Genomic DNA, 144,179 nt, shown 5'->3' on the forward strand with positions numbered 1-144,179 from the left:
AATGTGAAATTTTCCTTCTAAGAACAGACCACAACGGTTTTTGGAGAGGATCCACGATGGTGGAGTGGGGAATGGCAGGCTGCATACTTCCTCTCGAAACTGTGGGAAGGTAGGCAGATTGCAGGGCATAAGGGAAACTGGATATTGTGGGGGGCATAAGAGAGGGGAACTGGAGAGGAAGGCACCCAAGCTGGGACAGGGGAAAGGGGAGCTGTCCAGCTGGACCTGGAGAGGAAGGGAGTATACAAGGTGGCCCAGAGGGTGGGGAAGCCATACAGCCAGCCCTGGGGAAGGGGACACCTCCCTCTTTCATATTTTCATTCCTTCTTCTTCTGTTTTTCTTCTTTTCTTTCTTTTCTTCCCATTTCTTTTGTATTTTATTTTCCCTTTTTTCTTTCTCATTTTTCCTCACATTTTGGCTTTGATTTTTATTATTTTTTTACCATCTTTTTCTTTTTTCTTTTTCTTTTCTTTTGTTGTTTCTGTCTTTATCTTTCTTTCATTTTTCCCTTTTCTTTCTTCTTGACTTTCTTTATTTTGCTTTATTTCTTCTCTTCTCAATAAGCTGGCATCGCTTTTATATTTTATTTTATTTTTTCCTGATTCTTTTTTCATTGTTTAAAATTTTATTACTGTTTACTATGTTCCCCCCTATTATTTATTCTTTTATCTCTTTTTATTCTTTTTCCTTCCTTTTTTTATTTTTCTTTCTTTTTTTTTTGATTTTCCTTCTGCATTTTTTCCTTTTTTGTGGACCTATTTTTTCCCATTGAACATGGGCAACTACAAAGGTATAAAATAAGTGATCCATTGTTAAAAAGTATTCCTATTGCAAAACCAAACAAAAATAAAACTCTAGCCTAGAAAGAGAAATTAGCAAATGGAATAAACCCCTCAAAATAAACAGATGCCTGGACATCAGAAAAAAACTACGAGTCATACTAAGAAACAGAGCCCCATGGCCCAGACTAATGAACAAACTAAAATGTAGGAGGAGATGCACAATGTGGAACAACTAATCAAGGATACCCAAACAAATATCCTTAATCAACTCAATGAAAATGAAGGAAGAGATAAGGGATATTGAGAAGACACCAGGGGAATATGCAGAAGAAATTGTAAGCACACCTTACAGTGATGAAAGACACTATTCAAAAAATAAAAAATACACTTGAAGCACAAAGCAGCAGATTTGAAAAGGGAGAGGAAAGAATTAGCAATGTAAAGGATAGGACATCTGATATCACACAAGATAATAGAACAGATAGACAGCCCCCCCAAAAAAATTTTTTTTGAAAAACTACAGCAAGGACTGAGGGAACTGAATGACAAAAGGAAACACACAAACATATGGATTATGGGCATCTAGAGGGAGAAGAGAAAGAAAAGGGGGCAGTGGAAGTGCTTGAGGAAATAAATAGCTGAAAATTTCCCAACTCTTATGAAGGACATAGATACGCTTATTCAGGAAGGACAGGGTACTCCAAGCACAATAAATCCTGGCAGACCTACCCCGAGACTCATACTTAACAGATTGTTGAAAACTCAAGACAATGACAGACTCCTAAAAGCCAAAAGAGAAAAGAGATTCACCACATATAAGGGAAACTCTGTAAGATTATGTGCAAATTTCTCATCTGAAACCATGGAGGTGAGCAGGCAGTGGTATAATATAGATAAGGTGCTAGAAGAAAAAAACTGCCAGCCAAGAATTCTGTATACTGCAAAATTGTCATTCAAAAATGAGATAACACACAATATTGTGATTATGCTAAAGGCCATTGACTATACATTTTGGATAGATGTACGATATATGAATATATCTCAATAAACTGCTAAATAAATAAATGTGCAAGAATAGCTAGAAATAGCAGCTATGTACATCTGGGGAAGTGCAGAGAGATTGAGAGCTGAAGAATTTTCTTGTTTGTTGGTCTGTTTTTGTTTATTTTTATTATTATTGAAATAATGAAAATGCTGTAATGATTCAAGTGATGAATAGACAACTAGGTGAATGCACCAAATATATTTATTGTATACTTTTGATTAATTATATGCTTTATTAATATGTATCAATAAAATTTATTTGCTTTAAAAAATGAGGGAGAGTTCAGAATATTCACAGATAACAGAAATTAAGAAATTGTCAACAAGAGTCCAGTCCTTCAGGAAATACTGAAGGGAGTCCTGCAGGTTGGAAGAAAAAAACAGAAGAGAAATAAGCAAGAGAGAGAAATTGGCCATCAGAACAAATTCACCAACATATTCAGATGCCTAGATATCAGCAAAAAACTACAAGCCATACCAGGAAACAAGAAGAGATAACACAGCAAGCCAAATATCCTGAGGAGATACAGGATTTAAGACAATTAATCAATAAGCACACAACTCTCCTAAATCAATTCAAAGAATTGAAAGAAAATATCTAATGAGTTAAAGGATATTGAAGAGATATTGGGTGAATATAAAGAATGATTGAAAGCTTGCAAAGAAAAATAACAAAGATTTGGGGAAGGAAAGACATGATGGATGAGATTAAAAATACATTAGAGGAACATAAGAGCAGATTTTAATTGCTCGAAGACAGAATCAGTGATTTTGAAGACAGAACATCTGAACTGGAAAAGACCAGAGAAGAGAAAGAGAAAAGAATGGAAAAAATGGAAGAGGGTCTCAGGGAATTGAATGATGATGCAAAGTGCATAAACATGTGCATTATTGGTGTCCATAAGGACAAGAAAATGGAAAAGGGGCATAAAGAATATTTGAAGAAATAATGACTGGAAACTTCCCAACCCTTACTAAAGACATAAATATCAATATCCAACAAGGACAGCACACCCCAAACAGAATAAATATGAATAGACATACCCCGAGATACCTACCATTCAGAATGACAAATATCAGAGATAAAAAGAATATCCTGAAAGCAGGAAAAGAAAAGCATAACACTACATACAAGGGGAACTAAATAAGATTAACTGTTGACCTCTCATCAGAAACCATGGAGGTGAAAAGAAAGTACTATGATGTATTTAAGGTACTGAAAAAATGCCAACCAAGAACTCTATATCCAGCAAAACTGTCCTTCAAAAATGACAGTGAGTACAAAGTCTTAACAGACAAACAAAAACCAATAGAACACGTTACCAAAAGACCAGAATTACAAGAGATGCTAAAGGGAGTGCTGCAGCTTGAAAAGAAAAAACAAGTGTGAGAGACTTGGAGAAGAGTGTAGAAATGAAGATAATTAAGGTGGGTAAACAAAGGATAAAAACAAGACAATAGAAAGGTATGACAACAAGCCAAAGCTGTAAAAGTAATGCACTGAATAACATTGAATGTTAATGGCTTGAACTCACCAATTAAAAGACAGACTGACAGAATGGATTAAAAAATGAGCAATCTATAGCATGTCTGCAAGAGACTCACCAGAGTCTTTAATACACCACTTTAATTATTGGATAGAACATCTGGACAGAGGATAAGTAAAGAAACAGAGAGGGCCTGAATAATATGACAAATGAACTAGAACTAGCAGACATCTATTGAGCATTTCACCTCAAATAGCAGGATATACATTCTTTAAAAATGCTCATGGATTTTTCTCCAGGATAGACTATATATTGGGTTACAAGACAAGGCACAATAAAGTTAAAAAGACTGAAAAAATACAGAACACTTTCTCTGATCATAGGGGAATGAAGCTGGAAATCAACAATGGATGGAAAATGGGAAAATTCATAAATATATGGAGATTAAAAAACATACTCAAATAATCAGTTGGTCAAAGAAGAAATTGCAAGAGAATTCAGCAAATATCTTGAGACAATTGAAAATGAGAACACAGCATATCAAAACCAATGGGACACTGCAAAGGTAGTGATGAGAGGGAAATTTATAGCCCTTAATGCTTATGTTAAAAAAGAGAAGAAAGAGCTAAAATTGAAGATCTGACTGCACACCTGGAGGAACTAGAAAAAGAATAGCAAACTAATTCCAAACTAAGTCAAGGGAAAGAAATAGTAAAATCAGAGTAGAAATAAATGAAACCCAGAAGAAAAAAAAACAATAGAATTTAAGAAACCAATAGTTGGTTCTTTGAAGAGATCAGCAAAATCAACAAACCCTTAGCTAGACTGACAAAGAAAAAAGAGAAAAAATACATATAAATAAAATCAGAAATGAGAGGGGGGACATTTTCACTGACTCTACTGAAATGTGAGAGATCATAAGAGGGTACAATGAACACTTGTATGTCAAAAACTAGACAATGTAGATGAGATGGACAAATTCCTAGAAACACAAGAACCACCAACACTGACCTTAGAAGAGATAGAAGACCTCAACAAACCAATCAAAGGTGAAGAGATTGAAGCAGTCATCAAAACCTCCCTAGTGAAGGAAAGTCCATGACCATATGACTTCACAGGTGAATTCTACCAATAATTCAAAGATGGCCTAGTACCACTCTTGTTCAAGCTCTTCAAAAAAATTGAACAGGAAAGAACACTACCAAACTCATTCTATGAAGCCAACATCACTCTAATACAAAAACCAAATAAAAAATACTATGAAAAAAGAAAATTAGAGACCAATATCTCTACTGAATAAAGGCACACAAATTCTTAACAAAATTTTGAAAACCAAATTCAAAAGCATATTAAAAGAATTACATACCACAATCAAGTAGATTTTATTCCAGGCATGCAAGGGTGGATCAGCACAAGAATACCAATTAGTGTAATAAATCATGTGGATAAACTAAAGAAGAAAAACCACATGATCCTCTTGATTGATGCGGAAAAGGCATTTGACAAAACATAGGAGCATTTCTTGATAAAAACACTCCAAAAGATTAGAACAGAAGGGAGCTTTCTCAACATGGTAATATGCATATATGAAAAACCTACAGCTAGCATTTTACTCAATAGTGAAAGACTGAAAGCTATCCTGCTGAGATCAGGAACAAGACAAGGATGCCCACTGTCACCACTATTATTCAATATTGTGCTAGAAGTTCTAGCTAGATCAATTAGGCTAGATGAAGAAATAAAAGGCACCCAAATAGGAAGGGAAGACGTTAACTTGCACTATTCACTGATGATATACTATATCTAGAAATTCCTGAATAATATACAACAAAACTATTAGCACTAATAGATGAGTTCAGCAAAGTGGTGGGATACAAGATTAATAAGCAAAACTCAACAGCATTTATACACACTATTTGTATGCAATCAGAGGAAGAAATTAGAAAAAAAATCCATTTATAATAGTGACTGTATTAGTCAGCCAAAGGTGCTGATGCAAAATACCAGAAACTAGTTGTTTTTTTTATAAAGGGTATTTATTTGACGTAGGAGCTTACAGACACCAGGCCATACTTATAAGTTACTTCCCTCACAAAGTCTATTTTTACGTGTTGGAACAAGATGGCTGCCGACAACTGTGAGGGTTCAGGCTTCCTGGGTTCCTCCTTTCCAGGGTCTTGCTTCTTTCTGGGTTCAGGTTCCTCTCTTCCCAGGTCTTGCATCTGTTTCCTCTGTGAACTTACTTCCCGGGGCTCCTGCTTAAGGCTTCAGCTTCGAACTCCAACATCAAAACTCCAACATCAAAAAACCCCCAACTCTGTCCTTTGGCATGCCTTTTATCTCAATGCCCTAATGGCATGGCCCAATCAAGGCCTAATCATAACTTAATCACGCCCAGATAAAGACCAGATTACAAACATATTCCAATATCTATTTTTGGGATTCATAACCATATCAAACTGCTACAGTGACTAAAACAAACAAATATTTAGAAATAAACTTAACCACGAACATAAAGAACCTGATTCAGAAAACTACAAAACATTACTTAAAGAAACCAAAGAAGACTTAAATAAATGGATGGACTTTCCATGTTCATGAATTGGAATACTAAATACCATTATATCAGTTCTACCCAAACTGATTTACAGTTTCAAAGCAATCTCAATAAGATTCCCAACAGCCATTTTTGCAGAAATGGAAAAATCAATTATCAAATTTATTTGGGAGGATAAGGGCCCCTTTATAGCCAAAAATGTCTTTAAAAAGCAGAATGAAGTTGGAGGACTCTCACTTCCTTACTTGAAAGCATAAAACTCAGCTACAGCAGTAAAAACAGAATGGTACTGACATAAAGACAGACAGATTGACTAATGGAACCAAATAAAGAACTCAGAAATAAACCCTCACATCTACAGTCAAATGACTTTTCACAAGGCTGTCAAACCCTTCCAGCTGAGCCAGAACAGTCTATTCAACAAATGGTGCTGGGAGAACTGGATAGCCACATCCTAAAGAAAGAAATAGAATGTCTGTCTCATGCCTTATACAAAAATTAGCTCAAAAGGGATCAAGGACCTAAATATAAAAGCAAAAACCATAAAACTCCTAGAAGAAAATATAGGAAAACATCTTCAAGATCTCATGGTAGGTAATAGTTCCTTAAATCTTTACACCCAAAGCACAAGCAACAAAAGAGAAAATAGATAAATGAGACCTCCTTAAATTTAAACACTTTCATACCTCAGTGGAATTTGTCAGAAGGGTAAAAAAGTAGCCAAATCAATGGGAGAAAATATTTGGCAATCATATATCTGATAATCCATGATATATAAAGAGATCATACAACTCAACAATAAAAAGACAAACTACCTGGTTAAAAAATGGACAAAAGTCTTGAAACAACAATTGTCCGAAGAAGAAATACAGATGTCAAAGAAACACATGAAAAAATGTTCAACATTTTTAGCAATTAGGGAAATGCAAATCAAAACTACAATGAGATATCTGTTCACACCTATTAGACTGACCTCTATTAAAAAGTTGGAAAATTGCAAATGTTGTAGAGGATGTGGAGTGATCAAAATGCGTTTTCACTGTTGGTGGGAATGTAGAATGGTGCAGCCACTGTGGAGAGTGTTTGGCAGTTCCTAAGGAAGTTGAATATAGACTTGCCACGTGACCCAGCAATACCATTGCTAGGTATATACCCAGAAGAACTGAGAGCAGTGACACGAACAGATGTCTGCACACTGATGTTCATAGAAGCATTATCATGATAGTCAAAGTTGGAAACAATCCAATTGTCCATCAACTGATGAATAGAAAAACAAATAGTGGAGTATACACACAATGAAATATTATGCAGTGAAACATGTGACAACATGAATTTATCTGGAGGATATCATGTGGGGTGAAACAAATCCAGCCACAAAAGGACAAATACACTATGAGTGCACTATTATGAACTATATTATGCAAATTCATGGAGTAAATAATTAGAATACATGTCACCAGAAATTAGAATGTGAGAAGAGAATGGAAAGCTGAGGGTTAATCTCTGCTGAACTGGTGAAAAGGTTATTTGTAAATCTTTGGAAATGAATTAAAATGTTGAAAGCTCCTTATAGTATTTATAATTCACAGAGCTATTATATAGGTATGACAGTGGTTGAAAGTCTAAGGTCATTTATATTATTAAAGTAGAAGGAAAGCTATAAAATGTAAAATGGGACTGTCTAACATTGTGAAACTTCATGTAAAATATGAATATGGGTGATATTGCATATATATGGCTGTTTTAACAAAATATAAATACAAATAAACTAGAAAGAAGGAAGCAGAACAGCAACTGTCCATGGCAGAGGAAGCATAGCTCGAGCGGTGATGAGTTTTGTTTGTTTTGGTTGGTTTTTGTTTTTTAGTATTATTATTATTATTACTGGAAAAACGAAATGCTCTAAATGATTGAAGTGATGAATGCACAACTATGTGATTATACTGAATACCATGGATCATACACTTTGGATGGAGTTATGCTTTATTACTATGTGTCAATAAAATTGACTTGTTAAAAACAAAAGGATCTTACTGTTTGGTGTTCCTACGACCCAGCAAAAGTACTTGACCCATGGAGATAACTGTAAAGATCACTCTTCAGATCAGTGCATATTAGTTAACGGACAAAATTACTTTTCCCTCATTACTGAATTAACGTTAAATATTTTTCTTCTATAGCATACTCTTCTGTGGTTTAAAAAGATATTGTAAATAAGAAATAACTCTTCCTTGTCCAACATTTATATTTGCTGACTTCCTTTCCCAGCTGTTCAGACAATTACCATCCAATGTGTTGGCTTAACAACAGGAATTGATTGGCTCATGGCTTTGAAAAGTCCAGACTGGAGGTGTCAACAGCCTGGCATTCTGGGTGGGGCTGGCTGACAGCGACCCCGAACCCCTGGCTTTTCTGTCACCTGGCAATGTACATGGTGGCCACGTCTCCTTTCTCTTGGGTGTTGTGTTGACTTCCAGCTTCTGCTGCTCCCTCTGGCCTTCTCTCTAAGGCCTCCAGTAAGCATTAAGACCCATCCTGATTCAGTTGGTCACACCTTCCCTAAAAATAACTTCTTCAAAAGGTCTTATGTAAAATGGGGTCATACTCACAGGGGTGGATTTAAGAACGTGTTTTTCTGGGGCACATAATTCAACCTAGTATGGTTGCTACACAATTCATTCACATAAAATTATTTGTAATAAGTTACTCTGTTTCAAGTGCTCTGCCAGGAACAGTCCTTACTCTCTGAGAGCGCAGGATGGAGCTCGTGGCCAGTACAGATCCAAGTGTATTCTCTTTCCTTTATTTAACTTCTGTTCTTCATCTACTATTTTCTCCACTGAGAAAGGAAGAATATTATGGGGTCACATTTTTAGATTATCTAGTATAGATGGGAATATAGCACTGGGAAATATTTCACCCGAGTGATTGAGGTTAATGTGGATTGTTAGGCACAAACAAGGAGCAATGTAACGTTTCCCTGAAAACAAGATATTGCTGGAGTCTTTTTGGCATGTAATCTCTGCCTTCTGGTATTGTTATTTATCTTTCCATTTAGTCATTGTCTGCCCTTTTAGAGTAAATCTCCTCAACAGCAGTAATCATCTCTCTTTTATTTTTTAAAGATTTCTTTTTTAATTTATTTCTCTCCCCTTCCCAGCTGCCTCCCCACAACCCCAGTTGCCTGCTGTCTGTATCCATTTGTTGTGTGTTCTTCTGTGTCTGCTTGTATTCTTGTCAGTGGCACCCGGAATCTGTGTCTCCTTTTTTTTTGTCATTGTTGCATCATCTTGCTGTGTCAGCTCTCAGTGTGTGCAGCGCCACTCCTGGGCAGGTTGCACTTTTTTTGCGTTGGGCGGCTCTCCTTACTCGGCGCACTCCTTGCATGTGGGGCTCCCCTATACAGGAGACCCTCCTGCATGGCACGGCACTCCTTGCGCACATCAGCACTGCACATGGGACAGCTCATCATACGGATCCGGAGGCCCAGGATTTGAACCTTGGACCTCCCATGTGGTAGGCAGACGCCCTAACCATTGGGCCAAATCCGCTTCCCAAGTAGTCATCTCTTATACTTCATAATTGCTGAATTGCTTAGAACAATGTCATTCATTTATTTAAAATGATGTTTCTCAGCATTTATTGTATGTTAAGCATCGTGGTAATCTGGAAAACAGACAGGGACAACATGTGGTCCTTCGTACCAGGGAGCTTAAAATCTAAAAAGGAAATGAAAGAATAAATTTTTAATAAAGGGTTATACCTAAAGTTCAAGAAAAAGATCAGTGTATTAGTATAAAATGTCTATGGATATCAAGAAGACTTCACGACACAGATATCGTTAAGCAGGATCATTAAGGAAAATGTATGCATGTAAAGGTGGGACTAAAAAGCTCACATACAGGAGTATGTTTCCATATTGGATACTTTCAAAATAAAGTGTTGCTAGACACATTTTTCATTTGGAGCTTATGGATTGTGATGAGTGTGTGAAGGAAGGAAGGGGTCAGGGGCAGGGAGGAGGTGTATATGAAACCAATGTTCTTGAAATCTCTAACGGGCACCCAGGCAAGGCACAGTGTCTTAGTTTACCAGCTGTTATGACAAATACAACTCAGTGAGTTGCTTTAAGCAACAGGAATTTATTGGCTTACGGTTTTGAGGCTAGAAGAAATCCAAACTCAAGGTGCCAGGGCAGTACTGCTTTCATTTATTCATGATACAAAATGTGTAAAATAAAGCCTCTAATCTCAGGTCAGACTATCTGAGGAGATATGTAAGTGAGCATACTTGCAATATAGTGAGATAAGTGTGATAATCAAGGTTGATGCAAAGACACAAGAGTATATCCAACTAGATTTGGCATTATTTTGCTTCTTTAGGTCCTGACATGAAGAGTTATCTCCAATCTTTCCCCAGCAGCTAAAGAAGGAAGTATAGTGTGGCCTAACGCTTAGATTCAGAAAACAAACATTTGCCAGTTGTTTTCTTGGGAAGTTAATCAACTTCTTTAAGCCTTAGTTTCCTCATTTGTGAATGGGAATTAATAATAAAATGGTAATGGAGAAATCTAAGGTGGCTTGTATAATCATCTGTTAGAGATTTAAATTTCTTTTTGGACAAGTCATGAGAATTAAATGAAATAATGCATGTAAAATACATAGTACAGTCTTACCATATAGTAAGTTCTCATAATATGTTATTTATCAGTTATTAATTATTTATTAAAGGTATATCTTCTCAACTCAAGACATGTATGCTCCATGAGAGGCATAAATGTCATTTCTATAAGATCTGATAGATGTTCATTCATTCCCTGAATTATTCAAATGCAATAGTTATCTGTAAGAAAGAAATCTTTGAAAGACAATAAAGCTCACCCAATTGTGGAGAAGAAAAGAATTTATTTTCAGTCTTGCAAGAAAAGGCGCACAACCAGAAAACATGGCTGGCTCTTGGAACAAAGAAAAATGACACAATTTATACCCTTAAGCCTAGCGGGCAAGCCCTTCCTCTGTTCCTCCATAGACTGGATACTTCAGAGGTTACAGCCTGTCCCAAGAAATCTAACTTTCCACGAAAGTTTGTGATTAACTGCTTCCCCCATCACATTCCATCCATTTTAGTTTTTTTACCTGCTCCTTTTGACAAATAAGGAATGGAATGTTGTGCTTGAATTTGTATTGACTTAGGTCTTTCTTGTGCACCTTTGTTTTACTGGCTATAGGACTGGCTGATGCAGGTTTCCTTTGTTCCTGCTTAACCTGGGAGTGGGAGACTGAGTCAGTGGGCTGCCAGGGTACATTAATTTTTTTTTCTTCCTTTATGTGAAAACTAATCTCCATTTTTTACATTATCTTTACCACGGAGGCTATTAATTCAACTGTTAGGGAATTCTAAAGGTGTTCAAAAAGACTTTCTTTTATTTAACTTAAATTGGCCTCCATTATGATCACATCAAACTATCAAAATATCCCTGTTACCCAAGGATATTTATTAATGTTGCTGGGTAATTTCATATTTTACAAATGACAAGCTATATTCAGTTAAATTGTGTTCTTGACTCCCAAGATTATACTATTCAGGACTAAATTCCAGGTTTAAGATCGAGTTGTCTGGTTCCAAGAGCAGTGCTTCTCCCAACACTTCAAGCAAAGCCTTTAGCAGATGTACCCCATGCATAAAAAAGGTTGCATGGTGGACTAGAGTAAAATATTGAATTAGATAATAGTTTTTTGGGTGATTTATTTAATCTTGCTAAATTTTAGTTTTCTCATCTGTAAAGTGTGAAGAGTATTAATGCTAACCTAGAAGGTTTCCAATGTTGATTAAATAGGATAATGAATATAATGTGTCTAGTTCATAACAGGTAATTAATAAATAGTAGCCATTTTTATTCTACCGTGCCTCTCTAGATTTGGTAATAGGAACATTAGGAGAGATTTAATAAATATAAGACTTCTTTAAAAAGAGATTAGGAAACTACCTCCTTTCCTGCCTTATGCCATCTAGGAATTGTCCTGGTTCAGCATTGCCAGATTAAATCCCCCCATCTCTTTACTTTGATCAGAAACTCTATCCAAGTACCTCACACCCTCCACAATCTGGCCAAGTGTTTTCCTATTCTCTGCCTGCTCACTCCTTTTCCCAAAGCAAGCCATTTGCCACTCCTGGAATATACTCTGAGTTTTCTTCCTTTGCCCACTCCTCCTTTCTCCAGCTTTAACTGTGTCTTCTCATCTCTGCTGGTTTAAAACCTGTTGGTCCTTCAAGGTACTGTTAAATACAACACTTCCGAAATGGAAAAGCCAATAATCAAATTTATTTAGAAGGGTAAGAAGCCCCAAAGAGCCAAAAATGTCTTTAAAAAGAACTAAAGTGGTAAAAACAGCACAGTCCTGGCATAAAGACTGTCAGATTGACCAATGGAACCAAATCAAGAACTCAGAAATAGATCCTCACATCTACAGTCAAGTGATTTTTGACAAGGCTCTTAAGCCAACCCAGCTGAGCCAGAATGGTCTATTCAACAAATGGTGCTGGGAGAACTAGATAACCATGTCCCAAGAAAGAAAGAGCATCTCTGTCTCACACCTTATACAAATATTAAGTCAAAATGAATCAATATAAAAATGACAACTGCAAAACTCCTAGAAGAAAATATAGGAAAACATCTTCAAGATCTTGTGGTAGGTGGTAGTTTCTTAAGCCTTACACCCAAAGCATGAACAACAAAAGAATAAATAGTTAAATGTAACCTCCTCAAAATTCAACACTTTTGCACCTCAAAGGACTTTGTCAAAAGGGTGAAAAGGCAGCTGACTCTATGAGAGAATATATTTGGCAATCATATATCCAATAAGGATAATACAACTCAATAATAAAAAGACACACTACCTGATAAAAATGGGCAACTTGAAAAGACAATTGCCCAAAGAAGAAATATAAAAAGGGAAGAAACACATAAAAAATATTCAACATCACTAGCAATTAGGGAAATGCAATTCAGAACTACAATGAGATATCATTTCACGCCTATTAGACTGGCTGCTATTAAAAAGTCAGAAAATTGTAAATGTTGGAGAATATGTAGAGTGATAGAAATGCTTATGCGCTGTTGGTGGGAATGTAGAATGGTACAGCTACTGTGGAGGACTGTTTGGCAGTTCCTAAGGAAGTTGAATATTGACTTGCCATGTGACCCTGCAGTACCACTATCCAGAACTGAGAGCAGACACATAAATAGAAATCTGCCACACTGATATTCATAGTGGCTTTATTCACGATTGCCAAACGTTGGAAACAACCCAGATGTCCACCAACAAATGAATGGATAAACAAATTGTGGTGTATATACATGATGGACTATTATGCAGCATTAAGAAGAAATGAAGTGGTGAATCAGGTGACAGCGTGGATGAACCTGGAGGACATTATGTTGAGTGAAATAAGCCAGACTCAAAAGGACAAATATGGTATGATTGCAGTATTATGAACTAAATATTTTATGTAAGCTCATTGTATTAGCCAAAGGGTTGCTATTGAAAAATACCAGAAATTGGTTGATTTTTTATAAAGGGTATTTATTTGGGGTAGGAGTTTACAGATACCAGGCCATAAAGCGTAAGTCACTTCCCTCACCAAAGTCTATTTGGAGCAAGGTGGCTGCCGACATCTGCGAGGGTTCAGGCTTCCTGGGTTCCTATGTTCCTGAGGCTTGCTTTTCTCTAGGTTCAAGTTTCCTTTCTTCCTGGGGCTTACTTCTCTTTCCTCTGTGAGCTTACTTGCTGGGACTCCAGCTTAAGTCTACAGCATCAAACTCCAACATCTAAACTCCAATATCAGAAACCCTCAACTCTGTTCTTTGCCATGCCTTTTATCTGTGGGTCCCCACCCACCAAGGGGCCCTAATCATAACTCAATCATGCCCAGGTACAGATCAGATTGCAAGCATAATCCAATATTTCTTTTTGGAATTCATCAATAATATTAAACTGCTACACTCACGGAATTAATAATTGGAATATAGGTCACCACAAAATATAATAAGAGTAGAGAATGGAAAGCTGAGGGTCAATCTGTGCAGAATTTGTTAAAAGGCTGTTTGTAAATGCTTGGAAATGAATGGAAATGGTAAGAGCACATCACAGTGTTTATAACCAGCAGAGCTATTGTATGGGTATGACAATGGTTGAAAGGGAAAGTCTAAGGACATGTATATTACTAGAAGGAAAGCTAAAAACCAGAACATGGGACTGTATATGACAGGGAAACCTCACATAAAACATGAATATTGGTTGATATTGCATATTTGACTGTTTTTACAAAATATAAATACAAATAAACTAGAGAGAAGAAAACAGAATAGCAGCTATGTATGTTAGGGGAAGCATAGAAAGACTGAGAGGTATTGAGTTTTGTTTGTTTCATTTTTGTTTATTAATTATTATTATTACTATTACTGAAATAATGAAAATGCTCTAAAAGTGATTGAAGTGATGAATGCATGACTATGCAATTATACTGAATACCACTGATTGTACATGTTGGATGCATTTATGCTTTATTGATATGTATCAATACAATTTTTAAAAATACAAAAAAAAAGCTGTGCAAACTAAAAAAATAATAATAATAACAATAATATAATGCTGCCATAAAGCACTTACAGCTAGTGTTAATATATAAAGTTCCATGGGTTAAAAGTACACAGCTGAGGGAAGCGGCCATGGCTCAACAGATAGAGTGTCTGCCTACCACACAGGAGGTCCAAGGGTTCAATACCCAGGGCCTCCTGTCTTGTGTGGTGAGTTGGCCCACGCTCAGTGCTGCTGGACACAAGGAGTGCCCAGCCACACAGGGATGTACTGGCAAAAGGGCACCCCCCACGCAACGAGTGGCCCCTGCAGAAGGAGAGCCACCCCATGGGAAACTGCAGCCTGCCCCGGAGTGGTGCCCCACACATGGAGAACTGATGACGCAACACAAAGAGACACAGACCCGCAGTGCTGCCTGATGAGAATACAAGTGGACACAGAAGAACACACAGTGACTGGACACAGAGAACAGACAATGGGGGGGGGGGGGAGAGGAGGATAAATAAACATAAAAGTACACAGCTGAGTTGTAAAACATATGGTTATTCTCTCTCTCCAGATACCACATTTAAGAATTTATAACAGGGACAGAACTGTGTGTGATTCTTCTTCAAGTTACATCAACAAAAATTGGTAACGGATGTGCTATAAGACAGAGCCAACCACACTTGGGATATGAGAATAAACGGACAGGCTCTGCCTTCAACACGTTCCAATGGGATTCTTTTTTAAACGCTTCTGTCATGTAATGGGTAACAAATTCCCTAAATGTTTATCACACTAATGAGAGAAGTTGCTGTGGGAGAAGCGGGGGTTGTGGGGAGTGGGGCATATCAGAATCCCCTATATTTTTTAAGGTAACATTTTGTGTGATCCATGAATCTTTTTAAAATAAATGGAAAACATATTGAAAAAATTACAATGCTATCAGTTAGGAGAAAGAGTATGGTAGTAATTCACATTGATGTCAGCTTCTCCCTGACTATCCAAAACAGTTCAGGGACTAAACACCTTTTTTTTCTAGCTTGATTTTACTCATTAAACTATTGTGATTTACTAGGGCTTCAGAGCAGGAAAAAAAAAAGTTCTTGGCCAGTGGTAGCCCGGAGGCAGGCCTGTGAGTCTCCTCATTGGCAGATGAAGGATGATGTGTTTTTTGCCGAGGAGGGGGTAGGTACATGCAATCGAAGAATCGTTTATTAAATTACGCGGTGAAATCCTTAGTTTTCTTTTTGGGAATCAACTTTTTGGTCTGGGAGTGGAGAGAAACCAGTAGATCTTCTTTTCCCCCCTTTCTTATTTTTTTAAATAAGCAAGCGCTGGAGTTCCTCAAGAGCAACGTTGTTTTGTTGCTTTTTTAGTTTTGTTCTGGTTTAAATCTCCTTTCAAGGGACCTGGCCCCCCTCCTCCTGGCGACAGACGACCGGAGATACCTTCAGCGAGGAGGAAACGCCCCGCGGCCCGGGAGCGGCCCCCAGCCCGCGGCAGCCGCCGAGCCAGGGCGCGCGGGGCGCAGGGCGCAGGGCGCAGGGGCACCCACGCGGGGCGCGCGCGCCGGGCACCCGCCGGCCCGCGCGCGAGGATGTGGAGCGTCCTGCACGACTCGGTCTCGACCGTTGACCTCACGCGGGCCCGCGGCTGGCTGTGCGCCGGGGCGCTGCTGCTGGCCGTCGGCCTCTTCTTCCTCGGCTTCCTCTTCGGTAGGGGCGCGCTCGCCGCCGCCCGGGCTCCCCGCCGCCCGCGCCTGCTGCGCCCTGCGCTCCCGGGGGCGGCGGCGTGCGCTGGAGGGGGATGGGCCCCAGCCCCCACTCAGGACGCGGGCGGTGCTGGGGTCCGTGGGGTTGGGTCGGGACAGTCCCTAAGGCAGGCTGTTGAGCGGGCGGCCTCCGCGCTGGACGGGGCTTACCGGGCCCCCTCCTGGCCCGGCCCCGCGGCACCCCCGCCGGCAGGGGAGGAGGCGCCCCTCGGCTGCCGGGGAACTTCTGGTTGTTGCCTGGGGCCGCGCCCGGCGCCGGGGTTGGGGGCCTTTCTCTGCAAGTTCTTTAGGCCTTGCAAGTAGAAAAGGCCACCTGGGGACTGGGTGACCATTACTTTGGCCTCAGAATTCCTGTCCGATCTCTGAACGAGTTCCTTCCCGCGGGTCCTTTACGCGGTCCGGTGTACTGATTTGGAGAGTTAACTCTCCAGGAAAACGAGGGACAGTGCTGGCGAGCCCAGACAGGTTAAGTCCTAACTCTGGCTCTACTACTACTTGGTGACCTTGAACAAGTGTCAGAGTATCTCTCAGCCTCAGTTTCCCTATCTTTACGATGGGGATAATAGCACCCGCAACTAATAGGGAATAGTAAAGGAAATAGCATGTCCGCTCCTGGCATAGAGCCCCGACTGCGGGCTCTTTATTCCTCCTTTTGGTGAGAAGATGCTGCTAATTGGACGTTTATGCGCAGAACTAGCCTAAGGTGTTGCCAAGTAGTCCAACCTTGCTCCGAATTCTGAACCCCTTTCTGGGATTTAGAAAACCAGGGATGGACGAGCTGGGTTGGTTCAAATCCAGTCTCTTCTGTTGGCTGTGTGCCCTTGGCTCGCGGAAAGGCTCTGAGCCCGGCTGTGCGCATCACTAGCCTGGGTGTCCGGAACCACCTAGCGTTCTTGTGGTGCTAGTAGGTGGTAAGTGCTCAGGAAGGATACCGTGCAGATTAAGCCTCAGTCCTCCGAACTGTGAGAACAGGAATGAGACTTTGCAAGGCTAACATGGAGATGAGCATCTCCCTCTTACAGCATTTTATTCTCCTTGCCATCGCCCCCATCCTTGTCTGCCCTCTGTGGCTGGCACAGAATGGGTTCTTCACTAAAGTTTGCTTCTTTTACCTAGGACTCTTTGCTCTCCCCGTGCTGATTTTGGTAACCTATTTGTCCCCAGATCGTGGCATTTCTCTGCATAAAACCGGTACTGATGTCACATCTCCCTCACATTAAAAGCCAAAGTCCCCACGTGGCTAAATGGGGCCTGGCTACCCGTTGCCAATGGCCTCCTCTGTAAACTGCATGCCTTGCAGATATAGGGTGAACCGCTGCTTACTGTAGCTTTCTGAATTTGAACTTTTGAAGCCTACTTCAACTGGAAATACAGAATCACAAACTATTTTGTTTTAATATCAAAACCAGAGCAAATTAGAAGCTTGAGTTTCCTTCATTTCTTAGAAATAAGTTGATGTAGTTGCAAGGTATTCGTAGTTAATTCATTCTGTTGTCTGCGGCTACAGACAGTCCCTGCGGGTGGAAGCTTTGTGGAGAAAGAAGGTGGATCTCTTTTTGCCTTAACTTTCAAAAGATCATGTTCATCGCCATTAGTTTAATATCATAATTTCAGTGCTGATTTCCTCATAAAACTTTTCCTAGGGAGAATAACTGCCACACCCATAATTGAAATTGGATAAAATAACTTTTAACATGCTGTAATTGCATTGTAATTTTAAAATGTTTTCATGTTCAAAAGAACACAGGCAAGAGAAATTAAATTTCAGAAAATCTCAGTTAATGCCGCAAGTAGTTGATAATTTGTGTTTCTCATGTGGTGGAGACAAGAATAAAGAAAAAAAGAGCTGCCTGTAAGTTCACATCTCATTCCTGTATTTGGATGTATTTTACAGGGTGGTTTATAAATTCCTCCAGAGAAACTAACTTTGCTCCAGAGAATAATGTGAAGAGGAAATTTTTGGAAGAACTGAAAGCTGAGAACATTAAGGAGTTTTTATAGTAAGCATATACTTGAAAGTTTACATGGACAATTTGCTAGCGTGGGCCAGCTCACCACATGGGTCAGGAGGCGGGGGGATCGAACCCTGGACCCTCCCATATGGTAGGCAGATGCTCTATCTCCTGAGCTACGTCTGCTTCCCTGACTACTCTTTTAGAGCAGGAGTCCTTAACCATGGCTCCATGGAAGATTTCATGGGGTCCATGAGAGCTTGAATTGAAAATTCAAAAAAAACATTATTCTGGGACTTGTTGGTGTGGGTGTGATTTATTAAATAATACACAGTGTAGTGTGGACTTAGTATGATTTCTACTTTGATGTAGGGCGTTCTCAGTGCAGTGGATAACTGCCCGCAAAAAGGTGGGTAAGGATGGCCGAGATGGTTTTATGACGCTGTGGGGAAACCCAAATTTCTAAATGTTTTCCTGAAAACGACTGTTGAACAGATGTTGAACCATGTTAGGTTATCAGGTATTGAAATTATGAGAAAGTTGTAAACATAATTTTAAATAATTTGAAAATTTGATTTAAGGACAGGTCGAGGTTGAGTGCTGTGAAACTGTTGGAGAAAAACAGCGCTCACTGGGACACGGAGACTGAAATGACTATAGATAAAGAAAGATTTATTGAGAAGCTCTCCCAATGGAGGGGGTCTGAAGAACAGACTTCAGCCCACTCCTGGAAGGGGGGACTTGAATTCACACAGAACTTTCCTGGGTGGGGAAATGCTAGCTGGTGGGAGGGGGTTGAGGGTCCGAGTGAGGTGCAGGGACCAATAGGAAGCCCCAGAGGTGAAAACTTTCCCTGACAGTGACTACAAGATAGTGGGTTAGGGAGTTATGGTTTCTTGGAATGCTGCAGGAGCAGATGTTTCTTTGTTCTGTAGGAATTTTATCTCCCTCCGATATGCAGGTAGGGAAGGTTTCCATTTCCCTTTACTCCCGTCTCTATGTGGTTTCTTTATTTAACCTGTGGGGAAGTGCCCTGTCCTTGGACACGTAGGCTTATGGGGGATGGGGCTGGCCTTTCCCCAGTGCATATCAGGGGAAACTGAGCCACAGCTTGTTAATTATTGAAAGCCTCTAACCAACTATCTGCTGCTACATTCTGAGAAGGGGTCCATCTCAGAATGTAGCAGCAGATAGTTTCATGGCACTTAACTAGCATCAGGTCTAACAACTATTTTATTAGTGATTTTTTTGAGATACTTAACAACTGTAATGTGATATGAAATGAATACTACTGTAAGTTATTGCATACATTCATAGGTGAAGGAAATATTAAATTTTAGTTAGAGGTTAGAGAAAATAAAGATAAGTTATTTTATTTTTTCAATTCAAGCTCATGGATGCCCTGAAATCTTGTCACAAACCCCTCCAGGGTCGGTGGACCCCTGGTTAAAATCCTTGTTCTAAGTAGTCCTCTAGTTAATTCTCCACAGCCCTCCCCGCCCCCCAGACTCTCCTTTCTGTTTTGAACCACAGGAGGTTCACCATTAACACACAGAAGAAAGAGATTAAGAAAACTCCAATTCAATTCTCCAAGAATCTTAGAATCTGCGGGGCCTTCAGCAGTCTCCAGATTTCCAATTTGTTCTTTGTCCTTTAGAGATCTCCCAGTCTAAATGTACCCAGGAGCCTTATGGGTTAACAAAGCCTCCACCTTTCCTCTTTGTCCACTTCATAATTCTTTGGTTATTAAATGTCCTCACTACCTGTGTGAATCAACTGTCTCTAGAGAGTGGGCAAAAGGATTCAGAAGGGGCCGCTTTGGGGTGTGGGATTATCCTGTGTTTTCCTTTACATTCTGTAAACACCTGGTTCAATTCTTGGATCTGTTCACTATTTTGCATCTTTCTCCATCATGTCCTGAGAGATGAGATTATTTTGGAGTGTATTTTAGACCAAGGGCCTCAGCATCTCACTGGTCTGCCTTTGTATGCCAGTTCACTTTTTAGGAACTAACTTTAAATCATCCAACTCCTCTAAACCTAATCCCATCATTTGTAAACCAGATGAAATATATTAAAACAGAAATGCCAAGAGCACCCTCATAACTTTGCTTTATGAATGAAATAAGACAATATCTATAACATGCTTTAAATGATATTTGGAATATATTTAACCTTCTGGGAAGACAGAAATGTGAGGAAAATTTTAAGTATACATCGTTGCTATTTGGGATAAAATACATTGTATAAGTTAAATTACTATTTTTACTTTTTTTTTGGTACGGGGGCTGGGGCTTGAACCCAGGACCTTGAATATGGGAAGCAAGTGCTCAACCACTGAGCCACATGGGCTTCCCTGAGTTTTTCCATTTGTTTTGCTTGTTGTTTGTTTTTGTTTTTTCAGGAGGCACTGGGAACCGAACCTGGGATCTCCCATGTGGGAGGTGGGAGCTCAAACTGCTTGAGCTACATCTGGTCCCTCTTCCTTTTTTTTTTTTTTTTTTTTACAAAATTTGACGTTTTGCTATGAACAACAAATTACTTGTGATACACTTCTCAACGGAATAAAACAAAAAAATTTTAGTACTGCTATTTAATATCATTTTTCTCATGGATCCTCAAATCTTTATGAAGTACTGAGGTAGTGCTATTCTCCCAAGTACACATAAGAAACTCAAGATATGGCCAGGTTTATACACCAAGTTATACTGCATCATTTGCATGATTTCATGCCCATTAATTTATTTATCATTGGAAATGGATCTTTTTTTCTACACACCTTTTCCAGGGTCAGATTTACTCCAAATGAGTAGGCCCCAAATCTGTTCATAATGCACCGTATCGTAACTGGTTGTGATCAAACTATTACAAGGAATTTCACTTATAATAACAAAATCTCACAGTAATCCTCTTTCTCTTTCTTTCTCCTTGTGAACAGGTTCAAGACCCCTGTAGCAACTTTTCTTGCATGTAGAGAATAGTTATAGCTGGTACTTCAGGAAATATGCATAATCTATTTTACTTATGTTATAGTATATGATCTGTGTAATATAGATGAAAATAGGAGTATGTTGGTTGTTTTTCTACTTTTTCTGTAGCCATTCATGGAAATAAGGATCTCCATAGACATTTTGCCTATTGCTATTAACACTATTAATATGAAAATGTGTTCAATTATAAAGAAAGCATACATTATTTCGAACCAGAAAGTCTTGAAGTTCAAAAAATTCATGAACTAGAAATCAATGTGTGCCTTTTCATGATTCATGATGCCTTGCCATATGGCAATTTTTTCTTCTTTATAGGGCTTAGGTTGAAAGTACTTACCAATGAACTCTTTAGGGAAACAGTTTTCCCAGGAGGCAGAAATTTAAAACACAAACAAATAAGCTCCAAGTTCTGGATAGAATAAAATGAGAAATTAGTGTACTCGATAAAACATTTCTGGTAGCCAAACTTTGAGTTGCATATAGAATAATTTGTGGAAGTCGTTCCTTGTCACACTAATTCTCATCACTGATTTCAAGTGTATAACTGCGCATGATGGATGGAGAACAAGGACTTCAAGCTGAAATTGTGTCAATAGGTTTAGATTATTTCTTAGTGAAGACTTGTAAAATGGTTGAAAATTAACTGGTTTTTCCTTTGCTTTTCTTTTTTTGCGTCATCATCTTTTTGGTGCATTGCTTCACCGCACGGGGCCTTGCGCCTCACCTGCAGGTCTGGGATGCCTTTTTTTTTTGCTTTTTTTTTTTTTAGTGCAGTTGGTTGAGCCACAGCCACTTCCTTGTTTCTCATTTGCTTTTAACTTCTAGCACTTAAAAATAAATGTAATTCTCAGTAATTTTTTGATGTTACCACTTGGCTTTTGGGATAAAAATATTTATTTCTCAAATACATTTCACATATTCACATATACAGGTAATTCCATCAATGTTCCAAAATATGTGGGTCTTAAGGAAAAATATGATACTTTCCTCTCCCGGATGGGGTAATAGCCACACAGTTGTACATAGCAGATGCTCTACAAATGTCATTTTCTCCAGTTTTTCTCTTGAATAAGTACAAATTGGAGTTTGACCTCCCAAAACAAACTTTGAAAATCTATTTGCTGCAATAAAGATACCAGCTTGTATTTTCAAATTATTACTTTTAATACTATTTTCATATAATTCTGCCTTATATTATTCTTGATTTGGTATAAAGTCTGTAAACCCTGCATTCTAACTATTTTAAATTTTTGTTCTCCAGCAATTTTACACGGATACCACATGTAGCAGGAACAGAACAAAACCTTAACCTTGCAAAGCAAATTGAAGCCCAATGGAAAGAATTTGGCCTGGATTCTGTTCATTTAGCCCATTATGATGTCCTGTTGTCCTACCCTGATGAAGCTCATCCCAACTATATCTCAATAATTGGTGAAGATGGAAATGAGGTAAAAAAAGAAGAAAAATCAAAAATACCTTCCTCTTAAAACCTATTTTCGAATGCCTCTCTGAAAAAATGCCCTATCCCAACTCCAAACGTTGATAAGACTCGGTATTACTGAAACTTTAATACTGCATTACCAATTTCAACTGCTTTTTATAATAATTCATTTAAAAATTTTTTAAAGATTTATTTTTTATTTATTTCTCTCCCCCCACCCCACAGTTGTCTGCTCTCTGTGTCCATTTGCTGTGTGTTCTTCTGTGTCCCCTTGCATTCTTGTCAGCAGCACCAGGATCTGTGTTTCTTTTTGTTGCGTCATCTTGCTGTGTCAGCTCTCTGTGTGGGAGGCACCTTCCTGGGCAGGCTGCACTTTTTTCGTGCAGGGCGGCTCTCCTTACAGAGCGCACTCCTTGTACGTGTGGCTCCCCTACCCAGGGGGCACCCCTGCGTGGCATGGCACTCCTTGCGCGCATGTGGGCCAGCTGCTCACGGGTCAGGAGGCCCGGGGTTTGAACCCTGGACCTCCCATGTGGTAGGTGGGCGCTCTGTCAGTTGAGCCAAATCTGCTTCCTCATTTTAATTTGACATTGGATAGGTTCTGAGAAAATAATGCTCATTGACAATTGCTGTTTTGTATTTCTTAGTATTGTACATCAATATTAATCTCATCAAATATGATTTCTTAGTAAACTTCCAAGCAGCTATTCATAAAATAAGGGCTGCCCTACGATGAGGCTGCAGAGACGTGGGTTGCTAGGGAGCTCACAGACAAGTGAGCAGTAACGAGTCAGCAGGTTTTGATGGTACTTCCTGGCTGTGTCTCATGATTGTACGCTTAAATCTGTACTGAGATCTTGTTGTGGGCATTTGGACAGGAAGAGAGTTTGGGGGAGGCTAGGAGAGGAAAGTCTATAGAATCAATTCTACTCCAAAGGTTAATTTATAGCCTTTTTGTAAATGAAGGCATATACTTGAGAAAGAGAAGATGAAAGTAGTTGAGGTATTTCTTTTGGTGGAACAGAGACATATGGAAATGAATAAAATTATAATTTATATTATATATTCATCTCATTTTAGAAAACCTATGTTTTAAAATATTGTATTTAGAATAGCCGCTTTCTATCTTGGTAGCTTGCTATGGTCCTTTTGTTAGCTGAATCTTCTAAATTCTATGGAAAGCTTCGAGTATATCTAGGTTGATCTGTGGACTTAAAATGTCATGTGATTGAAATAAAAATATACAATTAAACATACAATAATATGACAATCACCTCTTATAGACTAATGAATTTTTCTTTTAAGTATTAATATTTTGGTATGTTTTGCAGTCAATAATATAATCGTGCTGAATTTCCTAATATGATTTGGAACTTTCCATATTAACTACTATTTTAAATTATAGTGGTTAAACTTTTAAAAATATATTTAAATGATTTTGAAATTAAAAAGTATTTTGTAAAAAAGGTATGCAGGATACCATATACATCATATGGCCCCATACATTCCATTAAACAAATGTTGGTATATCTATATAATTAAACACTATGGTCTCTTTGAAAGTGTGCTTGGGAAAGTTAATTATGTAATAATTTATTGACAGTGTTAAAAAATACACATATACATAAACCTCTGTCTTGATCTGCCAAACTTAGGGATTGTCTTTGTATAATGAAGAAAATAGCAAACCTACATTTTCTTTGTTCCTTCTAAACAACCTCGCAATTTCAACTGTAATATTGCTTTTAATTATTTAGTTTTGTTACTCATTTTTGCTATTGTAACATTTATGAAATTTGTAAAACCTGTCACATAATATAAAATGTATCATGTAGAGGTTTCTGTTTGGAGATTTTCCTGAATGGACTTAGCTGCCTAAATCTAAAATTCTTAAAAATTATATCATTATTTGTTTTAATTTTTTCCATGTTACACCTGCACACTGCACGTAAAGAATCACAGTGTTCTCCATGTCTTCCTTCCTCTTTACTTGCTCCTTCCCAGAGGCAATCACTATTCAACTATCAGTTGATTCTTTTGATATTTACACCATTTATTTAAATAATATGCTTATCTTGCTCCCCCCCCCCCCCCCCAGATTTAGGCATTATCTATTGACATCATGACACTGTAACTCTAAGTCGTTTCTCTGCCCCAACCACATTTCATTACTGTCTCCAATTTCCCAGTGAAGTTTAACTATGGTGACTAATTATTTACAACTGAGTCCTATTGTGAACTGATTCCTTTTAGCCTTTTGCACAACTTCTTTTCCCCAGGAGTCAGTAATTGTAATGGTCTTTTTTAATTTACCTACTTTTCTATTATTACCAATTTAATCCCCAAACCTCCAACTAAGTTTATTTCTTGACATCAGAATAAGTCACAATCTGCAATTTGAAAATACCACTCTATAGTCTTTTACTCTTAAGCGTGCATTAGAAAATTTACTCCTTGAGTAATTTAAAAAATTTCAGCCATTCATATATGTTAAATTTCAAAAAGTATAAAAGGACGTGCCATGAAAAATTTCTATGCTATGTCTGCTTACAGTTACAGGCAACAAGGTCCCCTCCCTAGAAACAACCGATATAATATTTTTGTGACTCCTTCCAGAAATATTTTTAATGTACATAGACACTTTTTTTTACCTTTATATATAGAGAGAAGGCATACCATATAGATTGAAGTATTTAATGTCTTTTTATTTCGCAGAAATTAAATAGAACTTTGTAAACCTAAATTGTTTTAGTTATACTCAGGAAAACACACTTTGAGGTTACTGGGTCAAGTTTGGAAAATGAGTGTTTGTTCCATCTCTGATAACGTCACCCAAAAAAGTCATTTCCGTGACCTTAAAAAATTGTTCCTAATTGTTAGAATAACTTATAAACTTGCTCTAAAATTCGCTTTACATAGTGGTACTGTAAAATTGTAGATTATCATAAGGGCAAATCAAGTGATACAAACTTGAATATTCCCTTGGCTGAAATCAGACTTGGAAATGGAACGACCTTGTTTCTGGATAGGTTTTTATTGCACTTAGCATAGTTTCTCTTAGAGTCTTTCCCAGAGACTCAGATACATTTGTACTTACGTGAATCACAGAAAGTTTATGGGTAATGTGGAAGATGTGGGGATTTTGGGGGGTAGTGGTTGATACAGTTTCATTTTAGGTTCTGCCAGCCTCAGGAAAGGTAGAGAGTTGGTCTTCTAGTAAATACACGAAACCCCTTCCCCAGACACTGTGTATTACCACACTAGCCAGGTCCTCTAGTATGTTTTCACGTAGCTAGTGAATAGAAAATTGCAAGGTTTTGAATTTTCAGGCTCTTTTCTTGCTTCTACATCACAGCATCTCTTTCTGTGGAACAGATTTGTTTCTTTCTAGTTCATCCTTTACCCCCAAGGGGTGTTGTTCTTTGGAGACTCAGCTTTATTCAGGGGTATCCAGTAGACTGTTTGGGTCAGCTCTGGGTTTTGTTTTCTAACTTTATGTCTTTTCATAGGACCCCAGGCTTTGCTAGGTCCAACTAAGGCAGGGTGGACTACACTATTGCTCAGCATTCCTGCTTTTGTACTATTTCTTTATTTAATTTATATGTGTATTTAGGCCTCTGAGGATTCCTTTTTTTCAAGTTCAATGATATCCCCAAAAAGGATATATTTTTTTCGTTCAGCGTTTTCAAGTCTTTTCAGTGTGAATATTGTTCAGAGTATCTAGATACTGTCAGATATAGATCCCTCACATACGTAATTTGTATTGTACTGAATTTATTACTTAATTTGCACCTAAGTAATTATCTTAACATTGTTACAAGTAGCTAAGATTACTATACAATGCTAATTTTCATTTGGGGGTTAATTTTTTTTTTCTAAATCAAAACCGATGCTTATAATTTCTCTCCGGGACCTTATACAATTAATTTACTTCTTACCTTCTGCAAAGCAACTACAAATTTAGGTTTTTAGTTATACTTGCCATACTTGGTTTTATCTATGCTTGCCTTGTTCTTATTTATACTTGCCTGGGATATATTTTTCTATCTCTTCCTAACTCAGATCACCTTATTGCTGCTTTTGGACTAGTCTTGAAGTTATTCAGAAGCGTCCTGTAGTTTGATAGTGAATCCTTTTCTGATTGCTGTAGTCTTTTTCAGCTTTGTCCCACTAACTGATTATGCCATTTGGAGGACAGGAGCTGCCACTTATTCATCTCATGTAATCCACAGTTTCTAGCACAGTGCTAAGTATTTGATACGTCTTCAAAAAATATGTATTCATATACCCCTCTACTGAAGGAAGAGATAATAGGCATTTTTCCATAATTGAGCTTGTAGTAGCATTAAGATTTTATCAAAACTTAACTGACTGACTTTTGATTATTGTATTTTTCTTTAGATTTTCAACACAACATTATTTGAACCACCTCCTCCAGGATATGAAAATGTTTCAAATATTATGCCACCTTACAGTGCTTTCTCTCCATCAGGAATGCCAGAGGTAAAATAAAAACAAAACAAATTTTAAAAATGACAAAAATAAAATACAACAAACCATGCCCGGATACATGCAGATAATAATGAAAGGATAATAAGGGAATTGTTATGTAATCTAAATTCACTCTTTTTACAATCAGAAACTAGCATTTCTTAGTAAGAAAAATGCATATTATGTTTTGTTCATAGATTTTTAAGGTGAATTTTGATACAATGAAATGCACAAATCCCAACTGTACATTTACTGACTTTTCACAAATGCCTACCCCTGTGTAATCCTAACCCCTGCTGTTGTATAGAATATTATCATTTCAGAAAGTCCCTCCTGCCCCTTCCCAATTCTACACACTCATCAAGGCAATTGCTCCTCTGATTTTTTTTTTTTTTTGCCAATTCCAGAAATTCATATAAATGGCATTGGATAGCATGTAATGTTTTGTGTCTCGCTTCTTTCACTAAGAACAATGTCTGAGATTTACATATTTTAGCATTTATCAGTTGTGTGTTCTTTTTTCTAATTCCATCTTTTACTACAGTTGTATAACATTGATTACTTTTTAAGAGTTTGAATATTAACAGCATTGTTGCTGTTTTTAAATGAAGAGCATGCATTCCATTCTAGAAAACTTTAGGTGGATTCCTCACTCATGCAATGTGTATAGCTGGCATCTGAAATTTTACAATCAAGCTCCACGATTCTTGCCTAGTACTTTGATTTTGGTAAGAAAGCTGAATTTGAAAAGACTGGATGTAATTTATTAGTATATTTTAAAAATCCTCTATCTTCATGTATAATATTTAACATTAAGTAAATGCAATTTTTGATGTGTTGAGTTTGAGGTACCTAGAATATAGTTACAAGGAATTGCTAGTAGATAGTTGGGTATATTGGACAGTCACACAAGAGAGAGCCAAGGGCTTGAATGACACTGTATCCTAGGTAAGATATTTAGATTGAATTGAGATTTTAAAAATCTATTTTGGCCAGTTGGTTAGAATTTATTTTATGAAATAAAGGCGATAACAATTTGGAAATGAAGAGCCTCTATATCATAGATCTCAAGTGTATTGAAATCATTTAGGCTTATTCCCAGGTTAAGGCACACTGGCATCGTTGGCCCACACAAGGTCCCTCATTTATTTTCTTTTTTTTTTTTTCTTTTTTTCTGTTAGGACTTTCTTTTTTTTTTTTTAATTGATTTTGTAAAAATATTACATTAAAAAAATATATGAGGACCCCTTCAACCCCACCACCCCCACCCCACCCTCCCCCCCCAGCAACTCATTCCCATCATCATGACACATTCATTGCATTTGGTAAGTACATCTCTGGGCACCTCTGCACCTCATTTATTTTATTTTCCCTTCATCTCCCATCTTTATTCTCAAACCCATTCCCCTCCATCCCACACCCACTCTGTTGTATTTTTGTCATTAGATATGTATGTGTTCTTGAAAATATGTGGCTTTATTTTATATTTGGCTTATTGTAAATTTACATAATTAGCATTATACTTTAGGCCTTACTCAGTTTCTTACTGTTTTCAGTCAGCGGTCTTTCGGAAATCTATTCATGGTGCTTTAATTCAGGGTGCTTCGTACTTTTCACTATTACATATTATTCCATCTTGTGTGCATGTCAATGTAACTTATCCTCTCTCAGTGACCAAATACATAACTTGCCTTTAAACCCCCGTTGCCAGGAGCAGTCTTGGCATTAACATGCTCATCCATGTCCCCGTAGGCCTGCAGGGTTGCTCTTTGGACAGGAATTCAGGCGTGGTATTGTTGGATTGTGGGGAACATGTAATATTTATTCACAAAATCTAGTACCAGTTGTACACCAGTGACAGTGTATGAGCGGTTCTCGTTCTTCACATTGTCTTCAATACTTAAAATTATAGGACTCGGTAATTTTGTGCATCTAATTGTTTTATTGTTGTAACTGGTTTTAATTCATATTCCTATGATGACAAATGAGGTTAAGCTTCTCTAAATGTATTTAATAGCTATTCTGGTTATTAAATGATTAACTATAGCCCTTTTTTCTGTTGCATTCCTGGTCTTTTTCTTATCAACTTGTGTGGGGGAGTTTCTTAAATATTTTATTTATCCGTCTCATATTGTTTTTAGATATTGCCAATGTCTTCTCCTAATTTGTCACCTACTTGTTAACTTTGTCTATTTTGCCCTTTATTGAAAACAAATCTTGATAATTTTGATATTGTCAGTTTTTTTCTTATGTTTTTGCACTTTGGGTCTTCTTTATTAATTCCTTCTTTCCTAATTATTTGCAGCAGAAAGTAAAAATATTTCTGGAAAGTATTACTAGAAAATACAAAGAAAATTAATTAAAAAATCTTCACTTAAAAAAATAACACTAGTATTACCAGTTGGAGTTAAATATATGTAGATAATTAATATATTATTGCAGAAATATAATGAAGAAATTTAACTTAAAATAACTATAACATATAAAATACCCTTAAAATCCTAAAGTTTAGTGAGTGTGAGTGTAAAAACAAAAAAAGAGAATAGGACACACAAAAAAAGGAAAAAAAGCACATGCCAGGAAAAAAAACTGAAAAAAGAAAACAAACAAACAAAAAAACTGAATGTGAGCTAGTTGAAAACCACTGTGAAACTTACCGAGTAGTGACAAGATTATGTATATTATTTCTGGATGGAAAGACAGAATGTTGTAAGGAGAAAATTAGACCCACATTAATATGTAGATTGACAGTTACAACCAATTAAAATCTCCAAAGGATTTTTTGACTTTGAAAATTACTGTATTCATGGGAAAGAGACATAAAGATCATTATCCCTCTTCTTCCAAGTAGACAAACTCTTCCAAAATAATGTGAGGGGAGAAAGAGCATGTGGTTATCTATAGAGTTGCAGTTTGTGCTCCATAATCAGATGAATTTGCTTACTGGCATAAAATTAGAATGTGTGTCACTAGATCCTCTGGAACCCAGTCAGTATTTGTTAATTCTGTTTTAAAAGATCTATACTATAGGTGTGTTTAAGATATTTCACCATTATCCATTGCTGTATCTGCATCTGAAGTCTCTAAGATGTGAAAAACTGGGTCTGTGTTAGGCTCTTTGAAATTCGTAGTTTGACAATGGCCGTAAAACATAGTCTAACCTAAAGGTGCTCAAACGTTAGCAGGCACCTCGGCCATCTGGAGGGTGTGGAAAACAGGTTCTGGGCTCGACCCTATGAGTGCAGGAGGTCTGCGGTGGAACCTGAGAATGTGCACTTCTGACAAGGTCCTAGATGACACGGTTTCTGCTAGTTCAAGGGCCATCCTCTGAGAGCCATCGGTCTCAACTCCCAAATCTCTCTATAAGATGGGCAGGGAGATGAAAGATCGAAAGAAACAGGAAAAAGTCTAGGTTAACAGTGCGTGATTGTATTTATTCTCAGTCAGAGAACAATGGTACAGTATATAGTATACAAAAAGGTCATTGTCTGAGAACAAAGCTTCTTTCTAATGAACAGTGACAACCTGGATTTGAGAAGTGCTGAGAGGACATATCTATCACACTTGTTTTTATTTTCAGAGTTCACTGTCATTTTTAAACTGATATCATCTCCAATTCCTTCTCCATCATAATTTGTTTTGCCAGGGTTGCTGATATATCAAAAGGTGGTCATCGTTTAGAGACATTTAAAAAGTAGTCTCCCAAAAGCTTGGTGATATTATATAGGAATAAATGTCAGTTAGGACACTTAGGCTGAAAAAAACTTGACTAAAAACAAATTGGTTAATGACTTTGAGGCCACAGAATAAGAATAAGCTCCAGAGAGAGCGAACAATTATAAATCGACATGCGATGCTATCGTTAATGATGCGTTAATGTTGTGTTGGTTGCAGTAATACCAGAGCTCACAGTAATCCTTTCACTGAAAGGGATCCTTTTAGTGAAACAAACATGCAAATCTTCACAGTAAGATTTTCTCATTTTAGTCATTTTAGTCATCTACCCTAGCACTAATTCATTTCACTCTATTTAAATGGTTTTGAATTTTTTCTGTAGCACTTATTACCAGTTAATACACTATCTAATCTATTTAGTGATTAAGTTTATCGATTATTATGTTTTCTCCTCATGAATATAATTTCTTTGATGGGTAGGAATTAGTTGCATCCCTAGGCGTAGAACACTGCCTAGCATAAAATAATAGGTCTTCAGCAAATATTTATCGAGAGAATCCTTCAGTCAGTTTGATAGTAACACTATTTTAAAATCTGGTGTAAATTTTTTGTGTACATACTATGAGAAATGTAGTCAAAGAGGAAGCCAGTAACTAAAATAAAATTATGTGAAATTAGAAACATAATATGAAGCAGCATTTCTTTTGTGTTGTAAAAAATCTCTAGGGCTCCAAAGAGACAATCAGAAATTTTGCTTTGGATGTTAAGATAGTTAAAGATTCTAATAGCTGGATAACTCATCTTTTGTCAAGTCAGATGGTTTCTAGCGGAACAAAATTAAATGTGAACTTAATTGAGTTTCAGTGATTCTTACATTGTAACTTGGAAGGAGTTCAGATAATTTAGTGATAATTACACAGCAAAATGTCTTTCTCAAAGCATATATTATAAAAACAAGAAATATGTGTAGAATTGAAACTAAACCCTATCTCATTCTAGAAATAGTTTATTCATTCACAGACCCATGAGATGATTTTTAAAGTGTCATTCATTCCATCAAGCTGTGTATTTCTAGTAAAACTTAACGCTTTGCTAAAATTTTACTAGAAATGCATGTATACATTTTCATCGTGTATAGAAAGTTGCAGTGATGTCATTTTATACTACTAATCATTGTAATACTAACAATTGTGGAGAAATGTTTGAGCACGTACAGTCTGTTGCAGAATATAAGTGTTTAAAATTTCCTATTGAGCGTCATAGCCCGATTCTGGGTAAGAGAATCTGAAGTGGCCTTTAGCGTTGGGTGTCCATGAAGGAGTGTCCCTTTGAGAACCACGTCTGCAGAAATGAGGGGAAGGAAGCAGGTTGGGCTGAGAAGCAGCGCTGCAGGGCCAGCCCAGCTCAGCCTCTGCGGCCCGTGGGGCGCTCTGGGATCCATGGCCCTTCTGAATGGGGGGGGGGGGCCGAGCTGTCCAGGCCCCCTCCCCCCACAGGGCCACCCTTTGAATGTGGCACTCTGAGAAGGGACAGGACCTGTAGCTGAGGCTGTCTCTGCAGGGGCTGGCAGCTGAACACCGTCTGCAGAGAGCCCCTCCAACCACCGGACAACAAGTCCTGCAAGGCCGGGGAATCTGAGCAGCACCTCCAAAAGGGAATGGGAGGAAGAGATGTGATGTGGGGGCGTTTTCAGGACTTGGAGTTGTCCTGGGTGGTGCTGCAGGGACAGTTACCAGACATTGTATGTCTTCTCATGGCCCACTGGGTGGAATGTGGGAGAGTGTGGGCTATGATGTGGACCACTGACCATGAGGTGCAGCGGTGCTCAGAGATGTACTCACCAAATGCAATGGATGTCTCATGATGATGGAGGAGATTGTTGTTGTGGGGGGAGGAGTGGGGTGAGGGGGGTGGGGGTATATGGGGACCTCATTCTTTTTAATGTAACATTAAATAAATAAATAAAGACAAAAAAAAAAAAAAGTCCAGCACAGATACATTTAACTTTAGAATACAATGCTGTGGGGAAATGGGGACAAAATCCAAGTTGACAGAGTTAGAGAAGAGCTCCTTCAGATATTATTAAAATGGGTGATACTGAATATTAAATAAGTTCAGTATTTAAATTCCTTTGGATAGATATAAATGGTGATATAAAATTGTTTCTAGGATGATAAAAATTTTAGATGGCAATTCAAGAGGGGGTACATTGCTATTCAGAATTATAAATCAAAATATTGAGGCTCGAGATGTAATAAGACTAGGGCGTCGTCATACTACTCCTGGTATGAAACCAGACCTGTAACATCGTGCTGTTACCTGACCTTTCTTCCTTACCTGCTGTTTGTGCCAACCTGATAAACTAGTTATGAATGGACTGTGAGCAGCGTGTGGCTTTCATGAAAAGCGTCTTCACCTCTGTGACTGGGCCTCTTGAAACTGCATGCAGCAAAGTGGGCTGGTGTGTGTGCATTGCATTTTTTTCTGAGGCACACCTCTATAGCTTTATAGATGTGATGTCGGAGACAGAAAAGCCACCAGCTGATTACTTAATTCGTATCCCCCTAATTGCCATCGAACTGCCTTCTCAGTTTTCAATTCATTCTCCCTCCACTCTCGTACCTGAGGCTCCTGCCCTGCCGAGCCTGTGTTTTCTTGCCTCTTCCCTCTTTCAAAGATGCGACTCAGTCCTCAAGCAAAGAAACTGCCTTGCAGTAAATATTCCTTGTGCTAAAGGTGTTCCCAATCTCAACAGGGTGATCTAGTGTACGTTAACTATGCACGAACGGAAGATTTCTTTAAACTGGAGCGGGACATGAATATCAATTGCTCCGGAAAGATTGTCATTGCCAGATATGGGAAAATTTTCAGAGGCAATAAGGTAAAAAATCATCTCTCTTCCTTCTTCTCCAAGTATATATCTGTATACTGTGTCTTATGTGTGCAGGACAATCTACCTAAAACTTTCTGAGGACATACTCTCTCCTGTAACATGCCTACCTTGTGAAAGGACACATTTCTTAGCTTACAGGCAACTGTTCTCAATGAGATCATTGGGATTTGGCCAGTGCAGAAATTGAGAGTAAGCAAACATTTTCCTCTGCCTTTAAAATTTGTCTGTGGCCTAGGAAGAACCATGCACTGAGTTAGTTGTTATTATTGTTCGTATCTTTAAGTATTATCCTCAACATATTTATGAAATTAATTTTAATATGAATCATTGCTATAGGTAAAGAAGGAAACTGATTTATGGGTAGCAGTTTTTTAAATTCCTATCACTAGATTTTTAAACATTTTAATTTTTCCCTTTTTTATGGGTGATTAAATGTCAAGGTTATTGTTACCTTTTCAGCAACAGAACAAATAGGTGCCTGGTCTGTGGAGTCTACTTGCTTCTAGACTAGTGGAAGGAAACAGCAAATATTTTCCCAAACCCAGTCTGTTTTTAGAATTTGAAGTGCAAAAAAGAAAGGCAGTTGTCCATGTGTGTCCCCTTTGGTGCAGGCCTTCCAATAAATGATTAAAGGATTAAGGATAAAACTTGACTGCTCTTTTCAGTGTAATTTTTTTGAAATTGATTTTACCAAGTCTGGAACAACCAATCTGCAGTAAGAAAAGGAAGACTGTGTTTTCCAGGTTAAAAATGCCCAGCTGGCAGGGGCGAAAGGAGTCATTCTGTACTCAGACCCGGCCAATTACTTTGTTCCTGGTGTCGCGGCTTATCCACATGGGTGGAATCTTCCTGGAGCTGGCGTCCAGCTTGGAAATATCTTAAATCTGAATGGTGCGGGAGACCCTCTCACTCCAGGTTATCCAGCAAATGGTGAGTGGTCAGGCCTGTTGGTATGGAAAATATGAAAGGAAATTTTAAGTGATTTCTGTAGGATTTCCTCAGACACTTACTTGAACTAAGTGTGTCTTTGTTTCTTACTTGATTTGCATCTAAGAAGTAAATTAAGGAGTTCAGAAAATTGTGGTTCATACCCATTACCCTTCATTTAGAAACATTGAGCCTTCGGAATTCAGACTTCATATATATGGAACATGTAAAGATATATTTAATGTATGGAATATATAATATATGGAATTCATATATTAAAAAGTAATTGGTGCATATGCTATATTTTGCACAGCACTCATATAGGAGACTGGGGTGAAATATGGTAAACAAGCATATAAACAATTTTGTGGTAAATTGTATGAATATTCATATTAAATGGGAGTAAATTAAGAATGTTAATAGCCCTGTGTCAGTCCATGTCATATTTTGCTGTCAGATGAGTTCAAGTTAGATCAGATTTTATTGCTGACAAAGTTCCCCCAATCTTGTGGATTTCACTGTTTTTTTTGTTTTGTTTTATTTTATTTCCCAATTGCAAATAAGGGATAATGGATTACTAATTCTATAAACCCCTGAAATAGAGCCCTCAGGAGCATCCCTGCCTGAGGCACTGTTTACTGTGGCAGTCAGTGAGATCCTCCTGAGATGTGCTTCTTCTGGAGTAACCTCCTGACTCACTTTGAAATCTCTTAGCCATAAAACTCATTTGTATTTAAGATTTCCCCCTTTTAATCAAGGTTTTTTTCCAAATACATTGTTAGTTGCTGCTTGGTAATAATCCCTCGGTGCCAGAGAGGCCCACCCCTGGGAGTTATATCCTACACTGGGGGTAAGGCAGTGAGTTTATATGCTGAGTTTGGTGGCTTAGAGAGAGGCCACATTTAAATAACAAGGAGGTTTTCAAGAGGTAACGCCTAGGCAATATATAATACTAGGCTAAGTTTCAACTTTACAAAAATAAGCATTAATATCAAGAGTCTACTTTCACTAGGCACTGCCCATGTAGTCCAGGAATTCTTGCCACTCTATTAGAGAATGTAGCAGGAGTCCCCAGATGAAAATTTAATATTCTGTTGGTTATTGTGTGGGTCTCCCCCGACTGAGCTAACACCCCATGACGACATGACCACATTTGTATTCCATAACATCATGCCCTGGGTGCATCCTTCCCCACACATCCCCCCACCAGTGACACCCAGAACCACAGTGACACCCGGAACCACTCTGCCATAGTTGTAACTTTTCTGTTATCTAAAACATCCCCCAAAACAAAGCCAATTTATTTATTTTTTGCATTGTGCCTTTCATCACCATAAGATCTGCTATCTTTTATGTATGTTTATAAATTTTCCCTATGTTTCCCCAGTGTCTTTTATTTTTTCACTTTATTTTCAAAGAGGTTTTAGATTACAGGAAAGTCACATAGAAAAATAGGGGATTCCCATGCCTAACCCCTCCCCCTCCCATATATTCCCCTATTAATAACATCTTACATGAGTTTGGTACATTTGTTATAGTTAATGAACAAATATTGAAGCATTGCTTCTAACCATAGCCAGTGATCTACATTATGGTTTGCACTTTACACCATACAATTTTATAGGTTTTGACAAAATGTGTAATAACCTGTATCTGTCATTGCAAAATTGCAGAACAATTTCAATGCCCTAGAAATGCCCTTCATTCCACCTATTCTTCCCACCCTCACCCCTTGGAACCTATGGTAACCAATAAGTTTCATGTTTTCAAGAATAAGGCTCATAGTTATATGCATTAAGATTGAGGGCTTGACATACTGGCCTGTTTTCTTTAAATAGGCACTGCCTGTGTACTCAAGAGATTCTTGCCCCTCTGTTTGAGAATGTAGCAGGACTCCCCAGCATGGGAGTTTAATATTTTCCTGTTTTTTGTGTGCGTCTCTACCCACTGAAATAACACCCCGTGCCAAGAAGAATACATTCATATTCCACAGGAGCATGCCCAGGTGCACCCTTTCCCACATATTCCACCCCTACACCATGGACGCCCTGCACCAGTGGCCCTCCCCTGCCATATTTGCCAAAAGAACATTCCCACCGTTGTAGTTTTAACCACAGACCTGCAAATCCCCAGAGGTCACCTGCTGCTTCCTCCAGCCCTCCCCCAGTGCCATGGACAGGCCAGCCCAAGCCCCACCTGCTCCCCCTCACATTCCAGCACCATCAGCCCCACTCACGTCCTTGCACCACCCAAAAGTGCTTCCTGTATTGTTGCTATATAAAGATAACAGTGATAACTATGATGGAGTGTTTCTTAAATGCCAGCCCTTTATCTGCATTAATTCCTTTTTTCTTCATAGGTTATTATTATCTCTATTTTGCCTAGCAGGAAAGTGAGACTAAGAGAAGTAATCTGTCCAAGGTCACCACACCCTCAAGTGAGGAACTGAGATTCAAATTCAGGCATTCTGGCTACAAGACTATACATGCTGGCCTTATGCCAAAATCCTCCCTGGTGAAATAAATCATTAACAAAGGAAACTAATTTATTTTGAAAGTACTCGGCTATTTGATGTCCTTTAAAAAACATCTGTGATCCTTTAGCATGTATAGTCACTAGTTACAATTAAGGTTGTATAACGTGGATAAAATAGTTCACCAAATTATCTGGTATATATTTATTCTTCATCTAGTTTTTCCATTAAACTCACATTACCTGATAATAAAATCAGACTAATCTAATTGAACTTTATTTACCCCATCTTTATATCCAAGTTTTAGAAATGCAACTTCTTCCCTGGTCTGTTCAGTTACACAAAGCTAAAATAATGAAAATTTCATAATTAGCTGGTATGTTTCTGTTGATGGTCCTCAAATTCAAATGATATTATTTTAAGGAAGAATCTCATGTCATCTCTATGGGTTTTTTTGAATTCCTTTTTGTGTCCTATATTTTTCTTTTTCTCTTATTATGGAATATTTCTAATATACACAAAAGTTGAGATTGTTTATCAATTTTGTTTTGTTTATCCATCCCACCTTTTTTTTGTTATTGTGCTAGAGAATTTGAAAACAAATCCCACACATTATATTATTATGTCATTTTACCCATAAAATATAAGATTTTGCAATTACTTAAGTTTCTTACTAGATCATTTAAAAATCTGGAGAAAAATTTTAGAAGTAGCTCTTGTTTTAAATTTGAAGAAATGTGTTTTTTTCTTATTTGTAAAATAAATGTAAAATGTATAAAAATTAAAGTAAAATATCTTATAGAAATGTATTTTATCTTGTGGCAAAACTTACATACAATCAAATGCACAAGTCTTAAGATTTCAGTTAATAAATTTTGAAAACTGCATACATTTATGCCTCCTAAAAGAAGATATGGAAGGGTTCCTTTACCCTAAACAGTTTTCTTCTTTCTCTCTCTGGGAGTCAATTTCTACCATTCAACTGTTTTCTAATACCTATCACCATAAAAAATAAAAAAAAACCTATCACCGTACATTAGTTTGCCTGGCTTTGAACTCCATGTACGTGGAGTCCCACAGTATGTGTTCTTTTCTCTCTTGCTTCTGTCATTCACCGTAATGATTCTGAGATTTATACATGTTGTATGTATTTGCAGTTTATTTCTTTTCATTGCTGCGTGGCTTTCTATTCTATTGTAATACTGCAAGTTGTTTAGGCGTTCTCTCGTTGATGACTATCTGGGCTGTTTCCAGTATTTGACTGATATGAATATGGCTACCAGAAACCATTTAGTACAGGTGTTTTATGGATATATGTTTTTATCCATCTTGCATAAATATCTAAGAGTGAAATTCTGGGGAACAGTGTACATTTCTGTTTAACATTAAATTTCAAAAGACCTCTCCAAAGTGATTGTACTATATTACAGTCTCACCAGTAATGTACGACAGTGTCAGTTCCTCTACTGTCTCGCTAGCATGTGGAACTGTCAGTCTTTTTAATTTTAACAATTCTAGTATATATGATGTGAGACTGTATTTCATGGGGAATCCTTTAAAGGGAACTGAATTTTTATTGAAAATTTTTTCAATTTTTTCCCCCAGAATATGCGTATCGATTTGGCGTTGCAGAGGCGGTTGGTCTCCCAACCATTCCTGTGCATCCAATTGGATACTATGATGCCCAGATGCTCCTACAGTAAGTTTGTCAGAAAAGAAGGGGTCGTCGCTCTTTGGCTTATTCTCTACATTGGCAGTCTTCACCTTATGTACTTTTATTTTCATCATTTGATACTCAAATTCTGCGAGAGGGGTAGAGCATGTGATTGTATCCCCATTTTATAGAGTTTATTTTGTGTATTAGTATCCCGTGTTGGGCAGTCATGAACATGCGCCTCTCACGTCTCTGATAGCGGGAAGCAAAATGGATCAGTGTCCTCAGTCCCTGTGCGTTAAAGTCCATCACCATGTTTCTGTCAAGGCAGCGATTTCCGGGACTGAGTGTGGCAGGGGTGCTAAGGCAGGCCCGTTGCTGTCTTCGCTCCTCGATGAGAAGCTCTGACTCATGGACTCCCTGACAGCCTTGATTAACTGCATGCACACACCTAACCCTGTTTATTTCCTTTCTTCCTTCCCTCTCCCGTCCACCAAGTGTCAGACCTGCACTGAAGTCTGATGGCTTTCTCAGCCTTCCTTGGCTCCCTTGTCATTTCCCTAGTGAGTCTCTTACCCATCTACTCCCATTTTATCATCTGCTTCTGCAGGACCTGGAGTGATACTGTGATAGCGTTGTCCATCTGGCTTTCAACTCTAGCTGCTCGTCCCCCTTTGCTTTCATTGTTGAGGCTCCTCCAGATCCATTATTCCTTGGCTGCTGGTGGTTTTGCCTGACTTTAGGACTCTTCTATCTTCCCTGCCCGGCTTCCCCCTGCTGCATGTTCCTTTCTTCTCCATTATTCTTTTTTATTTAAACTTTTTTTCTTTATTTTTTTTAAAGGAGTTTTAGATTCTGTTATTATTGTTTTGTTTTGCTTTGTTTTTTTGGATTCTATTATTCTTAAGACAGGGGAGAGCACTGACTTTTCTGAGTAAAGTGCCTTTCAAACCGGCCACTTAGTCGATTTTCCTCCTTAGTTTCAAGGTGTTGCTGATCATTTTATAATATTCTGGTACCTATGACAAAACTCTCTAGGACATAATTCAGTGCTCTCAGTTTTACAAATGAGGAAGCTGACATTCAGAGAATAGGAGGGATCTACCCAAATTAAGAACAAAGGAACGGAATGCTGGTCCTTTTTTTTTCCTGCTGGGAAACTACATGGGTTAGAGTTGAGGATCAGGCAAGAATGTTGAGGGCACCATGAGTATGTCTCATCATGTTCATAAAGCCTAAATATTCATGAAATTTGAAAGATGAAATTGTAATGTTATTTGTAACACTGTAAACAACACCCATCTTCGATAATTGATGTCAAATAGATTACTGAATATGATAGTACATGGGGCCATTAAAATAAATGCAATACAACAATATCTGGTGATATAGAAATATGCTTATATTATACTAAAAGTTGGAAAAGGCAGATTTCAATCAGCTTTACCTAGTATATCCTAATTATGTAAAAGTTTAAAAACAAGCATAATCTTATTTTTGTAATTCGTATAAAAGGCAATGCAGGAAGGAAGAAAAAAGGGAAGGATCATGTGGAATTGGATGTGAGGTTTATTTAACTCCACCTTTTGACTGTGCTTGTTAATTAGGCTGATGTCAGCTGCTCCCTAATTGTGCAGTAGAATTACTCCATTAAAAAAAAATACCAAATTCAATTTATCTCAAATTTTGATTAGGTCACCTTCTGTAAGCTATTTTGTAAATGAAGCCACCAATAATAATGTAACTTCTATGGGAAAGTGCATTTTCATTCAAAACATCAAATAAAAAGTGAACTTTGGTGCATTAGTCAGGGTTCTCTAGGCAAATGGATTCAACAAGAGATATCTGTCTATAGTATGCAATTCTGTAAGATTCTCTCATGCAGCCGTGGGGATGCACAAGTCCAGGTACTGCAGGCAGGCTGCAACCAGGGGCTATAATGAAAGTCCAGTGAAGGCCTTGATGAGTTTTGGGAGATGGCAGCTGTCCAAAGATGGACTGGGAAATTCTCTCAATGTTGGAATCACTTCCCTTTTTAAGGCATTCAACTGATTGGGTTAAGCATCACTCATTGCTGATGGCAATCTCCCTGATTGATGTAATTATAACCAGCTATCTATGATTTACCACTGCAGTACAGTCAATGGTGACTGAAATCCATAAATGCCCTTTTATTACAGTTTGCCCAATGCTTGCTTGACCAAACAACTGGGCACAATTACCTGGCCGAGTTGACACAAGAGCCTAACCATCACATTTGGAAATTCAACTTATTTGGAATTAGAAGCCCTCCTGTATTTATTTACAATACAACCATTCCTCTTTCATCATCCATACTTTCTAAGGTCTACTAAAACATTCTGTATGCTTGGAATTCATTTTTAAAGTGTTCAAAAAGTATTAAAAACAGTTTTCCAAAGCAAATATACTTCATTTAAGAATTTACTTATGAAAATTTACTCCCTCTGTTCTCTGTTCATCTCTTATCTTGGGAGTGTGCTAATCATTCTTTTTATTTTTGCATGCAATTCATCCAAAGTGTGCAATCAATGGTATTTGCTATAATCACATAGTTGGGGTTTATCATCTCGATCATTATTAGAGTATTTTTCTTATTTCAATAATATTAATAATAAAAAACAGAAAGAAAATTCCTCTCCTCTCCATCTCTCTGTTTTCCCTGCTGTACATAGCTGCTATTTCTGGCTATTCTTGTGTGATTATTTATTTTTTTATTAAGTGGTCTTATTGAGATATATTCATATACCATATGATCTATCCAAAGTATATAATCAATGACTTTTAGTACAGTCACAATGTTGTGCATTCATTATCTCAAAAATTTTAGAAGAATTCATTACTCCAAAAAGAAAGACTCTATAACCCCTTAGCATTCCTTCTTCAGCCCTGCATAACCACTAATCTCCTTTCATCTTTATAAATTGATTTATATTTACATTTTAAATAAATAGAATCATACAATATATAGTACTCTGTTCCTGGTCTCCTTCACTTAGTATGTTTTTTGTTTTTGTCTGATTTTAACATTTTGTAGTATTAACCTATGGTCTTATATATACAATTTTACCCATATTCATATTTTACATAATACATCTATATTTCCCATAATATATTTATTAATCGTTCATAATAGGGCAGTCATACAGTATTTGTCCTTTTGAGTCTGGCTTGCTTCACTCAACATAATGTTCTCCAGGTTCATCTATGCTGTCATATACTTAATGACTTCATTTCTTCTTACCACTGCATAATATTCCATCATGTGTATACCATTTGTCCATTCATTCATCAGTTAATGGACACCTGGGTTGTTTTCAGCTTTTGCCAATTGTTAACAATGCTGCTATAAACATTGGTGTACAGGTATCTATTCGTGTCACTGCTCTCAGTACTTCTGGGTTTATACCTAGCAATGGTATTGCCGGGTCCCATGGCAAGTCTATATTCAACTTTCTTAGGAGCTGCCAAACAATCCTCCACAGAGGTACAGAGTGGCTGTACCTCTCTACATTCCCACCAAGAGTGAAGAAGCATTCCTGTCACTCCACATCCTCTCCAAACTTTTGCAGTTTTCTAACTTTTTAATAGTTGCCAGTCTAATAGGTCCAAAATGATATTTCATTGTAGTTTTGATTTGCATTTCCCTAATCACTAGTGATGTTGAACATTTTTTTCCTGTGTTGCTTCACCATTTGTATTTCTTCTTTGGACAGTTGCTTTTTTCAAGTCTTTTGCCTATTTTTTAATCAGTTAGCTTGTCTTTTTATTGTTGAATTATATGATCTCATTACATATCATGGATATTAAACCCTTATCAGATATCTGATTGCCAAATATTTTCTCCCATTGAGTTGGCTGCCTTTTCACCCTTCTGACAAAGTCCTTTGAGGTGTAAAAGTGTTGAATTTTGAGGAGGTCCCATGTATCTATGTTTTCTTTTATTGTTCATGCTTTGGGTATAAGGTTTAAGAAACATCTGCTTAACACAAGACTTTGAGGATGTAAAAATATGGAACACTTCATGAATCTGCATGTCAGCTTTGTGCAGGAGCCATGATAATCTTCTCTGTATCATTCCAATTTTAGTACATGTGCAGCTGAAGTGAGCACTAGCAGTTCTTGAAGCTATAAATTTTACTCTTAGCACCATCAATGAATCCCATAAGTTTTGGTATGTTGAAATTTCATTTTTATTCATCTCCAAGAAGTGCCTAATTTCCCTCATAATTTCTTTTTTTAACTCTATTTTGAAATACCTTCAAATTTATGGAACAGTTGTAAAAGTAATACAAACTCTGTACAGAGAACTCCAACATACCTCTGTTCCCCATCTCCAAGTTCCCAGATACCAGGATTCACCAATTTTAACATTGTCCCACATTTGCCCTCTCGTTCTATTTATGTATTTATCTAGCTCTGTCTATCAATCATTTTCTGAACCCTTGAGTGTAGGTTGTATACACCATGTTCCTTGAGCACCTAATACTGCCCAAACTTCCCAAGACCAAGGATATTCCCTTATATAATCCTTAATTACAGTTATCAGATGCAAGAAATTTACCACTGATATTAAACTTACAATCTAACTTCTCATTTTTCCATATGTCTCAGTATTGTCCCTTTGAACCTTTTTTCCTCTGTTGCTAGATCCCATTCAGGATCATGTATTGCATTTAATTGTAATTGTCTCTTTAGTAGCTTAATTTTCCCATCTAACTACTCCAAAGTATTTCATTCAGAGGATTAATCACATTCACAGTATTGCAGTACCCTCATGACCTTTCATTGCTAAAACTTTTCCATCTGTCCAACCAAAACCCAATTCCCATTGTGCGTTAACTCCCCATTCTCCTTGCTCTCCACTCTGGCAAACTGTACTATAATTTGTTTATATGAGCTTGCATATTCTTCAGTATTTTCTTTGTAATTACCATGGGAATTAAACTTGACTTCCTAAAATCTTTAACAATCTCATTTTCTTTGATACTAACCTAACATCAATATTATATACAAACTATCTTCTTGTATCCCTCCATCCCCACCTTTATGTAGTTCTTGTCACAAATTACGCATTTATATATTGAGCCAAAACCTACTGATTTATCATTACATTTTCTGCATTTGCACTTTAGAACCTTTGGAGAGTAAAAAAATGGAGTTACAAAACAAAAATACAGTAGTACAGGCATTAATATTTACTCATGTTACCACCTTTACCAGAGATTCTTTTATTTCTTCATGTGGCTGTTCTTTCCTTTCAACCTGCATAACTCTTTTTAGCATCTCCTGTAGAGCTGTTTTAGTGGCGACAAACTTCTTCAGGTTTTGTTTATCTGAGAATGTCTTGATTTCCTGTTTTTGAAACACAATGCTGTCAGATACAGAAATCTTGGTTGGCAGATTTTTGCTTTCAGAACTTTAAATATGTCCTTCTACTGCTTCTTGCCTCCATGGTTTCCAATGAGAAATTGGTAATTATTGAGGCTCCCTTGTATGTGACACATTGTTTCTCTCTTGTGGCTTTCAGAATTCTCTGTCTTCTATATTTGACAGTTTGACTATAATATGCCATGACGTGGGTCTATCTGGGTTTATCCTGTTTGGAGTTCATTGCGCATCTTGGATATATACATTCATGTCTTTTGTTAAATTTGGTAAGTTTTCAGCCATTATTTCTTTCAAAATTCTCTCTGTCCCTTTCTTACTTTCTTCTCCTTCTGTCCCACAGTGTATATTAGTACTCTTGATGGTGTCATACAGGTTCCTCTGGCTCTGTTCAATTTTCCTCATCCATTCTTCTTTCTACTTCTCACTGAATGATTTCAAGTATCTTTTCAACTTCTCTGATTCTTTTTTCTGAAACTTCCAGTCTGCTGTTGAAGTCCTTAGGCAATTTTTTATTTCTTTCACTATGGTCTTCAGCTCCTCTTAGTTATGTTTCATAATTTCACTCTTTTTATTGATAATTTCTTTGTACTCATCTATTGTTTTCATAATTTTCTTTCTTTCTTTGTCATTGTTCTTTTCCTTAGTTCTTTGTTCTCTTCCTTTAGTATTTGAACATATTCAGGACCATTTTATTAGTCTTTGTCTGTTTTATCCTATGGTCCTCCTCATTGATGGCGTAGGATGTTTTAGTCTTCTTTGCCTGGCCATTGCATCCTGTTTCTTTGTATGTTTTGTAACCTTTTGCTGAAATACGGGCATTTTGGATTTTAGTGTGTTATCACTGGAAATTTGACTCTGAAGCATCTTTTACTTAAGCTTGTATCCAGCAAGTGTTATGACAGAGTTTTCCTTCATGATTTCTTTTATAATCTATTGGTCATTTAGGAGTTTTTGTCTAATTTTCACATGTGTGATTTTTCCCAAATATCCTTCTGCTATCAATTTTTCATTTCTTTCCTTTATGGTTAAAGAATCCCATTTATATGTCATCAATCCTTTTAAGTTAATTGAGGTGTGTTTTATGACCTAACCTACAGTCTGTTCTGATGAATGTCCAATGTACCTTTGAGAAGAATGTATATTATTTTTTGTTGGATAAAGTGTTCTATAGATGTCAGTTAGGTCTAGTTTGCTTATAGTTTTGTTCATGTCTTCCATTTTCTTGTTGATATTCGTCCTATTTGTTCTATGCATTATTGAAAATGAGTATTGAAGTTTCCAAATACTACTGTTGAACTGTCTATTTCTCCCTTCAATTCTGTTGAGTATTTGCCTCATATATTTGGAGCTCTGTTATTAGGTGCATTTATGTTTATAAACATTATATTTTTCTTATTAAATTGACCCCTTTATCATAATAAAAATATCCTTCTTTGTCTCTGGTAACAATTTATGTCTTAAAATCTGGTTTGTTTGATATTAATATAATCATGTAAGTTCACTTTTGGTAACTAGTTGCCTGGAATATTTTTTGATCCCTGTTGTTGTTGTTTTTAAACCTATTTGTACCTTTTAGTCCAATGCATAATTTTTGTTGACAGCATAGAGTTGCAACATTTAAAAAAAAAAAATGTATTCTGCCAATCTTTCCATTTTGATTACATTTAATGTAATCACTAACATGGTAGGACCTGAAGGACTCTTTAGTATTTCTTGTAGGGAAGATCTGTTAGCAACAAGTTTCTCAGATTTTTTTTTTCTTTTTGTATTTGGGTTTTGTAATAGTCAGCCAAAGGGGTGCTGATGCAAAATACCAGAAACTGGTTGGTTTTTATAAAGGATATTTATTTGGGGTAGATGCTTACAGTTACCAGGCCATAAAGCACAAGTTCCTTCCCTCACCAAAGTCTATTGCCATGTGTTGGAGCAAGATGGCTACTGATGTCTTTAAAAGTTCAGGCCTCCTGAGTTCCTCACTTCTTGGGACTTGCCTCTTGCTGGGCTCAGTTGCTTTGCTTTTTTCCCCAAGGCCAGCTATAGACTATCAGCTGAATGGCTCATCTCTCTTCCTGGACCTCTGCCGTGTCTAGTCGAGTCTTCTCTCTGCTCCTCTGTGTGCTTACATCCTTGGCTCCAGCATAGAATTCCAACCTCCCTTCTCTGAGGTGCAGTTTCTCTGTGAGTTCCCACTCACAAAGTGGGCGGGGATTCAATGTCTTACTGATGTGGCCCAATCAAAGCCCTAATCATAATTTAATCATGCCCAGAAGAAGAGACCAGTTTATAAACATAATCCAAGTATCTATTTTTGTATTCATAAACAATATCAAACTGTCAGGGGTATGTTTTAATTTTTTCTTTATATTTGAAGTATAGTTTTGCCCAATACAGAATTTTTGATTATCTATATTTTTCTTTCAACACCTTGAATATGCCCCTGTGATTTCTGATGAGAAATTATTTGGTAATCTAATTGCAGATCCCTTGTCTGTGATGAGTTGCTTCTGTGTTGCTCCTTTCAAGATTTTCTTTTCTGACAATTTGATGATATGCTTACATGTAAATCTCTTTCACTTTCTCCTAAAGGAGTCTTATTGAGCTTCTTGGATGTGCAGATTAATGTTTTTCACTAACTTTGGGAAGTATTGGGCTGTTCCTTCTTCACATATACTTGCTGCCTTATTCTTTCATCTCCTTCTGGGAGTCCTATTATGCATATGTTGCGCACTTGATGGTACCCTACAGGTTATCATATATTCCAAGGTAAGGCCCACTGATGGGGCACTGTTTTCCTGGGACTGTGTTCCCTGCCCATAGTGTCCAGATGTTTACAGAGGCTTCAGGAGCCCCCTGCTTGAGGCACTGGTACTTACTCTGGCAGTCAGTGAGCTCCTCCTGAGAAGTGTGTAAGCGTAATCTCTGGAGCGACCTGCTGACTCACTTTGATATCTCTTAGCCATTAAAAAACTCACTTGTATTTAATATTTCCCCCTTCCTGAATCCACATTTAAGGCTTGGAATGTCCATTTTTAACATGGCTCTGGTAGGCCCAAACAAGTCTGTTTCTTCATGGCGGCTGAATTTTCTTCAAATTTTAGTTGTATTTAAGATTTAGTTGGAACTGTCACTCTCTTTCATTTGTCTGGAACCCCTTTCTTCTATCTGCTGCTATGCATTGAAGCTACATCCAGCTTCCCATGCCCAATCAAGAATAACTCAGTCTATGCTCAGTAAAGTAAAGGAAGATATGTTGAAATGAAACCACAAAGTGCAAATTTGTAAAGTTGGTGACTCAAATTCTGAAGGTAGATTGGATAGTGAGTATCACGTATGGTAAAGGATATCTTTTATATGGAAGGACTTGACCACTCCACAAACATGATCATATTCTCTTTCTCAGTCATCTGCTGAGAGATAAGCAGGAACTACTGGCATGCACTGACTGATCCACCTGAACGTTTTTACCGTTTTGAATAAAAGTAAAGCATGAAACATTTGAGGCTGCAGTTTGAACTGAACTCCTTTGTCCTAATATTTCTCTGTCCCTAATAAGATGTGTGTGAAAGTACTTTGTAAATAGTAACCCCCTGCCCCATATATATCCAGGAACATATTTACCAATGGTGGAGGTAACATAATAGGTTTTTCTAGAGGTAAACAACAAGATTTACTTCAGATCATGCTCTGGAAAGTACTTTTAACGTGGTTATTGCTGAACACTGGTCCTCTAGAGTCTTGTTTCTTATCCATGATTTTCGTCTCAGCTATAACATGGACCGGTTGTGTGGCTTGGGGCATCCTACCACATCTCTCTAAGTCTGAGGCTCCTTATCTGTGAAACGGGGCTGATAATAGAACCAACCTCAGAAGAGGAACTAAACGGCACATTGTGTGCAAAACTTAGCACCATCCTTGGCTTGTAGATGTTATCAGGAGCAGAAGCTCAAGAAAGCGAATTCACAGACATTTTAACTGGTAACTTCAAAGGTTTTCTTTCATCTAATGATAAATTTTGTGTACAACAGAAAAATGGGTGGACCAGGACCACCAGAGAACAACTGGAAAGGAAGTCTCAATGTATCCTACAATATTGGACCTGGCTTTGCTGGAAACTTCTCAAAACAGTTAAGAGGATTTTTCATTTTAACTGCTTTTAGGGGGAACTCATTTTCAACAATTATGGAGGGTAACAGGAAAAGTAGAGCCTCTCTAGTACCAGCAGGAAACCAAACCACAGATTAAAGAGGGGAATACGCTTATAATTGGCCAACGTAATTTTGGTCTCTTTAGAAATCTTTTCAAAATAATGTAAGATTTAAAAATCTTTGTGGGGAGTGATCTGTTAACCAATTTTTGAAAATTTTTGTCCTTTATTTTTGCATTAGTCGAGTCAAGATGCATATCCATACCAACAATAAAGTGACAAGAATATACAATGTGATTGGAACTCTCAAAGGAGCTGTGGAACCAGGTAAAGAAATTAACCACTCTCCACATGTTGGCCCAGCAGTTCTGTACCAGGCATGCTCCAAGTTCTGGGAGTGTAGGGTGAATAAGGCAGAGCCACTTTTTGCCCTCATTGAACAAAATGCATAAATATGAGATAATACTGTATTGTGATACAGGCTGTGAAGAAAAGAAAACGAAATGTTGGCACTAGGTCGGTCAGCGGACCCAGGTAAATGAACCGTGCATGTTTCAACTGATGCATGGAAGGAAGGCAGGGAAAAGTTGTTTGGAATTGTTTTTTTCTGAGTCATCTGGATTTGCTCACCACGTATTGTGTAGAGAAATATTAACATCTATATAAAAGAACACTCAGAAAATTAAGGTACCCTTGAATTACTGAATACTTTCTCTAGTTTTATTTTCTACAACTGAAGTCATTGATGAAATTTATAGACATATGATTCTGTAGGATTTTATATGACCTGCTGATTAATAATATATACACACACGTATTTTTCTCATGTTTGGTTATATATACACAATACTTTTTCTCTAAATGTCCCTAGTTGTATAATCATTCCAACTACTCTTTCATAATGCCAAACTGGAAGAAAGAAATGGGAAATATAAAGAAATTTCCCCAAAATGACACATTTTCATAAGAAAATTTGAAACAAAATCTCATTTTATACATTTTGGTTAAAGTCATCATTGTATTTCAATTCCTTAGGAACTCTTTGGTTATGTATTTCTCATAAAATCCGATACCATTAAATTGCATACCTTTCATAAGCCAGTGCTCTCATTCAGGGATCCAGGTTATTGATATACTTCCAGTGAGTACTGAACAGTATATAACTGGTTCTTAATTGAACCGTACTGAGCACTTATTTTGTGCCAACTCTGTTCTTGGCATTGAGGATAGAGAGCTAAAATAGACAAAGAGCTCACAGGGCTCAAAGCCAGACATTTAGGCATGCTACATACTATATCAATTATGAAAATATTAGCTGAAAGCTGGGTATGCAAAGTACTTTCCTCTTCCTATAGAAACTAGGAAAAGTTCATAGAGGGGAATATCTTTGAGCAGAACCTTGAAAAACTGAGTAGAAGAATAGAAAGTTGAGAACTTACTACATAGTGCCCATGTTCTCTTACTCTGAAGATATTGGAAACAAAGTAGTCAGTATGGTAAGAATAAAAATGTAATAGAGTATTATATAAAGATAAGTATAGGGATAATTATTGGGCTAAGGTTTGGAAAAGTTACTACCGTGATGACTGTAATACACTGAAGTACATGTTTGCATCTTGGCCTGAGTTTGTTTATTTATTTTTAAAGATTTATTTATTTTATTTATTTCTCTCCCCTTCCACTCCTCCCCCCGTTGCCTGCTCCCTGTGTCCATTCGCTGTATGTTCTTCTGTGTCCGTTTGCAGTCTTGTCAGCAGCACTGGGAATGTGTCTCCTTTTGTTGCATCATCTTGCTGCGTCAGCTCTCCGTGTGTGTGTGGCACCATTCCTGGGCAGGCTGCACTTTTTCTCATGGGGCAGCTCTTCTTACAAGGTGCACTCCTTGAGCGTGGGGCTCCCTTATGCAGGGAACACCCCTGTATGGCACGGCACTCCTTGTGCGCATCAGCACTGCACGTGGGCCAGCTCACCACATGGGTCAGGAGGCCCTGGGTTTGAACCCTGGACCTCCCAAGTGGTAGGCAGACAATCTATCACTTGAGCCAAATCCACTTCCCAGAGTCTGTCTGTTTAGATAAAGGAACCAACCATCAGTCAGAACAAAAATCATGTATTTATGCAAGTTTTCAGGAATCTTGCTTTCTTTCTTTGAACTGTGACTGTTCTGTGTTTAGATGATACTGAGTCATGTGCAGTTTGCTCTGTTATTGACCTACAATGACTAGTAATCTTGTGATGATGCTTTCTAGACAGATATGTCATTCTTGGCGGTCATCATGACTCGTGGGGTTTTGGTGGCATTGACCCTCAGAGTGGAGCTGCTGTGGTTCATGAAATTGTGAGGAGTTTTGGAAAACTGAGCAAAAGAGGTAATAGAAGCAAAGAGTAAAAAGACCGACCTCTCCAACTCCCAGTTTAGACTTCTATAAAGTGAGTGTACCAATACCACCCTGTAGGTTTGTATGAAGGGTACCTGAAATGGTATATATAAAACATATCGTCTTAGTAGCACAGAGAACCTAGTAGTACTTAGTAGCAAAGTATAACATTCAATAAGTAACAGGTAGATTATTATGTCAATTGTTTAATTTCAGCATTTATTTTTGCACTTATTCACATGATATTTACATTATTGATACTTATATATTGAATTATAAACTTGAGTAAGGGGATTATGCTGCTAGTGGTTGGTTTTTGCAGCTGGCAAGATGTTGATGCATTTCATCATTGTAGAGGACCCAGCAGAATTGGGTTATAAGTCAAAGCCTGCTGTTCAGAGAATTGGAACTGGTCTTTCCTTGGGTTCTTCTAACCTCATACCTCCAGTCAAGTGTGCTAAATAACTGAGGATGTAGAGACTCTAGTCAGGAAAATACCGGTTCTCTTGCATAAGAGGATTTTGTCAAAAGCTTGATATCTGCATTTTCAGGCACCCAACCCTGGTTTGCTGACCCAGAAATTTGACTATCATTTAGCACAACTACTTAACTTTGGGGAATATTCTTAAGAAAACTAAAGTAACATTTCATCCAATGATTGTTTTAAAATTAATCATTACACATTGATAACAGAAACTCCACTCTGTTTACTACCTTGCAAACAGTGTCTAAGCACTATAAAATGTGATCCACATTTTTTGAGCAACAACGAAACTGATGGTAAACTATGTTGTTTGCAGAGTACTTATTTTCTCAGTGAAACAAAGTTTTTCACATGCATTATCTATTTTGCACTCATAGCAACCAGCAAGAAATTAACCAAATTATCTCTGTTCTCATTTTAAAGATAAGTTAACTAGGGTTTATAGGATAAAGTAATTTGCCCAAAGTTTTGTAGGTCGTGTGTGGCAGAGACAGAGAGCCTGAGTTCAAACTCAAATTTCTGGCTACTGATCCAGTACACCACGATGCCTCTCTTTAAAATACAATACAAAAGGGCTCCATTCTTCTTTCTACACAGCTTTTTTATATTTTAAGAAAGCAGCTCTCTGGAGACCTGAGATTACATAGTTTATAAATAGGTAGTGTTCAATATATACAAAAGATTTCATCATTTTGCAAGAAGATTCCCTATGGTAGATACATAGCATCGCTGTGACAACTACAGATTATGCTGAAGAATACAATGATAAGAGATAGTAACTAACAGAGGGGGCCAATGTGGCTCCGTGGTTAAACCACATATGAGGCCCTGGATTCAGTCCCGGCCCTGGTACCTAAAAAAAAAACACGAAAAACAAAAACCTAATAGAAAATTTGAACAATACTGTTAGCAAACAACAGTAATGAAACACTGGGCTCAACAGCTGTAGGATGCACATTCTTAATAAGCACACAATGAAATATTAAATCATGGCAACACTCCATTTTTGGAGCATTTTTTAGTGTTATGTTGAGATCTTTACAAACATTATTCTGTTTAATCCTTCCAGAAATCAAATAGTATACTCATCTTTACACTGTTAGTTCTGTGTACAGAGAGGAATAATTTGAGTTAATTTTACCTTGCTTGTACTGCTTGTGATCGAGAGAACTGGGGTTGGAAAGAAGAGCCTTCTTTAACTAGGACGTCAGTGTTTGTGACCTCCGAGTCTTATGACTTGGACCTGTGTCGGTTTTCAGCCGCAGCGGACATGGATGTTGCTAACTGAGCCCCTGTTGACTAATCCTGGCAGAGAACGGAGTGAAATCACACAACCAGCTGATACCGAACAATTGTTTGTGTGATGCAGGAATAACAGAATTCTAAAGTATTTTCTCTCTGTTATAGCTTATTTCAGAACACTGATCCCATTGTTCTTTCATTCTAGGCAGCTGTGGATCACCAATGCCTTCCTATGCATAGCCTACTAGAATATTTTACCACCCACCAGGATTTTTCCTATGTCTCTCTCTCTCTATTCTGTTTTTAATACATTGGCTAATTTTTGTATTAAAAAAATCAAAAACTTTAATTCTTACAAAGGGAAATTATGTAAGTAAAGACTCTGACCACAATACTCAACCTTCCCAGCACAACTAGTGAAGTATATTTTCCTTGAAGTTTTGTAAGAGCATGTATATATATTATGTGTTTTCTGAGTTTTTACTATATGCATACACACACATATATATTTTAGGATGGAAGCCCAGAAGAACAATTTTATTTGCAAGCTGGGATGCAGAAGAATTTGGTCTTCTTGGTTCTACTGAGTGGGCAGAGGTTAGTTGATAATTTGCTACAAAATATAAATGTTTATAGTGATAATCCAGTCAGGACTTAGAGGATATAAAAACAACATGGTCATTGAGTTGGTTAAATTCACGTGTCAACTTGACCAGGTTATGGGGTCCAGTTGTTTGGTCAAGCAAGCACTGGCCTTGTTTACTGTGAAGATATTTGTGGACTAATCTGTAAATTGATTGCATCTATGGCTGATTACATCTACTCTCAACTGAGTTGATTGCCTTCAACAATGAGATAAGTCTCATCCAATGAGGTGAAAACTTTGAAAGAAGAAGCAGTCAGAAGAGAGAATTCCCATCCCTGTTTTTGCCAGCTTCTCCAGGGGAGGTGATTGAAAACCTTCATGGGAGATCCCACCTTCTGGTCTCCCCTAAGAATTTGAACTTACCCATCCCCACAGTCATGTCAGACAATTCTTAAAAACATTTCACAATATTTACGTCTATCTCCTGTCAGTTTCATTTCCCTAGAGAACCCTAAAACAGTAATCTAGTGAGAAAATATGTAAACTTTTTTTTCAGAAGATATAGTTTAGAAATAAAAAATGAAAATCTTTGGTTACTGAAGAAATAAGTTTAGTTTGAATGTTTTTATCTTCACTTTTTGATACCAAATACCATTGATTGTACACTTTGGATGAATTATATGCTTTATTCATATGTATCAATAAAATTGATTTGTTTAAAAATGATAAATAAGCAGATATTCCAGAAACAAAACTTAAAAGCAAGATAACATAGTCCTACTACCCTTTCCAAAAATAGCTTCTAAAGCCACATTTAAGTACCTCTTGAATATATGCTATAGTAAGATAGACTTTTCACACTTATTTTCCTTATGTCATAATGGTCTAATCTAAATTAAATCATGCTAAAAGCGAGGCAGAAGATACTACCATAGAATATTTACTAGACCCCTTGAAAAGTCATTTTACTTGCATGTATTGTTGGCTTGGTGTAAAATAAAAGCTTTAGCTGTAAATAAATATAAGCAAGTTATGTTTTAAATATTTACTTGGCTCCTATTAGACTTCAGGCATCATGAGAAGTCATGTAAGTTTTGGCTTCTTTGAGAAAAAAAAAATAGAGCTATGGTAAACTAGCTAAATAAAGCGTTTGTAAGAAAGATTTAGACTGGTGTCAGGAGAGCCTAAATACTTTGACCTTGTGATTTTTCTGTTTCAAGTTATTTTTATCACTTAGCATTATCCATTTTTTCTATTTTATTTCTTATGGCCGGAAAGCTTAGAAAATGGCATGTTTGAGAGACTCAGAACCCACACTGATATCTCAAACTGTACTGCACTTCCTTTTGTCAGTTCTAAAAATGTGCAAGTGTGACTATTGACCAATTTATACCATTTTATAGCTGATGGCCTCTGAACTGAGCTGGACCTCCTGTATCAAGGTTTAGAGATATGATTTAACTTTATACATTTGTCAACACTATAAATTTTAAATAGTTCCTTTCCCTATGAATCAGGCAAGGTTCTCTGCTTAAACAATGAGATGTTCATTCGAAGACTACAGTGCAAAGTCTCTCAGGCTGTTCAAGTTTGCTAAGAGAATTTTCTGAATGGCAAACCAGAGTTTAGTTGAGAAATCAATTCCCTTTCCATTTAGCATATAAAGCATGTCAGCCATTTCATCTTAAGATTTTAGTCTTAAACCCGTGTTACTTGTTCATTACCAATAATTTTATTTATTTATTTTAAAAATTTTAACAAATCAATTTTATTGGTACATATTCATAAAGTGTAAATCCATCCAAAGTGTAATCACATATTTGTGCATTATCACTTTATCATTAATTATTCCAATAATAATAATAATAAAAAACAAACAAAACTCATCACCTCTCAATCTCTCTATGCTTCCCTGCTGTACATAACTGCTTTCGTTTTCCTTCTCACTAGCATATTTGTATTTATATTTTGTAAATCAGTCTTATGTAAGCAACATCACTGATATTCATGTTTTACATGAGGTTTTACTATCATGTACAGTACCATGTTACAGTTTTTAGCTTCTTCTTAGTAATATATATATATGACCTTAGACTTTTCCTTTCAACCACTGTCATACCCATACAATACCTCTACAAACAACCTTTATACCGATTCTGCACAGATTAAACCTCAGGTTTCCATTCTCTAACCTCATTTCTATTTTCTGGTGACATATTCTAACTATTAACTCCATGAGTTTACACAATATCTTACGAACCAATAACTTTTATTGAAATTCTTTCAAACCAATTCTTTTGAGACTCTTATATGTTAAATTTATGGTACAATAGGAAAATAAAAATAAATAAATTTATGCTATATTGGGGCCAGTCTAATTTAGAAATTTATGTACAGTGAATTTAATATGCAGGAGATTTTTTCAGGGGTAGTATTTGTATTAGTCAGCCAAAGGGGTGCTGATGCAAAATATCAGAAATTGGTTGGTTTTATAAAGGGTGTTTATTTGGGGTAGGATCTTACAGATACCAGGCCATAAAGCATAAGTTACTTCCCTCACACAAAGTCTGTTTTCACATATTGGAGCAAGATAGCTGCCAATGTCTGCCAGGGTTCCTCCCTTCCCAGGGCTTGCTTCTTTCCAGGTTTAGGGTTCCTCTCTTCCCAGGGCTCCAGCTTAAGACTTCAGCATCAAACTCCAACATCAAAACTCCAACATCAAAAAAACCGTTTAACTCTGTCTTTTGCCATGCCTTTTATCTATAAGTCCCCACCCAGCAAGGGGTTTACATAATTACTTGATCAAGTAAACCTCTGAATCCAATATAACTTCATATGCCCAGAGGAAAAGACCAGTTTGCAAACATAATCCAATATTTCTTTTTGGAATTCATCAATAATATCAAACTGCTACACTATGGCTTTCTGTTCATGGTTTTCTTTCTTTTTTTACTCTAGGAGAATTCTAAGCTCCTTCAGGAGCGTGCTGTGGCCTATGTTAATGCTGATTCTTCTATAGAAGGTGAATTGTTTTGGTCTCCTAGGAAAAGAAGTGGTTATGCTAACAGCAGCAGCAGTTCAAGTCATGGTTTATGCTCTAAAGAAGGAGGAAAATCCTTTAACATTTTGCTAGATAATCTGCCCCTGGTATATCAGTCTGCTATTCCTGACTCATACTCACTTGAACACAAGTTGAGATTTTGGTGTTTTTTTTTGTTTGCTTTTCCTTTACTTTGCACCATGGGGTGCTAATTCAGGAGACCAGCACCTGATATGCTTCATCTGGCTGATTACTGTGTATATGGTAGGAATTTATGCCTCTTGAATGAATGAGTGAATCGTGGGGTGGAAAAATATGTAATTTAGATTTAAAACCCCCAGTTTTATCATCATATCATCCATAAAATTTTTGGCAAGTTACTGATTTCCAAAACTTCATCTTTCCCTTATTTATTTTGTGTTTTTATAATTCAACAAATATTTACATCTTCTCTACACAATGCACATTGCCAGGGGTTCAGAGGAGTCAGAGATTAATAAGGAGCAGTCTCGTGTTCAGGAATTTACAGGCCATTATGATGGTAAAATAAATTAGCCTGGAATTATAATATATGCAGATGCTATGGGAAGGGGATAATCAAAAAGCTCTGAGGGTTCAGAGGAGAGAGAAGTCACAAACTTCAAGAGGAACGTGAGATGAGACAGGCATTTGAGATAGGCTTTGAAGAGTGGGTGTGTTTTTATAAGTTGCGATTCAAACTAAAAGAGATTTTCAGGTTGATTTCCATGGAAATCACAGTCCATCCTCATTACACTCCATCCCCACTAGTCTTCCTTCTCTTCCTCCACCATAAGCAGCTTCCCAGCCATTGCAGTGGTTGTTGCAAGTATTTGAATTGCTTCTCAACACACTCTCTACTTCTTTGATTCTTAACTCTACAGTCTCCCTTGAAATGTTCCTTTCTCAGGGAAGCCATGTCTTTGTAGCACTTAACACTTTCATTATCAAATAATTGTTTCACAAACTGCCTCCCTTACTAGGCTGTATTCTTCAACAAGGAACAGACAGGGTGTTGCTTGTTCACTAGTGGATTCCTAATGTCTCATTAAATAAATATTTGTTGCATGGATGGATTAATGGCTATCTGAAGGAATAAATGAATGAAGGCTAAACTTTTAGAATATGTTCTTTAGTATGGCAGAAATTTACTTTGTGAAAGGTTGGGATATGGCACAGTGATGGAGGCACATCAGCGGTTATATTTCCTTCCAGGTCCACATATGTGAGCTGCATTTTCCTGAAGTTGGTTTCCTGTGCATTTCAGATATACTGCCTCCCTCTCTTAGGTTGATGGCTCAGGGTCTTGCTTTTGACATCACACTGCCTTGCTTTTTCTTCTGGCTCTGCCACTTGCTAGCTGTGTGACCTCAGGTTGTTACTTACTTTCTCAGTTTCCTCCTCTATAACTAGGGTTACTAAGAGTGCCTTTCTCAAAGGACAAAAGGAATTATATTTGTGAAGCTCCCAAACATGTGCCTGGCACCAAGTAAGTGCTCAAACCTTAGCTTTGATTATTATTACTCTTCCTTAGAAATACGTATTAAGATAAAACGCCTGTGCCACACAGAATGAATACCCCAAATGTATGTCCTTCAACCATAAAATAATATTTTCTTTACTGCATTTTTTGGATAAGATTTTTTTAATGTAGTTTTTTTAAATCATTAGGTTTTTCTGATTATGTCATTCACCTTAAAATGCTCCATCATGTCCCTATAATTCTCCAGATCAAGGACAAGTGACCCACGCTCTATGATTGAGATACCGCATTCCTCACTTTTTATATATTTAAAATTTTGTTGATTTTTCATTTCTGAAACAATCTAAGAAATCATATATTCTTGCATTTCACATGTGAAAATACAAAATTTACAATTAAAGCTAAAATGACCACTAAAATAACTCTAAAACTTAACACACTCTACTACTGTCCTCAGTATGGAGCATTTCCATCCTAGTGATGTTCGTACATAGAATTTAGCTCACCCAAGGTACCAGAAGTGTGGCAGGTGCTCTCTTAATTGCTTGACATGTAAAAATTTATTTAATCCTCATAATAACCCTGTGAAATACAAACTTTTATTATCTCTGTTGTGCAAAATAAGAAACTGAGACTGAAAGGGTCAAATCCTTCCCAAAGATCACACAGCTAGTAAAGGGACAAGCTGGAACTCACCAACCGGGCTGGCCGACTTGCACTTGCCCCTCTAGCCACAGTGCTCTCTTGTTTCTTACTATTATATTGTGTAGGTTTTGGAAATCATATTGTAGCTAAACCATTCTGCAACTTTTCCTTTTCACTCAGCAACACATCATGGATAGCTTTCCATGTCAGCTGGTATAGATCTACCTAGTTTAAAAACAAAACTCAACATTATATTCAATAGGGCAGTTTGTGTATTAATTCTCGTTTGGTCAGAATGCTTCTTTTGTTGCAGTAAATATCCTTATCCACACATGTCTTTATCTACACAAGTTGAGGGTTGGGTAGAGACCTACAAATATAATTGGTTGGTCTTGGGATATGTACATTTAAATTGGAGGTAATTCTGCCAAACTCTCTTCCACCTCCAACATAGCTGAGCCAATTTGCATTCATATCACCATTACTTCTGTTTCCAAAACGGCATTGGCTATTTGTACGTATGTAATTCTTCCAGATAAATTTTAGAATTTTGGAATTAGCTTTCAAGTTCCATGACCAATTCTGTTGAGGTGTGACTATTTTTAAGAGCCCAATTTTCACTCTTCCCAGACTTGAATCTTAAGCTTTGGGATAAAAGCTATATTCCGTTCTCTGAATGCATCATGTACTTTTATCTTTTTGGGCATTTGTAAAGACTGTTCCCTTAGCTGCAGATGTCATTCTCTTTTGGCCTGGCTGACATCTAGCTCTAGGAGACTCAGCTCAAGAGCAGCCCCCTTGGGGAAGCCGTCTTCACGATCCTCCCTGGCTCCCATCCTGAGTTAGCTGCCCCACTCTGTGCTCCCACCGCTTCCCAGGGGCACCTCGAGCGGCTGGTCTGCTTGACTTTCACACTCACCAGAAAGAGAATTCCTGAGGACTGCGGACTCCGTCTCGCCTCTCTATTCAGAAACACCCTGGCAGGACCAGGCTCGCAGATTCATTCTTACAATGAGTATTTTATTGGATAAATGTTAAATACCTGGACTGTTTTGTAGGCTGTGGACATGTGGAAGTAAATAGGAGAGTACCTGCTTCCACGGGGAAAATGCATAAAATAAAAAAACAAAAATGTAATTATGTTAGGTAGATAAGTGATATGGAAAAAAATAAAGCAAGATGAGGAAAGAGAGTAGCTAGGATAGGAGGTGGGGAGAATATGCTGTTTTAGGCAGGGTGGTTAGGGTTTCTCAGAAAAGATGACATGCGATCACATGTCTAAATGAGTAGGACAGGCAGGCATAAAGCAAAACACTGTTCCATGCTGAAGGAACAGTGTGTGTGAAGACTCCGAGGTGGGAGAATGCTTGGGGCAGAGTGGGAGATGTTGAAGAGGTGGCCTGCGGTGGTTTTATGTAGGTTTCTTTGTGCCCTGGTGAGGATGTTGAATTTTATTCTAAGTGAGATTGAAAATCATTGGAGATTTTTTATCTGATTTATGTTTTAAAAGGGTCATTCTATCCTGAGAGTTAGCAGTGGTCTCTGAATGAAAGAGTGGAAGAAAGAAAAGAAATAAAATGCAGCAACCCTTTCTTTATCTTTCAGGAAATTATACTCTGAGAGTTGACTGTACACCACTGATGCACAGATTGGTATACAACCTAGCAAAAGAGGTAAAAAAAAAGTCATAAAATTTAAGAAAATTTCAGTTGTGCAAATAATGTTTTTGAGGTGCCATTGTTACATTAAATATGTTGTTTTATATCTTATTGCTTAGTATTTTAAAATATCACGTCCATAGTACATTTTGTCTAAAAACTTGTTTACTTATGTTACCTCATTTCTCCCCTCACCAGTGTGAGGTAGCCTTTGGTTATCATTATGCCCGCTATTCTCATTTTGAAAATGAGGAAATTGAGCTCAAAGAAGATTAGACACCAAGGTCACACAACTTGAACAGTAGCAGAACTAGGACTTGGTTCTATTTTTTTACCACTTAATTTAAAAACTGATCAGTGGAAGCAATTGTATCATGGATGTGGAGATGGTGGCCATGGGAGTTGCTGAAGGCAGGGAGAGGGACGAAGAGGCGTGGTGTTGGGCATTTTTGGGACGTGGGGTTGTCCTGAATGATATTGCAGGGACAGATGCAGGACATTATATACCCTGCCGTAACCCACTGAATGGACTGGGGGAGAGTGTAAACTACAATGTGAACTATAATCCATGCAGTGCAGCAGTGCTCCAAAACATATTCACCAAATGCAATGAATGTGCCACACTGATGAAAGAGTTTGTTGATGTGGGAGGAGCGGGGAGGTGGGGAGTGGGGCCTATGGGAACCTCTCATTTTTTAATGTAACATTAATGTAACATGTATCTTTTTTAAAAAAAGACAATTAAAAAACTTTGCTTAAAAAAACAAAACAAAAGTGATCTGTACTCCTTAATATAGTGGTTCTGGTTAATTCAAGATCCAGGAAGAGTTCCAGGTGTCAAATAATTGAAAAAGAGCACATGCAGAAAAGCCAACTGCTGCCTTCCAGGGACAAATCATCTGAATTTGCAGCAGAGGCTGGGCGAGACCAGGTATCCACCCTCCTGACAGCTGCCTGGGCATCAGTCCCTGGCTGTGAGCCTGGCTGAGAGCTCAGTGTTGTCGTTATTCTGACAGCAGCAGGAGGTATTAGCTGGCCTAATTCCTGAATTCCTTCAAGTCTGACAAGCAACTCTTCCCTTTAATTCTTCTGACCTACAAGTCCACAAATTTCTATGTGGTCGCTTAAGACACTCAAGGCGACCTGCATGCCCTGCCTTTATGTACTCCTTCATAAGCACTAGGATTAGTTCCTGCAAAGCCCAGGCACTGAACTAGCTCCTGGAAATACAGAGACGGAGGGTAGCACCTGCCCTCCAGCCAAGCCCTCCTTCTGGTGGAGAGCCTGGAAAGTGCACAGATCAGTGGAAGAGAATGTCGAGTAATTGCTGCCTAACCTATACAAAGACGAGCTTTTTAATAAAGAATTCAGCTAGGTGATGATCCCCTTACGGAACCTTGTGTGGCTGCGAGGGGCTGCAGCCCTGGCTGGAACCTAAACTCTGTTACGTTGATGTATGGAAGCCACATTATTCTCTCCTGCAGCTGCTCTAAGCCTGGGGAGGGTGCTCTTGAAACACTTTTTTAAAATAAGCTACTTTCTCTTGAGTGTTCAGTGTCATGACACATTCTGGATTGCAACTTTAGAAAACCCCCAAGCAAAGCTGTTTCTGGAGGTCAGGTTCGACTATGTTATGTCCTTATTGCAAGACCTGTACCCCGTGAGTACGTAAAGTGCCTACAATCAGAGGAGCTCTGGACTGGCTTGGGGAGAGCGAGTAGGACAAGACTTCCCTGAGAAACTGTGGCCTGTCCAAGTACGCACAGCGTTCTGGTGAAACGAGCAGAATCTGCAGAGCCCGGTGGCTCTGAGGACTTGGACCCCAAGGCGCTCCTTCTGAGCGGAGCGAGTGCCTGGGGGCTCACTGTGGGGCAGTGGGCTGAGGAGCAGCACGTGGCGCGTGTGTGTCAGGGCTGCAAGGGACTGAATTCCCACCAGTTTGCCTCCGAATGGTATGAATTTATCTGATTTCTTAAAACGATTTTACAAAGCATAGTATTTAGCAGTCAGTATGCGCGTGTGCTCAACATACGTGTGGTTAGAATATATTTTTAAACTTTCTTAGCTTTAACCAGTGCTTGCTGAGTCTGAGGAGAAGATTATTTTCTCAAAATGTTTGACAGTGTAACTGTGTTTATTTTCTTCATTGCATTACAGAACTATCATGCTGTGCACATATAATGATGTCACTAGGATTATACCTTGTTTGATTATTAAATTGAAAAGATGATATATTAGAGATGTAAAAATTTCAAATGTCTTAAACCCATTGCCTTAGCATAGGGACTGCTTGTAGTTTCAATTTCAATTATGTATATTTAGGAATATATATTCCATGTTTTAGTGGCCATTATAATCATGATTTTAGTAAGTATATACATAATATTTTATCATTTTTGTTGCACCATTATTTAATTATTAGATATGATCTACAGATTTTGCATTAAACTTATCACAGATAATGCTACCAAAAACATCTTTATTGATTTATAGTCTTACACATGTTCAATTATTCTTTAGGCTGCATGCTCAAAAGTGGCATTACCAAGAGTGCAATATGTTGTGTTTTCCCTAGTGCTGCTTGTTGGTGCTCTTTCAGCTAGCAAAGGAAAAAGAACTGCAAAGCTTTGTTGGCATATATCTTGAATTATGCAAGATATGAAATATGAGAGGTCTTAGGGAGTATGTCCTCACATAAAATATGCCCTTAACTATTTTTTAAGGTTTATTTTATTGCATAAGTTTTTTAGCATAATGTTTTTTTGTGATTTATTTATCTTTTTTTAAAAAGACAATAAAAAAAGTTGATAAAAGAATTTATCTTATTTACATATTCCCACCCCCCACCCCCTATTGTTTTGCTCTTGCTACCTGCTCCCTGTGTGTTCTTCTGTGTCTGCTTGTCTTTTCTTTAGGTGGCACCAGGAACTGATCCTGGGACCTTCTGGAGTGGGAGAGAGGTGCTCAACCTCTTGCGCCAGCTCATCTCCCTGGTCTGTTGTGTCTCTTATTGTCTCTCCCCTGTGTCTCTTTTTGTTGCATCATCTTCCTGCATAGCTATCTGCACAGGCCAGCACTTCATGTGGGTGAACACTACTATGCTTGAGCCAGCTCTCTGCTCAGGCCAGCTCACTGCACAGGTCAGCCTGCCTTCACCAGGAGGCCCCGGGAAACGAGCCCTGGACCTCCCATATGGTAGCCATATGGAGCTCCATATGGAGCCCAACCACTTGAGCCACGTCCACTTCCCAGCTGTATAAGCCATGGTTCTCTAGAGAAACAGAGTCAACAAGAGAGATCTGTCAGTAGTAAGAGATTTTATCACAATCTCTCACGTGACCGTGGGGATGCACAAGTCCAGGTTCCACAGGCAGGCTGCAACCAGGGGCTCCAATAAAAGTCCAATGAAGATTCTTGATGAGTTCTGGGAGACATTTGTTGTTCAAAGAGCTGGGAAACTCTCCCTGAATGCTGGCATCACTTCCCCATTTAAGGCATTCAACTGATTGGGTTAAGCATCACTCACTGCTGATGGCAATCTCTCTGATTGATGTAATTATACCCAGCTATCTATGACTTACCACTGCAGTAAAGTCAATGATGACTAAAGTACACAAATGTCCTTGTATTACAGTTAGCCCAGTGCTTGCTTGACCAAACAACTGGGCACCATTACCTGGCCGAGATGACACATTAGCCTAACCATGACACCCACCATTAACTTTTTGACTCTTTGCAAATACTCTCCTCTGTCTAAGGAAAAATTAACATAATATCACTTATAGAATATGTATGAAACAGTGTTTCAGACACCTCACCTCCATTGGTTGATATATATATTAGAGTGATAAGAAATCACAAATATAATTTTTTCCAATATCAACTTTTATAAATTACATTTATTTATTTTATAAAAGCAACTCTTGCTCATTAGAGAAAGTTGGAGTAAAGAAAAGTAGAGGGAGCAGATATGGCTCAAGCAATTGAATGCCTGCCTTCCCACATGGGAAGTCCCAGGTTAGGTCCTTGGTGCCTCCTAAAAACGAACAACAAGTAAACAAACAAACAGCAAACAAAGGGGAGCTGATGTGGCTCAGTGGTGGAGCATCAGCTTCCCACATTTGAGGTCCTGGGATCAATCCATGGCCCTAGTAGCTCAAAAATTAAAAGAAAAAAAAGCAACTAGAAAGAAGGGAGGGCTATCCTATTTTCACCAAAGACAAGCTCATTGCTCTAATTCTTTTCAGTTTCTTCCCACATTTGTCTGTTTAAAACAATTTTTGAGCATCATTTTTTAAAACATAAATTACATATATTTTTTACATAGTTCACATCTTATATTTTCACATCCTCCTAAAGAAAGAGAATTAATCTGAAACAATCCATTTGTTAATTACTTAAGATACCATAATTTGCCTCATATTTTACCACTTTCCATATTATATATAAAAGCTTAAATATCCAAAACATGATATTTCAAAGAATTCCCATCATTCATGTACTTTAATATAAATGCTGAGTTTTGTTATTTTTGTGTACTAGCTCAGTTGGTGCTACTCTGCCACAATAGAAAAATCTACTCTCTATGTCAGGTTTGAAATTATGATGGCTGGCAGATTTTTGTTTTGTTTTGGCTTGATTGTTTAGAGAGTGGTTTATGTTTCAAAATGTATTGGTAAAGTGGAAATTTAGTATTATATTTTTATATCAGTATTTGAAATTGGCCTTTTATGGAATAAATGGAGCTATACTGTCTTTCATATAAAAGTTTTGTGTACAGTTTATATGATGGAATGGAATTACTTTGTTGCTTTATTTATTCATGTTTTTCAAGTTAAGATATTGGCACAACTTCATCTAAAGACAAAGACTTGGTATTAATTTAGTGTAGCCCTTTTATAATACACTTAATTCTCTTTTTAAATAATAGAGTTTGGACGTACATAATAACATGAGCACCTGTCCGTATTGTTAGAAACTTATCATAATGCCTAATGCCTGCTCATGTATGGTTTCTCTCCCTTATTTGCTGAATCATAACTTAACTATACTTTCCCTGGCTAAAGGACAGACATTAGGTGTAAATATATCTATGTCTGATTTATAAGTATTCCCTTTTTTCCTTTTAATTCCTGCAGCTCCAAAGCCCCGATGAAGATTTTGAAGGCAAATCTCTTTATGAGAGCTGGAAAGAAAAGAGTCCTTCACCTGATTTTTTTGGCAGGCCCAGGTAAACAAAACAAAACACAAAAACTGCTGAATTCAGCAATGGGTTGCGTTAAAAATGAAAAGATTTTTTTTTTCAATCTTTAATAATAAAAATTTAACTCTTCAAAGTGCTCTAAGATGTTGCAGTGATGGGTACAGGCCATTGTATAGTTTGTCATAACCTACAAAATTGTGCAGGACAGAGCGTAAACTGTAATGTAAGCTGTAGTTCATGGTTAGTGGCACTGCTTCAATATGTGTTCATCAATTGTAACAAATCTACCACACTAACGAGGGACGTTGTTAATGTGGGAAGTGTGGGAGGGGTAGGAAGTGGGGCATATGGGAATCCCCTATATTTTTTGTGTAACATTTATGTAATCTAAAATATCTTAAAAATTTTTTAAATGTCATTTTTAAAAAGCTCTAAAACCTAATAGAGTAAAAATACTTCAGTTAGTAATATGCCCACTTTGTAGTTAAATCTGCGTGTCATCAAAAATGGTTCTCTTGGGAAGTGGACTTGGCCCAATGGATAGGCGTCCTCCTACCACATGGGAGATCCTCAGTTCAAACCTCGGGCCTCCTTGACCGATGTGGAGCTGGCCCATGTGCAGTGCTGATGCTTGCAAGGAGTGACCTGCCACGCAGGGGTGTCCCCCATGTAGGGGAACCCCACATGCAAGGAGTGTGCCCTGTAAGGAGATCCATCCAGCGCAAAAGAAAGTGCCTGCCCAGGAATGGTGCCACACACATGGAGAGCTGACACAACAAGATGATGCAGCTAAAGGAAACACAGATTCCCAGTGCTGCTGATAAGGATAGAAGTGGTCACAAAAGAACACACAGTGAATGGACACAGAGAGCATATGACTCGGGGCGGGGGGAGAGAAATAAATAAAAAAGAAATCTTTAAAAAAAATGGTTCTCTTTTGAAAAGCCAATATATACACATGGTACAAAAGTCAAAGGTTAAATAATATTTTTTATGGTGAAAAGTAGTCCCCCCTCCAATTTTTGTCCCCTAGCCACACTGTAATTATTTTACAGTTAACAAATATTTTGTTACTCCAGTAAAGATAAATATATATCATTCCATCATTGATTGAATGCTGGTTGAAGCAACTGAAAAGGATTCAACATTGCAATAGTTTGGGGTTAAGATACAAAGATAACCAATAATTTAAATTATTAAAGATAGGATTTATGTCTGAATTTTTTCCTTTTTATATGAATAGCAAACATAGACAATAAAATTAATTTAATGAAGTAATCCACTGGAAAATATTTCCAACTTTATTTATCTTAAAGATAGTGTGACATAAATTGTCACCACTGCACAAAACAGTCTTATGGAAAGAGATGTTTTATAATCAGAGTTAATATTCCACTCAAACTTTACACTGTATATATCCGAACAATTATATTTATAGCAGTAAGAATGGAGTTTAGTTTAATTAAACCTTTAATCTGTGCCTGATGAGATTTCTCTGAAATAATACTGTCATTCTGTCTCTAAAAGGATTAACAAGTTGGGATCTGGTAATGATTTTGAAGTTTTTTTCCAAAGACTTGGCATAGCTTCAGGCAGAGTACGTTATACTAAGCATTGGGTAAGTCTGTATCAATAAATTCTTCAAGATTACTTATAAATGTATTTTAGCTTAACAAATAATTCTGACCAAAAAAAAAAAACTTGACTCAACTACAGGAATAGAGGGATTTGAGAAGAGAGGAAGGAGTCTGGATGGTTAAGATTGTGCTATCTCTACCTGGGTTAGTTCTCATTTGGTGTCCTGAGCCCTTTATGAAATCATGGGTCAGTTTGCACCAATACACATCTGCAAATTTGAACCTCCAAGCACAACCTTAAACACACAGTTTCTGTTGCATTTGGTGGCACTTCATTCCACCAGTCATTTAAGTTTGAAATGCAACAATTGTCTGTGACTCCTCTCTGCCCATTGTCATTGAAATTTAATCAGTATCAAGACTGCCTGTGTTTGGATTATGATCTCTTATTGTATCTCCAATCATTAAATGTGAAGAGAAGGCCGCGTTAAGACAGGAAAGGGCCCAGTACCCAGTGAGCGTTTACACGTCATGATTCCTTTCTCTTTGTTGTTGAGGCTGGTGATTTTCTAGATTTTTTTTTTTTGATCAAAGTAACATATGTGTGTCTTTTATAAAATGTCAAGTATTTCGACAAGGGCTTATAATGAAAATCAGAGGTCCCTCATTCCAACTTCATGCTCATCCCACCCCTAATCCCATTCATCAGCTGAAAACTCTTGCAACTTGTTTATTAGTTTCTTCCTACCTCTGTATCCAGGTTTATAAATAATACATTTATGTGGTGGCTTTTAATTTTCAGTTTTTATCCATTTATTTCTTGCTGAGAAATCTGATGCTATTTGATTCCTGATTCATTGTCTTTCATTTTTTAAGAAAGATTTTAAAGAAGATTCTAATATCTTCTCTTCTGCCCAGTCTTTGTGCCCTGCTCTACAGTTTGCCGTGGCATAGTGTCATTTTCCATTCTGTGGGCTGGGCTGATATTGGGCCATCCAGTCTGGAAACCAGTATTTTTCCATCCTAGGTAATGATTTTTTTCCGTTTGAATTTTCTTCCTCCTTTCCGCTTTTTAAAAATAATTTATTGAAGTATGTCACTCATACAGAAACATACATAAACAGTAAGGATATAGTAATAGATGTGAACTTACAAAACAAACATACATGACACCATACAGGATTCCCACCACCAATACTTGATGGTTGTGAAACATTTTTAACTAATGATGAAGGAGCATCCTCAAAATATTAATACTAATTAAAGTATCTTACATTTTTCCCCAACCCACCCTATTATTATTATTTTTATATCATTTATACATGAACATACATAAACAATAAATGTATAGTAAAAGTTGTGAACTTACAAAGCAGACACACATGTCATCATACTGTGGTTGCATACATCAACCCACCACCACCACCTTGCATTGTTGTGAGACGTTTGTTACAGATCGTGAAAGAATATCATCAAAACCTTATCATCAAAACTACTAACTATATCTTACATTCGGTGTATTTTCCCCCCAACCCACTCTACTATTATTTTTTAAAATATATTTTTAATAGAGAAGTTGTAACAATCATGCATATGTACAGAATTCCCATACTACAACCCTCTATCAACTCCCCACACCAAGGTAGAACACTTGTTACAGATCATAACATAATATTGTCAGACTGTTACCACTAACCATGGTCCATGGTATACATTTGGCACACTTTTTCCATTCTCCCCCCCATTATCAACACAGTGCATCTTTGGGATAGATGCGTGAATGTTAAAGTATTGCTGTTGACTACAGTCCATAGGTCATTCCAGTTGTATTTTTTGTACTTTTTCCATGCTGTTCCACATTCGCACCACCCTGCAAGAGTGACATACTTTTCCTTTAGCTCGCAAAGGACACTCCTGCATCTGGACCATCAACCAAATTCTCATTCACCTCTGGGTTTACTGTGTTATTCAGTCCCTGGATTATTCTCTAGCTTTCTTTCAATTGACATTTACATCCCTAGACTACCCTTTCCAGCCACATTCCAATTTATAAACCAGATGTTACTCACTAAAATGTATTACCATCAACTCTATACATATCCACTTTTATAGTAAATTTAATTAAAACTTCTACATACATTAAGCATCGGTAGTCTATCTCAGTCCTTCTCTTATCTCCTTTAAGAATCAACCACCTACCACCAGGTCTTGAAGATATTTTCCTACATTTTCTTCTAGAGACTTTATGGTTCTTGCCTTTTTTTTTATTTATTTATTTTATTTTATTTATTCCCCCCTCTCCCCATTCTCCCCATTGTCAGCGCTCTGTGTCCATTTGCTGTGTGTTCTTCTGTGTCTGCTTGTATTCTCATTAGGCAGCTCTGGGAACCAATCCTGGGACCTTCCAGAGTGGGAGAGAGGCGATTACTCTCTTGCTCCACCTCAGCTCCCTGTTCTGCTATGTCTTCTTATTTTCTCTCCTCTGTCTTTTGTTGTGTCATCTTGCTGTGCCAGCTCTCCGCGTTGGCTGGCACTCCTGTGTGGGGTGGCATTCCTGCGTGAGTCGGCACTCTGCATGGGCCAGCTCACTGCGTGGGTCAACTTGCCCTCACCAGGAGGCCCTGGGCATCAAACCCTGGGCCTTCTATATGGTAGACAGGAGCCCAGTTGGTTGAGGCACATCCATTTCCCAGTTCTCACTTTTTTATTTAGGTTTTTGATCCATTTTGTGTTAATTTTTGGATAAGGTGTGAGATAGGTGTCCTCTTTATTTCTTTTGGCTATGGATATCCAGTTCTCCCAGAACCATTTGTTCTGCCCGATCTGGGTGGGTTTGACAGGCTTATCAAAAATAATTTGACCAGAGGAACCAGCAATAAATGAAATTTTTAAAAAAACATTGGAATCATATAATACCAGATTTGAGGAGGCAGAAGAGAGGATTGGTGAGCTTGAAGAAATGGCCTCTGAAAGTGAACATACAAAAGAACAGATGAAGAAAAGAATGGAAGAAATTGAATAAAGTTTCAGGGAACTAAATGACAGCAAAAGGCATGCAAACATTCATGTCATGGGTGTCCCAGAAGGAGGAGAGAAGGGAAAAGGGGCGAAGGAATATTTGAAGAAATAATGGTAGAAAATTTCCCAACCCTATTGAAGGACATAGATATCCCTATCCAAGAAGCACAACATACTCCCATCCAAAAAAATCCAAATAGACCAACTCCAAGACACATACTCATCAGAATGTCAAAGGCCAAAGACAGAGAATTCTGAGAGCAGCAAGAGAAAAGCAATGCATAATATATAAGGGATATCCAATAAGATTAAGTGCTGATTTCTCACCAGAAACCATGGAGGCAAGAAGACAGTGGTCTGATATATTTAAGATACTACAAGAGAAAAACTTCCAGCCAAGAATCTTATATCCAGCAAGACTGTCTTTCAAAAATGAGGGTGAGATTAGAATATTCACAGACAACTGGAAGAACATTCCATGCTCATGGATTAGAAGACTAAATTTCGTTAAGATGTCAATTCTACTCAAATTGATATACAGATTTAATGCAATCCCGATAAAAATTCCACCAGCATTAAAGAAAAAATTGAAAATATGATCATTAAATTTATTTGGAAGGGTAAGGAGTCCTGAATAGCCAGAACCATCATAAAAAAGAAAAGTGAACCCTCATCTCCAGACTTTAAATCATAATACCTACCTATAGTGGTAAAAACAGCATGGTACTGGCCTAAAGACAGACACAGTAGACCAATGGAACCAAATTTATGGTTCAGAAACAGACTCTCACAGGTATTGTCAAGTGATTTTTGACTAGCCTGTCAACTCACACAGCTGGGGCAGAATAATCCATTCAACAAATGGTGCTGAAAGAATTGGATATCTGAATTGGATAGCTGAAAGAAGGAAAATGAACCCCTATCTCATACCTTATCGAAAAATTAACTCAAAATGGATCAATAACCTAAAAATAAAAGCAAGAACCGTAAAACTTCCAGAAGAAATTATTAGAAAATATCTTTAAGACCTGGTAGTAGGTGGTGGATTTTTAAAGGAGATAAGAGGAGGACTGAGTGGACTACTGATGTTTAATATATGTAGAAGTTTTAATTAGCTTTACTGTAAAAGTGTGGAAATGTATAGAATGGATGGTAACACAGTGAGTAACAGCTACTGTATAAATGGGAATGTGACTGAAAATGGTAGTCTAGTTAAATAAATGCCAATTGACAGAACACTGGAGAATAGCCTAGGAACTGGATTGCCCAGTAAACCAAGAGGTGGATGAGAATTGTGGTTGATGGTACAGATGCAAGAGTGTCCTTTATGAGCTAGAGCAAATGTATTTCACTGCTGCAGGGTGTTGGGAATGTGGAGAAGCATGGGAGAAGTACAGCTGGAGTGACCTATGGACTGTGGTTAGTAGTAATAATATTCTTGCATCTATGTGAAAGACGTACTGTGTTGATACTGAGGCAGTGTGGAAAATGTGAGCCAAATGTACACTGTGGACATGGTAATAATTAGATATTATTTTATCTGTAGCAAATGACACACCACATTGTGGTGTGTTGATAGGGGGTGTTGTTTGGGAATTCTGCACATGTGCATGATTGTTTTATAAGTTTACAACTTCTGTCATAAAAAATATATTTAAAAAATAATAATAGGGTGAGTTGGGAGAAAAACAAATGAAATGTAAGATAAGGACTATGATTAGTAGTATGATTTTGACAATATTCCTTCATAATTTGTAACAAATGTCTTACGACAATGCAAGGTGTTGGTGGAGGGCTGATGTATGGGACCTCTGTATGATGTTATGCATGCTTGCTTTGTAAGTTCACAACTTATGCTATACACTTAATTGTTTACATATGTTCATATATAAATGATATAAGCTAATAATAATAGTAGGAGTGGTTGGGGGAAAGTACTTTATTTAGTAGTAATATTTTGACAATGCTCTTTAATCATTAGTTTAAAAGGTTTAGCAAGAATGCAAGTTATTGGTGGTAAGGTGAGTTCTGAGAGTCCTGTATGATGTTATGTATGTTTGTTTTGTAAATTAACAACTATTATTATACACTTATTTTTTTGTGGGTTTATGTATGAGTGATATACTTCAATAAATTAAAAAAAAACAAAAAACTTGACCATACATATAAGGATCTGTTTTTGAACCATCAATTCAGTTTCGTTGGTCTCTGTGTCTGTCTTTATGCCAGTATCATGTTCTTTTTACCACTGTAGCTAGGTAATATGATTTAAAGTCCAGAAGTGAGAGTCCTCTAACTTCACTTTTTCCTTTTTAAGAAGTTTTGGCTGTTCAGGACCCTTCCAAATAAATTGAATATTTGTGTTTTCCATTTATTTTTAAAATGCTGGTGGAATTTTTATCAGGATTCTGTTGAATCTGTATATCAATTTGGGTAGAATTGATATCTTAATATTTAGTCTTCTAGTCCATGAGCATGGAATTTTCTTCCAATTATTTAGGTCTTTTAAAATTTCTTTTAATAGTGCATCATAGTTTTTTTTAAATACAAGTGGTTAATACATTGTTGGTTAAGTGTGTTCCTAAATACTTGATTCTTTTAGTTGTTATTGTTAATGGAATTTTTTGCCCTGGCTTCCTCCTCAGATTGCACATTTTCATCACTCTTTTGAGACTTTTAGTTAGTTTTACTGATAAAATCTTCAATTCTAGACTCTCTTCCAAGCCTCTCCCTCATCTTTTCTTTTCAGACTATATCACATCATTTAGATCTCTTGGTTACAAACTCTGTAAGTTTCTGTTTATCTGTGAATATTCTAAATTAACCCTCATTTTTGAAAGACAGTCTTGCTGGATATAAGATTCTTGGCTGGAAGTTTTCTCCTGCAGTGTCTTAAATATATCATGCCACTATCTTCTTGGCTCCATGTTTCTGATGAGAAATTGGCATGGATCTTATTACGTATTCCTTATATGTTATGCATTGCTTTTCTCTTGCTGCTCTCAGAATTCTCTCTTTGTATTTGACATTTGACATATTCATTAGTATGTGTCTCGGAGTTGTTTTATTCAGATTTATTCATATGGGAGTACATTGTACTTCTTGGACACGGAAATCTATGTCCTTCAATAGAGTGGGTAATTTTCTACCATTATTTCTTCAAATACTCCTTCTGCCCCTTTTCCCTTCTCTTCTCCTTCTGGGACACCCATGAAATGTATGTTTGCATGTTTCTTGCTGTCATTTAGTTTCCTGAGACCTTGTTCAATTTTTTCCATTCTTTTTTTCATCCGTTCTTTTTATGTTTGCTTTCAGAAGCCATTTCTTCAAGCTCACCAATCCTTTCTTCTGCCTCCTCAAATCTGCTATTATATGATTCCAATGTTTTTTAAATTTTAAATTGTACCTTTGATTCCCATAAGATCTGCTGTTTTTCTGTGAATGCTTTCAAATTCTTCTTTGTGCCGATCCAGTATCTTCCTAATATCCTTATCTTTTTCCATCTCATTGAATTTATTAAGGAGATTTGATTGAACATCTGTGTTTAGTTGTCTCAACTCCTTTATGTCATCGGGAGGCTTTTCTTTTTCCTTTAATTGGGCCATATCTTCCTGTTTCTTGGCATGGATTGTAATTTTTTGTTGGTGTCTTGGCATCTGGCTTGCTAGATGTATTTATTCTGCATGCAGTTTTTCTCTTTAGTTTAGGGCTTTCTTGCCTTTCTCCTTTGCTGGTTGTGTAGTAGGAATCAAGGATGTAGTTGGTGCTATAAACTGTGTAGCCTCAAGCTGCCCTCATTGCCCCAGGCACTGATGAAGCGTCTCCCAACTTTCTCCTTTGCCAGGGCCAGGACAGAATCACAGCTGTGTGGAATAATTCAAGTCATGCAGGCTTAGACTTTACTTGCTCAGAAAGACTGATGAAGATTCATGCCCCTTTCTCCCCTGCCTGGGGTGGAGATGGAGCTGCAGGTCTGGGCAGCAACCTTTCCTGTGTGGGTCCAGAATGATCGCAATTGCTGAGGTAGACTTCTGACTATTCAGTCTGTGTCAGCTGAATGGACCTGCAGTTACCAGGCTAGGGTGGTGCAGGGTCCACCCACCTCCTCCCTGCCAGAGGTGGAGCTAAAGCGTAGGCTGAGGCTGCAGGACTGTCTGGGTAAAATAAGCCAGTCCTACCATCACTGAGACTCTCAGTCAGCCCTGTCCCCACCCCCCACCATGCCAGGGGTAGAGTCAAAATGGCACTCACCTGCCTCTTTTCTGACTTGGACAGGTTCAAACCCTAGCTATTCCCAGTGTTACACTTCAGCCAGCTGAACCCACCAATCATAGCCAAAGTCAGCATCCAGCAGCCTCCTTATCCCCCATTTCCAGGAAATTGAGCTTCCAGCTATAGCCACAGAACAGCTCCTGACGAATCCTGCACAGCCAGAGTTGGAGGCGTGGCCTATATTTTCCTGGAGAGGCTGGTGCAGGTCCCTCCAGCTTCCTCCCTGCTGGAGGTGGGGCTTAGGCTAAAGCTACAATCCAATATGGGTGGAGAGAAGCTGGTTCCTACGGTCACTGATGTCCAGTCTGCCCCACTTCCCCTTGTGCCAGGTGTGGAGTTAAGATGATGCCTCCCTGCCTCTTTCTCACTTGGACAGGCTCAAACTTTAGCTGTTCTCAGGATTATTCTGTAGCCTGCTGAATTTACTCCTCAGTAGCTGAAGTTGGTGCCAAACCATCTCTTCCTCCTCTACTTTTGGGAAATAGAGCTTTCAATTCCAGCCACGGAACAGCTCCCGAGGCGGTTTGTGCCTCCATGGAGGGTGGGCACTGGCCTCCAGGCCATGGAGCTCTCTATTCAGGAATCTTCTCTGCAGATGGGCAGTCTCCTCCTCCCACTCTTCCAGGGATGTTGCAGGATGCTCTTCTGGTCTCCTGGAGCCCCCAGACAGGTACTTCAGCTAGCTCTGGGTGATCATTAACTGCCCTATAGTGGGAGCTGACTTCAGGAGCTTCTTACTCTGCCACCATCTTGCTGGTTGTCCCTTTCCACTTTTTTGAAGTATTATCAGTTTCTTTTTTAGCATCTGGGACTATCCTCTGAGATATATATATCTCAGTGATTTTAATTTGAGTCTTTTTCCACTTGCTGGAATAATTCTCTCAACCTAATCATGCATTTTTTTTACTTGCATGTTTTTCTTCTGTTCTCTGCAGTACCTCCTTAATCTAAGTTTAGCTGACTTTATTTTAGTTTATTTGCTCTACATCTTTGAATTTAAAGGCTATGTTTCAAATACCCGGGCATCCTTGGCAACCTGCCTTATTTAAGAATGAGCAGTGACACACTGATGAAGCTCTGGAGTGGCACCTGTCAAATGGGAAGCTTCCCTAAAAGTACTTTGTAATCAGCCCTGAAGCCTGGACTCAGATCCCGGCAGGTAATTGCAGAGACCCGGTCTCTTCAGCACACCACTGAGTAAAGTGCTCTTTCACTTCAGTAGGAAAAACAGGCACTGCCGACAATGGGCAAAGGGTATAAACTGACCTTTCAGTCTGAAGAGCGTTTCCCTCTTCTTGCTTGTTGTGTATTCTCTTGGTTTTCTTTAATCACATCTGAGCACTTCTTCCCTCTGTTTTGTGAGATTTGGCACCCACCACTGAACCCCTCACTCCTCCAGCTCTCCACTCTTCAGCACACTGCTTGTCAGAGCTTCATTCGCCCATGGTATTTCAGTGACTTCAGAATTTGCTCTATTACCCTATGTAATTTGTAAAATGCTTACTTGTTCACATTTAACAAATCCGTGACTCTTCTTGTTATTTTTTACTCCAATGCAACATTGCCTTTGTTTCAGATTCTTCACACAATTCCATATCTCTTGTATACTTAACAGGCAAGCCTGTTAGGGCTTTATAAGAGAATTTTATTACAATATTATTTTTCTTGTACATGTAATTAAATGCTACAAACCTGGAGTTTGTTTAACTATTATACCAGCCCTTTAGCAAATGGCTTATTGAATTCCTTATGTTCATTCCTTTATTCATCACTGACCAAACATTCTTCCTCATATTAATAGCAAATTTGGTATTATGTATTTTATTATATTTTATTGATTTTTTTTGTAGGCACAAAGTGCATTAAGTGGCTATCCATTGTATCACAGTGCCTATGAAACATATGAATTGGTGGAAAAGTTTTATGATCCAACATTTAAGTATCATCTCACTGTGGCAAAGTTTCGAGGAGGAATGGTTTTTGAACTAGCCAATTCCATTGTGCTTCCTTTTGATTGTCAAGATTATGCTGTGGTTTTAAAAAAGTATGCCGACCAGATCTACAATACTTCGATGAAACATCCTCATGAAATGAACACATACAGTGTATCATTTGGTATGTCACACTTCTTTTTTTCAAATTCGTTATCTAAATGCATTTATTCACCTCTAAAACACATTGATCTATCTTGGTTCATTTATTAATTATTGCTATTCCATATGAACAAATGTTCTGTTTATGTCCATTAATGTATTTTTTCTATTGGTGTTCATATCTTGTAATATACAGATGTAAATCTCTTGTAAAATACAAAAGGTAGACAATGGTTTTCCATAAAGTTGCCTTTGTTTAAACTGTAGAAATTATATTCTTAAAGCTTTTGATGGGCCTATTTTCTATTTCAGATTCACTATTTTCTGCCATAAATAATTTTACAGAAATTGCTTCTAAGTTCAATAAGAAACTCCTGCACATGGACAAAACCAAGTATGTTCTACATACATAAGTTATGTTTATAATTATATAATTAAAAGAGAATATCAATTGACATTTTTATTGCTGATATATCTTTGAAAAGTTCTTGCTGCTTTCTGTATCTCCACTCTAACACATCCTATGACATCTATTCCAAACACTGTTTCTGACATTCTAAGTAGGAACTATGCTATTCAGAAAGGTCACCACCTCCTCATTGCCAGCTGTTTCCAATTTTATCTCTTTTTCTTTGACATCTCTTGTTCTGGGCATCACACGTCAACCAAACTCTCCTATATGCAGAGCATACCTTACTCTGGGCTCCTCATTTCCATGTCTAGCTGGCAAAATTCTATTTATCCAGAATAAGTATTGTAAAGACAGTATTTTTCTTAAGATATAAAGCATTTGAATTAATTCTGTGCAAAATATCAAAGGAAAACCACAGATTGAAAAAATTAGAGAAAAATGTGAGATTGTCAAGGAAAATTTTTTAAAAATTGAATTTGGAGGTTGAATGTATACTGCGGAATAAACACCTTATGATTATGCAAATGTAAAATAATTATGAATTGATGTAAGGATAGATGTAAATATAAGAATAGACTGTTCATAAATGAACTGATTTATATAATGTATTTGTAATAAAGACTACATCAGAAATCACTGGGGGAAATAAAGATGTATTCAGTAATAATATGGCATAAGCTCTTTCAACAACAGATAAAAAGAGAAAATTCAGAATCTCAGTTCACAATGTAGGCAAAAAATAAGCAACAGATGCTAGAAAAATTATTTTAAAAAACAGAAATATCTTTGAAGAGAGACTCCACATTAGAAGCAATAGTGAAATGACAATGCAATTCAATTCGAGAAGATTTAAATTAATAATAATAAACAAGAAAAAAACAGTAAATCTCTTTCTGGCAAATATGGAAAGCTGTGAATATCATCATTATAAAAAAGATGTGAAAATTGATTAAGAAAAGTCGTAAGAACAAAGTAGAAATATGGGCAACATGTAAAGATACAAATAGAAAAATACTCAAATTCACTAATAAGCTAAAGTGCAAATGAAAATAATACTATACAATTTTCCTAACAAATTAATAATGACTTTCTTTTCAAGTTTAAGTTTTTAAAATTGAAGTTTATCATTCATACAGGAATATACGTAAGTGTATAGTAAAAGCTGTGAGCTTACAAAACAAACATGTCATATCATAATACAGGGCTCTCATATATTACCCCACCACCAACACCTTGCATTGTTACAAACTTTGAAAGAATATTGTTTAAATATTACTACCACCTTCAGCCAGTATCTTATATTTGGTGTATTTTTCCCCAGCCCACCCAGTTATTAACACCCTGTTTTAGTATTATATACTAAGTTATAGCTCATGTTGTACGTAGCCCTACAGTTTATACAGTAAAGTTGATTCTCTCATGCTTTTCTTACAGCATTCTGAATTTTTGAAAAGCATAAATACATACTGATAAAGTCTCAAGAGCCATCACTTAGTTCTTGGACTTCAGTGAGTTTGTCTTTACATTTCTTGGATTCTTTCTTAAGTAAAAAGTCAAGCTTTTGGCTGGAAAAAGGTTTGAATTAGCATACCAAAAAAATTCAAAGCAACCTTAAAGCTTCACAAGAGAGAAATGAGTAAAAATCAGATTTGCCCATTTGAACATTTTGTAACCATTAAATTTGATGGTGTTGGTGAAAGGGTGTTCTATGGGAATTCTACACATGTGCATGATTGTTTTGTAAGTTCTTAACTTCTGTAATAAAAATATATTTAAAAAATAATAATAACATGGGTTGGGGGAAAAGTACACCGAATATAAGACGTGGACTATAATTAGTAGCACTAGTTTGATGAGGCTCTTTCATAGTTGGTAACAAATGTTTCACAGCAATGCAAGGTTTGGTGGTGGGGTGATATATGGGAGCCCTGTATGATGAAATGCATGTTTATTTTGTTAAGTTCACAACTTTTACTATACACTTATTTATGCATATTCATATATGAATGATGTACTTCAATAATATTTTTTAAAATGTAAGCAGAAATGATACAAATTTAAATATAGTTGATTACATTCATATTAAATAAATATAGAGAAAACTAAAAGAATCAGACCAATTAGTATAATTGTGTTATTCTAGGGAAAATATGAGTGATTTTTTCCTTATTCTTTACACTCTAAATTTTTTCTGTAGGTCAGAAAAATTAACATGGATGAACTTTAAGGAGATTTGAAAAACTATATATTCTATGAAACTAATTTTTCATCTTTAAAAGGTTTGTGTGTGCAGGAACGTTTGCACACACTTGTGTTCGCATGTCTGTGTATCCACCATGCATATAAACTCATGAATTCTTTATTTGTAATAATTCTTTTTGAATCCTATAGGCTTTTCTTGAAATTAGATTTCCTTCAGTTGTCTCTGTTGCTAGTTTAACTGCACTGCTCATGGGTTAAGTCTGTGCCTGGGTTAACTTCATACTGTCGTAAAACCTCATTTCATGGTGCTAAATAAATGAATGTTCAAAATATCTAATATCCAAGTCATGGAGTTTTCATTTATTCCTGTTTTCCTGTTGGCAACACAGTACAATTGAAAGAACAGGGCTGATCTCCTGTTCTGACTCTGGAACTCGTTGTTGTCTTCAGAGCAGGTTCTTAAACTCCTGAATCTTGGTTATCTGATCTATAAAAAGGCACTGTTATCCTGCCTACCTTGCAGGATACCTGCTCTAAAGATTACAAACAACATACTGGGTAAACATCCAGAACAGGAATGGTTCACAGGAAGGAATCAATAAATGTTAACTGTTACTATTAAAACAGTCACAGCAAAACAATTAGCCAATGAGTTATTTTATTGATTAAATTAATAAACAAACCAATTTATTATTCCCTATTGGTATGATTATTCCTCATTAGTGTAATTACTATGTCGATTTGATGACTCATTGTTGAACTATTTAAAGGTTGTTGGTAAATTTGCAGTTATACTGAACCCTTCTTATTACAATAGCACTGCCCACCTTTCTGCTAGAGCAAGAAGTGTGTGATACATAGCAGACATTCTAATATTGTTAAAAAGATGTAAAACACGCCCTCTCTTGTCTTCATGATAGCGAGATCTCTAATAACAATGAGAATGCTATTAACTGTCCTTTGGTAAATATTTATAATTTGCAGGCATCCTACCAACCTTTAATACATTACCTCATTTCAATATTGACATTTCTCTTAAGAGATTATTAGGCTACTGAAGGTGGAAAAATTCTCACTATATTTAAAATACTTGGGTTTATCAATTATTATAATTTCAAAATAATTAAAAATCAGTGTTATTTTACTTTCCATTGGCGCACATAACTCTGTGGCTTTATAAGCTTAACAGAATAATAGTTTATAGGATTTTAAAAAATGTATGTGTGTTTTTTGTTCTTAATTTGCATGTTACAGAAATTTAAAATATTTGACTAGGTTTAGCTTTTTCCTGAATTTTAGATTTGTTGAGTTGCACATTTGCATGAACTTGAAATCTTTTTTATTTCCTTTTGTAGCCCAGTTTTATTGAGAATTATGAATGATCAGCTAATGTTTCTGGAAAGAGCTTTCCTTGATCCTTTGGGATTACCAGACAGGCCTTTCTATAGGTAAGAAAAAGATATTATGTGTCCTTAATAGAACATTTTTTCTTATTTTTCAACACTGGACAAAACATCACAGTTGATTTCCTGAAACAAATAGAAAATTTCAGACTATATGTAGTTTGATAAGTATTGCAAAATCAGATCATGGGCCAGCCAGAAGGACCTCTATATTTCTGATCAGGGAGTATCAGGTCAGGGTTGGAAGCCTAACTGTGCCTCTGTACTTTTTTCTCTCTTTATTTCTGAACTTTTCCAGGGCTGTCCATGAATTGGCTATACTTCAATTAAACAGAGTCTTCTGACTAGATTATGTTGAACATTGCACTATTGTTTTTAATGGTTCATCATGCTTCAAGCTAAATATCCTAACATAACAGTTTGCCTTTTTCTAAGGGGAGAGAATCACAATAGTGGGTGGACTGGTCATAAATAGGACTTGCATCATAAAAGTTGTGCTATATTTTAGCAAGTAGCAGGGTATAGAGAAAAGTCAGCCACTAATTTCTAATATGTATCATTTAATCTCTCAGACCTCAATTTTCACCTTATCAACTTTGCAGAGATTTTTTTCAGGATTAGAGAAATTTTAGATCAAGTCTTTAATACAAACCATGATCTACAGTAAGTGATCAGCTGTGGTGGCTGTCATTGTTTTTATTTTTCTTGTTCTGAACTGCTTTGTCGTCTTTTGTAAGCCAAGACATTAGTTAATAATTACATGTTTAATTAATAAAGATACTTGAACTTTGAGGTTTAGTGGGCAAGTGGCTCATTCAAATCGTTCAAAGGAGCATGCAGAGAAACTGCAGTGTTCCTGTGTTTGTCCGGCGCGTCCTTTGGACAACTGATAGCAAACCTTCTCTCCACAGGCATGTCATCTATGCTCCAAGCAGCCATGACAAGTACTCAGGAATGTCATTCCCAGGAATTGATGATGCTCTGTTTGATATTGAAAACCACAGGGACCCCCCCAAGGCCTGGGGAGAAGTGAAGAGACAGATTTCTATTGCAGCGTTCACGGTGCAGGCTGCAGCAGAGACCCTGAGAGAAGTGGTCTAAGGGGGAGCGTTCTTTAGAGACCTGCATTGAATTGGTGAATTACTCAGAAAGAACCATCATGGATGTGTTAATAAACTCAAAACGAAGATGGGTATATATACATGAATCCTAGCATTTTTTTCTCCCGATGAATCAAGACACTGGACAATTTTTATTCTATAATTATAGGTTATTCTGAAGTTGAATTAGGTATTGAAACTAAGGAGCACAGCCTAAAATAGTAAAATTCTTCTGTGGTGTACCAGGGAATCAAGTCTAATACAGTCCTTCCAAATTTATTTATGTCATTTCACAGGTAGATTATATCAGTTTGTGGTAAAGCACTCTGGGAAAAATGCTGCTCCACTAGATGAAGAGCTCATTAGGTTAAGGGACTAAATCTTGTTTATTATTGTAAATACAGTTTCTGTCAGTACTTAGAGTACACTCATATTTGTGAATAATCTGTGTGACATGCACTTGGGATATGGCTGGGCAGTACTGCATTTGGCAAAGGAGAACTTCTCAGCACTAGGATTTCAGCAGTGCTTTCTAAAGGGATGTGCTTGAGCATGATCACAGGTTTTCATGATATTATTGGTGGAGAGATGGACAATATTGTAAATGATACATTGGACTTGGGATGATGTGAATATCACTATTCTAAAAGATGGATACCTGAAAGTTTGCAAACTTTGATTCAATTCAGCAAGCATGCAATGAACATTCCCTAGAATGTTTCACATAATTTTGTGGCTTAAGATACTTAGGCAACACATTTAACTATCATTCACAATAGGTATTATAGTAGTAATTAGGAGCACAGACTTCAGAGCCAGACAATTTGGTGTCAAGCCCTGGTTCTCCCAGTTACTTAGTGTATGACTTTGGGATTATTGTTAAACCTCTCTGGGCTTGTGTTTTATTCTATAAAATGAGTATAAACCTAGTTCCTATTTCACATAGCTGTTGTGAGGATTAGATGAGCTAGTACATGTAAAGCATTTAAATTAGTGACCAGCATATAATTAATAATATTTATTTGGTATTGTCATTTTAATCTGGTGTATTTCTTAGTGTAATGCTGAAATATCACATTTTCTTTCTTCTGTATCAAGAACAATTGAAGTACATAGCTTTTACTGCTTCCAGCCCTAAAATTATTAGCTAATTTTTATTCTTTTATATCCATTCTTTCTATTGTTTATTGTTTACTGCTGATGGCATCGTTGTAAGATGTCTTTCTGTAAATTTTAGCTTCAAATTTTTTGTTGAGTAAGAATGATGTGAACTAATTAATCTCCTGCAAAGAAGATACGCCAACTAAATTGATCTGAGGGGTTGTGGCTCAAGCAGTTGGGTGCCTGCCCACCACATGGGATGTCATGGTTTGATTCCCCATGCCTCCTAAAGAAAATGAGCAAGACAGTGAGCTAATGTGGCAATATGACACAACAAGATGATGCAAGGAGGGGATACAGTGAGGAAACACAATGAGAGACACAACAAGCAGGGAGTAGAGGTGGCTCAAGTGGTTGTGTGCCTCTCTCCCACATGGGAGGTTCTGGGTTTGGTTTTCAGTGCCTCTTAAAAAGAAGATAAGCAGACACAACTCAACGAATATAGACAGAAGAGAGAGTGAACAGAGCACAAACAATGGGGGGGGGGGTGCGGGAAGCAAATAAATCTTAAAACTGTTCTGAATATTTGATAGTGATTACGAAATGTTATTTAATAAGTTGCAATGACATTTAAAGGATGAAGATATTATTTACATTTTGGAAAGCAATTTCATGAAAATTTTTTAAGGTATTTCTCTTAGGAGGTTTTATTCTGCTCAATATTTTGAGTCATATGAGGTATCAGTTAACCAACAAAGGAGATAAATTAATACAAATTCATTGTTCCTAACATATTCAGGAAGTACATTGCCCAAGTAGCTATTAGTGTTTTGTGTGTGTTGTAGTTTCACGTGCTTGGGAATTAAAAGACCAGTGTGTAGAAGTAGCTGTATACTGCTACTGCTGCGCGTCCCACCCATATAGCGGCGTTTTGGAAGCGGGCCCTGCAACGGCAGGCAGGCGGCACGGCCCCTGCTCCCTGGGTTGGGGGGCCACAGGGAGCCTCCCAGGGTCCAGTCTGCCCCGGCCTGGGCTTCCTGACCGCGGGCCTGACAGATGGCAGCCCACCCCAGGCCACGCGGGGCGCTCCCCCAGCCCAGGGCTGACAGATGGCTCCGGAAACTGTCTTGTGAGGCTTGGGTTCCCCATTTTAGGGACGGTTTTGGTATTTCAAAACCACACTTGAACCTAGTGAATGTACAGTTCCATTTGCACACGGATTTGAAACGACCGCACTGCCGCCCCAGGCCGCGGGGGGAGCTCGCCAACGCGCGTCCGAGGCCCTTCCGCTCTCGGGGCGCACGCGGGCGGCTCCCCGCTCTGCGCCCGGCTTCCGGAGCGCCGCTCCCGCCCGCGCGCGTGCCCAGGTGAGCACGAGGGGACCAGAAGGCAGCCCCCAAACCCTCGCTTGTGGGGAACTTGCACGGGTAGTGAGTCGGAAGCTCCTCTGAGGAAAGGGCCGGCCGCGCCGCCCGGGGCTCTGCCAGGAGCGGAAGGAGGCGCGGGGCTGGCCGGGCTGGGCGGCCGGGCGGAGCTCCCCCGCCGCCGCCGCCCTCCCGCCGCCGCCGCCCTCCCGCCGCCGCCGCCCTCCCGCCGCCGCCGCCGCCGCCCTCCCGCCGCCGCCGCCGCCCTCCCGCCGCCGCCGCCGCCCTCCCGCCGCGGCCGCCGCCCTCCTCCCGCCGCCGCCGCCGCCCTCCTCCCGCCGCGGCCGCCGCCCTCCTCCCGCCGCCGCCGCCGCCCTCCTCCCGCCGCCGCCCTCCCGCCGCCGCCGCCGCCGCCGCCGCCCTCCCGCCGCCGCCGCCCTCCTCCCGCCGCGGCCGCCGCCCTCCCGCCGCCGCCGCCCTCCCGCCGCCGCCGCCGCCGCCCTCCCGCCGCCGCCGCCGCCCTCCCGCCGCCGCCGCCGCCCTCCCGCCGCCGCCGCCCTCCCGCCGCCGCCGCCGCCGCCGCCGCCGCCCTCCCGCCGCCGCCGCCCTCCCGCCGCTCGCCGGGCCTCCCGCCGCTCGCCGGGCCTCCCAGCGCCAGGCGGCGCCGCCAGCGGGGCGCGGGGGCTTCCGGGAAGGAGGCGCTCCTTTCCCCGCGGAAAAGACGCCGATCGCCCGGGTCGAGTCACCGGCAGTTTCGCGAGCCTTGGGCTCCTTTTCTTCCTGAGGGTCGGGATTCTTTGGCCTCCCCGCATCGTCTTATTTTTCCCGAATTTCCCTTGTAACGCTTTCATCTCTTTCTTTCTTTTGCTTTTCCACTTCTTCAGCGGCTGCTTTCTCCTGTGCCCTCATTTCAGCATCCGTAGGTTTGCGCTTTGAGCAGAGCCCTCAGCAGACCTCTTCTCGAGCACGCTCTTGTGCGTGTCCGGCCCTCTGGGGGAGGGCGCGCTGGAGAACAAGCCGGGCCGTCTACACTTGTCCCGGTCATTCTGGCCGCGGTTCCTGCACCTGGCACTGCCCTGCTCAGGGCCGCAGGGAAAACCGCGGCAGTGTGGACGCGAGCCACAGCCCTCAGCAGCGTGCCCCCTCGCCAGGCGCGCGGGCGAGTTTGCCTTCAGGGCGCGCACCAAGCGCGTGGGGACGGTTGAGAGACAGTAACTGCCTGAAGCAAGGCCACTTCCTGAGGAAACGGGAAGCTGTAAAGCAGAGGCGAGAGAAGACCCTCCAGGTCCCGTGAGCGGGACGGGCAGGGCTCTCTCCACACAGGGCGCTGCGTCCAGTCTCCTCAGTGTGTGGCGGGAAATATCCTGGGAGGGAAGCGGGGTGGCTCAGCGGACAGAGCGCCCCTGCCGTATGGGGGGCCCGGGCTTCAAACCCAGGGCCGCGTAGTCGGTGTGGTGAGCTGGCGCATGCGCCCCGGTGCCCCGCGCAAGGAGCGCCAAGCAGGGGTGTCCCCGTGCAGAGGAGCCCCACACGCAGAGAGTGCGCCCCGCATTGAGCCACCGGGCGAGAAAAGCACAGCCTGCCCAGCCGTGGCGCTTGACAGCAGCAAGATGACGCAACCAAAAAGACAGATTCCCGGCGCACGGAGAATACAAGTGGACGCCGAAGAACACACAACAACGGGGGGAGGGGGGAATAAAATAAATCTTTATATATATATATTATCATTTTCAACAATGTCAGAGAAGCCGGGGACACCGAGGTCACGGGGTCTCTGCGGAGAACGGCGCCGCGGCGAGCTCTTGGACCCTTCCGGGGCTCCAGGGGCATCACGCCGGCTTTCCACACAGAGCCGCCCGGGAGGCACGTCTTTCCGGTGGCTCCTGAGAGCCCCCCTGGCGGCATCGCGGACCTCGGCGCCGGCATCTCCGGCTCTTCGCCCCGCCTCGCTGTTTTCGGGGGGCCGGAAGAGGCCGCTCACCCCAGGCAGTGGCTCGGCCTCCGCGGGAGGACGCGGGCGCAGCCACGCTGTCTAGACGGAGGCTGTTCGTGAAGAGCCGGCCTTCCCGCGCTCCTGCTTGGGGGCAGTGAGGGCGCTGCCTTTTGACGCCAGGACTCAGGAGCACGAGGGGCTGAGGGCCAATGGAAAGGCCCCGGCGCTGCTCAGGCCACGAGGCAGCTCCCGGGCGGCGCCCCTCGGCCTCCGCCTGCTACTGCTTCTCATGGGCGAGATCATAGTCTTCCCTCTCGAGGGCCCAGCGCTTTTCTACCTCATGCCTCCCAAGACGTCACAACCTTTTGCGATCAGCAATAGCTTGTTTAGTTTCTTGGCATAGTCCTAATTTAGGTATAATCTGTGCAGCTTCTGGATCTCGAGATGTATCAAAAGCTAAATGGGTTTGATTGTTTTGTAAGATCACAACTTCTGTAATAAAACTATATTTAAAAAAATAACAGGGTGGGTTTGGGGAAAAATAGGTCAAATGTAAGATATGGACTATAATTAGTAGCAGGGTTTTGACGACATTCTTTCATAATTTGCAACAAATGTTTCACAACACTGCAAGGTGTTGGGGGTGGGGTGATGTATGGGGCCCCATGAGCATGTTTGTTTAGTAAGTACAGAACTTTTACTATACACATTATTTATGTATGTTCATGCATGAAATATTCAGTAAAACAATAAATAAGCAAACAAATAAATAGCTAGCTCAGGAGAACAAAAAAAAAAAACCTGACCCTAAGCCTTAAGAGAAGTTTCCGTTTTGTGTTAACAAAAAGAGCTTGTATAAAACAGTGAAAAATAAACCATGTACCTTTAGAGTAGCTAAACTTTGGGTTTCATGGGACTAGTTATTACAGTGCCCTTCAAAGCAGGATGATCCCATCACATCAAAGCAAAAGTTTGTAAAGGAAACAAAATAGACTGCCCTGATGCACATATGCAATCTTGTTAGTTTAGTATCATTGGAAGGAAAAAATGGTTTTGTGTAATAGCCAATCTTACATAGGTATTAAGATAATAAATATTAGTGGTTCTAGAACTTAGACTAGACATCAACTCACATAGACATAAACTCTCCAAGCAGTGTCATTCACTTTCAAATCTCCTGCTGAATAGTTTGGCAACTACTTAAGTTATCCATTCCCCACCAAGGCCAACTCTGAGCAAGTTTGGTGTTGCAAAACCTGAGATTTTTGGTAGATACCAAAGAAATTTGAGGTGGTTGCGATTTAATCACTCCCTCTACCACATCTCCACACTCAGTGTCAGGTTAAAATAAAAGTGGGTCCCGAAGTATTAAATTGATTCATCCAAACTATTCTGTAAGTTTGAAAAAGTTTAGTTCCTTCAACCATCATCTCACCAAGATTACTGAGGCAAGATTCTGTCTCCTCTGTAGTCCTCATGAAGGAATCAGAACCCCCACTGTTAAGGATGGGCAGAGAACCGTTTATGGGTCTAACTGGGGCATCATTGGTAAGGCTGACGGCTGCAACCTCCCAGGTCGTCTTGATTGCTGTTCAACCAAAGGAGAGGAGTATCTCTAAAATATTCTAGCTTAGTCACATATTTCAATGCCTTTAACTTTACAAGTTAAAGCCCACTTTGACATTCATCATTCTAATTACATGCTAATTTTCACCTTTAACACCAATTGCAGATACTCACTATGCTATTTATTCAGTGTTGGCTTACAAGATGGACAGGAAATAGTAGCTTGTAAAATTTGAGGTTCCTTATTAAAATGCTATCTTAGGTAATCACTGAACAGTGCATTCTTGACTAGAATGAAGTATCTACATTAATCTTAATCTAAATAACAAATGTATAATATTGCACTTATATGCTAAAAAACTTTTCGTTCTGAGATAGATATCGTGCTCTCTCAAGAGCCTAAAACAGTGGTTGGCATATGTGAGGAGGGGTCAATGAATGCTGAATAAATATTATTGGGTAATTAGTTAATGCATGGTTACTAAATTTAAATAGGGTAAAATGATGACAAGCTTTAAATGCAGAATCAAAAGGGTTACTGAACAAGGATGAAGAGCAGGCCATAAAGGAAGTTAATCCTTATAATTTATTGAACCAAAGGTAAATGGGCCCATATAGAGGATCGAAGATGGTGACAGAATAGAGAGCATTATGATATAGCTCATCTCACAGGGCAGCCAGTAATCAGACAGGATCTGACTGGATCAACAGTTGAGGGGACTCCAGACCAAACTGACACTGTACTCTGTCAGGGAAGAGCAGAAGGGGGACACTGGCAATGTGCGATGAAGATTTGTGAGTAGATCCCCCCACGTCGCGGTGGCTGGTGCCCATCCCCCACTCGTGTGGTGGGCTGCCTCTGGAGCCACTCCATGGCTGGAAACAAAAGCGCCTTTTCCTGAGAGCAGGGGAGGGGAAGTGGCCTGGCATGTACTATGACTATTGATTAGCACATTTGGCTAGCTCAATTTCAATTCTGAGAACAGCTATAGTTTAAAAGCCATGCCACAAAGAAACTGTTAACCTTTTTTTATCACCATCTCCAGCAGGAGTGGAAGGATGATTGATTGAAAAGCACACTAGATTCCCAGCAAGGTAAGGATCACGTCCTGCGTGCCCAGGTTGGAGTGCCATCCGCTGCCACCCCTTTGGCCCTTGTGTCCAGCAGGAGTGGAGTTGGGTGCAGGTTGCTCACTTCCTTGAGGCAGAGCTAGCGGATTCATCAGGTTCTCACCTCAAAGGGTCATAGATATCCAGCACCAATTCCACCTCAGGCAGGAAAGGAAGTAGGGGCGCACTCTCTTGGGACAGGGCCAGCATATTTAACCTACTCACATCAGAGGACCATGGTGGTCCTGGCCCCATGTCCCCAGGCAGAAGCAGAAGTGAGGCAAAGTTTGAGCATTCTTTTGGGGTAGTGCAGGGCAGTTTCACCCTGCACTCAGAGGCCCACTGCCATCCTGACTCCAACTCTGCCCCAGGCAGGAGAGGAAGTGGTCCATGGTTTGTTCTCTATCTCTTATAACAGCTTTTGACTTAAAATATATTTTGTCTGATATTATTGTAACTATCCCAGCTCTATTCTGATTAATATTTGCGTAGAATATTTTTCCCAGCTTCTCACTTTAAACCTATTGTGTTGATGGGTCTAAGGTAAGTCTCTTGTAAACAACCTATGGTTTGATCATACTTTTTAATCCATTCTTCCAATCTGTGTCTTTTGATTAGGGAGTTTAATCCATTAACATTCAGTGTTCTCTGCTCCTCTACCCCTGTGTTTCCCATCTTTATGTTGTTTTTGTCCCACTTTACCTCTTTATATTTCATGTCCATTATCAGGAAATATGTCTTTTAGTTGCTTAATTGTATTCTGACCCATATAGGAAGTTACAGATTGGAGTATTTAGGATATGGTACTATTGGCTTTTGCATTTACCCTTTCAGTTATCCTCACTGATGATCTTCGTTTCTTCACACCTTTCCAAGCCATTCTCTCCTATCTTTTCCTTTCAATCTGCAGAACTCCCTTTAGTAATTTTTGTAGGATAGATCTTTTGTTGATGATCTTGCTCAGTTTCTGTATATCTGTGATTATTTAAACTCTCCCTCACTTTTTAAGGGCTGTTTTGTCAGATAAAGAACTTTTAACTGTCAATTTTGCTTTTTAGTACCTTAAATATACTATACCACTGCCTTCTTACATTGTTTCTGATGAGAAATTGGCATGTAGCTTTATTGAGGATTTGTTGTATGTGAGGAATCACTTTTCTCTCGCTGCTTTTAGGATTTTCTCTTTATCTTTTGCATGTGGCATTATGATTAGTATGTGTTTCAAGCAGTTCTATTAGGATTTATTGTTTGGATTACATTGCACTTCTTGAATATGTATATTTATGACTTTCAGAAGACTTGGGAATTTTTAGCCAATATTTCCTCAGATATCCTTTTTGCTCCTTTTCCTTCCTCTTCTTTTGGGAAACTCATAAAACATATTTTTGCATGCTTCATTCTGTCACTCAAATCCCTGAGACACTGCTCAATTTTTTTCTGTTCTTCTGTCTGTTCTTCTGACTAGGATTTCAATTCGTCTGTCTTCTGGGTCACTGATTCCTACTTCTGCCAGTTCAAATCTGCTGTTGTATGCCTCTAGTGAATTTTTAATGTCCATTATTGTGCCTTTCATCCTCACAACTTCTGTTACATTTTTTAAAGATTTATTTTATATATTTATTCTCCCCCTCATTGTTTTGTGCTCACTGCCTGCTTGTTGTGTACTTGTCTTCTTCTTTTTTTTTTTTTAGGAGGCTCCAGGACCTCCCATGTGGGAGGGAGGTACACCAATAGCTTGAGCCACCTCCACTCCCTACATTTCTTTTTATACCTTCAGATGCTTCTTTATGCACACATATTCTTCTTATATCTTCTGCTCAATATCCATATTTTCTTTTATCTCCTTGATTTACATTTGAACTTCTTTTATTTGTTATACCAAATTCTGTGTCTCTTCTTAAGTTTTAAGTTATTCCCTTGACCGAGCCATCTATTCCTGTTTCTTAGTAAGTTTTTGCTGATGTCTGCATGTCTGATTATCTTGATGAGATAACTCTGAAGGTCAGTTTCTCCCTTTTCCCTAGGGTTTTATTGTTGATTACTGGTTTTGTGTTAAGGCTCTTCTTTGATGCTTGGTCCAACTTATACTGTACCTATATAGTAGAGTGTGCTTAACCATTCAGATTTTCTCAGCTCTTCTTCATCTGATTCTTTCTCTAGTTGTGCACTACAGTTTTTAAGATTGCACTCTGTATGCAATTGCTTCACCTCCAGGAGAAATTATTGTTTCTTCTGTTCCTTTCTTGGGAAATCTTGATTTCTTTCATTTGTTTTTGTGAATAATTTTTTCTCCAGATCCTTTGATTTGTTTAAACTCGGTCTGTCATTCTGTATCTCCTTTACTTTCTCTTTTCAGTTCTGGAATCCATGTTGTCTTATACCAGCTCTTTCCCCCATCCCTATATTTTGTTTTTGCTGTGAGGCTTTTCTTCCTTCCGTTTCTTCCCCATGAGGGAATACCACCCTGGGGATCCAGGTGGGGCTAATCCAGAAAGTTGGGTCAATCCAGAAATGCCTGTTTTGCATTTAGGTTGTCTAGCCGACATAAACTGGTTTGAGTACCCACACCTCTTCCCAACAGCTTTGCCTCAGTCTCTTTCTTTCTCTCTTTTTCCCATGAGGACCCTCCTGTATGCAGCATGCAGTGTGACTAGGGCTTGGGTTCCATCCTGGGTGTCTAGGGACTTGGGTCCCTGCGCCTGAGATGCGTGGGGTTCTAACTCAGGGCTGTAAGTGGCTCAGTACTCTGCTGGGAGCCCGGACGTGCTGCCCCTGCGCGACTCACAAACTGCACCGGACAGCGTGAGGGAGAAGGGGATGGACCAGTGGATCGGCGAATGACCTGATCATGGAAATTATTTTCCTTTCTCTTCAATTCAGGGTTTGTGGAGTCCTTCTCCAGTCTCTATCATCCTCCAGAATTCTAAGGATGTGGGATTGTCCTATTTTTAATTGTTTCTGAGGGTAGATTTTTCCAGGGGATGTCTTACTTCACCACGTTGATGATCAAATGCCTCCTCTTTTAATTAAAATCAATTAAAACTACAGAGCCCTAAGTAGATATTTATGTGAGCTATATGAGAAATATGTGCTTATAAAAATACCTTTTCTATTTACATGTGTGGGTAATTGTTATTACCAAAATATAATAGCATATAGGGAGAATTATAAATTAACAAAAATAATCCTTACCAGTTATTACCATATTAACACAAAGAGTATTTCCCTGAAGATACCCTTCTGTACATATTTTTGGCTTTAGCTATGTATACTTTTAATTAAAAATAAAATAAAATCCAAAATTAGTCATATTTCCTTTACTCTTTTGTAAAGTTGCTAATTTATTTAAGCATTCCATTATTTTAGACTCTTCCCAATAATATTCTTTTGTTGAATATGTTCAGTTAGAAATCTGAAAGTTTTAAATTGGAAGGGGGAAACAAATTTCCAATAATTATGAAGGCAGGTGGAGTCAAACATTATTTCTAAAGTGATGAGTTTCAATCAATAGAGCCTTCTGAGCTATTTGAGTTTGATGAGGAATGAATGAATGAAGAAGCATAAACAGTCTGAGCAACATGTGGAATAATCATGCATTAAAAATACACCTAGGGAAGCGGACTTGGCCCAGTGGTTAGGGCATCCACCTACCACATGTGAGGTCCACGGTTCAAACCCCGGGCCTCCTTGACCTGTATGGAGCTGGCCAATGTACAGTGCTGATGTGTGCAAGGAGTGCCGTGCCATGCAGGGGTGTCCACGCATAGGGGAGCCCCACACACAAGGAGTGCACCCCATAAGGAGAGCTGCCCAGCGCGAAAGAAAGTTCAGCCTGCCCAGGAATGGTGCTGCACACATGGAGGGCTGACACAGCAAGATAATGCAACAAAAAGAAACATAGATTCCCATGCTGCTGACAACAACAGAAGCGGACAAAAGAAGAAAACGCAGCAAATAGACACAGAGAATAGACAACTGGGGAAGGGGGGAAGGGAAGAGAAATAAATAAATAAATAAATCTTTTAAAAAAAGAAAAGAAAAGAAACAGATTCCTGTGCTGCTCATAAGGCTAGAAGTGGTCACAGGAGAATACACAGCGAATGGACACAGAGCAGACAATGGAGGGGGGGTGGTTAGGAGAGATAAATAAATAAATAAATAAATACACTTGGGGGTGGAAGAGGCAAGATGACATCAGTTTAAGTGAGCACTCACTACCTCTCTTGCAAAAAATGGCTGAGAAGGAGAAATCTCCTGAGTGAGCTGTTTTGGGAATCTACAGAGCAGGAGGCTTCAGGGCATCAATTTTGAGGGAACAGGACAAAGAGATTAAAAGCCCAAGGGAAAACAGTGAGTTTCTTGACCGCCCCCACACACACACATGGCTGAAAACAGCAAGTGACTAAGCCCCACCCTCGCAGCAAGAAGCTGCTGTGAACCCCCTGACTCCCACCAGCCGCTGAGTGGGAGGGAGGGTTCTCCAGGACAAAGAGCTTTGTGGCGAAGGGTGGGGATGAGTTTCCTTTCTGTGAGTTTGGTTACCTGGACCCTTTAGGAAGCATACCAGCTGGCAAGACGTGGCCCCAGGAAGGAGGAGATCTGCTTAGTAAGCCTGATTTATCTAGCCAACCTGGGAGAGAGGAACTTGGGCTGGGAGAGTGCAGAGGCAGGCAATTGACTGATCCAATGCTGAAAACTATCAAAATCACACTTCCCCTAGGGGAAGAGGCAGTAGGAAGCACTTAATAACCTTCCAGGGCCTATTTAGGGTCTCCTGGGAGGAGGGGGAGGTCTGGAAGAGGGTTGAGAGTCATTTCTCTGTGTTGAGTTCAGATACCAGGGTCCCATTTGAATTTCAGAAGGGAGCTCAACCTGACCAGAAGAGATGAGGGAGCATCTGATCACACAGGCTATTGTGTCCTGCTGCCCTGGGACAGAAAGCAATAAGAATAGAAAAGGGGCAGAAGCAGACAGGCTCCTTCCTGATCAGCAGGAATCTACCCAACTGCACAGAGTCAAACCTGCCCTAGGGAAATTGACTAGACAGCTGTCTAGCTGACTGACCCAGTGAAAAAAGTTTAACTCAGTGGAGGAGTCTCCACTTTGAATATATGAGGTCCCTGGCTTGATTCCTTGCTCTCCTGAGAGTAGTGATCTGCTGGGTTATCAAACACCCAGCTGATACTTTAGGGCAGGGAATACAGAGACAATATTTTTGTATTATTCTCTTGGCTCTCTCATTTTTCTTAAAAAAAAAGTTTTTTGGTTTTTTTAAAAATTTAACTTAGTTCAATTGCTAAAACACAACTCAAAACATGCAGAGTAATTGATTCATGAATACTGGCAGCCTAAGAAGCAACTCAGAGGCCTAACAGGAAAGGTTATTTCTCCTAAGTTTTTGTTTGATTGCTTGCTTGAGTGTTTGTTTTTTGTTCTTTTTACCTCTTTCTCCCCCCACCACCCATTTTTTAAATTAGGTGTTGCTGTTTCTTGTTTCCTTTTTTTTTTTTTTTAAGATTTATTTTATTTCTCCCTCCTCCCTCCATTGTCTACTCTCTGTGTCCATTCGCTGTGTGTTCTTCTGTGTCTGCTTGTGTTCTCATTAGATGGCTCTGGGGATGGATCCTGGGATCTTCCAGAGTGGGAGAGAGGTGATTACTCTCTTGTGTCACCTCAGCTCCCTGTTCTCCTATGTCTTCTTATTTTCTGTCCTCTGTGTCTCTTGTTGCATCATCTTGCTGTACCAGCTCTCTGCATCAGCTGACACGCCTACATAGGTTGGCTTTTCCCTCACGTGGGGGCATTCCCAAGAAGGGTGGCTCTCCTGCATGGGACCACATTCCCACATGGGCCAGCACTCTGCTTGGGCCAGCCTGCTGTGTGGGCCAGCTTGCCCTCACCAGGAGGCCCTGGGCATCAAACCCTGGACCTCCTATATGGTAGATGGGAATCCAGTCCCTTGAGCCACATACACTTCCCCTGTCTTTTCTCTGGTTTGCTGTGTTTCCACCTTCCTTTATTTCCTCTTTTTTTTGTATACCAATTTTGTCTGCCTACACTCTTTCTTTTCCTTCCTTCATCTTCTTGCCATCTGCTTTTTGTTTTTATTCTTACATTCCCCTTATCTTTGTTTAGTCATCAAATTTTCTTGTTTTTATTTCTATCTCCTCTATTCTCTGTTTAATTTACTTTAAAAAAAACATTTTTACTTATTGTCTTGTCTTTTTACTTCTCTTCTTATTCTGGTCTTTTAATTCATTCTAGATATTTTTGTCTATTTGGTGTATCATTTCATTGTTTGTACCCTACTTTTTTATTCTTATTTCTCTGCACTTCTTACATGAATTAATTATTCATTTTCCTAGATCTTATGTGGTTCTTCTTCTACCTTTTACTATTATTATTACTATTATTCTTTTTCTCTTCTTACCTATTTCCCTTTCTCTGGCCCTAATCTTTTTCTTCCAAAGGAACATAGACAGCAGCAAGGAAATAGAATGAGAGGAACAAAGTATAAAAGAGAAAACTTATCACATACAAAAACAGCAACTAAATAAAACCCTAGAGTAGACAGAGAAACTAATCAACTGAATAAACCCATCAAGATAAAGAGATGCCTAAACACTAATAAAAAATTGTAAACTATACTAAGAAACAGGAAGACATCTCCCAGTCCAATGAACAAACTAAAAACCAGGAGAAAATGCAGAACATGGAACAACTAACCAGAGCTGTCCAAACAAATATTATGAACCAACTTAATGAAGTGAGGGAAGAGATTAAGGATATTAAGAAAACACTGGGAGAACATATTGAAGAAACTGTAACATACATAAAAAGGTAATGGATATAATGGTGATGAAAGGCACAAGCCAGGAAATAAAAAGTATACTGGAAGCACCTAACAGTAGATTCGAACAAGCAGAGGAAAGAATTAGTGATGTGGAAAACAGTACATCTGAAATCAGATAGTAGAACAGATAGATAAAAAGATTTTAAAAATCCGGCAGGTACTTAGGGATCTCAATGATAATACAAAGCACTCGAACATGTATATTATTGGCATCCCAGAGGGAGAAGAGAAGGGTAAGGGGACAGAAGGAGTGTTAGAGCAAATAATAGCTGAAAACTTCCAAACCCTCTTGAGGCAGATGGATGTACATGTTCTGGAAGCATGGTGCATCCCAAAGAGTATAAATCTCAACAGGCCTACTCCAAGACATATATTTGTAAAATTGTCCAATGCTCAAGAGAAAGAGAATATTGAAAGCAGTAAGAGAAAAGAGAACCATCACATACAAGGGAAGCTCAATAAGATTAAGTAATGATCTCTCATCTGAAACCAGGGAGGCAAGAAGGCAGTAGTATTACACAGTTAAGCAGCTAACAGGGAAAAACTTCCAGCAAAGAATTCTCTATCCAGCAAAGCTGGTATTAAAAAATGATGGAGAATTCAAAATATTCACAGATAAACAGAAATTAAGAGCATATGCCAATAAGAAACCTGCTTCTCAAGAAGTACTAAAGGGAGTGCTGCAGGTTAAGAAGAAAAAAACAGGAGAGAGAGAGTTGGAGGAGAGTGTCAGAACAAATAAAAAAACAAAACAGAAAGAAATAAAACATGACGTACAAAAACTCAAAGAAAATATGGCTAATGTAAGCAATTCTTGACAGTAAGAACATTGAATGTTAATTGATTAAACTCACCAGTCAAGATACAGATTGGCAGAATGGATAAGGAAATATGGCCCATCTATATGCTGTCTACAAGAAACCCACCTTAGATCCAGGGATTCAAGGAGGCTGAAAGTAAATGGCTGGAAAACAATTTTACAGGCAAACAACAACCAAAAAAGGGTGGGAGTAGCTATACTAATATTGGACAAAATAGACTTTAAATGCAAAACTATTATAAGAGACAAAGATGGACACTATATATTATTAGTAAAAGGGGAAATCAGCCTACATTGATAAAAGAATAAATTGATCAACTCTGCAGATATTTACAGGTAAGGAGATTGAACCAGTCATCAAAAATCTCCCAACTAAGATGAGCTCAGGGCTAGATGGCTTCATAGGTGAATTCCACCAAACGTGCCAGAAAGATCTAATACCAATCCTGCTTAAACTCTTCCAAAAAATAGAAGTAGAAGGAACATTGCCTAACTCATTCCATGATGCCAACATTACCCTAATACCAAAGCCAAACAAAGACTGAACACCTCTTTGGTGCTACTGGTGTCATGGCTACTGAGCATGCAGATTTTGCAGGTGTGGAACACCTAGCTTTTGTCACAGGTGGTGAAATTGCCTCTACCTTTGATTTTTACTCAGAACTGGTAAAGCTTGGAAGATGTAAGCTTATTGAGAAAGTCATGATTGGAGAAGACAAACTCACTCACTTTTCTGGGGTAGCCCTTGGTGAAGCTTGCACCATTGTTCTGCATGGTACAACTCAACAAACTTTAGATAAAGCAGAAAGGTCTTTGTGTGATGCTCTTTGTGTTCTTGCCCAAACTGTAAAGGATTCTAGAACAGTTTATGGAGGATGCTGTTTGGAGGTGTTGATGGCTCATGCTGTTCCAAAGCTTGCTAGTAAAACACCAGGCAAAGAAGCTGTTGCAATGGAGTCTTATGCCAAGGCACTGAGAATGTTGCCAACCATCATAGCTGATAATGCAGGTTATGACAGTGCAGATCTGGTGGTACAATTTCGAGCTACCCTCAGTGAAGGCAAAATAACTGCTGGACTAGATATGAAGGAAGGTACCATTGACGATATGGCAGTTCTGGGTATAACAGAAAGTTTCCAAGTCAAGTGTCAGGTTCTTCTGAGTGCAGCTGAAGCAGCAGAGGTTATTCTACATGTGGATAACATTATCAAAGCAGCACCAAGGAAACGTGTCCCTGATCACCACCCTTGTTAAACATTCCCATATGTTGAGCTCTGAACCAGTTCGTGGCAAAGTTTTGTTTGAAAGACTTTGACCTTTTAAAGAATACTGTGGAACTGAAGTTTATTTGAGGCTGTTAAAAATTTGAAAACTTAGCTGACCCTGTATTTTAACATAGGTCTAATTTATTTCCTGTTTAATTTCATAAAAGTTAGCTGATTTTTCATACTGTGTATTAATATAAAAATTTAAGCAGTTAAAAAAAAAGATGCCACAAGAAAGAAAATTATGGACCAATCTTTCTAATGAATCTAGATGCTAAAATCCTCAAAGAAATACTTGCCAATCATATTCGACAACACATCAAATGAATTATGCAGCATGACCAAATGGGTTTCATCCCTGGTATGCAAGGATGGTTCAACATAAGAAAATCAATTAAAGTAATAGAACACATAAACAGATTGAAAGAAAAAAAATCACATGATCATCTCTATCGATGGAGAAAAAGCATACGACAAAATACAGCACACTTTCCTGATAAAAACACTGCAAAGGATAGGAATAGAAGGAAACTTCCTCAACATGATAAAGGGCACATTAAAAAAGCCACAGCTAACATCATATACTATGGTAAAATCCTAAAAGCTTTCCCTGTAAGATCAGGGACAAGGTAAGAATGACCACTGCTCCTATTTAATATTGTGTTAGAAGTATTTGCTCAAGCCCTTAGGCAAGAAAAAGATATAAAAGGCATCCAGATTGGAAAGGAAGAAGTCAGAATTTCACTATTTGCGGATGACATGATCCTATACATAGAAAGCCCTGAGAAATCCGCAACCAAGCTTCCAGAGCTTATAAATGAGTTAAGTAAAGTAGCAGTCTGCAAGATCAATGAGCAAAAATCAGTAGCATTTCTGTACACCAGTAATGAGCAACCTGAGGAGGAAATCAAGAAAAAAATACCATTTACAATAGCAACTAATGGATTCAAATACCTAGGAGTAAATTTAACTAATGATGTAAATGACTTATACACAGAAAACTTATACAACACTGTTAAGCGAACTCAAAGAAGATTTAAATAAATGGAAGAATATTCCCTGTTCATGGTTGGAAAGACTAAACACTATTAAAATGTCTGTCCTACCCAAACTGGTCTACAGATTTAATGAATCCCAAGATTTATGTGTGCTTATAAATGAGCAAGATAGATTTTAAATCTAAGTAGTCCTCTCCAAGACACATACTACTCATTATGTCAAATGTCAAAGACAAAGAGAAAATTCCCAGAGTAGCAAGGGAGAAGCAAACCATCACATACAAGGGATGCCAGTAAGACTTAATGTGGCTTTCTCAGCAGAAATAGAGGGAAGAAGACAGTGGTATGATACAATTAAGGTACTGAAAGAGAAAAACTGCCAGTTTAGAATTCTTTATCCAGCAGAATTGTCCTTCAAATATAAAGGTGAGAATAAAATAATTCACAAATAAACAGAAACTAAGAGAGTTCATAAAAAAGAATCCAACTTTGCAGAAAATATTAAAGGAAACCTTAGAACCTGAAAGAAAAAGACAGGAGAGAGAGGCCTGGAGGAGAGTATAGAAGAAAAAGTAGGAGAAAAGATAACCAAAGATTAATAAGACAAACAAAAATATGATATATGAAAACCAAAGAATAAAATGGTGCAAATAAATTATGAATTTACAGTAATGTCACTGACTGTGAATGGTTTAAACTCCCCAATCACAAGATACAGGGTGACAGAATGGAGAAAACAAACATGAGCCATTCATATGCTGCTTACAAGACACTCACCTTAGACCCAGGGATACAAACTGGCTGAAAGTGAAATGTTAAAAAAGACACTACACAGAAATAGTAACCATAAAAGAGAAGGGGTAGATATACTAATATTGGACAAAACAGACTTTAAATGCAAAAGTTGTAAGAGCTATAGAAGGCCATTATATATTTATTAAAGGGACAATCCATCAGGTAGATATAAGTCATAAATGTCTATTCATCTCACCAGGGTGTCCCAAAATACATCAGACAAACTCTGGCAACACTAAAGGGAGAAATAGGCATCTCTAGAATAATTGTTGGAGACTTCAACACCCCATTCACATCACTAGATAGAACAACTAGACAAAAGAACAACAAGGAAACAGAGATCTTGAACAATATGATAAATGAATTAGACTTAATAGAAATATACAGAACACTGCATCCAAACTCAGCAGGTTATACATTCTTCTCAGGTGTCCATTGATATTTCTCCAGGATAGACCACATGATAGGTTACAAAAGAGCTCTCATTTAATATAAAAAGATTGAAATTATACAAAATACCTTCTCAGATCATAATGGAATGAAACTGGAAATCAATAATAGACAGGAAAAAAGTAAACTTGCAAATGTGCGTGGGCTAAACAACATACTCCTAAATAATCATGGGTCAAAGAAGAAATTGCAAGTGTAAACAGTAAATATATTGAGACAAATGAAAATGGCAACATAATTTATTAAAACTTATGGGATACAGTGAAGGCACTCTTGAGAGGGAAATTTATAGCCCTAAATGCCTAAATTAAAAAAGAAGAAAGAGCTAAACTCTTAAGATTTAACTGAACAACTATAGTAACTACAAAAAGGACAACAAACCAATCTCAAAGCAAGCAGATGAAAATCAATAATAAAGATTAGAGCAAAAATAAATGAAATAGAGAAAATAAATGAATAGAGAAAATTAAAAATAAAACCAAAACCTGATTCTTTGAGAAGATCAATAAAATTGACAGAACCCTAGCTACCCTAACAAAGAAAGAAAGGAGCAGATGCAAATAAATACAGTCAGAAATGAAAGGGGGAAGTCATAACCCCACAGAAATAAAAATTATCATAAGAGGATATTATGAGAAACAGCATGCCAAAAAACTAGACAACCTAGATGAAATGGAAAAATTCCTAGAAATGCACAAACAACCTACACTGACACTACAAGAATAACAAGAACTTAACAAACCAATCACATTAAAAGAGATTGAATCTGTCATCAAAAATCTCCCAGCAAAGCAAAGTCCAGGACCAGATGGCTTCACAGGTGTATCTACCAAGCATTTTGAAAATAATGATCACCAATTCAGTTTAAACTCTGAAAAAATTGAAGAGGAGGTAAAACTACTCAACACATTTTATGAAACCAACACCACCCTAATACCAAAGTCAGATAAAGATATTAGAATAGAAAATTACAGACCAATCTCGCTAATGAACATAGATGCAAAAATCTCAACAAAATACTTGCAAATTGAATCCAACAGCATATCAAAACACGTATACATCACAACCAAGTAGAATTTATTCCTGTTATGCAAGGCTGGTTCAAGATAAGAAAATCAATCAATGTAATATACAACATTAACAAATAGAAGGAAAAAAATAAGATTTTCTCAATCAATGCACAAAATGCATTCAACAAAATCCAGCATCCTTGTTCGATAAAAACATTTCAAAAGATAGGAATAGAAGAAAAATTCCTCAATATGATAAAAGACATACATGAAAAACCCACAATCAACAATGAACTCAATGGGGAAAGATTGAAAGCTTTCCCTCTAAGATCCAGAACAGGACAAGGATGCCCACTCTAACACTGTTATTCAATATTGTATTTGAACTTCTAGCTAGGGGAGTTAGACAAGAGAAAAAAAATTAAAGGCATCCAAATAGGAAAAAAGGAAGTAAAACTCTCACTATTTGCAGATGACATGATCCTGTATTTAGAAAATTCTGAAGTATCCATGACAAAGCTACTTGAGCTAGTAAATGAGTTCAGCAAAGTGGTAGGATATAAGATCAATACACAAAAATCAGTAATGGTTTTGTACACTAGTACTGAACAATCAGGGGAAAATTCCAATTCCAATAACAATAAAATGACTAAAATACCTAGAAATTAATTTAATCAAAGAAATATAGTACCTATATGCAGAAAACTACAAAACAATGCTAAAAGAAATTAATGAAGACCTAAGCAAATGGAAAGACATTTCATGTTTATAGATTGGAAGACTAAATATTGTGAAGATGCCAATCCTACCCACACTGATTTATAGATTCAGTGCGATACCAATCAAAATTCCAACAGCTTACTTTACAGAAATAGAAAAGGCAATTAACCAAATTCGTTTGAAAGGGAAAATACAACCGAATAGCCAAAAGCATTCTAAAAAAGAAGAGCAACATGGGAGGAACTTCACTACCTGATCTTGAAACATATTACAAAGCTACAGTGGTCAAAACAGCATGGTACTGGCATAAAGATTGACACATTGATCAGTGGAATAGAATTGAGAATCCAGAAATAAACTCTCACTGATACAGTCAACTGGTTTTGACAAACCTACCAAGTCCATGTTAATGGGTCAAAACAGTCTCTTCAACAAATGGTGCTTAAAATGCTCAATATCACTAATGATTAGGGAAGTGGAAATCAAAACGACAATGAGATCTCACCACTATTAAAAAGACAGAGGACTACAAGTGTTGGAGAGGATGTGGAGAGATAGTAACACTTGTTCACTGTAGGTGGGAATGCAGAATGGTATAGCCACTCTGGAAGACTGTTTGGCAGTTCCTAAAGACATTGAATATAGAGTTGCCACATGACCCTGAGATACCACTACTGGGTATATACCCAGAAGAACTGAGAGCAGTGACATGTATAGAAACCTGCACACCAATGTTTGTAGCGGCATTATCCATGATTTCCAAAAGATGGAAACAACCTGGGTGTTCATCAACTGATGAATGGATAAACAAACTGTGCTGTATTCCCATGATGGAATATTATGCAGCTGTAAGAAGAAATGAAGTTGTAAAGCATATGTCAACATGGATGAAGGTGGAGGACATTATGTTGAGTGAAGCAAGCCTGACACAAAAGGACAAATACTGTATGATTGCATTACTATGAACCAAATATATTGTGTAACATATTGTATGATTCAAAAAGAATTTTTTAATGTATCCAGTATATTTAATTGAGAAATGTATATTTTTAATCAACTGTATTTTCTTTTTTTTTAATCCCCCCCCTCCATAGCTTTTTGCTTACTGTCTGCTTTCTGTGTCCATTCGCTTTCTGTATCCATTCTGTGTTTGTATTTTTCTTAAGATTTATTTTTCATTTCTTTCTCTCCCCTTCCCTGTTCCCCCTCCCCCAGTTGTCTGCCCTCTGTGTCCATTCACATTCACTGTGTGTTCTTCTGTGTCCACTTGTATTCTTGTCAGTGGCCCCTGGAATCTGTGTCTCCTTTTTTTGCTGTGTCATCTTGCTGCATCAGCTCTCCATGTGTGTGGCACCATTCCTGGGCAGGCTGTACTTTTCTCATGCTAGGTGGCTCCCCTTATGGGGTGTACTCCTTGTGTGTGGGGCTCCCCTACTTAGGGGACACCCTTGCGTGGCACGGTACTCCATGTGCGCATCAGTGCTGCTCATGGGCCAGCTCATCACATGAGTCAGGAGGCCCTGGGTTTGAACCCTGGACCTCCCGTGTGGTAGGCAGACACCCTATCCGTTGGGCCAAATCCACTTCCCTCTGTGTCTGTATTTTATTTTCATTTTATTTTATTTATTTCCCTCCCCCCCTTGCAGCTTGCTTGCCATCTGCTCTCTGTGTCCATTCGCTGCATGTTCTTCTGCATTTTTTTTTTTGCTTATCTCCCTTTCCGTTGCGTCACCTTACTGAGTCAGCTCTCCATAGCGTTTGTGGGCTGGCAGCACACCGCGGTGCTTGTGGGCTGGGTGGCACTCCGTGGCGCTTGTGGGCTGGCAGCACACCGCGGTGCTTGTGGGCTGGGTGGCACTCCGTGGCGCTTGTGGGCTGGGTGGCACTCCGTGGCGCTTGTGGGCCGGGCAGCTCTCTGCAGCATATGGGCGAGCCTGCCTTCACCTGGAGGCCCCAGGAGATGAATCCAGGGCCTCCCATATGGTAGACAGGAGTCCAACTGATTAAGCCACAGCTGCTTCCCCGTATTTTCTTTTTCTTTTTAAATTATTGTTTATATTTTCAATTATTAAATATACAAAATAAAATCAAAATTTTTTTGGAAAAAAAAAAAAAGAAACAGAAGCAACAACAATAGCAAAAAGGAAATGGGAACACTTTGTCACTCACAGTCTGAACAGCCAGCTGCTGGGGGAGGGAGTCAACAGATTTCCAGATAGTTGCTGTGAGTTAAGGGGTATCAGGATGTTGAGGTTGGGACTGACAGAAAGTTGTATGCAGAATGGTCTCTGTCCTTTGCTGGGTGTGGGGAGTCCTGCAAAGCAGGCTTCAAGGTTCACAGGAAGAATGTAGATAAAGAAGGAGGTGCCCCTGGGCAAAGTTATGTGCTGAACAAAATATGCTAAGTGTTGGTCAGAATTCCAGGAGAATTGTGTTATCAGAAAGAGAGAGTAACTATTGTATTTGTGGTGACCTAGAAACAAAAGCTTCCCTTGAGAACTGCTGAATGCGCTGATGTCACTTAAGGTATAAAATAAAGTGCATGGTTAAGCTGGGTACTTGAAGTAGCTGAAAGCTCCTGCAACTCCTCATGGTCCACCTAGCCTCTGTTTTTTGTGTCTTTCATTTCTTCAACCTCTCACTCCCCCTCCTTGGAACAGCGTGGATCCTATTTGGCTGTGACTGAACTGCACAGGTTGGCAGCTGGAAAACATGAAACTGACCCTGGTGCTTGGGCAGTCCCAGAAGCCATGTTTTGTACCACATGACCTGTCACTTTGGCTACCACTGATGGGATGACAGGTGGCCACCTGACCCAAGGTAGCAAATGGCCTGGAACAAGAGCTTTGTCCCACCACGGAAACAGAGGAAGATGGGACCAAGCCGCATCTCTCTGCTGGGGAGGCTTCCAAGCTGGTTTTCAACAGTGGGAGGCAGTGGGGAGGTAAGAGGCTGAGTCCAGGGAGGGTCTTGCCTGGTGCTGGGCCCTCAGCCCACTGTCCTGTTCCCAAACTACACCATAGGCTCATGGGGAGCTACCGCGCTCCCGCCTAACAGAGAGACGGGTCTGGGGTTTTTCTCTGATTTCCAGAAGCCTGATTCCTTTATTTCCATGCCTTCCTTCACCTTTACAGAGTCTCCCTCCCACATTAGGAGCCTCTTCCTGTGACCAAAAGCTCCTGACCCAGTGACTCTAACCCTAAGGATGTACTGCCAAATCTCAACTCCTACTGTGATAAGTGTTTCTACCAAAGGGTCAAAAAACAACTGTGAAACCTGTTACCCCTGCTGGGTGCAAAAGGGGGAACTTTCTGAGGTCGAAATGAGTGTTTTTGAGGTGGGGTCCCTCAAACAAGATACACTAGGAAGGATAGAAGTAGACTGAGATGAAGGAGATTCTTTTCTGGGGTACAAAATTTATGGGAGAACATAAAATCTCATAATCCAGATATGTAAAATCTAAACACAATATTTTTACAACTTGATTTTAAATAAAGAAAAAAAAATCCATGATGAACTGAAATTCAAATTTTTAAGCAAAGACAGGCTCCTGTTGCTGTTCGTTGTAATGACCCTCCCTGGCTGTCATGTCGTCTACCAGGTAGTTTATGAAGGTTCGCAAAAATTGGCAATTCAGGAGGACAGACATATTAATGATATTTAGTCTTCTGATTCATGAACATGGAATATTATTCCATTTATTTAGGTCTTCTTTGATTTCTTTTAACAATATTGTGTAATTTTCTGTGTACAAGTCTTTTACATCTTTAGTTAGGTTTATTCCTAGATATTTGATTCTTTTAGTTGCTATCGTAAATAGTTTTTTTTTCTTCATTTCCTCCTCAGATTGCTCATTATTGGTGTACAGAAATACTACTGATTTTTGTGTGTTGATCTTGCATCCTACCACTTTACTAAACTTGTTTGCCAGCTCTAAAAGCTTGCTATAGATTTTTCAGGGCTTTCTATATATATAATCATGTCATCTGCAAATACTGAAATTTTCACTTCTTTCCAATTTGGATGCCTTTTACTTCTTTTACTTACCTAAGTACTTGAGCAACTACTTTTAACACAAGGCTAAATAATAGCATTTACAGTGAACATTCTTGTCTTGTTTCAGATCTTAGAGGGAAAGCCTTCAGCATTTCACCATTGAATATGATGTTAGATGTGGGTTTTTCTTTTATACCCCTTACCATGCTGAGGAAATTTCCTTCCTATCTTTTGAAGTGTTTTTATAAAGAAAGGATGCTATATTTTGTCAAATGCTTTTTCTGCATCTGCGTCTCTATTAAATGATCATGTGATTTTTTGTCAATATGTTAATGTATTGTATTACATTGATTGATTTTCTTATGTTTCTTATGTTTTCTTATGTTGATTTTCTTATGCTTGCTTACCAGGGATGAAACCAGTTGATCATGGTGTATAATTCATTTATGTGTTGTTGAATATGATTAGCAAGTATTTTATTGAGGATTTTGGCATCCAGATTCATTAGAGAGATTGGTCTGTAGTTTTTTTGTATCATCTTTATATGGCTTTGGTATTAGGGTGATGTTGGCATCATAGAATGAGTTAAGCAGTGTTCCCTCCACTTCTATATTTTTGGAATTTAATCAGGTTTGGTGTTATTTCTTTATGGAATTATTGGTAGAATTCACTTGTGAAGTCATCTGGTCCTGGGCTTTTCTTAGTTGGGAGGTTTTTAATAACTAATTCAATCTTGTTACTTGTGATTGATCTACTGAATTCATCAACTTATTTTTCATTAATGTAGGCTGCTTGTGTGTTTCTAGAAATTTGTTCATTTCATATGAGTTATCCATCTTCATGGTATACAATTTTTCAAAGTATCCTCTTATGAGACTTGTAGCAGTTTGATATTGTTTATCAAATCTAAAAATAGGTATTACATTATGTTTGTAAACTGGTCTGTTCCTCTGGGCATATTATATTGTATTATCTTCAGAGATTTCACTCTTACTTGATTAAATTATGATTAGGGCTTTGTTTGGGCCACATCAGTAGGATGCTGAGTCCCTGCCCGCTTGGTGGAAAAACCACAGAGAGAGAGCTGGAGTTTTAATACTGGAGCCTCAGGAAGTAGACAAACAGGTGAAGAACACAGAGGAATAGAGACAGCTCATTAAACAATGCAGAGGCCCTGACAGAAGAGATGGGCCTAATAATCTACAGCTGACCTTGTGAAGAGACCAGAGCAGCCAGGCCCAGAAGGAAATGAGCCCTGGGAGAGAGGTGAGTCTTCCACCAGTCTACAGTTGGAAACAGAAGGTGCATTAGGAGGAAGAGAAAGGCTGAAACCTTGCAGAGATCAGCAGTCATCATGCCCAACATGTGACAACAGACTTTGGTGAGGGAAGTAATTTACACATTATGGCCCTGTGACTGTAAGCTTCTATCCGAATAGATACCCTTTACAAACGCCAACAGATTTCCTGTACTTTGCATCAGCACCCCTTTGGCTGAATGATACAAAACTCTTTATTTTTGTGGAATCAGTACTGATAAACCCTCTTTTTAAAAATTTTATGTATTTCCATCTTCACTCTTCCTTTCTTTGTTAGTCTAGCTAAGTATTTGTCAATTTTATTTTAATTCTCTCAAAGAAACAAATTTTGGTTGTCCTATATTTTTCTAGTGTTTTTTATTCTCAGTTTCATTTAGTTCTGCTCTAACCTTTGTTATTTCCTTCTTTCTGGTTGCTTTGGGATTACTTAGTTGTTCTTTTTCTAGTTTCTCCCAGTGTGCAGTTAGGTCTTTGATTTTAGCTCTTTCTTCTTTTTAAATATAAGCATTTATACCTATAAATTTCACTCTCTGCACTGCTTTTGCTGCATGCCATAGGTTTTGGTATGTTGTGTTCTCATTTTCATTCATTTCAAGGTAGTTACCAATTTCTTTTGCAATTTCCTCCTTGGCCCACTGATGATCTAAGACTCTGTTGTTTAACTTCCATATCTTTGTGCCTATTCTGTTTCTCTGTCCCTTATTAATTTTCAGCTTCATTCCTTGTGGTCTGAGAAATTACTTTGTGTAATTTCAATCTTTCTGTATTCATTATTTTTTATTGTCTTTTTTTTAAAAAGATACATAGATCACACAAAATGTTACATTAAAAAAATATAAGCGGTTCCCATATACACCACTCCTCACCTTACCCTCACTCCTCCCACATCAACAACCTCTTTCATCAGTGTGGCACATTCATTGCATTTGATGAATACATTTTGGAGCACTGCTACATAGCATGGATTATAGTTTACATTGCAGTTTACACTCTCTCTCAGTCCATTCAGTGGGTGATGGCAGGATATATAATGTACTGCATTTGTCCCTGCAGTATCGTTCAGGACAACTCCAAGTCCTGAAAATGCCCCCACATCACATCTCTTCTTCCCTCTCCCTGCCCTCACAACTCCCATGGCCACTGTATCCACATCAATGATATAATTTCTTCCATTGCTAGAGTCACAATAGTTCTATAGTAAAACACCGGTAAGTTCACTCTAATCCATACTTTATTCCTCCATCCTGTGGTCCCTGGGATGGTGATGTCCACTCCACCTCTAAATTGAGAGGGGGCTTAGATCCCACATGGTTGATGGATGGGATTCTCCTGCTTGCAGTTGTAGACTTGCTTGGTTCCCTGGTGTGGTGGTTGACCACCCTCCTGTTAGCTGATCTGGGGAAGTCCAATGAACTGGAGAGTATGTGTTACAACTCTGTGAAGGCTCAGGGCCCAGCTGGTACTAGGAAAGTCCAGAGATTCAAGTCTCCTGAGCATATACCAATCCCACTGCCAACCACAGGTTCAGTAAAAGTGACAGAAGAGGCATGTATAGAGAGGTCACATCTGAGTCCAACTCCATCACACTCAGGAGCACAAATTCCAATGTAGGACCCCCTGGCAAGGCACTGAATTCCAGAGCCATCTGCCATGACCACAGAACCTGTGTGTCTCCATACCTCTCAGGAGGACCACTATTTAGGGTTGTATCTACTTTGGCTGTCTCTGGGATACTGCTGAGATGTGCATAAGCACAACCCCTCTAATGACCTCCTGACTCATTTTGAAGTCTCTTAGCCAGAAAAACTCATTTGTCTTTACCATTTCCCCCTTTTATTCAAGGTCTTTTTCTAGTTGCATTACCAGTTGATGATTGGTAGTAATCCTTCTTCACCAAGGAGGCTCAGGCCCGGGAGTCATGTCCCACCCAGAGGGAAAGGTAATGTATTCACATTCTGGGTTTGGCTTAGAAAGTGGCCACATTTGAGCAACATGGAGACTCTCAGGAGGTTACTCTTAGGCACCCTGCAGCTCTAAGCCTAGTTGAAATCTCAAGCACACAGGCTCATAAGCATAGTCATCAGTATCAAGTGCCATCATTGGACCATCCTTCTTCACTTGTCTTTGCTCTTGCACTTGGGGGATTGTTGCTGCTCCATTGGGGAATGTGACAGAGTTCCCTGTATTCACTGATATTTGTTCTGTGACTTAGCTTAGCATGTGGCCTATCCTGGAGAATGATCCATATCCATGCAAGAAGAATGTATATCTTTCTCTATCCCTTTTATTAATATATAGTGTCCTTCTTTGTCTCTTACAAGAGTTTTGTATTTAAAGTCTATTTTGTCTGATATTAGTATAGCTACTCTCACCCTTTTTTGGTTATTGTTTGCATGTAAAATAATTTTCCAAGCATTCACTTGCACCCTGCTTGCTTCCCTGGGTTTAAGGTGCGTTTCTTGTAGTCAGCATATAGATGCATCATATTTCCTTATTCATTCTGCTGATCTGTATCTTTTGATTGGAGGGTTTATTTATTTATTTTTTAAAAGATTTTTTTGTTGTTTATTTCTCTCCACTTCCCCTCCCCCCATTGTCGGCTCTCTGTGTCTCTTCATTGTGTGCTCTTCTGGGTCTGCTTGCATTATTGTCAGTGGCAACAGGAATCTGTGTCTCTTTTTGTTGTGTCATCTTGCTGTATCAGCTCTCCATGTGTGCAGCACCACTCCTAGGCAGGTGCACCTTTTTTGAGTGGTATGGCTCTCCATGAAGGGTGCACTCCTTGTACGTGGGACTGCCCTATGCAGGGGACACTCCTGCATGGCACGGCACTCCTTGCACGCATGGGCCAGCTCACCACATGGGTCAGGTTTTTATATGTCATTGTTTTTATTTCTCTTTTTATCTTTTTAACATTCTTATTAGTAATTTTCCTTTCTACACTCTCCTCCAACCCTCTCTTTCTTTTTTTTTCCTTTAAACCTGCAGAAGTCCATTCAGTATTTCTTGAAGGGCAGGTTTCTTGTTGACCAACTCTCTAATATCTGTTTACCTGTGAATATTTTGAACTCTCATTTTTTAATGTGAGCTTTGCTGGGCAAAGATTTCTTGGCTGGCAGGTTTTTTTTTGTTTTTTTTTTAGCACCTTAACTATGTCATACCACTACCTTCTCACCTCTATGGTTTCACATGAGAAATCAGTGCTTAATCTTATTGAGCTACCCTTATATGTGATGGATCTCTGTTCCTTCACTACTTTCATTATTCTCTCTTTGTCTTGAGCATTTGACAATTTGGTAAGTATATGTCATGGGGTAGACCTGTTAGGATTTTAACTGTATGGAGTGTGCTGAGCTTCCTAGACATGTACATTCATAGCCATCAAAGTAGTTGGGAAAATTTTCAGCCATTATTTTCTCCAACACTGCTCTGTCCCTTTCCCTTCTTTTCTCCCTCTGGGATGCCTATAACACATATATTTGTGTGTTTTGTGTTGTTATTCAATTCCCTGAATCCCTACTAATTTTTTCCCTATCTTTTTATGTATCTTTTCTGCTATCTGTGCAATTTCAGATATATTGTCTTTGACATCACTAATTCTTTCCTTTGTCTGTTTAATCTGCTGTTATGTCCTTTTAGCATATTTTTAAACTTTATTTTTAATTAATTTTTAAAAATCTACTTAGATTACTTAGATTACAAAAATGTTACACAAAAAAATATAAGGATTCCCATATGCCCTATTCCCCACACCTCCCATGACCTCCCACATCCTTCATTAGTACAGCATATACAATGCAATTGATAAATATATCCTGGGGTATTGCCACTGAGTATGGACCATAGCTGACATTGTAGTTTACATTATTTTCCACACAACTCTGCATGTTATGAGAAGATCTAAAATGGCTCATATCTGTCACTGAAATATCATTCAGGATGATTCTCAAGTCCTGAAACCACCCCAATATTACACCTGATTTTTTCTCTCCCTGCCCTGAGAGCCTCTAGTGGCCACTGTCTCCACATCAGTGACATAATTTCTTCCATTGCTAGAATCACAATAATTCTACAGTAGAATACCAGTAAGCCCACTCTAGTTCATTGTTCATTCCCCAATCCTGAGGAAGTATGAGATGGTGATGTCCACTCCACCTCTATTTGAGTCCCGTACATCCAATGGATGGGACTCTCTTGCTTGCACTTGTAGGCTCTCTCATTTCCTTAGTATGGTGGTTGTCAATCCTTAACTCCTTGTTAGTTTTTTTGGGTGAGTCCAATGAACTGGAGAATAGGTGTTGCAACTCCACTGAGGCTCCTGGATGAGCTGGCACACAGACATCCCAAAGATTCCAGTCTCTTGGACATATACCTACAAACTCCAGCACCAAGTATAGGTTTAAATAGAAGGGACAGATGGTCTATGTGTAGGGAAGCCATAATTGAGTCCAACTCTGTCACTCTCAGGAGCACAAACTCCAAAGTCAGGCTCACTGGGGAGGTATCAAACTTTTAGGATATTTTTGAATTCTTGTATTGTGCCATTCATTACCTTCAGATTTGTTATCTTGTTTTTGTATGTTTACAATTTCTTCTCTATGTTCCCTCATGTCTTCTAAATATCCTTTTTTTTACTTCCTTCACTTCATTAAGTTTATCCATGATACTTATTTGGACATCCTTGATTAGTTGTTTCAAATTCTGCATTTCTTCCTGCTTTTTAGTTTGTTCATTAGTCTGGGCCATGTCCTTCTCTTCATTAGTATGGCTTGTAATTTTTTTTTGCTGATGTCTAGGCATCTGTTTGTCTTGAAGGGCTTACTTAGATGTTAGCTTTTCTTTGTTCCCTAGTGTTTTATTTTGTTGTGTTTTGTGTTAACTTTCCTCTGTAAAACTTGGTTCTATGTATTCTATATGCTTGTAGTTGTCCATGTTTCTCTCAAAAAAATTTAAGCCCATAGAAAAGGAAATACAGAAGAGAAAAAGAATAATAGTAATAATAAAAAAAGAAGATAGAAAAGGAACCATAAAAGAACTAGGAAAAAAATAAGTAATAAGAGTGAAAAATCATAAAAAGTACAAAGGTATAAAAATTAAAAAGATCAAATAAAAAAATGAAACAAAAAAAAAAATGAAACTAGAAAAAAAGATAGAATACTATAAAAGACCAGAAAGATGAGAAAGAAAAAAAAAGGACCAAACAAGAAAAGGTAGAATGAAAGAAAAGCAAAGAGAGAGGGAAAAATGAAGGAAAGAAAAGGAATAAAGAATCTAAGGGGGGAAAAAAGGAAAAGAAAAAAAAGGAAACAAGGAAAAAGAAAATACAAAAAGCAAAAAACAACCTAGGATAAACAGGCTTTCTTCTCAGGCCACTAGGAAACTTCTAGGGTGCCAGTGCTCATCAGTCAATCACCCTGCAGCCTGACCCCCACAGGTAAGGTACCCAGTTTTAAAAAATAAAATAAAGAATAAAACAATTAAAAAAAAACAAAAAATTTAAAAATTAAAAAAAAAAGAAATATAGGTAAAAAAACCTAAAAAATAAAATCAGTCTGTAAGTTCCCTGTCACAAGGTGCCAGCTGGATGCCTGACCTCTGGTCCCTTCTCTTAAGTAGCACGGGTGATCCAACCATGGACCCACTCCACCCACTCCACAGGTTAAGCAGGCTCCTGAAGGCCTGCCATTTTGCCCTCTTTGCCTCGGGACGTTGGACTTCTAACAGTTGGCCCGCTCTCTCTCCTGGCTTCCTTCTCTCCAGGGCTGTTAGGAGCCTGTGAGCCTGCCCCTCGCTGATGTAGTTCCTCTCTCCCTAAGGTGGGTGGGTGTGACAGCCTGCCTGACCTCATCACCCCTCCCCTCTCCCTGGGGCAGTTTCAGTGCGAGCTGGGATGTTTATTTCATCTTCCCTCTCTGTTCCGCCTGCCCTATCTCCCTCCCCATACTTTCTTTCTCTGAGTTTGCTGGGTGCCTGTCCCACAGGTATTAGATCTTCAGCTCCCCTGGGAATGGTCCCTTGAAACCTCCCATTGCTGGGCTGGCTACAACAGAGGTTAAAGCGGGCTCAGCTGGCCAAACTTACTGAAGAGAAACCACTCCCCACCCTCCCCCAAGCCCCTCCTCCTCCCAGGAAGGAGGACCCTTTCTCCCCTCTGTTAGCTGCCGTCAGCCAGGAATTTTACCAAGACTACCCCCCTTGTGGGGGGAAGATATGTGCTGTCTCCAGCTACAGGGGCCAATGATTCGTGGTTTTCATTTGACCTCTTTGTCTCTCTGTCCCTCGTCCTGGGTGATGCACAGCACTCTCCTTGTCTGCAGATCCCCACAGCAGCTCCCTCGATAGCTTTTTGCCCTTTCTCCATTGCTTTTGTGAGAGAGTCGAGCCCTGCTTAGTTACTCTGATGCTGACTTCCCAGAAGTCCCAAACCGATTTATATTTTTAATGCAGTTCCAAACAAAATCTCAGCAGACATAGAAACTGATTTTAGAATCTATGCCAAAGCTAAACAATTTTTCCAAAAAGAATAAATTTGGAACCACGCTACGAAGAATAAGGAAGATTTACTATTATGGTAATATAGTGAAGACAGTGTGGAAACAGAAAAGAAACAAACATATGGATCAATGAATAAGAACATGGTCCATAAATAGACCCACACATAAATAGCTATTCAAGGGGGAAGAAAGAGTCCTTTCAGCAGAGGGTGTTGGAACAGCTGGAAATGTACATGCAAAAAAAAAAGATTATCCCCAAACTAGACTCATAGTTTTTACAATTTTTTTCAAAATGACAACATGTAGGTACTGTATACCCCATGATTTTTTGATTATCTCTATTTTCCAAACCAAGGACAGGGTCTCTTTACATGAGAATGTTTGAGTGGAAGCTGAGGAAGTCTTGTCCTTTAAAGCCAGACGTCCAGAACCCATAGCTGAGCCACCACCTGGACATCACAGTAAGAGTGGCCTGAGGAGACAGAGCACCCTCAGACAGCAGTTGCTGCTTCCTCCCTGACCCTGTGCCTCCCCAACCCCAAAGGGAGCACAGCCTAGTTCCTGTGACTTCCAGATCTTCCCAGAGAGGGCTTCGAGGCAGGCTCAGAGATCTGTCATTTCTCTGCTTAAATCCAGGTTCCTGACAATCTTTGTGAGAGGGATCAGCCCTGCCCCTGCCACAGGCCTCTGGCCCTGTGCCTCTTGTCTGACCCTTTTGAGTCCTAATCTCTGTCAGAATCACCCTATAATCCTGCTCCCTCTCCTAGTTTTGTCTGTCCAGGTATCAGCACACAGTTCTGCCCTGACCCCCAGTCCAGGCTCTGCCCTGGCTGTTCTCTTTCATAAGACAGTGTGAGCTGAGCATCTGCACATCCCCAAGGAGAATCATGATTGCCTGTTATTACCTGAGCCCCAGCCATGAGGGGGTGAAACCTAACGGAGAGGGATACAGAAGATGAGGCTCCCTGAAGCTTCCCATATCCCTGTGATGTGGCTGAACTTCAAGGAGCTGGAATTAAGGCTCTCCTGTCCTGACTGACCCTGAAACATGCGAGGAGGTCAGGTCCTTCCATGAGGATGAAGTCCAGAAAAAGAGGAATATAAAGTCCAGGTAAAGGAATAGAGGTGAGTGTAGGACAAGAGAAAGATCAGAAGTGAAGCAGAGAAGAACAGAGAGAAAGCTGTGCAGAAAGGAGATGTGGTTCTAGAGATCTGTACCAAGAGTCAAGGGACCGTGTGGGGTGCACAGTATGTGGGTAAGAGAGGTGAGGCAGGGCCTGGCACGGCAAACCTCCCTTTCCTTCCTGAGTGCACCAGTGGATCAAAGAGAAAGACGGTCCTTGAGTAACAGAGCAAAGCTGTGGAGAATATAGGGTCCTGGGGATGGGGACGAGCCCAGCTTCCTGTTCATCTCAAGACTAGTCTTAATGCTCATTGAACCTATTCCATTTCTTCTCAAACAAGAGTCTGAAATGAGGCTAGAACTTTGGTAAAAGACTTTAGTAAAAACTCCAGGAAAGCTTCAGGGTAAGCAAAGCAAAGAGATAATCTGGTTTAACCAGCCTACATCCTCTCCTTCCAGCTGGAGCTTCTCCTCAAAGGACTTTCGTTGCCTGACCCTGGCTGCCTCCACCCCCAGAGCCGATTTTCTGTATCTATTCCCAGACTGTGCAGGCCAGGAAAGGGAGGTAAAGGAGAAGGGATAAAATTCCCTTCCCAGGTGTGCTGGGGTTCCTTTCCGAACAGGTGCACGACCCTGGTGCCTTAGCCTCTGACGCAGTTGTATCAGAACCATGTGCAGGGCTTGTTAAGACCAGCTGCTGGGCCGCCACAGAGGCTCTTGATGGTCAGGGTGGGGACCCAGAGTCCTCATTCCCAAGAAATTCCAAGGAGATGCTACTGCTGCAGGTCCAAAGTTCATCAAAGCTGAGAGTTTTAAGTTGTATAAGGATGGATGATTAAAAACACATGCACAGGGAAGCGGCTGTGGCTCCACCGATTGGGCTCCCATCTACCATATGGGGAGCCCTGTGTTCACGTCCCGGGGCCTCCTTGTTGAAGGCAAGTTGGCCTGCCTTCAACAAGGAGCTGACGGCCTGACAGCCTGCGTCCCTGGAGAGCTGACAGCCTGCACCCTCGGAGAGCTGCCAGCCCACAGCCGTGGAGAACTGGCATGGCGAGATGACACAACAATAGGGGACAAGCAGACACAGAAGAATGCGCAGCAAATGGACACAGAGAGCAGACAGCAAGGAAGCCGCAAGGTGGGGGAAGATAAATAAAAAAATACTAATAATAAAAAAGAAAAGAAAAGAAAACAAACAAAACAAATAAACCCACATGCACGTTTATTGAAAGCCAGAGGATGTAAGCCCAGTATTTGAACCTGGTGCTGTAACTTCTCAGTCTGTGGTGAGGAGAAGAGAGTCTTGAGAAGCACAGCCTCATTTATCCTCACAGCTCCATTGCATTTCCCGGGGCAGTGGGTGCCTACCTGCAGCACCCTTTGTTTTTAGGGTCCTGGAGGTGCCGGTGAAGGCAGGAGACACAGGCCAGTGCACAAGGTGCAGGCCTGACACCTCTGGGACAGTCCCTTCCTCCTGCCCCCAGGAGGTGAAGAGGGAGGGGTCCTCGAATGGGGTTCAAAGTGTGGTCCTGACACTGGGGGTCCAGGAGATCAAAATATTTTTATCAAAATACATTACTGGCCTTTGCACTATTAATTCCTCACAAGTGTACAGTAGAGTTTTCCAGGGACCACATGACATGTAATATCCCCAAAGATTGAACTGAGAAGACTGTCAAGAATCCAGATGTATTCTATTTGGCCAGACATTAAAAGAATTTGCTAAAACATACAGTAATGCCACTCTTCCAACTAACTTACTTGATTAGTAGAAGCTGAGGAAGTCTTGTTCTTTAAAGCCAAAGGTCTTAAAAGCCAGAGGAGTTGTGTTAGATATTGTGATTTTAAATCTGTCATATTTGGTGATTTAATAAATACGTTTACATTTTTGAGTTTTAATTTCTGAGATGATACATATTGATATCAAAAATTCACATAAAATGAACTCTTTAGGGTTCTCAAAAACTTTTAATCACTTTAATTTATGTGTAATTTACATATCATACATTCACCTGCTTAATAAGTACACCAATTTAAAATAAATATTGTTAAATTTATTTTGCACAACCATCACCACATCCACGTCTATAAAGTTCCATCCCTCCCAAAAGATCCCTCCTGTTTTTCAGTCAATTCTTACTCCCTTCTCTAGCCCCTCGCAACCACCGATCTACTTTCTTTCTGCATGTATGACTTTGCCTTTTTAAGAAACATCATATACACTTTGTCATAACGTATAATATAGCCATTATGTATCTGGTTTCTTTCACTTACATGTTCAACTTACATGTTCAACCATTTTTTCTGGGGGGAGGAAGGAGGATATCAGTGGTTTGTTCCTTTTTATTGCTGAGCAATATACCATGGTATGAATATACCACATTTTGATTACCAGTTCACCAGCTGATGGGCATTCAAATTGTTTCCAGTTATTGACTACTGTAAATAATACTGCTATGAATATTTGCATGCATTTCTTTACTTGGACATATTTTCATTTTTCATAGGTAAATACTTAGTAATGCAGGTGTTAAATGATTTGGTGTATATGTTTACATTTTTAAGAAACAGTCAAACTGTTTTCTAATGTGGCTCCACCATTTTATATTGCCATCATCAGTCTATAAGAGTTCCACTTTTTCTACATCTTCACCTACACTTAGACTTATAACCCTTTTTTATTTAAACCACATGATTCTTTTAGTGTATAGAATAATCCAGTAGTTTTAATTTGCATATGTATTTTTAATGACTAATGATGCTGGGCATCTTTACATGTCCTTATTTAAAATTCAAATATCTTCTTTAATAAAGTGTCTACTCAAGTCATTTTGGTTGTATAGGTATTTCACTGCATAGTCTTTCTTCTTTTTTTGTGAGGTATAAGAGTTCTTCTGGATACAAGTCCATTTTCAGATTATGTTTTGTAAATATTTTCTTGCAGTCTCAGGCCTGTTTTTTAATTTTATTAATTGTCTGAGGACCAAATTTTAGTTTTGATTAATTCAATTTGTTAATTTTCTCTTATGTTTCATGTTTTAGGTGTCATATGTATGAAATCATTGCCAAACTCAAGATCACTAAGATTTTATCCTATGATTTCATCTTCTCATTACGTAATTTTAGGCTTACTTCTATTTCACTGATCGACAGAGTTAATTTTTTGTGTTTGGAATGAAAAAACTAATGATGTATAATTTTTTTGTAAGAATCCCAACTATTTAAACAGCATTTGTTGAAAAGATGCTTCTTTCAACTTTTATCAACAATTATCAAGCCAGTTGATAATGTGTTGGTTTATTTCTGGACTCTGATTGTGTTCCACTAATGCATATGTCTCACTATATAACAATAGAACAATAGAGCACTGAATAATTTGATTACTGTACCTTTTTAGTAAATGTTGTTACAGTAAATCCTCCAAATTAATTGATTTAAAAAAGACCATTTTAGAATTTAGGCATTCCCCAATAATTTTACCAGCATTATTGACACATAATTTAAATACCAAAAAATCACTCATGTTGATTGTACAATTCAATACTTTTTGTAAATTTACCAACATGTGAAATTATCACCATAATCCACTTTGAGAACATTTCCCTTATGCCATAAAAATCTCTTGTGATGGCTTACAATTAGTGCCATTTCCCAATCATAGTCCTAGGAAACCATAATCTACTTTCTGTATCTTGAGATTTGTCTCCTCTGGATTTTCCATATATATGGTTTCTATATGTCTTTTTAATGTAGTATAATGTTTTTGTGAGGTTCCTCTACAATGAAGCATATATCAATATGTCATTCATTTTTATTGTATGGATATGCCATATGCTTATCAACATTGACAGACATTTGTATTGCTTTCACTTTTCAGTTATTATAAATAATGCTATTGTGAACATTTGAATTCCAGTCATTGTATGGGTATTTTCTTCTTTTTCCTATGGTTAGATATCTAGGAATAGAATTTCTGGGTTCCATGATAAATTTACTTTTAACATTTTAAGAAATTTCAAACTGGTTTTCAAAGCAGCTTTACTATTTCACATTCCTACCAACAATGCATCAAGGCTGCCTGATTTTCAAATGTTCTACAACATATGTTATTCTCTCTCTTTTTTTCTGTTATAACTACTGTATTGGACATGAAGGGGAATATGTATTTTTATGTAATTGAATTTGCCTAATGGCTGAATGTTGAACACCTTTTTTTGTGCTTATATTAGCCATGTGACAGAGTCATAACTCACATGCTATTCATAAAAATATAAATGAAATATCAACTACATTAAATGAATGAAGATTAGTCTCTTCAGCAAATGGTACTGCCAACATACAAAATAATGAAGTTGGAACATATATCTAACGCCACATACAAAAATGAATCTAAAATGGACAGATTACTTCAACATGAGCTATAACCATAAAACTCTTCAAGGAAAATAGAGTGGAAAGGCTCATGACCTTGGATTTGGCAGTAGATTCTCAGATATGACACCAGAGGTGTGAACTAACAAAAGAAAAATAGATAAAATGGGCTTTATCAAAATGAAAATCTTTTGTAAATCAAAGGACATCAAGAAAATGAATAAACAACCTACAAAATGGGGAGAAAAGTTGTAGATAATATATTTTATAAAGGTTTAGTACACAGAATGTATAAAGAACTGCAACAGCATAAAAACAAAAATACAAACCAATCCCAAAATGAGCAAAGAACTTGCCTAGATATTTTTCCACAGAAGATATACAAATGGTCAAAAAAGACACATGAAAGGATGTTCAGCGTCATTAGTCTCCAGGGAAGTGCAAATCAAAACCACAATGAGACACTACTTTACCCCACTATGCTAATACAAATGGAGAAGGTTCTCTGAGGAAGTCAAATAAATATACAGTACTAATACATGGTATTAATAATCAGATGTTTGTGGTAAAAATGCACAAAATACAAGTTACAGACTATAGAGGGTTGTAATGTTGTGACAATGCTCTTTCATCATTTTAATAAATTTGTCACAAAAATGTAAAGAGCTAGAGGTGGGGTGATGTTTGGGAATCCCTGTATGGTATGCATGATTGATTTGTGGGCTTACAACTTCTCTAATAAAAAAAAATGTGGTATATACATATAACAGAATATTAATACAGAAGTTAAAAGGAATTAAATTCTGATACATGCTACAATATGGGTGAATCTTGAAAGCATTATATAGAGTCAAGTATGTCAGATGCAAAATGACAAATATTGTATGATTCCACTTATAGAAAATATCTAAATAAGACAAAAAGTAGATTAGAGGTTCCCAAGGGTTGGCGAAGAGGGAAATGGAGAATTAACACCTAATATGTAGAGAGTTTCTGTTTGGAGTCATGAATATGTCTTGGTAAAGGATGGTGGTGATAACATGGCATTGTGATTATAACAGACTGCAGTGAAATGTCCACTTAAAAGTACAAAAACCTAAAAGACAGTAACATATTATGGATTTTCGTCCATTGAGAAGGGCATCCTGAGACATGGAGTCCCAGGCAAACAATCTGGTTTCTGGGGCCCATGAAAAGAAAGGCCTGACTGGGAAATGGAAGGAATCCAGGGGATGGCACCAAACGAGGGAATTTGGGGTGACATTAAAAACCTCACGCTTCTACTCACACAATCAAGAAACACCCCAACCCGCCCTGAGGTTTCTTTCTAGACTCACATTGCTTTGGGACCGTGGTGAAGAGACTGCAACAATTATGCTCCTTCACACATAAGAGAAGAAGTATCTCCTTAGCTCTAACCCGTGTGCCATTCCTCCCTACCCAGGACTCCCTGCGGACTCCTGCGGCCCAGCGCCCAGACGTCCACGTCCAGCTCCCAGGAGTGTTTGCCAGCGGAGAAGGCCTGGGGCCCCCAGGCAGCTGAACAGGTAGATCTTTCAGATTTAAAAGACGCACCTTGTTGGTTGGTCGTGTCTCAGTCACTTCACATTGTCAAACAGCATGATATTGATTGGTTATTTCACTATTGAAGGAAATTTCCACTGAGGAAGAAAGAGAATATTCCAGTCACAATGAGTTCAAAAAGTCCTATGAGGTGAGAGGGGTCTGGTCAAGATGTCAAAGGAAGTTCTGACTGGAAATATTAAATTCAAGGGCTATTTGTATATACGAAGAAGAAACAAATACCAATCCACAATGGAAAACATTTCTAAAAACTATATAGGGGAGAACTATAATGACAACTTCTTACAGGTTACTACTAGTCATGATAAACTGGAGACCCGTACATGGTTGCCAAATCCATAGCAATAGAACATAACTCTAATACCTCCACAGGTTAGGAAAAAATAGACCTAAGAAAATGATGATGTTGCCAAAGGCAACATGGTACTCCAGGAAAGCCAGCAAATTTAGACTTATGGAGAAAATCTAAATATGCCTCCTTAGAAGTGATTTCCTACTAAGAATTTTCTGTGTTTACTTTCTGGGTCCATTGCAGGCCTGATCTTTGTTTGCTAGGCTAATCATCCAGGTTTAGGTCTACACTGGGGCCCTATATATGTCCTCATCTACCACCAAAAAAGCTTTATTGTGGTTCATAAATTCTTGTTTTCTGCATTTAGTTAGTTGATGTGTACATTTTTTTCTAATTAAACCAATTAAAATGCACAGTGTGGCAAATTTTAATTACTAAGAAACATTGAAGGAGAAATATTTAAAAATAAAACATCACTAACCTATCTCTATAATTAAGTGCTCTTAACTGAAATTGGAACGCCCTTTAAGTCAGTTCTGTAGTAAACAAATTGACATTGTGTCGACAATGGTTCTGGGCCCCAAGAAGCCCTAGGTCTGGGTGATTCCTCTTCTCATTTTCGAAGTAATTCAGTGCAGTCCTGAGTCACGTTTATGCTTCCACCATCTTTCATTTATTTGCACATCATGACGGCACAAGGAGGGTTGTAAATGCCTCTGCAGAGCCTGCTCTCCTCTGCTGAATGAAAAGGTAATAAGGAGAGGATGATCGCCCATGGGAGACCAAGACTGAAGCACCCTGTACGGTCCCATCCAGGGGCCACACTCATCTCGGTCACGGCTGAGCCTGTCTATCGGTCCAGTGATGGGCCTTGCGTTGAGCTCAGGGGGCACAGGCTGGGGCATGTGCAGCTGCACTGACTCACTCCTGCAGGGGGAGATGCAGTTAATCTTTCTGGAGCAAGGACTTCATCACAGTGTGTTAAGAAAAGACATAAGAATTCAACTGAAAAGCCTTCTCCTCTGACTGCACTCCCTGCATCTTAGGTCCACGCCCCTCTCACCAAATGCCAGGGTAAAACTAGTCCTTGTACCTCAATATGTTTACAGTCTTGAAATCTAAAATCATAGGCAGCTTTCTTCTAGCAATTTCTGCTTGACTGATGCAACACAACCTATCTGAGTCCGAGTAGAAGATAATAATTGGATAAATTCTGTCCCTGCTTTGATAGAAACGGCTTCATCTCTTCATAGCCCTCATGGTACCTCAGTTTACACTGAAGGCCATATGTACCTTGTCAGTATATCTCCCAAATCCTGTAAAGAGAAAAAGAATAGAGTTCTTAAGAAATTGTCTATTCACACAGTTCTATGGGTTTGAGAAAAGTTCAGAAAAGTAACAACCACCATCTCTTCCCACCCTTCTGCAGCTTCATTATCCGTTTCTTCCCTACAGGATATTTCCAGTACGACAGAATGACAATATCTAAATTCTTGATAGATACCCAGCCCCAAGGAGTAGTAAACATGGTACCCATGCACTGCTATCTACAAAAGCAGCTTTCTGAGATCTTGTCCCTGGGGGATGATGTCCTCTAAATTAAGGGTAATTCAAATCTAGTACTTCTAATGAGGATTTAAATGATAGATTTTCCAGATTTCTCCTGATAGTCTCAAAGGAGACAAAAATGCATGCTCACTTATAAGTTGTTCCTTCTGGTTGAGCAAAGCAGGTTGAATTTTACAATGAGTTTTCCCTAGGGTATCCACTATCACGATTCCATAAAGCTTTATTGTTCATGGTTAGGAGTTTCAGTATATATGAAACTTTTCCAGTTAGAAATTATCCTTTCCTCAGACAGGTCATGAATAAATATGCATATGATAACAAACAATTAATGGAGGTCACAGAAGGGATTTTAGCTAATATATTCCTCAGTTCTCACCTGGAGCATCTCCAATCTGATATTTGGCACATTTTAACTAGGTCCTCAAAAGTTTTTCTTATTTGTTTTCTCTGTAGAAATATTTTGGTTTTACTCTTCCTGAGTTACCGTAAAATCTTTATGCCTTCCTTTATCTGCTTCTCTAAATGTAGTATTTCTTCTTGGTGGAGAACTGGGTGTACCTTCTGATGCTCATCTCTGATAAAATCTCTCTGTGTATACACATAAACCAGCAGGAACTTGGATTTCCTTAGTCACAAACCCAGGCTGACTTTATGGACCTACATTTATAGCACATCCATTTCTCTTTGACACTTGTTTTTACCCTATATTCCTGCCCTCAGATTTCACAGAAACCAAAAATTCATCCCTTGCCATTCTTCATTTATTTTCCATTCTTTATTAACTAGACCAAGAGCCAAGCTTGTCCTTGCCTCAAACTCACTTTCATCCACATTGTAAATTAATGAATGACTGGAAAAATGTCTTTCAGAGTTAATTTCTTCAATATATGCCCTCTCTAGTCTGAAAGACTATGTACAAATATGTGAAATTCATGATTAATTATGAAATAATTCTATACAATATTCTCACTTCTTTGTTAATAAATTAACCTCACATTTTAAAGCTCCCCACTCTGCGCCGTGACCTTTTACTCACAGCACAGATGTTGCATGCTACTCTCAGTGTGAGAAATCATGAGAGAAGATCTTCCTAAAATTCCTAACCATGGGACCTCAAACTACTTTCTATCCTCATGGTCTTTTTCTACCCATTTTGTCACTGTGAATGGGTTTCTTTCCTCTACCTAAGTTCACAGGCTCCCGTATTGTCCTGTCAGTTTGAGGATTTTAATCCTTATTCTATTGCATATCCCCTCCCAGAATGCACAGATTAAATCCAACCCGATACCTTTCCTTTAACCCTTTTAACTTTTCAAAATGTTCTGTTTGCTGACTTGAATCAATATTATCCTCTAGCTACTGCACTATCACTTTTTAGCATTACAGACACACTTCTTAAACAGCTATTCATACCTCCTTTTACTAGCCATAGCATGCTCATTGAACTATTCATTTCAATGAAAAACTCTTTCATTTCTAGAATTTATGTCATACAAAAAACTCTGCCTGAATTACCCATCAAATTCTAATACCTGTTTTTCTTGCAGAATTCAAACTGATTTTGAAGCTGAGAAACATCCTGTATTAGTCAGGGTTCTCTAGGGAAACAGAATCAACAAAGGATATCTGTCAATAATAAGAGATTTTTCAGAGTCTCTCTGCAGCTGTAGGGATGCACAAATCCAGGTTCCACAGGCAGGCTGCAAGCAGGAGCTCCCATGAAAGTCCAATGACGTTTCTTGATGAGTTCTGGGAGATGCTGGCTGTCCAAAAAAGAGCTGGGAAATTCTCTCTCAATGCTGGAATCATTTCCAATTTTAAAGGATTCAACTGATTGGGTTAAGCGTCACTCATGGCTGATGGCAATCTCCCTGATTGATATACTTATAACGAGCTATCTACGATTTACCACTGCAGTAAAGTCAATGGTGACTAAAGTCCACAAATGCCCTTGTATTACAATTAGCCCAGTGCTTGCTTGGCCAAACAACTGGGCACAATTACCTGGCTGGGTTGACACAATAGCCTAACTATTACACATCCTGACATCCTTAACAAAGATTGCTGAGCTTCTCCATATCCCGTATGTTCTGTCATCTCAGCCAGGCTGTGTTCTATTCCAAAAACCCTTTTTTCAGTATCTGATATATCAGGGCCTGGAAATCCTAATGAAGAACCTTGGTATCCTACTTTGATAATGTGTTTTCCTCTTGTTCACCTACCCATGGAATCTCATAGAGCCTGATGCCTTCAGCTCAAGTCCTCTAGGTATAAGTTTCCAGCATGTCTGCCTCAAACTCATTCTGAAGGAAACACAGCCTCATACTCACAGTCGTTGTTCTGTTTACTTCACTTAGATGTCTCTGATTTTCTTGGATCTGCTTGACGAGCTTCTCCTGTGAAAAGAACTATGAAGTTGAGCACCAGAGAAGTAAATATGACACATTTCAGTCCCTACTGGTAGACACAGGGATAGTGTAAGGACAATAATAGTTTTCAGTTTACTCTCCAGATCTATCAGTTCTGGGAGATTTCAGATGTAGAACAACAAAATTTTATGTAATCATTTGCTTAAAGAAACTGTTAAGTAAAATGTGGGTTTCATGAAGGGTGGCTAATATTCAGACAAGCATCTTGGCTCAGAATGTGTGCCTACTGATGCTGATCCACAGCTTTTACCAATGTATTATAATCCTGATTTCTTGCCCAGCACTACTAAATTTATTTTCAAAATAAAAACCTGCTTGCCCTTGTAGTGTTGGTCACTAGCAATGGTTTCTGGAAATGAAAGCTTTACAGTGGCCTTAGCATTACACTGCATAAACAAAATGGTAGTTATTCTTTAGTTAATCACCCTCCCATAGCAGTGTAAGCTCCATGAAGGCAGGCATGGGTGCGTATTTCACCACAGCTTTATCTTTGGCACCCAGAAGAGGACAAGGCACCTCCTTGTCACTCTGTAAACACAAGGTCATCACCATAATCATTGTTTTCCTTCCACTCTGTTAGCTCTAGTATCCCTGCTTTTCAAGTGCTCTCCAGGGCATCACTTACCCTGAAATCCTCTGCGGCCGGCTCTATGGAAGAGTGTCTGTGAGTCTTGTGCTCCTGAGACTTGGAGCAGAGCAGACACAGCAAGTGCTTGTTTTCTTCACAGAAGATCTTCTTAGTCTCCCTGTGTGTCACACACATATGTTCTTTCAGAGCTCAGGAAATGGCAGAGTTCTTGCTTTTCTAACACAGGACCCTAGATTCTTCACAGGAGCATTAGTTTTGAAGTCTGTGCACCGTGAGTTTTCCTTGCATTGGGGGCATCGGGCAGAAGTTGGGGCTGCATCCCAGGAAAGGTGGAGACAGGATCTGCAAAAGCTGTGCCCACAGCCTACGGTGACAGGATCTGTCAGAAAGCTCAGGCAGATGGAGCAGGTGCACTCCTATTGGAAGGCTTGGGAGAGGATTCAGTCCATTCTTCTGAAAAAAGAAAAGGAGCAAGTTTATTATTCTGCTCTGGATACATATACAGGTCAATCCAAAATTTTACTCAGGTTGTGATTCCATAGTCCAATTGTGACCAGAGCAGGATGGCTTGTGTCATATGAGGCTCATAGAGAGTCTTATATTCTGTGGAAAATGTTGTGTTTGCCTATGCAACTTTCATCTACATCTCTTTAAAAAAAAAAAAAATCTCAGTTTTGTAGAGGTGAAAACTTCCTGCATTAGCTTGTGGGTCAGGACTTTGACAAGATCTGTATCTCCAAGGGTTATTCCTGATTGGTCTGAAACTCAAACATTTTGCTGTTTGCCAGTGGTCGGTTTATCAATGAGAATGGACTAAACTCATTTACCTCCAATAATTAATTTAATTGTCTATATAAAATCCTTGAATGTCTTTTGTGACCTTAAACATGATCCACACCCCAAAAACATTTCTAAATACATCAGTATTTCTAAGGATAAAACTATGCTTTGTAAAATTGTTCAGATTCTTATATGAATATAATAAGCCACTGACTTTGTCCTTCTATCTTTGTGATCTAGCCCTTGCATTCAAACAAACAAAAACTGGCAAGTCACATCGCCCTTGATCAGAAAGGTGGCCAGCCCTGTGGGAGTCCCAGGGGCCATGGTCCCTACAATCAAGCTGTGTAGTTGACAGGACCATATAAATTCAGGACAGCTAGGCATGGACCCTTCAAGTGGACAGCTTGTGCCAGGAGGGGTGGTGGAAAAAGCTAAATGAACTCTTTCTTTTTTTTAGATACATAGATCACACAAAATGTAATATTAAAAAATATAAGAGATTCCCATATACCCCCACTCCCCCCCCCCCACATCAACAACTTCTTTCATTAGAGTGGCACATTCATTGCATTTGGTGAACACATTTTGGAACATTGCCACTAAGCATGGATTATAGTTAACAGTGTAGTTTACACTCTCCCCAGTCCATTCAGTGGGTTATGGCAGGATATATAATGTCCTGCATCTGTCCCTGCAATATCATTCAGGACAACTCCAAGTCTCAAAAATGCCCCCATATCACACCCCTTCTTCCCTCTCCCTGCCCTCAGCAACTCCCATGACCACTATCTCCACATCAATGATACAGTTCCTTCCATTGCTAGAGTCACAGTAACTCTATAATAGAATACCAGTAAATCCACTCTAATCCATATTTTTTTTCCAGGTAATAAATGTAGCATACATTTTATTTTATTTTATTTTTTGTCTTCCTTTTTTTTTAACGTTACATTAAAAAAAATTTGAGGTGTCCATTTAACCCCTATCCCCCTCACCCCACTCATCCCACATCAACAACCTCTTTCATCATCATGGCACATTCACTGCATTTGGTGAATACATTTTAGAGCACTGCTGTACCACATGGATAGTGGTTTACATTGTAGATTACACTCTCCCCCAGTCCACCCAGTGGGCCATGGCAGGACATACAATGTCCAGCATCTGTCCCTGTAGTACCACCCAGGACAACTCCAAGTCCTGAAACTGCCCCCACATCACATGTCTTCTTCCCTCTCTCTACCCTCAGCAGCTACTGTGGCCACTTTCTCCACATCAGTGCTACATTTTCTTCCATTACTAATCACAATAGTACCACAGTAGAATATCAGTAAATCCACTTTAATCCATACTCTATTCCTCCATCCTGTGGACCCTGGGATGGTGATGTCCACTCCCCCTCTATATCGAGAGGGGGCTTAGATTCCACATGGATGATGGATGCAATTCTCCTGCTTGCAGTTGTAGGCACTCTTGGTTTCTTGGTGTGGTGGTTGACCTTCTTCACCTCCATGTTAGCTAGCCAGGGTAAGTACAATAAACCAAACAGTAGGAGTTACAACTCGTAATCCATATTTTATTCCTCCATCCTGTGGACCCTGGGATTCTGATGTCTGCTCCACTTCTAAATTCTGAAAGCTGCATGCTGTAACTTTGCTAATGTGGTAAAAACACTGTCTTGCTGGAAGACATAAGTGATTTCCATGCTGTTGGTGAGCTCTACTAACAGTGTATCAGGAGCATTTTTGGTTGATCTGCCTACCAGGCTGCTGCTCTGCCCAAGCAGGTCGTGTTGGGATTGAAGCAGTGGTTGTCCAAGGACCTCTCAAAACAGCATGCCAATAAATAGACCCAGTGTTGCTCAGCCTAGAATTTTCATAATAGTTTTTAATTAACATCTTAATTGAATGGGAAAGTGTAAGTCTGATTAAAAATTTCTGAAGAATTATTATGTAAGTACCATATAAGAGGGGGAATTGAACATGAGTTTAAGATGATGAATCCACTTCTGGGTGTTATAAATTACATTTCCGCACACTGACATTACTGAATGTGAAAGAAAGTACACTCATTACACAGCTCCTCAAAGAAATAGCTACTCAAAGAAACAAAAGGAAACTTTCGTTTCTCGCAGGAAATGTGAGTTCCTATACCTGACAAATAATGAAGAACACATCTGATTTAATGAACTACTATTTTTTAAAAAAGAAAAATAAATGAGAAACCAGCAGTGCTACACTGAGAGGGTGAAAGAGTTGCCCTGGTCTGGGGCTCTTCTCTCTGGCCCCTCCTAGCCAAGCCAAGCCCAACCTCAGGGCAAGAGAGGTCTCCAGAGTTTATGCATAGATGGATATAGATACAGCAAGTGGATGATGCTAGTAAGTTTCTACAATTGTGGGTTTTCAAAATGATGTTGAATTCTCAAAGCACAAAAACTCTCTCTGTAGGCCCATAAATATTTAAAAGACCCCCACAAAAATTTTTTTTCCTATTTCTTTTAGTCAGTTATCCCACCACGGTCCTTTCCTCAGTAAAGTGCAGAAATACATGTTCATTAGAAAATATATATTATTCCAAAATATTTATAAAGACCCTCTAAGAATGATGAGATTAAAGGGATTTCATTTTATCTTTTTTTCTTCTCTGTATTTTATTAAATGTCGGTGAATAGCATGTGATAATTGTGTAAGCAGAAAAAAAATTAAATGAGACTTCTTTTGGAGGAATAGAGAGTGGCTAATCGTCATGATGTTCAAAATCCTCTGCTTAAACTTCTAGTCACTCTTAGAAACATAAGCACCACTAACTCCACAGGGAAAATCTACACAAGAACTTTAAAAAATATCTCTGGAAAGCAATCTTAGCTTGTTTTGTTTCAGAAGTTCATCCACAGTGCAGCATGCATCAGTTCTTCATTCCTTCCTAAGGTTGAATTATAGTCCATAGTATGTATACACTATATTTAGTTTATCCATTCTACTGTCCATAGATACTTGGATTGTTTCCATTTTGGGCTATTGTGAGTAATGCTGTTTTGAACATTGGTGTACAACTGTGTTAGAGTTCCTGTTTTCAATTTCTTTGGGTATGTGTCTACAAGTGGAATTGCAAACTCATACAGTAGGTAATCTATGTTTAATGTTCTGAGGAGCCATCAAACAGTTTTTGTACAGAGGCTGCACTACTTTACACTCCATCAACAATGTGCAAGGGTTCCAATTTCTCTGCAATATCACAAAAACTGATATTTTCTGGTTTTTAAAATATTAACCTTCATACTGGGCTAGAAGTGATATCTTGTTGTTTAATTGCATTTCCTTGATGGCTAGTGATGTTGATTATCTTTCCATTATTTTCATCCATTATTGGTCATTCCTATATCTTCTTTAGAAATATTCAAGGGATTTCCCACTTTTTATTTGGGTTGTTTGTGTTTTTATTGTTTGGTTATAGCTGTTCTTATATATATATATATATATATATATATATATATATATATAATGAATATTAAATCCTTTTCAGTTAAATGATACGTAACTACTTTCTCCAAGTCTGTAAGCTGCTTTTTTCACTTTAAAATATTATTTAGAAATAATTTCAAACTTCCAGGAAGTTGCAAAAATATTAAAAACCCCATATAGAGTTAATTTTTCTATCACATCTAAGAGCCGAGACCATAAAACTCCTTTTGTGTGGTCTCATTGGGTGGAGACTCACACAATAACCAAAAGAATATTGAATTTTTATTCTGGGAAGTCCTGATATATTCCCCAAGCAAGAATCCCTAGAGTACATGGGCAGTGCCTAGGGAAGGAGGAAAAATCAATACACCAGGTCCTTAACATTGATGGTTGTACCTATGAATCTTGTTCTTGAGAAGTTGAAACTTAGCCTAGTAATATGTATTGCTTAACAGTTACCTCCTGAAAGCCTCTGTATTGATCAAGTATAGACTTTCTCTAAGCCAAACTCAACATATGAACTCATTAAATTCTCTCGGGCATGGGACATGACTCCTGGGGATGAGCCTCCTTGGCACCAAGAGATTATTACCAAGTGCCAACCTATGATACATTTGGAAAAAGACCTTGAACAAAAGGAGGTAATATTAAATACAAATAAGCTTTTATGGTTAGGAGATTTCAAAGTAAACCAGGAAGTCAATCCAGAAGTCATGCTTATGCATGTTTTAGAAGGATCTCATTGACTGCAACAGTAAATGATACCTCAAACAGGGGTACTCCTGAGGGCTCTAGAGACATCTAGACATTATTGGCAGGTCAGATAATCTCAGGAATTAGGCACCATACCATTGGGCCTTACCTTGGAATATTAGAGTGAGACTCATTTATAATTTCTCTACACATGACTCTTCTGCCCCTTTTATTTGAACCTATAATTAGCCCTATACTCATTAAATATATGTCCCAGAGATTTCTATCTTCAGTCTGTTCATATGCCAGTTAAGATCTGAATCTCAGCAGACTTAATGTAGGTGTGTCATTTTGATTAGAGTACTTCAAATAAGGGCTTTCTAATTAAGTTATTGCAGTAGGCATCATCCTGGGTGGTCTCAATCCTCTTAGTAGAATTCTTTCTTAGTGACTAAAATTCAGAAGGAGAGAGTGCCAGAAGCTGAAGCAAGGAAACTGGAGAAAAAGAGAGCCCAGTAGGCACTGCCATGTGCCTTGAGCTGTGGCAGAGTGATGCCTTGAGTTGGACATTTTTCTCAGCCTTGGAACTGTAAGCTTGTAAGTAAATAAATCCCCATTGTTAAAGCCAACCTATTTCTGATATATTGCTCTCAGTAGCCCAGCAGAATAAAATAGTACCAGATACTCTGAGTCTAGGTACAATGACAGATCCCTTAGTTTTCCCATGAATAATATTAAATAATATATTTAAAGTCATAGGTTTAACACAATTAAAATAAATAAATAATTAGATATTAATTATGTTTGTTTTATTATTTAATGATCTTGGTAGCCTTACTGGCAAGAAGAAATATTAAAAGGAATGCCTTCTCTAACGAGCTTGTTTCTTCTCAAAAAGAAGGAAGAGAAATAAATATTTTGGGAGGAGTAGCCTCTCTCAATTCAGAAAAACAGACTAAAAGAAAATCATATAAATCAACCATTTAAAGACAATAATTAAGTAATAATCCATTGTAGCCCTCTTTTCTAAAAACCTGATGGCTTTTTTAATAATAGAGCTTTGGACATTCACAATTACATGAGCTTTTCAAAAAAATATTAACACAGCTTTTTGTCTTCTATTAAAATCAGGCAGTGGTCTGACAATACAAAGGCTACTTATGTAATACTGTGAAGTTAAACTACTTAAAAGATCTTAAATCCTTAGAAATAAGGTTTTCTCCAGAAGAAGATAAATGGAAATACCAGCTGCTTTTCACACTTGGTATTTGCTGCTTCAAAAGATTATTTACACAAATAGTAAATTAAAAAAAAAAAAGTGAGGCCACAGTGAATTGCATTTGTTTTGGTACACAGCCGCATTTTAGCATTTAGTGATCCTGAACAGAGAAGTGGCTGGAAGCAGCAATTTTTCAGGAAGCACATGCCGACGTGTTTCTCCACCCCTGCTGAGGCATGTGAGAGGCGGCAGCCCCCCAAAATCCAATTCAAGGTTCATTTAGTTCCACCTGTCAGATTCCAAATCAGACCCAAATGGATTGCAAGGGTGGCCAATAAAAGGCCCATTTCTTTAGAACTTCTTCAATTTTTAAAAGCAAAAGCAATTACAAGAAAAGAAAATAAGTCATTCAGAGCGACTGTGAGTGCTGACAGGTGCCTCATGTGGCCTTTCTCCAAGCTGAACCACCAGGGACTTGGTGGGAGCTGGCAGGGCTGCATAACCCTGGTGACTTCTTTTCTCCATGTCAAAACCTGAGGTAAAACGTGCATCAGCTGAAGGTGACAGCAGAGGGTGGAGGGCTGAGCGCCCAATTTCACTTCCCAGGCTGGTGGAGAGTAAAGAATTGTTCCACAACTGAGTGAGGGAGGTCAGAGACTCTCCACCCTCACCCGATGGCTTCTGGCCAAAGCAAGTGTCAAGGAAAGTGTTGGGTGGGGGTGCAGGAGGGGGAGGAAGGGAAAAGCAGGGCCCCTCAGGGAGGGTGGGGGGAGAGGGAGAGTGAGGGGGAAAGCCCTGAAAGAAGTCCTCTCAAAAGTCATTTCAGAGGGGAGCAGCGGGGGTTACACTCTCTTCTGCCAACAGTGGTAGTGAAGGGGGGTGATAGCTTGGAAGAGGGGAGTCATTTGAGACTTAGAAAAGAACCTAGAGGTGCAGATGAAGCCCCCTTACCCAGCAGGAGTCCCTGAAACCTCCACATTAGTCTAACGAGACACCCAATCTGGAGGGCTGTTGTGGGGAGGGAGGACGGAAGAAGGTGGGGGAAGGATGGAGAGAGGGCAGGGACCCCAGGTGAGGGATCTGCAGCCAGGTGGCTGTGTGGCGTCTTTTCACACTGGAGTGAGATGTGTCCCACCAGTTATGAAGGCAACCGATTTAAAAATACTTTCCTGATCCCAGAACTTCAACTACATGGACAGGGGTTACACTTGACAGAATGATTTGTTATAACACAACTTATACATTTCAAATAGACAGAAAATTGGTATCATTTACAGTGCCTTAAGATAAAATGTCCTTTGAATGGGAGCTTCCTTTCCAGTACTTTGAAGTCTATGAGCCGTATCTAGAAAATTTACTACTGTGGAAAATGAAGACTGCTTAAATAAAATGGGGTGGTGTGGTTTTTCTTTTTGATTAATTGCTGTAACACTGTCCTTTAGGCAGCTGAGGGAGCTTCATATTTTCATTATACATCATTAGGTGCAGAAGTTCTTGCAGGACAAATGTGAGCTCTGAATTCTGCCATTTTGCTAGTAGTGATATGGCTCTTGGGTACACAACTCCTTTAGAAGAATTAACTTTAGTCATATTAATTCTTGTTACAAATCTTACAAAGAGGGATGGTGCTGGATCTCTAGGTCCACCTTCTATTTTTAGGCTGTATATTTGGCTTTCATAAACTGTTCTTGGAGTCTCACTTATCCCTATCTATCTTGTAAATGTCGTGTCTTCTAGACCCCAGCTAACTGTGTCTTCTACTCCTTTCTGCCCTTCTTTGAGTTCTTCCAACAGTTGGAAATGGCAAAGGCCATTTGCTCCTGAGTCCGTGGTGGCTGCCATCTTGTGTGGCTGTCCGCATAATATGAGCCCCTGTCCTTATTGTCAGAAACTTGTCATTATAATTCTTGATGCCTGCTAATGTATAGATTCTCTCCCTTGTTTGCTAAACCATAATTTAGCTATTCTCTCTCTGGTTAAAGGATAGACTTCGGGTGCAAATATATCTGATTTTAAGGAATGAAAGATATACTTTTACTGGAGTAAAGCAAATTATTTGTCAATGTAAAATAATTACAGAATAACTAGAGGACTAAAATGTAAGGTGGGATTATTTTCACCATTGAAAACATTATATAACCTATGATGTTTGCTCTATGTATGTATATTACCTATTTAAAACAGAAAAATATTTTAACAACATACAAATTTATCTTCAAAACAACTATATTTTGTTTCTGAACTTAAGTATTGCTTTTCCTTTATCCGATTTTAGAGCATTTTGAAGAGTTAAAATAATTTTTATTATTATTAAAGATCGAAAGAAAATACCTTTTCATTTTCAACACAATCCCATGCTGAATTCAGCAGAGTTTTTGTCTGAACGGCATTACAATGACAGGTACAGGCCATTATATGTCTTGTAATGACTTACAAAAATGTGCAGGAGAGAATACACACTACTATGTAAACTATAATCCACACTTAGTGGCAATGCTCCAAGATGTGTTCATCAGGTGTAACCAATGTACCACTCTAATGAAGGATGTTGTTAATGTGGGAAAAGGTGGGAGGGCTAGGCAGGGGGCATGTGGGAAGCCCCTATATCTTTAATGTAACATTTATGTAATCTAAGTATCGTTTTAAAAAATAAAAAGTGTATTAAAAAAATTATCACAAAGTAAAAAAAAAAAAGCAAAGGGACTAGAAGTCTGAAAGCAGTGGGGGACTAATTGATCATTTGGGACAAGCACTGGTACTGGATGAGGGGCGAGGGTGGTCTGGGGAGTGGGCGCAGGTGCAGGCTTGGGCTCTGGGGATATTTGTCTCAGGGCTGGAAAGCTGCCCAGTAACTAGAACAAAGGTCAGTATTTAGCAAGGGGCTCAGCCAAAGTAAGACGGATGCTGAGATGGTACACTCAGAATTTTGATAGTTATAAAAGAGTGTTGCTGATTTTTATTATTTAGTTAATAGGTACAACTAACTTAAAGGGTACCCATAAATTGGAACTTATTCTATGAATTTTCAATTATAACCTTCTCTTTCTGAGATTTACCCAAATTGTTACTACGCAGTTACAGTTTATGTGTTTTCACTATAGACTATATTCTTTCAGAGGAATATCATTCAATTTTATTTAGCCAGTCCATCATTGATGGAATTGAAATTCCAGGGTTTAATATTGATTGCAAATAATATTTCTATGAAGGCTTTTGTACCTGACACATGGAGGACTTTCTCTAGTCTAGATGATTCCTTCATGAGTGTAATTGTGCACAGCTTCAGCTGTATAGAGTTTAGTTTCCAGGACAGTTACCAATTTGCGCTCTTACAGTGTGGACAACACTTTATATTAATATATTTAAAATGTTCAACTGATGGTAGGTAGTGACTGTGCCTCATATATTTTTTTTCTCTAATTATGGATGTGGTTGAGCATATTTTCACCTGTGTGTCTGCATTTCTTTCTTGTGAAGTAATTGTTCTGTAGTCATTTTTGGGGGGGATACAGGGAGACTACATGTATTTTTCTGGTAAATTTTCACCATCACACTATTTTTCTTCCAGCATTTCACTACCATTATGAAATCTTTTGTTAACAATATCATAAACTTTTCATAGGAAAATTGCTCATTATTTCCCTTATCCAATTTATGCGTTATGTTTCGTTGTTAAGAAATCCCTTTCCAGCTAAAACATTAAAAGCATATTCTCCCATATTGGCTTCTTTATAAGTGGGGCACTTCCATGTTGAACCCTTGACCCACCAGAAACTGATTTTTGTAGATGACAAGGTAAATATCACAGCACATTTCTGAGGAAGTCTGATCTTTTTCGTCCATTTGCAATGACTGCCTGCTAAGTCATAAATCAGGAATCCATCCATCAAGCTACCCTCTTAGATTTCTGTTTTAGTTTTCTTCATTTCTGGACCAATGGCCTGTGGCTTGTTACAGTGTCCTGAGACCCATCTGCTGCTGTCTGGGAAGCTATGTTTGGTTTTTGACCCTTATAGCACAATGCTCTAACATCGTTCACATACATATTAAGGAAAGTGTTTACAGGCATGAGCAACCCCTTGGAATGTTCTCATCAAAGTGTGGTATTCCCAAGGGTTCAAACACATTGTACCAATTCATTTCTCTTGTGGATAATGTCCATGAAAGCACATTAGATATCAACCTTTATTCCACTTATATTGAAGTATTTTTTATTTGAGTTACCTTCTATTTTCTGTATTTTCCAAATCAAATAAAGGGTTTTCTCTATTGTTGTAAGTGAATGATGTCAGGAATGTATGATTGCGTGTATTTTCCATGAAAATAATCTGTTATCCATATGTTTTGACTGCTTTTCAGATCCTCACCATTTTATTATTTTGTCTCTTTCCCATCATTAAGAAATACTGAATCAACTCTGTTGAATCAGATTGTATGAAGCTAAACTTTCATTCAAAGAGGTAAGAAATGTATTTGGCGATAGGAATCAGCCATTCAGGTATTTTCATCCATTAGTTTTCAACAGATTCAACTTGAAGGATTGTTCGACCACAGATTTCAGGATCGACCACTCAATTTTTATTGAGCGGGTTTTGAAAGTGACTTAAGAATTTGCTTATCTATCCAGGGCCAGGTGATCCTTATGGTGATGAAACTGGAAACACACTTTGAGAACACGGGCCTAAGTAAATTTTTTATGGCTTAAAACAATAGAAATCTGTTCTTTCACAGAAGTCTGAAATCAGTAGTACTGTGCCAAAATCAAGGCATCAGAAGGGCTGTTCTCCCTGTAGAGGCTTTAGGGGATCATTCCTTACCTGCCTCTTACAGCTTCTGGTGGCTGCTGGAATTTCTTTTTATTTTTTTTTCAACTTTACTTTAAGGAAGTTTTAGCCTGCTGGTTACATCAAAAATCTAGGGGACTCCCATATACCCCAAACCCTCCCCCTCTCACCTTTGAATATAAATATTCAAGATGACTATGAATAACATCTTACATTAGTGTGGTGCATTTGTAACAATTTATAAATAAATATTGAAGCATTGCTACTAGCCATGGTCTGTAGATTTCATTATAGTTTATACTTGCACTGTACAATTTTATTCATCTCTAGTAGTCTGGAAGACTGATCACCTGCCTAATTATGAGCATTTCTGGGGGACCAGAGAGGAAACCTCTGAAGTACTAGTCCATACCTGAAAGGAAAAAAATGAAACAAATTATAAACCCCCAAATTGTGAAAGCATTCCATAAGTCTCACACATCCAGTAGAAAAGTGTAAGAGTCTAACTAACTAATGGGCCTTAAGCACAACTTCGAACAATCAGTGGTTTATGCAGATGTCAGTTTTACTAACTTACAGATTCAATGCAGTCTGAATAAAAGTCCCAACAACCTTTTTTTTTTCAGAAATGGAAAAGCCATTAATCAAATTTAATTGGAAGGGTAAGGACCCCAAATAGGCAAAAATGTCTTTAAAAAGAATGATGTTTGAGGACTCTCACTTTCTGACTTTAAAGCATATTACTTAGCTACATTGTTAAAAGAAAAAACCACAATATGGTACTGGCATAAAGACAGATAGATTGACCAATGGAACCAAATTGAGAACTCAGAAACAGATGCTCACACCTATACTGAAAAGATTTTGGCAAGGCTGTTAACCCCACCCAGCTGAGCCAGAACGGTCTATTCAACAAATGGTGCTGGGAGAACTGGCTAGCCGTATCCAAAAGAAAGAATCGCATACCTTATGCAAAAATTAACTTACAGTGGATCAAAGACCTAAATAGAAAAAGCAACAGCCATAAAACTGCTAGAGGAAAATGTAGGAAAACATCTTCAAGATCTTGCAGTAAAAGTTAGTTTCTTAAACATTTTGCCCAAAGCATGAACAACAAAAGAAAAAAATAGATAAATGGACCTCCTCAAAATTAAACCCTTTTGCACCTTAAAGAACTTTGTCAAAAGAGTGAAAGGGCAGCCAACTCAATGGGAGAAAATATTTCACAATCACATATCCTATAAGGGTTTAATATCCATGATATGTAAAGAGATTATACAACTCAACAATAAAAAGACCAAGTACCTGATTAAAAAATGGACAACAAAATAAAGAGAAAAAAAAAAAAAGGACAAAAGACTTGAAAAGGCTATTGTCCAAAGAAGAACTACAAATGGTGAAGAAACATATGAAGGAATATTCAACAACACAAGTGATCAGGGAAATGCAAATCAAAACTGCAATAAGCTATCATTTCATATTGGCCAATATTAAAAAGTCAGAAAACTGTTAATTCTTGGAGAGGATGTGGAAAGATTGGAATGCTTATTCACTGTTGGTGGGAATGTAGAATAGTACAGCCATTGTGTTGGACTATTTGGCGGTTCCTAAAGAAGTTGAACATAGACTTGCCATGTGACCTGGCAATACCAAGCTAGGTATATACCCAGAAGAACTGAGAGCAGCGACACGACCAGACAGCTGCACACAGATGTTCACAGTGACGTTAATCACAGTTGCCAAAAGTTGGAGACAACCCAGGTGTCCATCAACTGAAGAATGGACAAACTGTGGTGTCTGCACATGATGGAATATTATTCAGTAGTAAGAAATGAAGCCATGAATCATATGACAACATGGAAGAACCTGGAGTTCATTATATTGAGTGAAGCAAGCCAGACACAAAAAGACAAATACTGTTTGTTTGTGTTATTATGAATTTAATATATTGTGTAAGCACATGGAGTTAATAATTAGAACATTTATCACCAGAAAATAGAATGAGGATAGAGAATGGAAAGCTGAGGGCTGATACGTGCAGAACTGACTTAAAAACAAGTTGTTTGTAAAGCTTTGGAAATGAATAGGAATGGTGAAAGCACATCATAATGTTTATAACTAGCAGAGCTATTATATGGGTATGACAGTGCTTGAAAGTTTAAGGTCATGTATATTACCAAGAGGAAAACTGCAAATTGTAACATGGGACTGTATAACACAGTGAAACCTCATGTAAAATACGAATATGGTTAATATTGTATGTATAAAAATGGCTTTACAAAATATAAATAAAAATAAAGTACAGAGATGGAAACAGAAAAGCAGCTATTTATTCCAGGGGAAGCATAGAGAGATTGAGAGGTATTAAGTTACAGTTTGTTTGTTTGTTTTTATCATTGGAATAATGACAATGCTCTAATAATGATCGAATTGATGAATGCACAACTGTGTGATTATACCACATACCATTGATTATACACTTTGGATGGATTGTAAGCTTTATTAATTCGTATCCATAAAATTGATTTGTTTAAAGATAAAAATAAATAAAAATATATTAAAAATAGATATTTTTCCAAAGAGGAAATATGTTGGTGAAAAGCCACATAAAAATGTGTTCAATATCACTAGCTTTTAGGGAAATACAAGACAAAACTACTACGAGAGATCTTCTGACACCTTATAGATGGCCATTATCAAAAACAAACAAAAAACTACATGTACATGGTGACATAGGAATACGCCTTCATTCGTGCTGGGAATATCTAAAGATGCAGCCTCTGTGGAATACAGGTTCTTCAGGAAGCTAAATAGAGAACTGCTGTATGAGCAGGAATCCTGCTACTAGGAATGTATTCAGAAGAACTGAAAGAAAAGACATTGTAGCAGTTTGGTATTATTGATGAATTCCAGAAAGAAATATTGGATGATGTTTGTAAACTGGTCTTTTCCTCTGGGCTTATGAGATTATATTGGATTCAGAGGTTTACTTGATTAAGTAATCAAGTAAATCTCTTGTGTCAGCAGGGCATTGAGTACCTGCCCCTTGGTGGATGGGGACTCACAGATAAAAGGCATGGCAAAGGACAGAGTTGAGGGTTTTGATGTTGGAGTTTGATGCTAAAGCCGTAAACTGGAGCCCAGGAAGTAAGATCACAGAGGAAAGAGAAGCCAGCCCCAGGAAGTGTGGAACCCAGGAAGCCTGAACCCTCACAGACATTGGCAGCCATCTTGCTCCAACACGTGAAAATAGACTTTGGTGAGGGAAGTAACTTATGCTTTATGGCCTGGTATCTGTAAGCTCCTACCCCAAGTAAATACCTTTTATAAAAACCAGCCAATTTCTGGTATTTTGCATCAGCACCCCTTTGGCTGACTAATACAGAAGTGAACAGATATTTGCACAGGGATGTTAATAGCAGCATTATTCACAGTTGCTAAAATACAGAGACAGCCCAAGCGTTCACCAACTGATAAATGGATAAACAAAATGTGGTATATAACATGTGATACAAAACTAGGTAGCGATAAGAAGAAATGAAATTGGGACACATGCATACACAGCCTCTAGACCTGTACATGCATGGCAAGCCTTTAGCCATGTAACTGACCACTGACACCTTTCAGGGGAAAAAAAAACCCCTCTGAGACCTAAATAAAGGGTAATGACACAGCCACAGATTTTATGATACTCCATCTCAGAACTAATCTTCCTATATTTCTAGGATATTCTCCCAGGCATAGTTCTACCTTACAGCTCAAAATGTAGCCTCAATTTCCCCAATTTTCTTATTGTTGTTGCTCAAAAATCCTCATTTTCTGCTTGTTTTCTTTTTATGTTTTCTTAGGGAGATTTTTCTGATTATATCAATTTTACTGCATTATTATAACAAAATCAATTCTTTTTTTTTTTCCCATATACCACCCTTTAATAAACACCTTGCATTGGTGTAGGACATTGGTTACAAGTGATGAGAGCACATTTTTATAATTGTATTATTATTAACTAGAGTCTGTGGTTTAACTTATGGTTCACTGTACAGTGTGGCCCATGGATTTTTAAAATTTTATTCTGTTACCAATATACTTTCCAATATTTCCCCTTTTAATCACATTCAGATAACAAAATCAATTCTTTAGAAACTTTAAGAAAAATATTAATAATAAACACCACTAACACAATCGTCATATTTAAAAGTGCTTAATTTGAATTTTTTTCCATTAAAATATACTTCTCTTTGACTCATTGAAGAAAGGATATTTTATCTGAGAATGGTTCTAAACCTCCAGGAGCACTTTTTCTGAATCAGTCCTTTTCCTAAATTTTTAAATAGTTAATTACTGTCCTGAATCACATATATCATGTCTCCAGCTTTATTTTAATACTGACATACATTTTTTAATTATCTTTTTTTTAAGATTTATTTTATTTCTTTATTGTCCCCCCACCCCAGTTGTCTGTTCTCTGTGTCTGTTTGCTGCGTCTTCTTTGTCTGCTTCTGTTGTTGTCAGTGGCATGGAAATCTGTGTTTCTTTCTGTTGCGTCATCTTGCTGTGTCAGCTCTCTGTGTGGGCAGCGCCATTCCTGGGCAGGCTGCACTTTCTTTCACGCTGGGCGGCTCTCCTTACGGGGTGCACTCCTTGTGCTTGGGCTCCCCTACACGGAGGACACCCCTGTGTGGCTCGGCACTCCTTGTGCACATCAGCACTGCGCATGGGCCAGCTCCACACGGGTCAAGGTGGCCCGGGGTTTGAACCGCGGACTTCCCATGTGGTAGACAGACGCCCTAACCACTGGGCCAAGTCCACGTCCCCATATCTTTTTATTTTAAGATACATAGACCACACAAAATCCATCTTTCATTTAGTTTTTTCCCATAATATCATGGTGCAAATAGGAATGTAAATGTTTCTTCTTTTTCTTTCTCATTTTATTTTTCATTTTCTTTTGTAAAATGGAACCAGTTGAAAGAAGCTTTAGTTTACATAAACATTACATCTAAAATATAGAGGGAGTCCCATATACTCTACCTCCTTCTCCCCTATCCTCCCACTTTCTCATATTAACAACGTCCCTCATTAGTGCGGTGCATTTGCTACAATTGATGAACACATATTGGAGCACTGCTACTAACCATGGTCCATAGTTTTCATTATGGTTTACACTGTACTGTACAATTTTATAGGTTTTGACAAAATGTATAATGGCCTGTATCTGACATTGCAATGTCATGCAGGACAATTTCAATATCCCAAAAATGTCCTTATGTTGCAACTATTCTTTCTTCTCCCTCCCTCAGAACCTCTGGTGGCCACTGCCTTTGTATCAGTGTTACAATGCTTCTTCACAGGCTGCTCTCCTCTGCTACATGAAAGGTTAATAAAGAAGGAAAGATGGCCTGTGGGAAATCATTATGAAGGACACTGTGTGGTCCCACCCATGGGCTGACACTTGTCTGTAGAGAGGCTGAGCCTGCCTATCAGTCCAGTGATGGGCCCTGCACTGAGCTCTGGGGTCAAGGCTGGGGCATGTGCAGCTGCACTGACTCACTCCTGCAGGGCAAAGATGTAGGTAATCTCTATGGTGTCAAAGGTTCCATCAAAATATGTAAGAAAAGACAAAAACATTCAACCAAAAATGTTTCTTCAGCAACCTTGCTGTATTGTATGTATCTCCATGTATTGTACCTATATTTTAAAATAAAAAGCACACAATATCCTAAACTAAAGGAAATAATATACCTCCTGTTTCATGAGGTAGTATTCCTTTAATTTCTTGGGTGGCCCCATAAATATTTCTGGGATCTTGAATCAGAACTATAAAATTTCACAATCTTTTATTTAGATTTATGAATACCCATATTAATGGCTGTAATAATATTACATATTTGTTGTCCAATTACAATGTGACAAAACTGGTAAAATATGTTTATGCATTATTAAGAATCCTTTTAAGAATCCTACATATTAGGTTTGATTATGGCCAGTTTTTCATACAACAAAAGTCAGGAATAAGCAATGTGTATTAATCAGGGTTCTCTAGGGAAAAAAAATCAACATGAGATATTTGTAAGTAGTATGATGTTTTATAATATTCTCTCATGTGACTGTGGGAATGCACAAGTCCAGATTCTGCAGGCAGGCTGTAAACCAGGGCCTCCAATGAAAGTCCAGTGAAGGTCCTTGATGAGTTTCTGGGAGACGTTGCCTGCTGTCCAAAGACAAGCTGGGAAATTCTTTCTGAATGCTGAAATCACTTCCTCTTTTAAGACATTCAACTGGTTGGAAAAAACATCACTCATTGTTGATGACAATCTCCCTGGTTGATTGTAGATGTAATCAGGCATCTATGTAGTAGACTCTCTGATAACTACAGTCCATAAATGTCCTTGTGTTACAATTAGCCCAGGGCTTGCTTGACAAAACAAATGGGCACAATTACCTGGCTGAGTTGATACATTAGCCTAACCATCACAGAATGTAACCAAATTGTATAAAGCCTTCTAGTTTACAAAAAGTAGACCTGGAATTGAAGTCTAACTACCACTGTCTTCAAAACCCAAACATTGGTCTCCAGTGCTGTAATGCTATTCAATTTTAATTTTTTTTTCCTATCTGGTTGCATCATCATCTTTTTGGTGCAGCACTTTGCAGTGTGGGGGCCTGCACCTCTCCGCACCACAATTTTAAATTTTTTTTATTAAAAATACTATGGACAGTAGGTTATATTCTGGGCGAATAGTGCGTGTGTAGTGTAGCTGCTCCAGGTGGTGAGGGACCTAGTCCCGTCGGCGCTGCCGCCGGCCTTCAAAGCCCACGGGACCACCGAGGACCAGGAGCGGGACCCAAGCCCGGTTGCAGGACCTGCTCTGCCCCCTCTGCAGCAGTTTTGATTCGTCAGATAGTGATGAAGATAGTAGTTCTTCTATGAAGAAGGAAATCAAGAGTCTGAAGATGATGACACTGGTCCCAGTGCAAGAAAACAGAGGAGAAATCAGGATGATGAAGATGATGATGATTGGTTTTTCGGACCAGCTCTTCCTCCTGGATTAAAAAACAAGAGGAGTCTCCTCCAAGGTGATAATATGCAGTATTTCAGGCCAGCCCTTTCTAAATACTTTCTTCTTGTTAATTCATTAAAAAGTCATCTGAAATTGTTTTTAAAAGTATATTTGCTATATAACATTGGAAAAAGGTCATTTATAGGGAAACATATTGTTTCATAGAATAAAAAGTTACCTGTAAAAAAAAAAACTATGAAGCAAGGAATATTCTAATCTGGACAACATGAGTTCTCCAAGTCAAGCAACAACTTCAAAAGCAGTGAAGGAATTAAAAAGCAATTATCCTAGCAGATGTGATTAAATTGTAATGGGAGACATATGTATGTCAGCAAACATATATATATGTGTGTGTATATATATATATATATATATATATATATACACAAAATAAATATTCACTCCATAACACACATGTTCAGACGTATGTGGCCACCACTAGTATTCAGAGATGGTGCAGTTGTCTCTTCAGTATTTAGGATGTAGCCACCGTCCTGATGTTTGGAGAGGTTGGGACTGCCACGCCAAGAGGCCCCAGGGACAAAGCACGGAGCCCAGAATATTCTCAGGCCAGTGGAAGCTGATGGCTTTTAAACTTGCTTGGGACACATGATTGTTGTAGGAACATGGTTTTAAGTTAAAACATTTCTATGATGCAGACAAAAGTGCGGGCTTAGGAACACCAGGCCTTGACTAGATGGAACGCTGCCTGATCAGCACAAAAAAATGTTTGTGTGAGGAAGCGTTTGAACTTTGTATGACCTGTACCTTATTACAGTAAAATGTTGTACTTGTTTTATTGTAGATGTTGCCTCATTGTAGATGTTGCAGTTGTTTCCTTTTATTGTAGATGATGTCGCAGTTCTGATAGCAAACAGCTGCTTGTTAGTTTCTAAATAAATACGATGTGGAAACTAGGGTTGAGGTCTCAGTTCCAGAAGCTGTGAGTCCCCTGGTCCCATCTTTATCTCCTCTCTTGTGTGTCTCTCTCTGTCCTTTATTTCATAAAGTTCTGCATTACCTTCCCTTCGAGACAACTGATAGCTGACTTAGCACTGTACATGATCCCATTTTTCCCCAATTTTTTCCTTCTGGAATGGGAATATCTATCCTATGCCTGTCCATCCTTGTGATTTGGAAGCAGATTACTTGTTTTCCAGGTTTCAAAGCTCCACAGATGGAGAGGAATTATGTCTCATGATGGAATACTGATTCCTACCTATGCTGATTTAGATTATTTAGAAGATGAGATTCTGGACTTACAGGTGTTTCTAAGTGACTTAAGCATTTTAATATGACTTAGTCAACTGGACATATTTTGAATGTGGGAAGGACATGA

General features: G+C 38.6%; 1 protein-coding gene and 1 non-coding gene across 2 annotated transcripts; one reads left to right on the forward strand and one right to left on the reverse strand.

Annotated features, from left to right (window-relative positions):
• The first annotated feature begins 15,788 nt into the window (after positions 1 to 15,788).
• LOC101438576 (glutamate carboxypeptidase 2) lies at positions 15,789 to 83,070 on the forward strand. The gene is made up of 19 exons (XM_023583883.3): positions 15,789 to 16,168; positions 18,119 to 18,224; positions 22,427 to 22,613; positions 27,008 to 27,109; positions 33,528 to 33,653; positions 34,409 to 34,595; positions 38,671 to 38,764; positions 48,154 to 48,252; positions 48,514 to 48,599; positions 50,522 to 50,641; positions 52,891 to 52,973; positions 55,921 to 55,984; positions 59,754 to 59,821; positions 64,945 to 65,036; positions 66,537 to 66,627; positions 75,727 to 75,991; positions 76,282 to 76,363; positions 79,939 to 80,031; positions 80,898 to 83,070. Exons 1-19 carry the CDS (start codon positions 16,051 to 16,053, stop codon positions 81,085 to 81,087), a joined length of 2,253 nt encoding a protein of 750 aa, XP_023439651.2. The 5' UTR covers positions 15,789 to 16,050; the 3' UTR covers positions 81,088 to 83,070.
• Positions 42,744 to 42,850, reverse strand: LOC111759782 (U6 spliceosomal RNA). The gene has a single exon (XR_002793672.1). It is a non-coding gene; the product is annotated as a U6 spliceosomal RNA (small nuclear RNA).
• Positions 83,071 to 144,179: the final 61,109 nt, after the last annotated feature.

The sequence above is a fragment of the Dasypus novemcinctus genome, chromosome 10 (genome assembly GCF_030445035.2).
Source record: "Dasypus novemcinctus isolate mDasNov1 chromosome 10, mDasNov1.1.hap2, whole genome shotgun sequence".
NCBI classification, from domain to species: Eukaryota; Metazoa; Chordata; class Mammalia; order Cingulata; family Dasypodidae; genus Dasypus; species Dasypus novemcinctus.

What these genes read in the sequence shown, in the direction of transcription:
- LOC101438576 (XM_023583883.3), top strand. Translation starts at nt 16,051, where the DNA reads ATGTGGAGCGTCCTGCACGACTCGGTCTCGACCGTTGACCTCACGCGG. An exon ending in CTCCATCAGGAATGCCAGAG is followed by an intron (nt 27,110 to 33,527) that starts GTAAAATAAAAA and finishes CAATCTCAACAG; the next exon opens with GGTGATCTAGTGTACGTTAA. An exon ending in GCTGGAAACTTCTCAAAACA is followed by an intron (nt 48,253 to 48,513) that starts GTTAAGAGGATT and finishes TTTTTGCATTAG; the next exon opens with TCGAGTCAAGATGCATATCC.